The sequence below is a fragment of the Thamnophis sirtalis genome, unplaced genomic scaffold (assembly GCF_051295495.1).
Source record: "Thamnophis sirtalis isolate CommonGarterSnake01/CBP01778 unplaced genomic scaffold, rThaSir2_p1.2 scaffold_13, whole genome shotgun sequence".
In the NCBI taxonomy this organism is placed as follows: domain Eukaryota; kingdom Metazoa; phylum Chordata; class Lepidosauria; order Squamata; family Natricidae; genus Thamnophis; species Thamnophis sirtalis.
In genome coordinates, this window is record NW_028261393.1 from 10,757,432 (window position 1) to 10,862,835 (window position 105,404).

Here is a 105,404-nt window from a genome sequence, read left to right on the forward strand (position 1 = left end):
TGTCTCTACTGTTCCGATACATATCTCTAAAATAATCTCCCAGTATGTTCTCACTTTAGTTTGTTCTCAAAATGTTTAATCACTTTTAATTTATTCACTCTGCTGGATATCCTTTGTTTAGCTTTCTTTGTCTATTTCCAGAACACATTGCTTAAGTCCATCAAAATCACCTTTCATTTTCTCCATCCCTTATCTGGCCCTTGTTCTCCTTGACTCCATTCCTGGCTTCTAAGAGACACAAATGGATATGTTCCCTAAATTAGGCAGCAACCAGTTCCAACCTATGTAATCTTGTTCTCTCTCATCCTCCCCTCTCCTCTAGCACAAAAGACCAAGTCACTGTTTCAGTTTCAGTTTCACTTTATTTTTATGCCGCCCTTTTCCCTGGGGGGACTCAGGGTGGCTCACAGTTCAAAAGGGGGGGGGGAAGGACAAACAATTTACAACATAAAAGCACTACATCATTTAAGAACTCAACAGTCATACAATTCGAGTAGGGGTTAGAGTCTTTAACCCCAGGCCAGCCGGGATAGCCAGATTTTAAGTGCAGCGCGGAAGGTCTGGAGGGTGGTGAGGGTCCGGATCTCCACGGGGAGTTCGTTCCAGAGGGTCAGAGCAGCCACCAAGAAGGCTCTCCTCCGAGTAGTTGCCAGTCTACACTGGCTGGCTGATGGAATTCGGAGGAGGCCTAATCTATGCGATCTTATCGGTCTAGTGGAGGTGATTGGCAGTAGGCAGTCTCTCAAGTACCCAGATCCAATACCATGAAGGGCTTTGTAGGTGACAAGTAGCACCTTGAAGCGCACCCGGAGATCAACAAGCAGCCAGTGCAGCTCGCGGAGGATAGGTGTTACGTGGGTGAATCGAGGTGCACCCATGATCGCTCGCGCGGCTGCATTCTGGACCAGCTGAAGTCGCCGAATACTCTTCAAGGGCAGCCCCATGTAGAGCACATTGCAGCACTCCAGCCTAGAGGTCACAAGGGCACGAGTGACTGTTGTGAGGGCCCCCCAGTTCAGGTAGGGACGCAACTGGTGCACCAGGCGAACCTGGGCAAATGCCCCCCTGGTTACAGCTGACAAATGGTGTTTAAAAGTCAGCTGAGAGTCCAGAAGGACTCCCAAGTTGCGAACCCTATCTGAGGGGCCTTCCTTCTTTTCTTCCTTCCAACATTCAATTATGAGAGGACTGAAATCTATACGGTGATTTAATAAAAGACAGGTAGAGTGGAGAACAGAATAGAGATATTATATAAGGCTCCTTGCCAAGCAAGCGAGTAAATCCACTGATTAAAGGCATATGGCTGCAGCCTGGTTTAAGAGGAAGCCCTGAGCCATGATTCCTCATTGAAATCAACTGTGCAATTTCTGGATCATGTGTGAGGTTGTGTTTATTCTACTTGTAAAAGTTTGACCTCTGGACCAGCTGAGAAAGCTGACCTGGGTCTTGGAACTCTGGCCTGATTTTTGATTATTCTTCTGTGTACTCTTATTAAAAACAAAACCCTTCTTTTGTGGATTCTGTTTTGATTGGCATTCCTTGTCTGCTGTTACCGTCTAGACCTTGAATAAATTGCTAATTGCCATAGCAACTCTCCATATGAATGTATAACTCTAATGAAACGTTATAACTATAAGTCCGCTTTGTTGATGAACTTAGGCATGGTGTCATGAAAGGTTTAACGTAAATTAGGAGGATGCCCCAATGCATCAGAGAAGAAAATGGACACCCTCCAGATATTTTGGATTATAACTCCCATAATAGAGAAGCTGTAGGATTATGTAAACTGTAGTCTAAACCTGCAAACTCTATCTTATCCATATCTATCTTTATTCATGGCTTGTACCAGGTGGCTTGTACCAAGTTGAGGGAACTATCAGATACAAAATGGAAAATGGTATTTTTCTGTTTAAAGATGCCAAAATCATAGGCACAATTTATTAGGTGCTTTCACAATATCACAGCTTTGTCCCTAAGGGAGATTGCAAAGTTTGAGGAATTAGGCGTCAGTTACTTACTTTTTCAAATAAAAAAAACCACAAATATTTTCCTGTTCTTGGAACTCATTAATAAAATCTGCATGGGCAGCACTCCGAGGATTTCAAGTTTCCGTCCAAACAACTAGCAAATCCCAAAATTATTATCTTTCCTTTGAGAGTTTAGAAATATCCACAATGACCTTTGCTTTATTTGGAATCAATCATAATCAAATATTCAATTTAAAAAAACTCAGGCTGCAGCAGAAAAACATAGATTTAGCTTTGGAAAAATGTGCTCAGGATTTCTTATTGGTTGATTTGAAAAAGTATAGATGAAAAATTAGCACCTTATAATTGGCAGCTACTAAATACCGTTAATTGACTTACAACCAAAATATATTATTGTATAATATAAAGTTCAATCTTGAGCTGTTTACTTAGTATTATGGTCCCCATTGTATTGTTACTTAAGATTTTGTTTACATGTTAATAAAAGGGAAATGTAGATAACTAAAGCAAAGCAAATTAAATACCTCCCCTCCAAAAAAAGAAAAGAAAAATGAAAAATACTGAGTGGGTTTCCAACTTCTCCATTTTTATACACCTGCTGATTTACAGTGTTTGCAGATATTTAAATGCCATGCTTTAATTAATTATATTTGCCATGCTGCATGATGTATTGTGTATACTGGAATTTTTCTTATTTAAACTTGATTAAACCTCTGTTGTGAATATATATTGTTAATTTTGCCATTGCTGCTTATTCTCCAATTTTAAGTCCCCATGTAGGATATTGTCAGAATTGCATCTTTCTTACATTATTAGGCACAATTTAAGTTTACCTTTCTTTATTCTGTTGTGAATATATACTGTTAATTTTGCCATTGCTGCTTATTCTCCAACTGTAAGTTCTCAATCTGATATTGTCAGAATTGCATCTTTCCCCCAGTGTTGGTTAAATTTTAAGTTTCCCCTTTCTTTAAAGACAGAAGCAAAAGCCACTGCTGCACATATTAGACCAAAGGTTAGTAGTTCACCCAAATTCTCAAAAATAGAAATGCTGTTGGCCCAAAGATGAACTGTTAGACTCATCAAACATATCTGTTTCATTCCCCTTTCCTTGTTAACTGTGAAAAACAATCAGCCTAGAGAGAGTTTATTCTTGGGAAATAGTAGCTGTTTCTAATACGTATTCAATCACAAAACTAGGCCAACCTTAACTTTTTTTTTTTAAAGGGATACGGTTAAGACCCTTCTCACAACTGTCTACAAATACATAGAACTGCGAAGCCAGCTTTAGAATATTTAGAATATGGAAGATGGGGCCTCTCCAAAATGGACATTGATTGGCATCCCAGAATTTGTCCCATCTCATTCTGTATTCTTATTCTCAAACTCCAGACGTTGGAGAGAGATAGGTGAGTTTAAATGAACACAGTGATGTTCAAAAGACACACAACACATGTGCAGGATGCTTCATGTGCAAAAACAGTTGGAAGCACGATGTAGCTTTAATAGCAATAGTAATAGAATTTAGAATTATATAGCAATAGCACTCAGACTTATATACCACTTCACAGTGCTTTACAGCCCCCTGTAAGCGGTTTACAGAATATTGCTCCCAACAATCTGGGTCCTCATTTTACCCACCTCAGAAAGATGGAAGGCTGAGTCGGTGAGAATCAAACTGCTGGCAGTGAGAAGAATTAGCCTGCAATATTGCATTTTAACTTCTGGGCCAACAGGACTTCTTTAAGGACACAAAATCGTGGCAACCAACAGAGTAGCAACTGAAAGACAAAATTTCCAATTAAATAAAAATTGTGCAGATCTGAGTTAGGCCACAGCTGTGTATAGGATGAAGCCTTATAGTGTTTCAATGCCTTTCTTCAGACATCACTACAAGCAGGATTGAAGGTGAACGTAAGGTCAGCAATGGCAGGAAAATGCAATGGAAATATTTTAAAAATGTTGTAGTTCAATGATCACATAGTTGGGAAAGAAAGTGCTAAGTGGGTTAATTCAAATTTGTAATTGGATTGCCAAACAAATCAGGCATGTTTCATGGTTAGGGCTTCCCCTTTATTTTTCCAAGTAATAACCACAGTCTTCTTGGTATGACTGATAATTCCACAGAAATTCATTGTCTTTATCTCTGAATCTATAAAAAGGAGAAGGAACACTGATAAAAATAGAAGGAGAAGAATTTTCCCTTCTCTTCTTTCTCTGTCAGACCAAGGCTGATTTCTTGGGTTGAAGGTAAGCAAGATTTTTTTACATTGAGCATTAAGTGACTTCTAAACTGCTCCAGCAAACTAAACAAGAAATAATACTTGAGTTTTCTCAATTAAGCTTCAGGTTTTTCCCCTTATCATCTTGCAGTTTTAAACAGTTCCTCTTTGAATCTAGAATTTTAGAAAAAAATATTGGCAATGAAGAACAGCAGAACTCTTCACCTTATCAAATGAGGTTCTGCTCCAAGTTTTTCATCTATGCGTCTATTAAAGTATCTATATAGGAAAGGATGGAGCACTGAATCTGATCAGTTCAGGTTTTAGAAAATGGAAAATTCTATTCCAAAGGATTTGAAGACAAGTTGATGACATAAGTAAACTTTGTCGAAGCATAAAGAAGAACTTATTTCTTTCCACTTTTAACAATGCTGTCAGTCTAAGAAATATAGACTAGTCTAGAGTCATATTTTGAATTTTAAAGTTGTGGGATGGTAGGAATCCTAAAAATGAAGAAGGGTATATGGTAGGTATTTTTCCTGTAGTATATAAACTTCTACATCTGCTTCTTTGAACTGCTTCCATTAGCACGAATGTGTCATTCAACAGATTTGTTTGCTTTGTAATGCACTGTTTTTTTTTTCTAGGTTTTTAAAATTTTTGTGGGTGTGTGCTTGCATGGGTTCTTGGGCAACTATTGGGGGTTGAGTTCAGTGTGTGTTTTTCTCTTAACATGTGTGATTTTCTTTCATGAAATCAATCAATATTACAGCTATGTGAAGCTTCTGTTTGAAGGTTATGCAACCAAATTGGCCCTTTGATTTAAATAGATGAACCAAATTGCTGGATCAATTCAATGCTTCAGATCAAATCAAATGCACTCAACTGAGTTCAAAAATTTCATGGACTTTTGTGCATGCCTGACGTACATATTGAATTGATTTATCTCTTGAAACCGAAGCACAAATTTGAATTAGATACTAGCTGTTTTATAACCCCAGAATGAATAGTGGATCTGAAAATTCAATACTGTATGCAGTTTGGGAATTACTTTCCAACTTTGCTATTTATGCTATTTAAGCTGATTTGTTTTTATTTTTAAAAAAGCATTTTGAGCCCAATAACATCCATGTATAAGCATCCATGAGGGCTATGATGTCATAACATATTTTGACCAAAACTCCAATTGCCAAGGATGCCCATGCACTCATCAAGACAGCTATTTTTTGAGAGCACCTGCTACATTTTCTTACATATCAAATATACCCCTGGGTTTTACTTATTTGGCCTTAAAGCCCAGTCCTACACATATTTGCTCATAGATTAAAGGGGGCATTTTGTCAGCTTAATGCAGGCAGGAGTAGAGTCTAGAGAGCAATTTTTCCTTACTTCATCCAGCCTTACTCAGATTCAGATTCTCTCAAAAGCCTCATGAGGACTAGTTCCTTAACTAAAGCTGCAACACTGAGGCATTTGCATATATTTATTGGCTCTGACCAAAGTTGGGTCATGCATTTCATCTAGTGTTAGTTATACCAAATAATCATACAAAGATGGGCGGGAACATTAAAAAAAAAACATTTCTGCTCAGAACTAATGCCTTAAAACAAGTGCACCAAATCTCCTCACAACAGGCATTGTATGCAGTTCATATATTACATCGGCATTTCTGATTGGCTGGTTAAATTTACCTCACCAGCTACCTTATCTTTTGGCGGGCTTTTTAATCCCTGGATTGATTTGCCTAACACCCTCAAGGGGGCCCCTAATGTTACTATATGTAACCCTTTTCCCTTCTAGAAACTTCTAGCATCCCTTGTGTTGCCCTCCTATTGATACCAGTGTCATCATATTGAACCAAATATTCAAAAAAGCATATTTTTGGGGTTCCTTTAAATATCACTGACTGATTATTGATCTGCTATCAAATTTGTGCCATTTCTTAATGACCACTTTGATTTTCTCTGGACTTTCACGGGTGTCCCATCGTCAGTATAACTGAGGTTATGCACTTTGCTGCTGGTCATCCTTTTCCCTTCCATCTTCCCCAGCAACACAGGCTCCTCCAGAGAGGTGGATCATTGCATAATGTGCCCCCAACCATCATCATTAATAATAGTTATACTTGGGAGCGATATCTTCAATTTACCCGTGACTCCTGATGAGTGGATTGTCACCAACTGCTTCAGGACTATTATAGAGTTATAACTCCCAGCCAGGGCCACCGAGGGGATTATGAAGGGCTAGAAAAAGACTAAGAGCCCCCCCCCACCTCCTACACATGGGCACAAAAATCAGTAATGTCATAATTGTACGTTTATTCAAACATACTTGCAAATATATTAAAAAGAGGAACAGGCACTTCTGTAAAAGATAATAAAAACAATAAATGCACATTAGTCTATAAACAATAATGAAACAAAATACATAAGCAATGCATTCAATAAAAGTTATTTCAAACAAGGCTGCAAGGCGGTTTTGCTATGCAAACAGAGTATAGAGTATGAAGTATCTATCCAACAGTTTTTCTTTTTAAAAATTTGGCTTTGTAAAAATTTAAAAACAAATTTCCCTTCATGGATCCCCTTTGAGCTCCATGGGCCCCGGAACAATGTACTGGTTGCACTCCCGTCTCCTCAGGCCTTTTCCCCACCTCCTGTTTCCTGGCCTTTTACTGCTACATCAAACTGGCTGTCAATCATGGTTTGACAAACTAATTATCATCATTTCTCCTTTTAGTTTCATGCCAGTTATGATGATGTCTGCATGGTGATAGCTGGGCTTTGTTTCCCCAGTGGATCTGGGGGTGCAGGATGTATCGGTGCAGGGAGAAAAAAAATCCTTAATCTCTTCTCCTTTTGTAGGTATGGCACTGAGAAGACTTCTCCTCCTTTTGGCAGGTTTGGCCCAAATCTGTGGTGAGTAATCTGGACTGTTTGATGTATATTTCTGTTGTTTCAAATGCATGGAAGTAATTTTGGGGTGTCTCTGTATTTGCCCACACATGGAGGGAATGCTGAGCTTGGAACTATTTCTCCTCAAGATCGTTTTAAAGTAAGGTGACCAGATTTTCAGATTGGTAAAGAGGGACACCTTTGACCGGGGGGGGGGGGGGGGGGCTTGATTAAAATTTTTATACGGAGCAACAAAAATTTTCATACAATGAAAAAATAGTATTGTAATATTTTTTTATTTCAACATAACTACAATTTACAAATATAAATTGTAACTGTTGCCAAACATCAAAATTTTGATCATGTGACTATGAGGATGCTGCAACAGTAGATAAGTGTGAAAATGGTCACTAAGTGTGAAAAATGGTCATCAGTCACTTTTTTCAATGCCATTGTAACTTTGGTCACTATACCACCTTTCTTGCCACAGTTCTTAAGTGAATAACTGCAGCTGATAAGTTAGTAACATAAGTGAATCTGGTTTCCCCATTTGACTTTGTCAAAAGGTGATTATATGACCCCAGAACACTGAAACCATCATAAATACGAATCTGTTGCCAAAAATCAAAATTTTGATCACGTGACCATGAGGATGCTGCAACGGTCGCTAAGTGTGAAAATGGTCGCTAAGTGTGAAAAATGGTCAGTCACTTTTTTCAATGCCATTGTAACTTTAGTCACTATACCACCTTTCTTGCCACAGTTCTTAAGTGAATAACTGCAGCTGGTATTTTGTATTTTGGATAGAATCTTTTTTTAAATAGTCTAAGACAATTTAAAAAAAGAATCCACACAGAATAAAACTATTTTAAAAAATCCTATGCACAATAAATAAAATATTATTTTAAAATACATTAAAAAAAAATAAAAGAAAAAAACCCAGCTCACTTACCAGCAGGCAAGCACATATAATGTTCAGACTGTAAAACTCCTAGGAATATTTTTTTAAACCTGAAATATTGCTTCACACACACCTACCAGAATTATCTAATTACCTAATTCTGGCAGGTTGACCAAAAGATCTTATCTATAATCAGTAGATTAGAATTAATGATAATAATTACAATAAGGATATAGTAAGCATCAGAAAAAAATGCTTTGGATCATGTGAAATGATAAATATAGCACCATCCGCAACTTTTTAAAGCAGATGCTTTCTAATTTTAAGGAAAAACATTTTTAGGGCAACAAAGATGTTATACAATAGAACCTCTGGTCACGAACGCTTCTGACCAAAATATTCACATCCCCCCCCCAGTTGATTTCCCCTTCTGCACCATTTTTTTTTGTAAGCACCAAATTTCCAAAATTAGGTTTAATTCATGACCAAATAAGTTTGCGACCAAAGTTATGGAATGAATTATTGTTATGACCAGAGGTTCTACTGTATTCATGCCTTTACATACTCTATACCACCTCAAAATGTTGCACAGCCTTCATAAGTTTCTAATACAGGTAAAATTAAATACAACATCAAAACCATAAAAAAGTAAAATTAACCTGGCTGGAAAATCCAATGCTTGTCTTGCTATTATTACTGACACACTTGCTGCAGTATTTGATGGCTAAAAGAAAAAAAAAATTGTTAAAGTGTGTATTATGTTCACTCCCATGTCTTGTCTGCTGCGTTGATTTTGAATTCATTAAAAGAGCTTATTTTACATCAAATCCCTCTCATATTATTCTCCTATGTTCAATAAACCCTAAGAGACAGCATACTATACATGAAATTCCTGTAACTGTATATTTAGTAAATTGTGGAGCTGAGTTTATCCAATTAACTCAGTTTTTGGACTTGAGTAACCACATACAATAAAGGAAATAAAACTATTTAGAATGAAATGTAGTTGGCTATTTGTGATTAAGGGTGTCGTGCAGAAACAATTATAGTTTTGATCAGGAAAATACCCTAATAAAACCCTTTTGTTCTTTCAGGGTTTTTTTTTAACCTTGCTTTGGGAACAAAAACCATTCTTGCTACTACAGCCTCAATTTAGTCCTGCATTCTGTCTCCAATAGCTACTAGGCAAATAGTCCAGGATATCTCATCATGTTGGCAAAATTAGGTGATAGTCATCTCTTTGTTGTTTGTTGCTAACATCTGGTAACCAGAAGTATACAATTGCTCCACAGGAAGGCTTCATATTTGCTTTCCTGGTAAATATCAATTCAATGATTTTTCCATGGCACATCATAGTGTTACACATATTGTTTTGAATAAAAAAACAGCAACTGCACATTTTTAAAAACCTACATTATTTTAAAATACATTAAAAAATAAAAGAAAAAAACCCAGCTCACTTACCAGTAGGCAGGAACTCCAAGTCAATCCAGAATGATATAGATGTTAATACAAAGAACTGAGCAAATTAAAATGGTGAAATAGTCCCAGGGAAATATTTTTCAAAGAAAAATGAGGAGCCACCATTTTTTCCCACACGAGCCGACCTCCAACCTCCGTGCCCCTCCCATCCGGGAAATTCAGGAAGGAACAGTTGCTACTACTCTACCGAGACAGGAAGACCATTTAATTCATAATTTAGGATGATGATGATGATGATGATGATGATGATGATTATTATTATTATTATTATACAATTGTATCACAGCGGCCAGTTGTTTCGCCGGATTTGGCATTGGTTACTAGTCGGGCCCCACCCAGGGGCCTAGGACGTCGTAACATATTTTCGTAATATGCGTGCAGATCCAAGCAGTGCGGCTTTTTGCATTTGACTGATGGTGATTTTGTCAATTTTTAACTGTTTTAAATGTAATTCCAGTGCTTTTGGAATAGCACCCAGTGTGCCAATTACCACTGGAATTACCACTGCTGGTTTGTGCCATAGTCGTTGAATTTCGATTTTTAAGTCCTGGTATCTTGCGATTTTTTCATGTTCCTTCTCGGCGACCCTGCTATCACCTGGTATTGCGATGTCTATGATTGTGACCTTATTTTTCTCAACCAGTGTGATGTCTGGTGTATTATGCGCCAGTATTTTGTCGGTTTGTATACGGAAATCCCACAAGATCTTGACCATCTGATTTTCGGTGACTTTTTCAGGCTGATGTTCCCACCAGTTTGTTGCTGTTTTAATATTATAATTTTTGCACAAATTCCAATGGATCATTTGTGCTACTGAATTGTGCCGCAATTTATAATCAGTCTGTGCGATTTTTTTTACAGCAGCTGAGTATGTGATCAACAGTTTCATCAGCTTCTTTGCAAAGTCTGCATTTGGCATCATCAGAGGATTTTTCGATTTTGGCCTTAATGGCATTTGTGCGGATAGCTTGTTCTTGCGCAGCCAGGATTAGTGACTCTGTTTCTTTCTTTAATGTACCTGTTTTTAACCATAACCAAGTTTGTTCACTGTCCACTTTATCTTTTATTTTTTCCAGAAATTGACCATGCAGTGCTTTGTTCTGCCAACTCTCCATTCTTGATTTTATCACATCTTTTCTGTATTCTTGTTTTGTCTGTTGGGCCTTCAGTAGATTTTTGTTCTTTACTTCGATTAATAGATGTTCTTGAGTGTCTTTTAAATAATCAGCCAGTGCATGTTTTTCTTCTTCAACTGTTTGCTTAACTTGTAATAATCCTCTGCCACCTGATTTTCGGGGCAGATATAGTCTATCAGTATCACCACGTGGATGTAAACTGTAGTGCATTGTCATTAGTTTCCTGGTTTTTCGGTCCAAAAGGTCCAAATCAGCTTGTGTCCAGTTAACTATGCCAGCTGTGTATCTTATAACTGGTATTGCCCAGGTATTTATGGCCTTGATTGTATTTCCACCATTCAATTTAGATTTCAAAATTTTCCTAACTCTGTTGGTGTACTCTCGCCTGACAATAGTTTTTACTTCTCCATGCTTGATGTTATCCAACTGCAGAATGCCTAAGTATTTGTAGGCTTCATTTTCTTTGCATTTAATTAGTTGGCCATTGGGCATTTCAATTCCCTCAGATGCAGTGATTTTGCCCCTTTTTATGGATACAGTGGCACATTTTTCCATGCCAAACTGCATTGAAATATCGGTGCTGAATACTCGGACTGTATTTGTCAATGATTGGATTTCTATTTCTGACTTTCCATAGAGTTTCAAATCATCCATATATAGTAAATGCGAAATTTTTTCAGCTTTTTTGGCTGTTTGGTAGCCTAATTTCATTTTTTTTTAAGATTACTGATAGTGGGATCATTGCGATGATGAAGAGAAGAGGTGAAAGTGAATCACCCTGGAAAATTCCTCGCTTGATATTAACCATTCCGTAGCTCTCATTCCCTTCTGCCAACTCAGTTCTCCATTGTTTCATTGCCTTTTCAGTAAAGGATGTAATATTTTTGCTAATGCCAGTTGTTTCTAAGCATTTTATGATCCAACTATGTGGCAGTGAGTCAAATGCCTTTTTGTAATCAATCCAGACCATATTCAAGTTCGTTTTTCTGTTCTTACAATTTTCTAATATCATTTTATCAATTAGAAGCTGATCTTTTGTGCCCCTGCTCCTTCTTTTGTTGCCTTTTTGCTCTACTGGCAAGATGTTGTTTGTTTCCAAATAATCCATCATGTTATCTGCAATAATGCCTGTGAGTAATTTGAAGGTTGTTGGCAAGCATGTTATTGGTCTATAGTTTTCAGGTGTTGTTCCTTTAGTTGGATCTTTCTGAATCAAGTATGTTTTTCCAGTTGTCAACCATTCATCAATTTGGCCCTTTTGTAAAATTTCATTCAGTTGCCTGGCCAATATTGCATGTAAACTGGTCAGATATTTGAGCCAGAAACCATGTAATTGGTCCTTTCCAGGTGATGTCCAATTCTTTACCTTTTTAATTCGATTTTTGACCATCTCAGTTGTTATTTCTAATACTTGCATTTGTTTGTTGCCAATGCTTTTCTCAAAGTCATGTATCCACTTTGCTTCCTTGTTGTAGTCCTTTGCATTTTCCCACAATTCTTTCCAGAATTCAACTGTGGCCTGTTTTTCTGGTTTTTCACTTTTGGTGTCACCATTCACATTATTATTATTATTATTATTATTATTATTATTATTATTATTATTGTTGTTGTTGTTGTTGTTGTAGTTGTTGTTGTTGTTGTTGTACAATTGTATCACAGCGGCCAGTTGTTTCGCCGGATTTGGCATTGGTTACTAGTCGGGCCCCACCCAGGGGCCTAGGACGTCGTAATGTATTTTCGTAATATGCGTGCAGATCCAAGCAGTGCGGCTTTTTGCATTTGACTGATGGTGATTTTGTCAATATTTAACTGTTTTAAATGTAATTCCAGTGCTTTTGGAATAGCACCCAGTATGCCAATTACCACTGGAATTACCACTGCTGGTTTGTGCCATAGTCGTTGAATTTCGATTTTTAAGTCCTGGTATCTTGCGATTTTTTCATGTTCCTTCTCGGCGACCCTGCTATCACCTGGTATTGCGATGTCTATGATTGTGACCTTATTTTTCTCAACCAGTGTGATGTCTGGTGTATTATGCGCCAGTATTTTGTCGGTTTGTATACGGAAATCCCACAAGATCTTGACCATCTGATTTTCTGTGACTTTTTCAGGCTGATGTTCCCACCAGTTTGTTGCTGTTTTAATATTATAATTTTTGCACAAATTCAATGGATCATTTGTGCTATTGAATTGTGCCGCAATTTATAATCAGTCTGCGTGATTTTTTTACAGCAGCTGAGTATGTGATCAACAGTTTCATCAGCTTCTTTGCAAAATAATAATAATAATAATAATAATAATAATAATAATAATAATAATAATAATAATAACACTCAAGAACATCTATTAATCGAAGTAAAGAACAAAAATCTACTGAAGGCCCAACAGACAAAACAAGAATACAGAAAAGATGTGATAAAATCAAGAATGGAGAGTTGGCAGAACAAAGCACTGCATGGTCAATTTCTGGAAAAAATAAAAGATAAAGTGGACAGTGAACAAACTTGGTTATGGTTAAAAACAGGTACATTAAAGAAAGAAACAGAGTCACTAATCCTGGCTGCGCAAGAACAAGCTATCCGCACAAATGCTATTAAGGCCAAAATCGAAAAATCCTCTGATGATGCCAAATGCAGACTTTGCAAAGAAGCTGATGAAACTGTTGATCACATACTCAGCTGCTGTAAAAAAATCGCGCAGACTGATTATAAATTGCGGCACAATTCAGTAGCACAAATGATCCATTGGAATTTGTGCAAAAATTATAATATCAAAACAGCAAAAAACTGGTGGGAACATCAGGCTGAAAAAGTCACCGAAAATCAGATGGTCAAGATCTTGTGGGATTTCCGTATACAAACCGACAAAATACTGGCGCATAATACACCAGGCATCACACTGGTTGAGAAAAATAAGGTCACAATCATAGACATCGCAATACCAGGTGATAGCAGGGTCGCCGAGAAGGAACATGAAAAAATCGCAAGATACCAGGACTTAAAAATCGAAATTCAACGACTATGGCACAAACCAGCAGTGGTAATTCCAGTGGTAATTGGCACACTGGGTGCTATTCCAAAAGCACTGGAATTACATTTAAAACAGTTAAAAATTGACAAAATCACCATCAGTCAAATGCAAAAAGCCGCACTGCTTGGATCTGCACGCATATTACGAAAATACGTTACGACGTCCTAGGCCCCTGGGTGGGGCCCGACTAGTAACCAATGCCAAATCCGGCGAAACAACTGGCCCTTGTGATACAATTGTGTAATAACAATAATAATAATAATAACAACAACAATAATAATAAAAGAGAGAACCTGGAACATAGATTTACATTTCTTTTTATGGTTTGCACAAGAAAGATACTTCAAAGTAAAAGTTGATTGAATTATGAAAAGTCGTCTGTCCAGTTACATCATGAAAAATTAGACATCCAGTAACATGTAAACATAAGGATTTTTAAAAAGAATTATATTCTGAATAAAAGTAAAAAAAACATTTGCAAGGACAAATGTCAGAATAGGTATATTAGGTAAATATACATTTCAGAGCTTTTCCAAGTTTCAGCAGCTTACTTTTTAGTTGAAGTTTGGGAATAGCAAAAAAACAAAAGTACTTTTTTTACAATGTAGCAAATAATTTGGACAGTCCTAGTTTCCTAAATAAAATGCTTTTAGTTAAGGCTTTTAATTACATACATACATACATACATACATACATACATACATACATACATACATACAGGAAAAGGACATATGTTCGAGTTGTTCCTGACTCTAGGGGGCGGTGCTCATCTCTGTTTCAAAGCACTGTCAAAAGATGTCTCCGTGGTCATGTGGCCTGCATGACTAAATGCTGTAGGTGCACAGAACTCTGTTATCTTCCCCTCAAGGTGGTTCCTATTTTTCTACTTCCATTTTTATGTGCTTTCAAACTGCTAGGTTGCAGAAGCTGGGACAAGTAATGGGAGCTCACTCTGTTATGCGGCACTAGAGATTCAAACTGCCAAACTGTCAACCGTTCTGATCGACAAGCTCAGCGTATTAGCCACAACCACTGCATCCCATGCATGCATGCATACATACATACATACATACATACACACACACACGCACACACACAAAATGGATTACAAATTTTATATCGAGTGGCCCTCATTTTCTATCCAGAATTTCATTTAAAAATAATAATAATCCAGGTTTAAATTTGTTGATCCATTTAGAAAGCACAGCATTGTGAAGAGGGATCTGAAGTTTACTTCTTCCTTGTGAGAACTCAGAAAAACTGCTGTCCAACTATGCAGTCCATTCAGACCAAAAATGTATTTTTTTTAAAATAATACTTGCTCCTTTAAAGAACCACCAGGATGCTTTAGAGCAGTGGATGGGAGGAAGACTTGATAAATTGTTTCTACAAAAGCAAACTGTTTTTATTATACCAGTTTCCCAAAATAGGCTATGCTCATGTGGTAATTATGATTAAACTTTACTTAAGCCGAATCTTTATGATCAATCTTTATCTATCATCCTCAAGTTGTTAGGATCAGTCGGTCATCTGAGGTGGGCACATAGAAATGGTAAGTTTAACAGAGCCAAATCCAAAGAGGAAAGTATCCTAATTTAATACAAAAGTAGATCTATCCACTCCTACAAGACCTTCTTTTTTTCTTTTTCAGGAACTTGTCATTTAAGTTCCCGGGGGAAGAGTTTTGTTACCGCCTTCATGCAAAATTACAATCCTGGACAAGCTACTCAAAAGCTTGAGCTGTACATCTCTGGATATAATTTTGTGACAAATATTACAGTGTCAACAAGCAATACAATACTACACAAAACCATCAATGAAGGAGAAGTCATTTCCATTCAATTACCACAGTCCTTAGCAATGGTGGGAAGTGACAAATTTAATAAGACGGTGCTAATCGAAGCTGACCAAGACATTTCTGTCATCTCCTACAATTACTTGCCTTTTACAAGTGAGGGAACAATCACCTATCCCATCCACCAGCTGGGACAGTTATATTATGTGGTCACCCCCACAGGAAATGGCATAAAAGAATTCGCTATCATAGCCCATGAAGTTCTCACAAAAGTGACAATCCACCTGAAAGGCACTGTGACATACAAAAGTAAGGTTTATGGTCCTGGGTCCATCTTGATGACTGACCTCAAGGCCTTTGAAGCAATTCAGCTGCAAAGCACAGAAGATTTATCAGGCACCAGGATTGAATCGACCAAACCTGTGGCTGTCTTGAGTGGACATAAGTGTGTTTCCAAGTTCACAGCCTGTGATCATGTTGTTGAGCAGCTCCTGCCAGTTCAGAGCTGGGGAACCACCTTCATTGTCCCTCCTGCTCCTTTCCAGACACAATATGATATTGCGTATATTGTTTCTGCAGAGAACACTTTACTCAAATATCAATCCAGCTCCAAGAAGGAATCTCGTACTCTGGTGGCTGGAGAAGTGGTTCAACTTGAAATCCCGGCCTCTCAACCACTTTTTATCTCTGCTGATGCTAGAATCCAAGTCTTGTTTTTTTTCACTGGTGCTAAAAGAGGAGACGATTCCTATGACCCTTTCTTCATGAACATCCCTGCCATAACATGCTATTGCAATTCATACCGCATTTATGGAATGAAAAACTTCACACATTATGCCATGATTATAGCCAAATCCTCAGAATCTGGTAGGATCACAATGGAAGGCAGGACGGTAAGTTGGACACAGATCCCAGGTACCAAATATTCATGGGCTGAAGAAGATGTGGAGATAACAGATCGTGCCCTGTCAGTGGAACACGAGAACTCTCCATTTGGACTTTTCGTCTTTGGAGTTCGTAAATCTGATGGCTACGGTACTGCTGCTCTTTGTTCTTCAGGTAAGTATCCTCATAAATTGATGAAGCTGTTTACGTTGTTATTAGATTTGAATAGAAACACAGGTGGTTCATCTTTCTCAGGGATCACTTTGGGGTCTATAATTCCGCCTGCAAGTTTTTCTTCTCAAAGATCCCTCTCACCCATTCCACCCATTCCCTCTGGCTATTGTGAGAATGCAGGGACCATTGCTTCACATGAATACTCTGATCCCATTCCCCCCAGATCCTGAAGTAATGAAAATTCTTTAACTTTCAGTCTACTAAAAAAGTGCATGAGATAAATCACTAAAGACTCTCCTCTTGCCATTCATATGAAGTACATTACACTATGTGGGGTTTCTTGCTGAGAACTGGAATGACTGATTGGAAAGTGTGAGGGTGTTTCCAACCATAAATCAACTCAGCTTTCAAAGCCAGCTCAGCTCATAGGTCCAGAGCTGCTCCTAAGCCGGGACAAAGCTCATGTCTGCTGACATTGAAAACTGATATTGAAATCTCAGTGTAAAAAAACCCTTCGTAATAAAAATATAAAATGTGTCTCAGATCCTTAAAGGGAATCCTATGGAGCATCTGAGCAGTACATTCAATGGGTAGCTACGTCCACTTCATTCCATTTTCCTCTGCCTTGAGTAACACCCAAGAAATGTCAACTAATATGAACCGTATCAATATTTATTTTTTCCAATGTAGTTCCAAGCTGCCCAGTCAATAGCCACTACAGAGTCTGTGCCAACCTGTGCCCCACTAGTTGTGCCAAAATCAATAACCCTGATCCATGCCCGGACACCTGTGCAAAAGGATGCCAGTGCGATGCCGGCTTCTTCTTTGATGGCCTTTCCTGTGTTTCTGTGGAAACCTGTGGCTGTTCCCAAGATGGACACGACTATGAGGTTAGCAAATATATAGATAGTCTTCACCTTACAAACACAATTTCTGCTGCTCAGTGATGACAGTTGTTAGGGGACTTGTGCCTATTTTGCAACCTCTTTGGCCACATTGGATAAGTGAAGCATGGCATCACTAGGAAAATCTGGCTTCCCCCATTGACTTTGCTTGTCAGCTTCCAGCTGGGAAGGTTACAAATGATAATCAAGGGAGAATGCTTCTTTTATACCAGTTGCTAAGGGCTCAAATTTTGATAATGTGACCATGGGGATGCCGCAATTATGAATATGCTGCAACAGTCATAAGTTTGAAAACAGTTCAGGAGTCCCTTTTTTCTAATGCTATGGTATATTTGAATAATCACTAAGCAAATAGTTTTAAGTCGAGGACTACATGCAGGCTACCTTCATCCAGTACCAGAGATATATGTGCATGTATATGGAAACATATGATTTTTCATGATCATTATTTAAAAAAATCTTACTGGTGAACTTCCTTTCAGTATTATGTTACACAGTTGAGGTTTTAAATTGTACAGGCTGACTTAAAACCACAAATTTTTCCATCAAACACTGAATAAGTATCTAAAGCATTCTTTTTCTTGCTATACCACTGGTGATTATTTCCATGGATATTCCTTCTAAATTGACAATGTCTAAATGAATCTATTGGGAAATATGAAAATCTGACTAACATTCTATTGCGGATCTTTGCAAAGAGGTCACCTTTTTAGAATCTAAGGTCATAAATGAACTCAAAGAAAATAATAATACGAAAATAAGAGAGGAATATCTTCTGCTACCTAGAATTGAACTCAGAGCCTCCTGACTGTGAGGCAAGAACTCCACCTCTAGGCCACCATGGCATTCCATAAATTCAAATAAATAATATAATTAAATAAAATTTACATCCCAAAGTCAATATATGTCTATATTGTAATTCTGAAAATCTCTGTTTCTTCCTACCAGCCCCATGAGACAGTTCTGCTGAATACCTGCCAGGAAAAATGTACTTGTGTCCCCGGTAAAGGGCTCCTATGTGAGGCTCATTCTTGTGCTGCTGATGAAACCTGCCGCCTTCAAGAAGAAGTCCTGACCTGTGTTAAGGGTAAATATTCATTCCTTTATGTTCACTGGCTAAGTATCCTTGGCAAAAGATAATTGTAGCTTGAGAACTATAGCCCAAGACAGTGTGGACTTCAACTCCCAGAGTTCCTCAGTCAGCTGTTTTAGAACGGTGGCTGAAATGGGTTCTTAATGGTTCAGAGTTATCTCAAAATACGATTCTCGGGATATTTATCCACAGGGAAGACAATCCAAACAAAGGGGAAAAGGTGAAATGTGCATATTGTCTTAAACCAATGATACCAATCAGTAAAAGATGCTCATGGGCCATAGTGTGACATTTTGTCCTGTCTGAAGGTCACATGGGCATAGAGGGAGGTATTGCACTGTCACTATAGTAGATGTGATTGATCTATATATATAGAAGGGGGAGAAGCGGGTGATGGTGTGATAAAAGGGTAAAATTGTTACCTGAGTTAGATATCTGAAGTTGCCAATGGCTCTTATGTACCTGCTGTCATTCTTGACTTTTTGACAACCATAAACAAGAATAAAGATGGGGAAGTATCCTAATTTAATGTATAATGAGATCTATCCTCTCCTAAGAGTCCTTCTTTGTTTCAGAAACTTGTCATTTAAGTTCCCGGGGGAAGCATTTTGTTACTGCCTTCATGCAAAATTACAATCCTGGACAAGCTACTCAAAAGCTTGAGCTTTACATCTCTGGATATAATTTTGTGACAAATATTACAGTGTCAACAAGCAATACAATACTGCACAAAACCATCAATGAAGGAGAAGTCATTTCCATTCAATTACCACAGTCCTTAACAATGGTGGGAAGTGACAAATTTAATAAGGCGGTGCTGATCGAAGCTGACCAAGACATTTCTGTCATCTCCTACAATTACTTGCCTTTTTCAAGTGAGGGAACAATCACCTATCCCATCCACCAGCTGGGACATTTATATTATGTGGTCACCCCCACAGGAAGTGGCACAAAGGAATTTGCTATCATAGCCCATGAGGTTCTCACAAAAGTGACCATCCACCTGAAAGGCACTGTGACATACAAAAGTAAGGTTTATGGTCCTGGGTCCATCTTGATGACTGACCTCAAGGCCTTTGAAGCAATTCAGCTGCAAAGCACAGAAGATTTATCAGGCACCAGGATTGAATCGACTAAACCTGTGGCTGTCTTGAGTGGACATACCTGTGTTTCCAAGTTCACAACCTGTGATCATGTTGTTGAGCAGCTCCTGCCAGTTCAGAGCTGGGGAACCACCTTCATCGTCCCTCCTCTTTCTTTCCAGACAAAATTTGATATTGCGTATATTTTTTCTGCAGAGAACACTTTACTCAAATATCAATCCAGCTCCAGGAAAGAATCTCTTCCTCTGGTGGCTGGAGAAGTCGTTCAAATTGAGATCCCGGCCTCTCAACCACTTTTTATCTCTGCTGATGCTAGAATCCAAGTCTTGTTTTTTTTTACTGGTGCTAAAAGAGGAGATGATTCCTATGACCCTTTCCTCATGAACATCCCTGCCATAACATGCTATTGCAAATCATACCGCATTTATGGAATGAAGAACTTCACAAATCATGCCATGATTATAGCCAAATCCTCAGAATCGGGTAGGATCACAATGGAAGGCAGGACGATCCAGTGGACACAGATCCCAGAAACAAAATATTCATGGGCTGAAGAAGACATGGAGATAACAGATCGTGCCCTGTCAGTGGAACACGAGAACACTCCATTTGGACTTTTTGTCTTTGGAGGTGGAAAATCTGATGGCTACGGCACTGCTGCTCTTTGTTCTTCAGGTAAGTATCCTCATAAATTGACAGTGATGGTAGTGGTGATGATGATGATGATTTCTGTCTTTTAAAGCTGGTTCTTATTAGAATATACGTTTAAATGTTTAAAGCTTTATTGGATACTCAGATTGCTCATATGGAACTGGGGCCACTTTCAATCCATTATATTTTCCACTGACTTCTCTATTCGGAAATCAAGCCGAGTTGATCTAGATTCTATTTGCAGCTAACCAGGAGGAGAATGCAAAGACAATAAGCATGGTGACTACAATCACTTCACATCCTTACATATTAAAATCTCCTTAATTTTCACTCTATGGAAAAAAGGAACAAAAGAATTACCCACAGCAGTAAACACTCTCTCTCACTCTCTCTCTTTCACTTTCTCCCCCTCCCTCCATCTCCTTTATCCGTTCATCTTTGTATTGCCATTTGCTGAGAAACTTGGCATGACAGATTACAAGATGTAAAGTGTATCCATTAAATATAACATGCAGTGTGTACTTTGAAAATAGCAGGATTGCATTCTTTGTCATCCAGGGCATGTTTTGGTGTGGGTAACCTTGGCTAAGGGAGCCAGTGGAAATTTCGTCTGAGCAAAAGCACTGAGATGCAAGTAAGTGAAGCTCAGAGGGGGGAGAGGAAAGAGTGATGCAAATCTGAGATCCAGAAGGGGAGATGATGCAGCACGAAATATAAAGCAAGCGAGATCCTTGTAAAACAGCAGAGCCCAAAACCAAACAGCATCAACATCGATGCAGATTGCAGATAATATGGTCATCCCATTTTGCTTACAAATGCATTCATTGTGGGCAAGATTTCTTTGGCCTGTGTGGTATGGATCCTCTTTCCATGATTAAATCTCATGAAATGTCCATGGGAGTAGATTTTGACTTGCTTGGACTGCAAGTCCGGATATTTCACTGAAAAATAAACTGACAATAAATCAAATGTTTATAAGCAAGATTAAATGTGAAATTGATTTGCATTTCTCTTGTATTTGAATATTTGTTTATTTTGACTTAAATGCTGCTCTAATCACTGAGTTGCTTCCAAAACAGAAATAAAATAAAAAACTAAATTCTTGAATATAACAGAATCTAATGGTAGAAACAAAGTCGTAAGCCAAAGTCCAAATGATCCATGGTTTCATTATTTCCCTACCAACCCACCCAACCTTAAAGTGTGAAGTAATACGTCTAAAACTTTAGGAATAGAAAAAAGAAATATTACAGGATAGGCTTGTTTTTTTCTTCCATGGTTCCCTGTACTCTGTAAATAATGTTTTGTTAACTGGCAAATAAGAGATGGGGGAGTAAATGGAAAGTACTAACTTTTTCTCCTCTTGCTATGTGGGTAAGACAATGTTTCTCAACTTTGGCGGTTTGAAGATGTGTGGACTTGGCTTGCTGGTGGATTCTGGGAGTTGAAGTCCACACATCTTCAAACTGCCAAGGTTAAGAAACACTAAGTGTAAAAGTATTTTTCTTCCTTCCACCCATTCCTGTATTACTTTTCCACTGCTTATTCATCATTTTTCAGTAATTAAGCCGAACAAGTGCAGTCCAGTAGCATCTTATCCAACCAACCAATTTTATTACAAGGTGTTGGCTTTTGTGGCTCTTTGCATCTGATGAAGGGTGTGCAGCTCACAAAGGCTTCTGCCTTTTAATAAAATAGGTTCCGTCTGATTTTTTTCCCTCTCATAAACTAACACAACTCTCCTCCCACAATGCAGAGTTTCCTGCATAAAGATGCTTTCCTCTCTTCCCAAAGCTTTAAAAGGACTTTCTTTTGCCTTCTCTTTCAAAATCCCACAAGGAAAGCCTGCTACTCCTTTGATTATCCAGAACCAATGTGAATCTTTTTCTTCTTTTGCATTAGACACACAGGGTGTAGTCCCAATATCCTGCCCTGAGAACAGCCACTATGAAACCTGTGGAAATGCCTGTCCAGCCACCTGCTCTGACCGTTCTGCTCCCAGCACCTGTAACAACACCTGTGCGCAAATCTGCCAGTGTGACGAAGGCTTTGTCCGCAGCGGTGAGAAGTGCGTTCCGGTAGACACCTGCAATTGCATTTACCAAGGCGTGACCTATAAGGCAGGGGAAGAGTTCTGGGGAGATGAAGACTGCCAGAGTCATTGCAAGTGTGATGCCAAATTAGGCAAGGCTATATGCCAAAAGTCTTCTTGCAAGGGCAAGAGAAAATGCAGCGTGGTCAATGGTGTCCGGGGATGCCATGCTGTCAGTTACAAGACCTGCATAGGAACCGGAGACCCTCACTATACAACCTTTGATGGGAAGAAATACGATTTCATGGGAACCTGCATTTACCAAATGGCTGGGCTCTGCTCCCAGGATCCTTCTCTGACCCCATTTTTGGTCACCGTGGAGAATAACCACCGAGGCAACAAGGCAGTGTCCTACACCAAAGTGGTGACCCTGGAAATCTACAACTTTACCATCAGTATGAGCCAAGAGTTTCCCGAAAAGATCCAGGTATGTAAACTAATCCAAGGGGGTGTTCAAATGTCCTATTAATAAACAAAAAAAGAGTCATTGCAAGTTTCAGGTTCTCAGGCATAAGAGCTTCATAGGTGTTAAGTTCTCAATGTTTCTTAGTTGTTGTATGGAGGTTTAGCTATGATTCAAACCAGGATGGGATTATAGTTGCAGATTTAAGGGGTCAAATATATGGGACTTGCACAGGCCAAAATGTTATCATGCTTAATTTAATGCCCCAATATAAATGTTGAAATAGCAAAATAATCTTCTGCAAGGTGGAATCCCACGAAATCCTTTTCAAGACTTATTAGTCTCACACAAGAATTTTCATGAGAAAGGCAAAATTGCATATAATTTTTACAACTTATTTTATTTGTTATATTGTTTCATCTTCTAGGGCCAAATTTAAATTACATCTTTTCCATTTGTTTTTTTCCTATGTCTAAATTTATTGTTATTAAATAGTGATAGAATTCTTACTTTGCTTATTTGTCAAACAGCCCATGGAGTGGAATAGGGGAGATGATGAGTCTGAAATCTAATAAGACCAAATCTACTCTTTAATTTGAAATAATTATTAGTGGCTTGACTATTTTTTTTTCTATATTTTAATTCAGGTCAATGGCATCTTTGTGGAACTGCCCTTCTCCTATGAAAATAAACTGAGCATCTACCAGAGTGGAGTTCACGGCTTCATCAAGACAGACTTTGATCTGCGTGTCAGCTTTGACTGGTACAGCTATGCCAGGGTCATCGTTCCCGACTCTTACGCCAATGCACTCTGTGGCCTATGTGGTAATGCCAATGAAGATCAAAATGATGACTTTCTCATGAAAGATGGAACCCAAGCAGAGGATGAAATTCAATTTGCAAACAGCTGGAAGGTGGAAGATATTCCTGGCTGCTCTTCTGGATGCACCAAAAATTGCCCAGTGTGCAGTGACGCTGATAAACAAACCTACCAAGGTCCATCCTACTGTGGGATTCTTACAAGAAAGAGTGGGCCTTTCAGGCAATGCCATGATGCCATTGATCCTCAGTCTTATCTTGATGATTGTGTCTATGATACCTGCACATATCAAGGTCACCATGAGGCCCTCTGTATTGCCATCAGCTCCTATGTGACAGCATGTCAAGCTCAAGGCATCCAAGTTGAGGAGTGGAGATCACCATCCTTCTGCAGTAAGTCTTCCCTCCTGCATTCAAAGTTTACCGTGTTTTCTCCAAAATAAGACAGGGTCTTGTTTTCTTTTGAACCCCCCCCCCCCGAAATAAGCACTTGGCCTTATTTTTGGGGAGGTCTTATTATTTTTGAGGTGCAGGAGGCAGTGAGTATGGTCACCTCATGACTGCTGCTGTTTTACAATATTTTCGGGGATGTCTTATTTTCGGGGAAACAAAATAGCTGGCATAAGAGATGAAAGAGAGCCTAAATCCAGTAATAGAAATGGGAGAGTCATTTGATGAAGAGCCCCATTTATATCACAGTAGCCTTTCTCAACTTGGTGCCCCCCAGATGTGTTTGAAGCACAACACGTCTGAAATAGTGGCAAGTTCAGCAAGGTAATGTTCCAATGATCTGCGGATCTACGATCTGTGATAAACTGAAATCACCAGCCTGAATTAGAAATAGGAAAGAAATATTAAAATAAGAGCAATCCTTCCCCCAAATATATTAAGCATCAGAGTGGTTGTGAATTAACAATGCAACCTGTATGCAATTTTACAGAACAGAAAACATTTATATTTAACAGAGTTTAAACCCAATATTAATCCTCCCACCCCATTTTTTTCTGTAATTATTGTAATAATAATTCTATAATATATTTTGAACTCTGACCCATTGTTCATTGATATATTGTTTCAGTTCAATGCCTTAAGGATTTTTTTTTAAGATGGATGCAAGTATAGTTACTGTGGTTGTAATAAATATTGATTTCCTATAGCAAATTAATGGGACATAGGTGGAACAAGTTTAATTTAGATTCAACCCTTATACAGAAGTATTAAATGGCTAGTATCAGAACCACTCTATCAACATAAAATACCTTGTCTTGTCCAATAAAAGTTTCTCTTTCCCTTTGACTCTACCCTTTCAATGAATTCATTCCGAGGAATACGTTTGCTTTAATATTCACAGACATTTTCCTGCATAATCCTCTCCATAGGTACTCCCTTTTGGCTGACTTTTCCTAGCGTGCACATTTTCTGAATAAAATATTTCATAGGAAGAGGTCACACTGCCTCAGTGTTGTAAAAGCTGGAATTTCAAGCCAGCATCACCAATGGATGTGTAGTTTAACCACATTTGAGAATGCAAGGATGAAGAATAAGAGTGTTGGGAGGGACATTGGATTCTTCTAGTCCAACCCTTTGCACAAACACAACACCCTATAATATTCTAGACAAGTGGCTGTCTAGTCTCTTCTTAAAAACCTCCAGTGATGGAGCATCTACAACTTCTGAAGGCAGGCCGTTCCACTGATTAATTGTTCTCACTGTTAGAAAATTTCTCCTTAGTTCTACATTGATTCTCTCCTTGAATAGTTTCAATTAATTGTTTGCTATCTTGCCTTCTAGTGCTTTGGAAAACAGGTTAACCCCTCTTCTTTGTGATAATTTGATAAGAAATATTCTCTTTATTCTGTTCTTCAGGTATGTCTTGCCCACCTAACACCCACTATGAGCTCTGTGGCAGTGGTTGTCCAGCCACATGCAAGAGCCTCATCTCACCGCAGAAGTGTGATGTTCCATGCCTGGAAGGATGTTTTTGTGACTCTGGATATATCCGCAGTGGGGATCAGTGTGTTTCAAATGCAAACTGTGGCTGTTTTGACCAAGGCCGATACTACAAACTGGGAGAAGAGTTTTATCCCACCACTTCCTGTGAGAAAAAGTGCATCTGCAAGGATAACGCAACCATAGAATGTCAAAAGTTCTCTTGTGGAGAATATGAGGTTTGCAAGATTGTAAAAGGCGTTCAAGGCTGCCACCCCATAGGCTATGGAAAGGCCATTGTATTAGGGGAACCTCATTTCATTTCCTTTGATGGAAGGCATTTTGAACTCTACGGCTCCTGTACTTACACCTTAGCTCAAGTCTGCCAGCACAATCCTCAGCTCCAGAACTTCACTGTGTGGGTAGAGAATGAGAAGCTTGGTGATGGTCCTTTAATTCTAATCCGGAATCTGAAGGTCTTCATTCATGGTTCCACAATCACCCTTCAGAGGGGACTAAAGTGGCAGGCCACGGTAGGTGAAAGAGCTTATCACTAGGAAGTTTATTTTATGGGTTTTTATTATCATATTTGGGGAAAAGGCTTTGAATCCTAGAGCCAGCAAACTGTTTGGAGAATAGGGGCTACACCCCCACACAGACATTTTATTTGGTCTTTGTATAACTGCAGAGAACATGGAAATATTGCAGGGATGGCTCCCAAATGACTGGAAACAGAAATCTCTGTCTTTTTCTTTTAATAAAACAGGTGCATTAAATTTATTAGGGGTTTAATGCAGCACAATCAAGCAGAAAAACTCAGTTTTACATTCAGCAGTGACGTTGCTTCTTAATCTCAGAAGACTCAGGATTTCAAAAAAAGGGGGGAGGGAGATTTGGGAGGTAATGCATGCTTTGTATTTCTGATGATTTTCCTAATGCAAAAGCAATGTGAAATGAGCATTAAATTCTATGCATGTAAAACCAGAAATATCCTCAATTTCATTCTTTGTTGGTACAGGTGGATGGACAGTTGTATACCCTGCCAATGAATGCAGCTGATGGGAAATTCTGGATCACCCAAGAAGGGAACAACATCATTATCTCTACAACCTTTGGCCTCACAGTCCTATATGATACTTCTTCATATATTCAGGTTTCTGTGCCCAGTACTTACATGGGTCATATGTGTGGCCTAGCTGGCAACTTCAATGGGGATCCAAAGGATGACTTCATGCTACCTAATGGAAAACTCACTGAAAATGTGGAAGAATTTGTGGCTTCTTGGAAGGTCCCAGTGAATGGTGTAATTTGTTCTGATGGCTGTGGGGACAGATGTCCCGTCTGCAACAAAGCCCAGAAAACAAAATATGAAGCCGAGAATTTCTGTGGAATGATCCCCTCCAAGACAGGTCCATTCATAGGCTGCCATTCACTGGTGGACCCTGCAGAATATTTTGAGCACTGTTTGAATGAGGCCTGCACAACCAATGAGGCTCAAGAGTCCCTTTGTCGAAGTCTTCAAGCCTATGTAGCTGCTTGCCAGGCATCTGGTGCCAACATTAGAGCCTGGAGAAGCTCTTCCTTCTGCCGTAAGTTTGTAGGAAGTTACTTTCCATAAATAGCCAACTCTCTGCCTCAAATGTCTTCGTCTATCTTCCTGTGCCTTGCCTTACTATTCTTATTCATGGCTGAGTCTATCCAGTTCACAACCATTTAAATCCTAACATCCTCTAGTGCTTAACCAACCATGGATGCATCCTGATTGAAAGAGATTCCAGAGCTGTTTCAGCAATTACTCTGTTTCCCCAAAATAACACCTATCCCAAAAATAAGCCCTACCATGGTTTTTGCTACTGTGCACAATATAAGCCCTATCCCCAAAACAAGGCCTTCTTAAGCATCTGCACAACTGCCCAGCTGCCCATTCCATCTGGTTGTTTGTGGTGTCCTGGCCGCAAGACCTCCTGCCCTGCCACAATGAAGCAGAAGAAGTGGGCCTCCCATGTCCTCTTCAAGTACATGGACAAAGAAAGAAGTAATTTCCCTCAAAGTGAGACCTAGTTCTTATTTTGAAGCCCAAAAGAAATTAAGAGTGGGTCTTATTTTTGAAAAAACATGGGCCTCGCATGTACTCTTCAAGTCATTCCCCCAAAATAAGACCTATTTTAGATTCAGGTTTAGGTTTATTGACATTTGTATGCTGCCCACTCCCTAGGGACTCTGGGCGGCTTACAGACAAGACAAAGGGACATATATAAAAATAAAAATACAATTTTTAAAATTACACATCATGCATACTGCTTAGAGTGGGGCTGGATACTAATCATCAGCCCCAGACCTGCCTTGGTTCTTATTTTGGAGCCCAAAAGAAATTAAGACTGGGTCTTATTTTTGAAAAAACATGGGTACTTGTTCCAAGAATCCTTAACTTTATTGCTTACTTGCTTATAATCTCTCAATATTTTACTCAGGTTCTTTGTTATGTCATTCGTCCCAAAGTGAAGGAGGATGGAAGAGGAATAATTTGTGGGCCTAATTGTTTTGGTTAGGTTCTTAGGCTCCAGGGAGACAAGATGCCTCTCTAGATTGTACTCTTCTCCCCTGGAAGATGTGATTGTTAGTCCTTAGCACTTTCTTAGTGCAGTATTTCTCAACTTGGGCAATTTTAGGAGATGTGGACTTCACTTCCGGGAATTCCCTAGCCATTTTAATCTATTTGCTTCTTCTGCTTTCCACAGCTCTCACCTGTCCAGCCCACAGCCACTATGAGCCATGTACCAGAACTTGTGATTCCACCTGTGCCGCCTTGTCTAGTCCAAGTCAGTGTTCAGAGAACTGCTTTGAAGGCTGTCAGTGTGATGAGGACTATGTCTTTGATGGATCTCAGTGTGTAACCATGAAGCAATGTGGCTGCACATATCGCGGAGCCTACCTCAAGGTAATTTCTCTCTCCCTTGATGTGGCTGAGAGCAGAAAGGGGCTATTTCTCATGGGATGGAGACTAGGAGTGATTCCTGACAGACTACAGACTTACAACAGTTCATTTAGTGACCATTCAAAGTTACAACGACACTGAAAAAAGTGACTTTATGACTATCTGTCAAAGTTATGACCTTTGCATCATCCCCATGGTTGTGTGATCAAGACTCAGATGTTTGGCAACTGGTTCATATTTATGACGGTTGCAGTGTCCTGAGGTCACACAATCACTTTTTGCAACTTTTTGACAAGTCTAGTCAATGGACAAGCCAAATTCACTTAACAACCGGATTACTAACTTAACAACTTCAGTGATTCACTTAACAACTGTGACAAAATATGTCATAAAATGGGGCAAAACTCAAAAATTGGAAGAACGGAGGGAGGGAGGGAATGCTTTCCTTATTGTAACTGACTCTGGGACTTTGCTCAACAGATTGGCGAGCACATTTACTCGAAAGGCTGCACAAAAAAATGCACCTGCCAGTCAGCAGGCCACCTCCAGTGCAACGAAAGCAGCTGCCAGCTTGGAGAGACCTGTGCCCTTCGGAAAGGCGTGCGTGGCTGCGTGACACTGGAAACTCAATGCCAACTCACTGCCCAAGCGCGGTTCACTTCTTTCGATGGTGCCACGGGGAGATATTCCTGCAGTGGAGTCTACGAAATAGCTTCTCTTTGTGACCAGAACTCTGCCTCCTGGTTCAGGCTGTTAGTGAGCGTTGGAAAAGTATATACGAAGGAGATGGTGGTTGGAAAATCTGTCTTCTTTTACTTTCGAGGTGGCTTCATTCAGATAATAAACCGAGAAAGGTTTTGGGTAAGTGAAAATCAAGAGCAAATCAAGAAGTTATGGAAGACTTAGTAGCCTTCAACATACATTCTTCAAAGTCTCTCTACCCCCCACCCCCCCATCTCCACCCCACCCCTAGAAGAATCCTTCATAAATTCTGGCTGGAGAATGCAAATGGGACAATTCATACTCTACCCTTAATCAGCTTTACATATTTAAACAATAATGTTGCCTTTTAAATTTGGTAGTAGTAACTGAATAAAAGATTAAAGGGGCAGTTGAAACATTTTATTATAGAATAAAATACAAAGACACAAAACAAATAGTAGGACTGTGGGGAGGAGAAGGAGAAAGAAAAATGAGGAGGGTAGAGATAAAAAAATATTGACTTCCGACTCCCTCTATTGCAGTAGAATAAGGCATTAAACCTCAACTTTTTATGTTTCCATAATATTAGAAACTAGCCATTTCTATAACGATAAATCAATCTAATCAGTAAAACCCTAAATCAAAGTTTCATGTTTTTCCAACTCAAGGAAACCCCTTTCAATTACTAACCAAGTTTCCATTGCTTGCCTTCCAAATCTAGACTATAATAGTCAGGAACAGGTATAAACGAATGAGTTGACACCTGATGAAAAAAGTATGCAGATGTTTTTGCAAAAAATGGGGTGATACCTAATATCTTCTTTTCTTTCTAATCAGCTGTTGTCTGCAAAACATCTGATCTCTTGCAAAAGATTTTGAAATGAAGCTGAGGACTATTTGAGTAGATTCAAAGGAAGAAAACAAACATTTAAAAATGGATGCGGGGATGTTTTCAGGTTGCTAACTGTTTTCCTACCTCAATCATGTTTTCCAGGTAAACGGTCAGAATATAAAGCTGCCATATGAGAACAGCCCTGTGTCCATGAGGAAAATTCAAGATAAAATTGTTATTGACCATGATTCTGAAGTGCAAGTTTATCTCCATCCTGATGGGATGGTGACAATGGCAGCCAAGGAGAGCCTCAGAGGGAAGCTGTGTGCCGCCTGTGGAAACTTCAACAAGGACCATTTGGATGACTTGAAGCTGGCCAGTGGAGAGAGAACAAATAATTTCGATGAAGTACTCAAGTCCTGGGAGGCGGAAGATTTTCTTGAAAATTGCTTCTAGATTGTTCCATCTGTGCTTGCGATCTGATGTAACTAGACTACAGCAAAGCACAAGGAAAGCCCAACATTTTGTGTAGGATATGGTCAAATACTTTTTTAGGAGAAACAGCATTCTTGATATCCCAGAGTTTCAGCTTCTCTTTGAAGGACATCCCAGAAACATCCCTCAAAAGTGACATTTCAGAATCTCTAAACCCACAAATAATGGAACAGACAACTTTGATTAATTTCTGCATTTGGGAGGAATTATTGTTAGCCTCACTAGGTAGATCAGACCAGAAAATCACAAGAAATCTGAAACCACTATTATTGAGACTGGCTGTAGTAGTAGAATCTTGCAAATCTGACTCTGTTCTACAGCCTCCTTATACTCCAGGGAATTAGAGAGATGTCTGCCTGAGATACTTTAAAATGTAATCTTCCTGCTAAGGACTTCATCTCCTTTTGCCTAGGTTAACAATTCCTGCATATCTCTGTCAAGATTATGACCTGTCAAGATGTTAAAGAAGAGATGGATAAAAGCCTTCTAATAGCATGGGAGGGAAATTTTGGCTATGAGATTGAAATGGGCAAATGGTGGGATCTATGAAGTAAGACTATTAAACTTACAATATCTACAGTGTTTAAAGAAAACATATACAAGATGGTTTATAGGTGGCACTTCCCCCCAATGAGGTTAGCCAAAATGTTTCCTGGGTTATCTCCACTGTGTTGGAAATGTGGAAGAAAGGATGGCACATTGTACCATATTTGGTGGTCCTGTACTGAGGCCACGAAATACTGGAGAATGATTCAAAACTGGCTAAAAGAGGTTACCGGGGCAAGCATGGAATGGAAACCCGAGACTTTTTTACTAAGCATAAAACCAGAAAACATGAGTAAATCTATATGGCACAGTGGTTAAATGCAGCACTGCAGGCTACTGCTAGATCAGCAGTTCAGTGGTTCAAATCTCACCGGCTCAGGGTTGACTCAGCCTTCCATCCTTCCGAGGTGGGTAAAATGAGGACCTAGATTGTTGGGGGCAATATGCTGACTCTCTGTAAACCGCTTAGAGAGGGCTAAAAGCCCTATGAAGCGGTATATAAGTCTACTGCTATTGCTATATGGCATTTGAGCCTACATATAATTGTGGCCGCAAGAATAACCTATGCGCAATTTTGGAAATCTACTACCATACCATCGGAAGATGCCAAAATTAAAAAGATTTATGAATGTGCAGAAATGGACAGAATGACAGGTTGGCTGAGGGACAAGGAGAAACGGAACATTATCTTAGCTGGAACCTATGGTACATAGGTTTACATGTTAATAAAAGGGAAATGTAGATAACTAAAGCAAAGCAAATTAAATACCTCCCCTCCAAAGAAAGAAAAGAAAAATGAAAAACACTGAGTGGGTTTCCAACTTCTCCATTTTTATACACCTGCTGATTTACAGTGTTTGCAGATATTTAAATGCCATGCTTTAATTAATTATATTTGCCATGCTGCATGATGTATTGTGTATACTGGAATTTTTCTTATTTAAACTTGATTAAACCTCTGTTGTCAATATATATTGTTAATTTTGCCGTTGCTGCTTATTCTCCAATTTTAAGTTTGCATATAGGATATTGTCAGAATTGCATCTTTCTTACATTGTTGGGCACAATTTAAGTTTACCTTTCTTTATTCTGTTGTGAATATATACTGTTAATTTTGCCATTGCTGCTTATTCTCCAAGTGTAAGTTCTCAATCTGATATTGTCAGGATTTCATCTTTCCCCCAGTGTTGGTCAAATTTTAAGTTTCCCCTTTCTTTAAAGACAGAAGCAAAAGCCACTGCTGCACATATTAAACCAAAGGTTAGTAGTTCACCCAAATTCTCAAAAATAGAAATGCTATTGGCCCAAAGATGAACTGTTAGACTCATCAAACATAGCTGTTTCATTTCCCTTTCCTTGTTAACTGTGAAAAACAACCAACCTAGAGAGAGTTTATTCTTGGGAAATAGTAGCTGGGGTGGGTGGGTTGTATGTTTAAAGTTGTATTTGTATTTGTATGTCTTATTTTAAAAAAAATGTATAACCAATAAAGATTATTGATTATTTGAAAAAAAAAGATTATCTTTCTTGCTCTCTATATCACAAGCCTTAGCTGCAAGAATGCATTTGTTTATGGTTGAATATATTGTGCAAATACAGAAAATGAAATAATCCAGTAAAGAAGTTAAATGTTTTATGCGAACTCCATAATCATTATGGCTTGAATGTCCCGGAGAACAAACTACCCAACTGCATTTTTAAGCTTAGACTACAGACATAGTGAAGTCGAACCAAGTTATACTCAATTCTACATCCAGCAAAGATTGGTGGGGAAACATTACTCACCACACTAGATAATCATAAAGTAGTTTAGGCAATTGCAGAGCTGCCTGCAAATTGCTCATAAGCTTTGTCCTCTCCTATGTTCCTCCCACTCAAAGTTTCGACCTAAAATGGCAACTTTCCTTTTGTTTAATATTTAAAACCGCTTGCTTGTGCAGCACACATTACTCACGAAATATTACAATAACACTGTGCACTAATTCATTCAGAGATTTAACTGAGGCAAATGTGAAGGAGAAACAACTAAGATATTGTTTACATTTCAAAATGTCATAAAGTTGGATTAGATAAATCGATGCTGCTTTCCACTATTTTTTAAAGCAATAAATATTGCTCATACACAGGGAAATGCTTCGATATTTGGTCGCTCACGCTGACCACAAAATGAGTACATTAAAGTCCTATCTCATTGCAAATCAGTTGAGCTGGAGATCATTCATAATGTTTATACTAGTAAAACTCTCTAAAGGTTTGTTTGTGACCTTTAAGTGGGTGAAATGGTGCATCATAGGGCAGCCAACCTTTTTTGGCTCGCGTGCTATAAGTGGGGGGAGTGAAGTGGGGTAGTGCGGGGGCGTGCCACACCCATAATGCAATGTGTGACCCCCCCCCCCGTGTGCATGCACGCATGACAGAAAATCCCCCCATTATTTGCATGTTTTTTTTCACCCTCCCCAGGCTCCAGAGGATTTATAGGAGACTGGGGAGGGCAAAAGCAGCCTCCCCCGCCCACCCGGAGGCCCTCCGGAGGCTTCAGGAGCTTCCCTGAAGCCTCCAGAGAGCAAAAAACCAGCCCTACCGGCAAACTGGAAGTTCGGGAACGGACTTCCGATTTGCTCATAGGGCCAGTTTAAGCCCTCCGTAGCATTCAGGGTCTTCTGGAGGCTTCCCTGAAGGTTCCAGAGGATGAAAAATGACCCTACGAACAAACCAGTAATCCATTCCCAAACTTTCGGTTTGCCAATAGGGCCGTTTTTTTGTGCTCCGGAGGCTTCAGGGAAGCTCTGAAGCCTCCGGAGAGCCTCTGGGGGGAGGCTGTTTTCGCCCTCCCCAGGCTCCTATAAAGCCTCTGGATCCTGTGAAGGGTGAAAAATGGCCTCAAAAAAAAGGCTCAAGTCAGCTGACAGGTCAACGCCTTGTGTGCTTTGATAAATGGCTCCATGTGCCACCTGTGGCACGTGTGCCATAGATTTGCCATCCCGGTCATAGGGCAACAATTTTTAAACCACAATACCTCAAAAAGGCTAATCTACAGAATATGTTAATTCTGGAGCCAGAAGTAGAAGTTTTTCAAAGTTCTCATTGTTGACGTTACTGAGGAATCTGATAAGGAAATGTCTCTGAAAATATGATCCAACAGGTTGTGAGTGGTCTGCTATTTCTTATACTTTAACTAAAGTCACACTGTGTGAGTTAATTCATCAGGACAATAATTCTCCGCCACACTTAATTGGAGTATATAATAATACTCCATTTTTCAACAATAAATTCTATGACCCTAAGAATGGTCAACATTTTTAATAAAAGAACTGAAAAATTCAATATAAAAATTATCACAGAAAGACCTATAGGTGGAATAAGGCACTGCTAGGATTCTTAATTTGAAGTAAGAGATATTGAGCAGTTTTATGTGCTGGTATCTGTGTTTGTTTTACCTCCCAAATACCAGTTCAATCGCACAGACTTGGCCTTCTCTGGGTTCCATCTGCCGGCCAATGCCAGCTGGCGACCCCCCCCCCCCCGGGGAGAGCCTTCTCTGTTGCTGCTCTGGCCCTCTGGAACGAGCCCCCCGTGGAGATCCAGACCCTTACTACCCTCCCGGCCTTCCATAAAGCTACTCAATCCTGGCTGTTCCGGCAGGCTGGGGGCTGTTAAAGCACCCAGCCCCGTCTTAATTGTGACTGTTGTGGATTTTAAAATTGTTTGCATCGTCTTATTTATTCCCTCCCCTGTTTATTGTGAGCCGCCCGGAGTCCTTCGGGAGTGGGCGGCATACAAAACCAATAAACCTAAACCAAACCTTGTGTGCATACCAGTGGTGGGTTTCAAAAAGTTTTGGAATCTCTTCTGTAGGTATGGCCTGCTTTCCAGGTCCACTGGTGGAACCTCTTCTAATCGGTTCGGTAGATTTGACAAACTGGTTCTACCAAACAGGTGTGAACCGGTAGGAACCCACCTCTGGTGCATACATATACACTGTATAATTATTGATTGATCAATTGATACAGACAGAGTTTGTACAATATGGGTTACCATAGTACCGTTTACCAAAGCTACCTAGCCATTCTGAATTTTAATCACATCTATATTTTAACATGTCTGCAGTTATATCATCTACACCAGTGGTGGATTCAAATAATTTGAAAAACTCAGTGGTCATGTGACTGGGTGGGCGTGGCCAACTCAATGTCAATCAGGGCACTTTGCCTTAGTTGTTACAATGTAATAAGGGTTAACCGAGAGGCAGTTTCTGTAAGCAGGGCAATCAAGATTAGGCTAGAAACAACACCAGAATTTTTCCTTCCTGCCTTCCTTACAGGATTAGCCCTGTAAGGTGGGAAAAAACAAAAGGAGATTTCTTCCAACAACCGGTTCTCTGAACTGCTTAGAAAGTTAACAACCGGTTCTCCCGAATTGGTGCGAACTGGCTGAATCCCACCAATGTTCTACACCTGCAGCTTTATCAGTGTTCCACATAGCATTTATGATTTGTCTATTTTGTTTTTTTTAACTAACATGGCATTTAAGTCTATTTTGAGGACTGTCTCTACTGTTCTGATACATATCTCTAAAATAATCTCCCAGTATGTTCTCACTTTAGTTTGTTCTCAAAATGTTTAATCACTTTTAATTTATTCACTCTGCTGGATATCCTTTGTTTAGCTTTCTTTGTCTATTTCCAGAACACATTGCTTAAGTCCATCAAAATCACCTTTCATTTTCTCCATCCCTTATCTGGCCCTTGTTCTCCTTGACTCCATTCCTGGCTTCTAAGAGACACAAATGGATATGTTACCTAAATTAGGCAGCAACCAGTTCCAACCTATGTAATCTCGTTCTCTCTCATCCTCCCCTCTCCTCTAGCACAAAAGACCAAGTCAATGTCCTTCTTTTCTTCCTTCCAATATTCAATTATGAGAGGACTGAAATCTATAGGGTGATTTAATAAAAGACAAGTAGAGTGGACAACAGAGATATTCTATAAGGCTCCTTGCCAAGCAAAGGAGTAAATCCACTGATTAAAGGCATATGGCTGCAGCCTGGTTTAAGCGGAAGCCCTGAGCCATGATTCCTCATTATGTAATTTCTGGATCATGTGTGAGCTTGTGTGATTTCTACTTGTAAAAGTTTGACCTCTGGATCAGCTGAGAACCCTGATCTGGGTCTTGGAACTCTGACCTCAATTTTGATTATTCTTTGGCATACTCTGGTTAAAAGCACAACCTTTCTTTTGGGGATTTTGTTTTGATTGGCATTCCTTGTCTGCTGTTACCTTCTTGACCTTGAATAAATTGCTAATTTCCATAGCAACTCTGCATATGAATTTATACCTGAAATGAAGGTTCAGAATCACTTGGTTGAGATGGACAGCTATGTAAATTAAATAAATAATATATAAAAGGAGGACACATGATTTATATCCTTAACACAGATAACAGAGAATGGTATATACATTGTAGAGCTATAATTCCGCTTTGTTGATGAATTTAGCCATGGTATCAGGAAATGTTTAATTTAAATTAGGACGATGCCCCAATTCATCAGAGGGAAAAATAGACACCCTCCAGATATTTTGGACTATGACTCCCCTAATAGACGAGCTGAAAGATTATGTGAGCTGTAATCTAAACCATCTGGAAAGTGCTAGATTAAAGTCATGAAAACAACAGGCCACAAGCCTCCAACCTCTATCTTATGCAGGGTTACCTTTACCTTTATAGCTTCTACCAAGTGATCTTTGAGGGAACTATCAGATACAGAATGGAAAACTGGTATTTTTCTGTTTAAAGATGCTAAAATCATAGGCACAGTATTGTGTGCTTTCACAATATCACAGCTGTTATCCCTAAGGGAGATTGAAAAGTTTGAGGAACTAGGCATCAGTTTTACTTTCTTTTTCAAATGAAAAAGCCCCAAGGATTTTCCTGTTCTTGGAACTCATTAATACATCTGTCTGGGCAGCACCCCAAGGATTTTAAGTTTCCATCCAAACAACTAGCAATCCCCAAAATTATTTTCTTTTCTTTGACAGTTTAGAAATATCTACAATGACCATTGCTATCTTTATGTGGAATCAATCGGAATCAAATATTCAATTTTAATAAAATCTCAGGCTGCAGCAGAAAAACATAGATTGAGCTATGTATTGGAAAAATGTGCCCAGGATTTCTTATTGGTAGATGATTTGAAAAAGTATAGATAAAAATTAGCACCTTATAGTTGGCAGCTATTAAATACAGTTAGTCCTTGACTTACAATCACAATTGAGGCCAAATTTCAGTTGCTAAGTGAGACAGATGAAAATGAGTTTGGTCCCATTTTACGACATTTCTTGCCAGAGTTGCTAGGGGAATCTCTGTGGTTGTTAACTTAGCAACACGGTTATAAAGTGAAACTGGCTTCCCTATCAGCTTTGCTTATCAGAAGGTTGCAAAAGGTGATCACATGACCCCAGGACAGTGCAAATGGGATAAATATGAGCCAGTTGCCAAGCATCTGAATTTAGATCATGTGACCATGTGAATATTACAACACTTGTGTAAAAATTGTCACAAGTCAGTTTTTCAATGCCATTGTAAATTTGATCATTTACTAAATGAAAGTTTGTAAATCGAAGACTACCTGTATGTTAATTTCATAGAAATAAACTTTTTATTTTGGCAAAGTATTTTTATTATGCTTTTATACATCTTAATACAATGCAGTGATGTTTAATTGAAGCTTATTCATACTCTGTTATTTAGTTAACTTAGACCATTGGAAATAGAGAAATAAAAATTATTTTATAAATATCAATTATGATCTAGGATGTCACTATTACAAGCATAAAATAATTCCCTTTTTTTAAATCCACAACCGAATATATAAAAGAAAAATACACTGTAGATTACATCAAAATATTAATTGTATAGTCAAAAGTTCAATCTTGAGCTGTTTAATTATTATCGTGGTCCCCATTGTATTGTTACTTAAGATTTCATTTACATGTTAAGAAAGGGAAAAGGTAGATAAGCAATTTAAATAAAGAAAAGCAAAAAGAAAATAAATGATTAGATTTCAAACTTCCAGCTTTTTATACACCTGCTGATTTATAGTGTAGCAGATATTTAAATGCCATTCTTTAATCAATTATATTTGCCATGCTGCATCATGTACTGTGTGAACTGGATTTTTTCTTATTTAAATTTGATTCAACTTCTATTCTGAATATATTCTGTTAATTTTGCCATTGCTGCTTATTCTCCAAGTTTAAATTCACAATCAGATATTGTCAGAATTGTATCTTTCACCCAATGTTGGGAAAATTGGAAGTTTTCCCTTTCTTTGGAGGCAAAAGTCATTGCTGCACATACAGTTAGTAGTACACCTTAATTCTCAAAAATCAAAACGGTCAGAATTACCTGTTTATTTTATATATTATGCTGTTGCCCCAAAGATGAACTGTTAGACTCATCAAATATTTTGGCAGATCATAGCTGTTTCATTTTCTTTTCTATGTTAACTATAAAAAAAGTGCGCCTAGAGACAGCTTATTCCTGGGAAATAGCAACTGTTTCTAATACGTATTCAATTACAAAGCAAGGCCAACTTTAACTTTTTTTAAAAAAAGTTATGGCCCTTCTCACAATTGCTTACAGATACATGGAATTGTGAAGCCAGCTGATTTAGAATATGGAAGATGGGGCCTCTCCAAAATGGACATTGAATAGACAATTTGTCCCATCTCATTCTGTCCCATCCTTATTCTCAAACTCCAGACGTTGGAGAGAGATAGGTGACTTTAAATGAATGAAGTGATGTTCAAAGGATACACAGCACATATATAGAATGTGTCTTGTGCAAAAACAGCACAATGTACTGCAGCTTTAATAGCAATAGAATTTAAAATTATATAGCAATAGGACATAGACTTATACACCACTTCACAGTGCTTTACAGCCCCCTCTAAGTGGTCTACAGAGTCAATCTGTAAACCCAACAATCTGGGTCCTCATTGGAAGGCTGAGTCAACTTTGAGCTGGTAAGAATCGAACTGTTGGCGGTGAGAAGAATTAGCCTGCAATACTATATTCTAACTACTACACCAGCAGGACTACTTTAAGGACACAAAATGGTGGCAAGCAACAGAGTAGCAATTGAAAGAAAGAATTTCCAATTAAATAAAAATTGTGCAGAGCTGAATTTAGGTCATAGCTATGTACAGGACAACGCCTTACAGTGTTTCAATGCTTTTCTTCAGACATCACTACAAACAGGATTCAAGGTCAGGGATGGGATTCTACTGGTTGGGACCGGTTCAGGAGAACCGGTAGCTCTGATGATCAGCTGTGTCCTCCCGCTAGCGTCTGCTCTATACTGTCCTTTATTTCCTGCTTTCTAGCTCATCTCAATTGCGCAGCACAGCTGATTCCCCCCCAGCTGTTTTACTTACCATTGTTGACTTGGATAGTAAGCAGCTGAGCTTCTAAATCCTCCATTTTCAGGGCTGTGCACACACGCACAGCATGCATGTGCGCAAAGGACATGCTCACCGAACAGGTTGTTAAATGGGCAGCATCCCACCACTGTTTAAGGAGAATGTGAGGGCAGCAACTGGAGGAAAACATAATGGAAATACTTTACAAATGTAGTCAGCTAATGTTGTTTTTATCTAGAAATGAAGCACAAAGCAATAGGGAAGGCCCCAAATCTGATTTGCCCATGTCCTCTTCTTGTTATAACACAAGGCTGGACAATTCTGGAGGACCAGTAGCGGAAATTTTGAAGTAATTCGGAGAACTGGCAAATACCACCTCTGGATGGCCCCAGAGTGAGATGGGAATGGAGATTTTGCAGTATCCTTCCCCTGCCACGCCTACCAAGCCATACCCACAGAACCTGTAGTAAAAAAAATTGAATTTCACCACTGCATTAAGCCCCAGTGCAATCATACAGATAGTCTTTGACTTAGGACCACAATTGGGACCAGATATATATACTGGCGGCAACAGAAACAAGAGAGGCAGGACAGGACTCATCAATAGGATGTCAAAGATCATGGTGCAATTTGTGGTTATCTCATGCACGAGTGGGTAACAAAAAATCAGTAGCCAGCAACTCTCAGTTAGAATTCTCCAATGGAGGTAGGCTAATTTCTGCTTGATTTCATTCCTCACATCTCCGTGATTGGAGGCACTTCAGCCCTTATGGCTTCTCCTCACTGTTATAGCTCTACCATCCGATTATTACAACCTTCTACTGATTATCTGTTTTCTGCAAGGCTGCTGTTGATTCCAAGAGAGATTCACCAGGTATGGATGAGTCAAACAATAATTGATGTCATTTTTATTTGCCTCCCTTCTAAATCAGATTCATTGAACTGCAAACTACTACGTGTTTCCCTCCAATTTAATATTGATTTGAGATGTCAGATGCCATCATTAAGCAATTCTGTGGACCAATTGTACATTGGGTAATATATAAATCTCATTAGCTTATGGTTATCTATCATGGGTCATTTTTATTTCTGATCACATATTTGGGGGAAAAATTGCTAAGTGATTTCATTCAAATTCATGATTTCATTGCCAAAACAAAATCAGCCAAACTATCATGGCCAAGCCTTCCCTTTCATTTTTAAAAGTAATAACCCCAGTCCTTGGGGTATGACTGATAATTCCACAGAAATTCGTTGGAAAATTTTTTTTGATCTCTGCATCTATAAAAAGGAGAAGGACCACTGATTAAAAATAGAGGGAGAATAATTCTCCCTTCTCTTCTTTCTCTGTCAGACCAAGGCTGATTTCCTGGGCTGAAGGTAAGCAAGACTTCTTCACATTGAGCCTTAGGTGACTTCCAGAAACTAAACAAGATATGATACTTGAGATATCTCAATTTAGCTTCAGGTTTTTCCCCTTATCATCTTGCAGTTCTGAACAGTTTCTCTTTGAATTTAGAATTTATGGGGGGCAAATATTGGCAGTGAAGAACAGGAGAACACTCTACCTTACCAAATGAGGTTCTGCTCCAAGTTTCTCACCTATGTGTCTATTAAAGTATCTATACAGGGAAGGATGGAGCACTGGCTCTGATCAGTTCAGGTTTTAGAAAATTGAAAATTCTATTCCAAAGGATTTGATGACCTAAGTAAACTTTGCTGCCTGATTTTCTTTACTTCACAATTTAGAGAAATCAGAATCCAGTGGTACCTGTGTACTCAACTGCTTTAAAGATCATCAAATTTGGTAACACATTTTAACCTGAACATTTTGTCCTGGCACTCAACATTTGTTTGTTTGGTATTCAATGCACACGCTAGAAATTGTTGGTGTGGGCAGCTTTGTGACTCATTGCATTATTCCTTATGGGAAAAACTTGTTTGGTACTCATCATTTTTGGTAATTGTTGCACCTCCCAGAACCAATTAATGATGAACACCAATGTGCCACTGTAGATCTTTCCTGGTTCCCTTTGTCTGATTTTATTTATGTCACCATTTTTTCTCCAAAAAGCAGAAAGCAGAACTCATTTCCTTCCACTTTTAACAATGGTGTCACTCTAAGAAATATAGACTAGTCTAGTCTAAATATAGACTCGTCTTGAAATTTAAAGCTGTGGGCTGGTGGGAATCCTAACAATGAAGAAGGGTATATGGTAGGTATTTTTCCTGCAGTATGTAAACTTCTACCTGTGCTTCTTTGTACTGCTTCCCTTAGCATCAATGTGTGTCATTCAATTGATTTGTTTGCTTAATAGCGTGCTGGGTTTTTCTAGATTTTTTTTAAACAAATGTGAGTGCGTGCTTGCATTTTGCATGGGTTCTTGTGCAACTCTTGGGGGTTGAGTCTAGTGTGGGTTTTTCTCTGAACACATCTGATTTTCTTTCATGAAATCAATCAATATTACAGGTATGGCAATCTTCAGTTGGAAGGTAATGCAACCAAATTGGCCCTTTGATTTAAATACATGAACCAAATTGCTGGATCAATTTATTGCTTCAGATCAGATCAAATGCACTCAAATGAGTTCAAAAATTTCATGGACTTTTGTGCATGCCTGACGTACATATTGAATTGATTTATCAACTGAAACTGAAGCACAAATTTGAAGTAGAGACTAGCTGTTTTATAACCCCACAATGAATACTTTGTGAATCTGAAAATTCAATACTGTATGCAGTTTGGGGATTACTTTCCAACTTTGCTGTTTATTTAAGCTATTTAAGCTTCTAACAGTTCACTTATTTGTTTTGATTTAAAAAAAAGCATTTTGGGCCCAATAACACCCACCTATAAGCATCCATGAGGGCTATGATGCCATAACACATTTTGACCAAAACTCCAATTGCCAAGGATGCCCATGCACTCATCAGGGCAGCCATTTTGTGAGAGCACCTGCTACATTTTCCTACATATGACTTATTTGGCCTTAAAGCCCAGTCCTACACATATCTGCTCATAGATTAAAGGGGGCATTTTGTCAGCTTAATGCAGGCAGGTGTAAAGCCTAGACAGTAACTTTCCTTACTTCACCCAGACCTATTCAGATTCAGATTCTCTCAAAAGCCTCACGAGGACTAGTCCCTTAACTATAGGCTGCAACAGTAAGGCATTTTCATATATTAATTGGCTTTGACCAAAGTTGAGTCATTTATTTCATCTAGTGTGAATTACACCAAATAATCACACAAAGATGGACAGGAACATTTCAAAAAAAATATTTCTGCTCAGAACTAATGCCTTAAAGCAAGCGCACCAAATCTCCTCACAACAGGTATTGTATGCAATTCATATATTACATCGGCATTTCTGATTGGCTGCTTAAATTTACCTCACCAGCTACCTTAACTTTTGGCGGGCTTTTTAATCTCTGGATTGATTTGGCTAACACCCTCAAGGGGGCACCTAATAACACACTATATGTAACCCTTTTCCCTTCTAGAAACTTCTAGCATCCCTTGTGTTGCCCTCCCATTGATACCAGAGTCATCATATTGAACCAAATATTCAAAAAAGAATATTTTTGGGGTGCCTTTAAATATCACTGACTGATTATTGATCTGCCATCAAATTGGTGCCATTTCTTAATGACCATTTTGATTTTCTCTGGTCTTTCACGGGTGTCCCATCGTCAGTATAACTGAGCTTATGCACTTTTCTGCTGGTCATCCTTTTCCCTTCCATCTTCCCCAGCAACACAGGCTCCTCCAGAGAGGTGGATCATTGCATAATGTGCCCCCAACCATCATCATTAATAATAGTTATACTTGGGAGCGATATCTTCAATTTACCCGTGACTCCTGATGAGTGGATTGTCACCACCTGCTTCAGGACTATTATAGAGTTATAACTCCCAGCCAGGGCCACCGAGGGGATTATGAAGGGCTAGAAAAAGAATAATTGCCCCCCCCCCACCTCCTACACATGGGCACAAAAATCAGTAATGTCATAATTGTACGTTTATTCAAACATACTTGCAAATATATTAAAAAGAGGAACAGGCACTTCTGTAAAAGATAATAAAAACAATAATACACATTAGTCTATAAACAATAATGAAACAAAATACATAAGCAATGCATTCAATAAAGGTTATGTCAAACAAGGCTGCAAGGCGGTTTTGCTATGCACACAGAATATAGAGTATGAAGTATCTATCCAACATTGTTTTTCTTTTTAAAAATTTGGCTTTGTAAAAATTTAAAAACAAATTTCCCTTCATGGACCCCCTTTGAGCTCCATGGGCCCCGGAACAATGTACTGGTTGCACTCCCGTCTCCTCAGGGCTTTTCCCCACCTCCTGTTTCCTGGCCTGGTGCCTTTTACTGCTACACCAAACTGGCTATCAATCATGGTTTGACAAACTAATTATTATCGTTTCTCCTTTTAATTTCATGCCAGTTACAATGATGTCTGCATGGTGACGGCTGGGCTTTGTTTCCCCAGTGGATCTGGGGGTGCAGGATGTGTCGGTGCAGGGAGAAAAAAAATCCTTAATCTCTTCTCCTTTTGTAGGTATGGCACTGAGAAGACTTCTGCTCCTTTTGGCAGGTTTGGCCCAAATCTGTGGTGAGTAAACTGGACTGTTTGATGTATATTTCTGTTGTTGCAAATGCATGGAAGGAATTTTGGGGTGTCTCTGAATTTGCCCACCCATGGAGGGAATGCTGAGCTTGGAACTATTTCTCCTCAAGATCGTTTTAAAGTTACTTTCCCTCTAGCACAGTGATGGTGAACATCTGATGGGGGAAGCCCCCCTCTTAGAAGAATGAAATATTTTGGGAAGTATTAAAAAAGGCAGAATATTATACTTCCCTAAATGAGAAATAGAGAAACATCCTCTTAAAATCCAGAAAGGAGACTCAGTCTTCCCACCCACCTCCCGGAAACTGAGGAGGCCACCTTTTTAAAAATGCAGGTTTGGTAATCCATTCAAGACAGGACTAAAACCCCAAGGAAGGCAGGATCTACGATTAATTGTGTTTGTTAAACAAGATGGGGAAAAAACCAAGGAAGCCAGCACTTTTAAGTGCATGTTTCTCTATTTTTCATTTAGGGAAATGAAATATTCTGCCTTTTTTTAATACTTCCCAAAATATTTCATTCTTCTAGGAGGGGGGCTTCCCACACGTGTCAAAAATGACATGTCGTGACATTTTGGGTAACACGCAGTTCACCAACATCCAACATCTCTTTTCCAAAGCGTGCCCCTTTGTCGCAGGGGTTTTAGAAGCTGTGGAAGTGAGAATGGAGGGTGAATGGAGAGTCTCTGAACGGGGTGTGCTTTTGCGTGGTTTTGAAGGCTGCAGAGCCTTCACCAAAGCCACTTCGAGAATGAAGGCCTGGTGAGTCCTGGAGCAGGTTCTGTTAGGCCGCAGAGGCCTCTCCAAAGAGAGAAAACACCACCTAAAGGTAAACAATGTGCTCACCTTTCCCCTCAGGTAAGCTCCTGGGGAGCTCTGAGCTGGGGGGGGGAATTGCACTGCTCTAAGGCAGCCTTTTTTGAGGGGTACTAGAGCCAAAGGTGCTTTTAAAAAGCCAACTGGACTTTCTTGGGTTTTTTTTTTCTCCTTGAAAATGTAACATTCAGATAACTACAAACACCATAAATCTTTCTATTCCGCCACATTCAGAAGAACGGAAGAAGCTTCTTGGATGAGAAGTGAAATGTTTTCAAGGAAAAAAATTAAATCCAGTTGCCTTTGGAACACACATTTGGGACAACCATGACCTGGATAATTGAGAATCTCCATAGACACTAGAATTGAAATTGAGGCCCAGATCTCTACTTCAGGCCCAGCCTTGGCCCTGCCTCCCAGTAGGATAGCCTAGATGGGGGTCGGGGTGGGGTAGAAAATTGTCTCTGTTGTTTGAGGGAGGCATTTTGACTCTGCAGTGTCAAGTTCGACATTTTTCAATTTTTTGACAGGTTTGCCATAAGTCCTCAAGCATTTAAATGCACTTGATCAGGAAAAATTACAACCCCTTCTTATCTATTGGGAAAATATTTTCTGTGGTTCTTTTTGATGGCTCAATGTTGGCTCTGGGTTCCTTCCTGGATGTTATGGACCTCAATTAAATACCGAGACAGGAAGACCATTTAATTCATAATTTTGGACTATTATTATTATACAATTGTATCACAGCAGCCAGTTGTTTCGCCGGATTTGGCATTGGTTACTAGTCGGGCTCCACCCAGGGGCCTAGGACGTCGTAACGTATTTTTTTCTTAATATGCGTGCAGATCCAAGCAGTGCGGCTTTTTGCATTTGACTAATGGTGATTTTGTCAATTTTTAACTGTTTTAAATGTAATTCCAGTGCTTTTGGAATAGCACCCAGTGGGCCAATTACCACTGGAATTACCACTGCTGGTTTGTGCCATAATCGTTGAATTTCTATTTTTAAGTCCTGGTATTTCGTGATTTTTTCACGAATGCGGCCGCGCGAGTGATTGTGGGCGCACCACGGTTCGCCCACATAACACCGATCCTCCGTGAGCTGCACTGGCTACCTGTCGATCTCCGGATGCACTTCAAGGTCCTACTCACCACCTATAAAGCGCTCCATGGCAGTGGATCTGGCTATTTGAGAGACCGCCTTCTGCCAATTACCTCCCTGCGTCCCATCAGATCGCATAGAGTTGGCCTCCTCCGTATTCCATCCGCCAGTCAGTGCCGACTGGCGACTACTCGGAGGAGAGCCTTCTCTGTTGCGGCTCCGACACTATGGAACAATCTCCCCGTGGAGATTCGTACCCTCACCACCGTCCAGGCCTTCCGCACAGCCCTCAAGAACTGGCTAGCCCGTCAGGCCTGGGGATAAGTCTACTTTCGCCCCTCCCGAATGCCGAGTGAATGTTGAGTTTTACTGTTTAATTTACTTTTGTTCACATCTCTTTTTGTATTGTCCTACACTCCCTTTCCCCTTTGATTGTAAGCCGCCCTGAGTCCCCTCAGGGAAAAGGACAGCCTATAAATGTGCAATAAATACCAAAAAAATAATAATATTCCTTCTTGTCAACCCTGCTATTACCTGGTATTGCGATGTCTATGATTGTAACCTTATTTTTCTCAACCAGTGTGATGTCTGGTGTATTATGCCCCAATATTTTGTCTGTTTGTATGCGAAAATCCCACAAGATCTTGACCAACTGATTTTCATTGACTTTTTCAGGCTTATGTTCCCACCAGTTTGTTGCTGTTTTATTATTATAATTTTTGTACAAATTCCAATGGATCATTTGTGCTACTGAGTTGTGCTGCAATTTATAATCAGTCTGGGCAATTTTTTTACAGCAGCTGAGTATGTGATCAACAGTTTCATCAGCTTCTTTGTAAAGTCTGCATTTGGCATCATCAGAGGATTTTTCGATTTTGGTCTTAATGGCATTTGTGTGGCTAGCTTGTTCATGCACAGCCAGGATTAGTGACTCTATTTCTTTCTTTAATGTACCTGCTGTTAACCATAACCAAGTTTTTTCACTGTCCACTTTATCTTTTATTTTTTCCAAAAATTGGCCATGCAATGCTTTGTTCTGCCAACTCTCCATTCTTGATTTTATCACATCTTTTCTGTATTCTTGTTTTGTCTGTTGGACCTTCAATAGATTTTTGTTCTTTACTTCGATTAATAAATGTTCTTGACTTTCTTTTAAATAATCAGTCAGTGCATGTTTTTCTTCTTCAACTGTTTGCTTCACTTGTAATAATCCTCTGCCACCTGATTTTCGGGGCAGGTACAGTCTATCAGTATCACCACGTGGATGTAAACTGTAGTGCATTGTCATTAGTTTCCTGGTTTTTCGGTCCAAAATGTCCAAATCAGCTTGTGTCCAGTTAACTATACCAGCTGTGTATCTTATAACTGGTATTGCCCAGGTATTTATGGCCTTGATTGTATTTCCACCATTCAATTTAGATTTCAAAATTTTCCTAACTCTGTTGGTGTACTCTCGCCTGACAATAGTTTTTACTTCTCCATGCTTGATTTTATCCAACTGCAGAATGCCTAAGTATTTGTAGGCTTCACTTTCTTTGCATTTAATTAGTTGGCCATTGGACATTTCAATTCCCTCACATGTAGTGATTTTGCCCCTTTTTATGGATACAGTGGCACATTTTTCCATGCCAAACTGCATTGAAATATCGGTGCTGAATACTCGGACTGTGTTTGTCAGGGTTTGGATTTCTATTTCTGACTTTCCATAGAGTTTCAAATTATCCGTATATAATAAATGAGAACTTTTTTCAGCTTCTTTGGCTGTTTGGTAGCCTAATTTCATTTTTTTTAAGATTACTGATAGTGGGATCATCGCAATGATGAAGAATAGAGGTGAAAGTGAATCACCCTGGAAAATTCCTCGCTTGATATTAACCATTCCGTAGTTCTCATTCCCTACTGCCAACTCAGTTCTCCACTGTTTCATCGCCTTTTCAGTAAAGGATGTAATATTTTTGCTAATGCCAGTTGTTTCTAAGCATTTTATGATCCAACTATGTGGCAGTGAGTCAAATGCCTTTTTGTAATCAATCCAGACCATATTCAAGTTCGTTTTTCTGTTCTTACAATTTTCTAATATCATTTTATCAATTAGAAGCTGATCTTTTGTGCCCCTGCTCCTTCTTTTGTTGCCTTTTTGCTCTACTGGCAAGATGTTGTTTGTTTCCAAATAATCCATCATGTTATCTGCAATAATGCCCGCGAGTAATTTGAAGGTTGTTGGCAAGCATGTTATTGGTCTGTAGTTTTCAGGTGTTGTTCCTTTAGTTGCATCTTTCTGAATCAAGTATGTTTTTCCAGTTGTCAACCATTCATTAATTTGGCCCTTTTGTAAAATTTCATTCAACTAATGCCTAGTTCATTAGTGACTATTACAGCTGCGCTGTACATTAACTGGTTCGCTTCCAAGATGGATCCCGATTCAATTGTTGAAAACACTGTGTTAACCATTTTCATGATAGGGGCCAAAATTTTCTTAGGCACAGTTTTTAGCGATGGTAAACGTTGCCTTTCCTCATTAAGCAGAAAATGCTCCATGATCTTATCCTTCAATTCTTTTTGTTTTTGAGTTAGTTCATCAGTTGGTTCAGTGATAACTGGTTCTAGTGGTGGTGATGTTATTTCCTCTTGAGAGCTTCTTCTGGGAGTTCTACTATAATGTCTTTAGTTGTGTCTTGAATATCAGTTATTTCCGCTTGTGATATTGTTTTTTTGGTTTTGCAATTTGCCTGAATTTCCTGAAGTTCAACTTCACTAAACACCTTATTCCGTATAATAAATCGCCTTTGATCTGCTAGTCGTTGTTCACTAACATCTGAATCTGGATATTGTTGTTTCCATAATTCATACATTTGCTTTCAATAACCTCTTTTTTCTGGCTCTGTGTTGTAGTAACAGGTCACGGTTTTCATCTGCACTATATTTTTGTAGTTTTGTTGGCTGGTCCACTTGTAGCCCACTTGTTGACGGATGTCCAGGGACCCCAACATCCGCCGCGGCCCTTGTTAATCCGCGCGATGACCGATGTGGTATAAATTTTTTATTTGTTTCTTTCACCATATTGTATGGGTTGGCGGGGTTTTTTTAGGGGCCAGGTTGCCAACCTGACCCCAACCCTCCTCCTTTCTCATCCGGGCTTGGGACCGGCAACAGCGGAGTTGTTGTTGTTGTTGTTGTTGTTGTTGTTGTTGTTGTTATTATTATTATTATTATTATTATTATTATTATTATTATTAAAGAGAGAACCTGAAACATAGATTTACATTTGTTTTTATGGTTTGCACAAGAAAGATACTTCAAAGTAAAAGTTGATTGAATTATGAAAAGTCGTCTGTCCAGTTACATCATGAAAAATTAGACATCCAACAACATGTAAACATAAGGATTTTTAAAAAAGCATTATATTCTGAATAAAAGTTTAAAAAAACATTTGCAATGAAAAATGTCAGAATGGGTATTGGTAAATATATATTTCAAAGCTTTTTCAAGTTTCAACAACTTACTTTTTAATTGAAGTTTGGGAATAGTAAAAAAACAAAAGTAATTTTTTTACAATGTAGCAAATAATTTGGACAGTTCTAATTCCCTAAATAAAATGCTTTTAGTTAAGGCTTTTAATTACATACATACATACATACATACATACATACATACATACATACATACATACATACATACATACATACAGGAAAAGGACATATGTTCTAGTTGTTCCTGACTCTAGGGGGCGGTGCTCATCTCTGTTTCAAACCACTGTCAAAAGATGTCTCCGAGGTCATGTGGCCTGCATGACTGAAGGTGCACAGAACTCTGTTATCTTCCCCTCAAGGTGGTTCCTATTTTTCTACTTCCATTTTTATGTGCTTTCGAACTGCTAGGTTGCAGAAGCTGGGACAAGTAATGGGAGCTCAATAAAACTCCTTTCCAACCATGCAGTCCATTCAGACCAAAAATGTATTTTTTTAAAATAATACTTGCTCCTTTAAAGAACCACCAGGATGCTTTAGAGCAGTGGATGAGAAAAAGGCTTGATCAATTGTCCCGCAAAAGCAAACCATTTTTATTATACTAGTTTCCCAAAATAGGCTATGCTCATGTGGTAATTATGATTAAGCTTTACTTCAGCTGAATCTTTATGATCAGTCTTTATCTATCATGCTCAAGTTGTTAGGATCAGTCGGTCATCTGAGGTGGCCACATAGAAATGGTAAGTTTAACAGAGCCAAATCCAAACAGGAAAGTATCCTAATTTCATACAAAAGTAGATCTATCTACTCCTAAGAGTTCTTTTTTTTTCAGGAACTTGTCATTTAAGTTCCCGGGGAAAGAGTTTTGTTACTGCCTTCATGCAAAATAACAAGTATGGAGAACCTACTCAAAAGCTTGAGCTGTACATCTCTGGATATAATTTTGTGACAAATATTAAGGTGTCAACAAGCAATACAATACTGCACAAAACCATCAATGAAGGAGAAGTCATTTCCATTCAATTACCACAGTCCTTAGAAATGGAGGGGAGTGACAAATTTAATAAGGTGGTGCTGATCGAAGCTGACCAAGACATTTCTGTCATCTCCTACAACTACTTGCCTTTGTCAAGTGAGGGAACAATCACCTATCCCATCCACCAACTGGGACAGTTATATTATGTGGTCACCCCCACAGGAAATGGCATAAAAGAATTCGCTATCATAGCCCATGAGGTTCTCACAACAGTGACCATCCACCTGAAAGGCACTGTGACATACAAAAGCAAGGTTTATGGTCCTGGGTCCATCTTGATGACTGACCTCAAGGCCTTTGAAGCAATTCAACTGCAAAGCACAGAAGATTTATCAGGCACCAGGATTGAATCTACCAAACCTGTGGCTGTCTTGAGTGGACATACCTGTGTTGCCAAGTTCACATACTGTGATCATGTTGTTGAGCAGCTCCTTCCAGTTCAGAGCTGGGGAACCACCTTCATTGTCCCTCCTCTTTCTTTCCAGACAAAATTTGATATTGCGTATATTGTTTCTGCAGAGAACACTTTACTCAAATATCAATCCAGCTCCAAGAAAGAATCTCGTACTCTGGTGGCTGGAGAAGTGGTTCAACTTGAGATTCCAGCCTCTCAACCACTTTTTATCTCTGCTGATGCTAGAATCCAAGTCGTGTTTTTTTTCACTGGTGCCAAAAGAGGAGACGATTCCTATGACCCTTTCCTCATGAACATCCCTGCCATAACATGCTATTGCAATTCGTACCACATTTATGGAATGAAGAACTTCACAAATCATGCCATGATTACAGCCAAATCCTCAGAATCTGGTAGGATCACAATGGAAGGCAGGACGATCCGGTGGACACAGATCCCAGGCACCAAATATTCATGGGCTGAAGAAGATGTGGCGATAACAGATCGTGCCCTGTCAGTGGAACACGAGAACACTCCATTTGGACTTTTCATTTTTGGAGTTCGTAAAGATGATGGCTACGGTACTGCTGCTCTTTGTTCTTCAGGTAAGTATCCTCATAAATTGATGAAGCTATTTACGTTGTTATTAGATTTGAATGGAAACACAGGTGGTTCATCTTTATCAGGGATCATTTTGGGGTCTATAATTCCACCTGCAAGTTTCTCTTCTCAAAGATCCCTCTCACCCATTCCACCCCTTCCCTCTGGCTATTGTGAGAATGCAGGGACCATTGCTACACCTGAATACTCTGATCCCATTCCCCCCAGATCCTGAAGTAATGAAAATTCTTTAACTTTCAGTCTACTAAAAAACTGTATTAGATAAATCACTAAAGGCTCTCCTGTTGCCATTCATGTGAAGTGCATTACACTATGTGGGGTTTCTTGCTGAGAAATAGAATGACTGATTGGAAAGTGTGGAAGGTGTTTCCAACCAAAAATCAAATCAGTTTTCAAAGCCAGCTCAGCTCATAGGTCCAGAGCTGCTTCTAAGGTGGGACAAAGCTCATGTCTGCATTGAAAACGGATATTGAAATCTCAGTGCAAAAAACCCCTTCGTAATAAAAATATAAAATGTGTCTCAGATCCCTAAAGGGAATCCTATGGAGCATCCGAGCAGTACAATCAATGGGAAGCTATGTCCACTTCATTCCATTTTCCTCTGCCTTGAGTAACACCCAAGAAATGTTAACTAATATGTACCGTATCAATATTTACTTTTTCCAATGTAGTTCCAAGCTGCCCAGTCAATAGCCACTACAGGGTCTGTGCCAACCTGTGCCCCACTAGTTGTGCCAAGATCAATAACCCTGATTCATGCCCAGACACCTGTGCAAAAGGATGCCAGTGTGATGCCGGCTTCTTCTTTGATGGTCTTTCCTGTGTTTCTGTGGAAACTTGTGGCTGTTCCCAAGATGGACACGACTATGAGGTTAGCAAATATATAGATAGTCTTCACCTTACAAACACAATTTCTGCTGCTAAGTGATGGCAGTTGTTATGGGACTTGTGCCTATTTTGCAACCTGTTTGGCCACATTGGATAAGTGAAGCATGGCATCACTAGGAAAATTTGGCTTCCCCCATTGACTTTCTTTGTCAGATACCAGCTGGGAAGGTTACAAATGATAATCAAGGGAGAATGCTTTTTTATACCAGTTGCTAAGGGCACAAATTTTGATCATGTGACCATGGGGATGCTGCAATTATGAATATGCTGCAACAGTCATAAGTTTGAAAACAGGTCAGGAGGCCCTTTTTTTCTAATGCTGTTGTATGTTTGAATAATCACTAAGCAAATGGTTTTAAGTCGAGGACTACATGCAGGCTACATTCATCTAGCAGAAGAGATATATGTGCATGTATGTGTAAACCTATGGTTTTTCATGATCATTATTTTAAAAAGTTCTTACTGGTGAACTTCCTTTCAGTTTATTCTTTCAGTATTGTGTTATACTGTTGAGGTTTTAAATTGTGCAAAATGGCTTCAAACCACAAATATTTCCATCAAACACTGAATAAGTATCTAAAGCATTCTTTTTCCTGCTATACTACTGGTGATTATTTCCATGGATATTCCTTCTAAATTGACAATGTCTAAATGAATCTATTGGGAAATATAAAAATCGAACAGACATTCTATTGGGGATCTTTGCAAAGAGGTCACCTTTTTAGAATCTAAATCTTTAGAATCTTTAGAATCTTCTTTGAGTTCATAAATGAACTCAAAGAAAATAATAATAAGAAAATAAGAGAGGAATATCGGCTGCCACCTAGAATTGAACTCAGAGCCTCCTGACTGTGAGGCAAGAACTCCACCTCTAGGCCACCATGCCATTCAATAAATTCAAATAAATAATATAATTAAATAAAATTTATATCCCAAAGTCTATATATGTCTATATTGTAATTCAGAAAATCTCTGTTTCTTCCTACCAGCCCCATGAGACTGTTCTGCTGAATACCTGCCAGGAAAAATGTACTTGTGTCCCTGGTAAAGGGCTCCTATGTGAGGCCCACTCTTGTGCCGCTGATGAAACCTGCCGCCTTCAAGAAGGAGTCCTGACCTGTGTTAAGGGTAAGTATTCATTCCTTTATGTTCACTGGCTAAGTATCCTTGGGGAAAGATAATTGTAGCTTGAGGACTATAGCCCAAGACAGTGTGGACTTCAACTCCCAGAATTCCTCAGTCAGCTATTTCAGAACGGTGGCTGAAAGGGGTTCTTAATGGTTCAGAGTTATCTCAAAATACGATTCTCGGGATATTTATCCACAGGGAAGACAATCCAAACAAATGGGAAAAGGTGAAATGTGCATATTGGCTTAAAAAAATGATAGCAATCAGTAAAAAATATTCAGGGTCAAACTGACATTTTCCCTTTCTGAAGGCCACATGGGCATGGAGTGAAGTGTTGCACTGTCACCAAAGTAGATGTGATTGATATATTTTTTAAAATATAGAAGGGGGAGATGCATGTGATGGTTAAAGTGACCAGATTTTAAAATTGGTAAAGCGAGACATCTTCGAAAGGGGGGGGGAGCAGGCCTTTTTCCATTTCAAGGCGCTGCCCCTTCTTCCACCGCCTCCTTCTCGCCCCCACCTCTTGGAAGGCTTCGGGCGGCTCCTGGGCAGCGGGTGTCCTGGAGGGAAGAGCCGGGTCGATCGGGTTGATCGGGATTTTTTTTTTTAAAAAATCCACTAGATTCCTTAAATGCGTGTGCGCACCGCCGCAGGCCTTTTTCTATTTCCAGCGCTGCCGCTTCTTCCATGGCCTCCTTCTCCCCCCCACCTCTTGCTGCCCGCCAAGCTCTCCGCGGAGACTCACCCAGAGTTTTCACCATGATCTGCCTGGTGAGGGGAGGCGGCAGGTTGATGCAGACCAAATCCACATCCTGATGCAGCAGGACCTCGTCTATCCAGCTGGTGTAGAAGGGGACGCTCATCTCCTTGTCCAGTTCTTCTGCCTCTTCCTGAGTGGGGCCCCAGAGTGCCTTGACAGCGAAGCCCTCATCCTTTAGAAGTGGGATGATGACCCAGGCGGTCAGTCTGGTGCCGAACACACCCACCCCGGGCAGCATGGTTGTTGCTGCTGCTGCTGCTGCTGCTGCCGCTGCAGGGAGCCAGTGGCACCTGATCCCTGCATCAGTGGCTGGCTCTGCTCCTGGCCGCGGGCCCCTGCTGCATCCAGAGCATCTTCATCAGCAAGTGGGTTGCCCGCCTGGCTCACTGCCGCTGCCTCTCCATGGCCGGGTCATCCCAAGCATGCATGACCCGGAGGTCCCCGCGCCTAGCTGCATTGCACACACACATGGGCATTTAAAAAAAAATCCCGATCAACCCAATCACTCGTTTTTTTAAAGGTTCCAGATCCTCTGCAAATGCCTGCATCCCGCCCGTCTCCAATGCAAGGGCAGCGAAGGGCAGCCAACAAGTGGCGCGGGAGCTAGAAGCAGCTGAAGCCCTAGCAGCTGCCCCACTTTTAATCTCCATTTGCCCGATGGAGGTGCCCGGCTGCTAGCACTGCTGCACCTCTGCTCCGCCGCCGAAAATGCCACCGCAACCCCCTCGCCAGCTCTTCCCGCCCGAACATCCACCACCCAGGAGCTGCCCAAAGCCTTCCTCCCCACCACCAGCTGCACTGCCGCCGATTCGCCCTGGGAAGGCTTCGGGTGGCTCCTGGGCGGCAGGTGTCCAGGCGGGAAGAGACGGAGCGATCGGGTTGATCGGGATTTTTTTTTAAATGCCCATGTGTGTGTGCAATGCAGCTAGGCGCGGGGACCTCCGGGTCATGCATGCTTGGGATGACCCGGCCATGGAGAGGCAGCGGCAGTGAGCCAGGCGGGCAACCCACTTGCTGATGAAGATGCTCTGGATGCAGCAGGGGCCCGCGGCCAGGAGCAGAGCCAGCCACTGATGCAGGGATCGGGTGCCACTGGCTCCCTGCAGCGGCAGCAGCAGCAGCAGCAGCAGCAGCAGTTCCCAGTTGGGACCGGGCGCCCTTAGCGTAGCAACCCCGCATTGCTCATAATCTTGAGGCTCTGCACAAAAGGGCCGAATGCGGAGGAAAGGAAGGCACGTCGGGCATCCAGATCGCAGCGAGGAGGAAGGGGAGGAAAAAAGTGAGGGTGGAGGAAAAGCAGCCAGGCAGCCTCCATCGGGCGGCGAGGCGAGCTGCGTGAGAGGCTACTCTGCCAGCCTGCCCCATGACTCTTGCTAGTGTTCGGCAGTGCGCAGCCACCACGCAGCCCCCAGTCCCACAGGCTGCCCTCCCGGCGCACAGCCACTAGTCTATAGACAAAGATAGACCTGGAAAAATGAGTGAAAATATTTGCAAGACGAAGCCACGTGGTGGAGCCAAAAAAGGGGAGGGGCACCCTTTCTACAAAAATCGGGACTTTTTAAAAACGCTGCGGGACGCAGGATAAATATTAAATATCGTGACTGTCCCGCCAAAAGCGGGACATCTGGTCACCTTAGTGATAGTGTGATGAAAGGGTAAAATTGTTACCTGGGTTTAGATATCTGAAGTTGCCAATGGCTCTTATTTCCTGACTTTATTCTTGACTTTCTCACAACCAGAAACAAGAATACGGATGGGGAAATATCCTAATTTAATGTATGACGAGATCTATCCTCTCCTAAGAGTCCTTCTTTCTTTTCAGGAACATGTCATTTAAGTTCCCGGGGGAAGAGTTTTGTTACTGCCTTCATGCAAAATCAAAATAATAAGCAAGCTACTCAAAAGCTTGAGCTGTACATCTCTGGATATAATTTTGTGACAAATATTACAGTTTCAACAAGCAATACAATACTGCACAAAACCATCAATGAAGGAGAAGTCATTTCCATTCCATTACCACAGTCCTTAGCAATGGCGGGGAGTGAAAAATTTAATAAGGCGGTGCTGATCGAAGCTGACCAAGACATTTCTGTCATCTCCTACAATTACTTGCCTTTTACAAGTGAGGGAACAATCACATATCCCACCCACCAGCTGGGACAGTTATATTATGTGGTCACCCCCATAAGAAATGGCACAAAAGAATTCGCTATCATAGCCCATGAGGTTCTCACAAAATTGACCATCCACCTGAAAGGCACTGTGACATACAAAAGCAAGGTTTATGGTCCTGGGTCCATCTTGATGACTGACCTCGAGGCCTTTGAAGCAATTCAGTTGCAAAGCACAGAAGATTTATCAGGCACCAGGATTGAATCGACCAAACCTGTGGCTGTCTTGAGTGGACATACCTGTGTTTCCAAGTTCACAGCCTGTGATCATGTTGTTGAGCAGCTCCTGCCTGTTCAGAGCTGGGGAACCACCTTCATCGTCCCTCCTCTTTCTTTCCAGACAAAATTTGATATTGCGTATATTGTTTCTGCAGAGAACACTTTACTCAAATATCAATCCAGCTCCAAGAAAGAATCTCGTACTCTGGTGGCTGGAGAAGTGGTTCAACTTGAAATCCCGGCCTCTCAACCACTTTTTATCTCTGCTGATGCTAGAATCCAAGTCGTGTTTTTTTTCACTGGTGCCAAAAGAGGAGACGATTCCTATGACCCTTTCCTCATGAACATCCCTGCCATAACATGCTATTGCAATTCGTACCACATTTATGGAATGAAGAACTTCACAAATCATGCCATGATTACAGCCAAATCCTCAGAATCTGGTAGGATCACAATGGAAGGCAGGACGATCCGGTGGACACAGATCCCAGGCACCAAATATTCATGGGCTGAAGAAGATGTGGAGGTAACAGATCGTGCCCTGTCAGTGGAACACGAGAACACTCCATTTGGACTTTTTCTCTTTGGAGGTGGTAAATATGATGGCTACGGCACTGCTGCTCTTTGTTCTTCAGGTAAGTATCCTCATAAATTGATGAAGCTATTTACGTTGTTATTAGATTTGAATGGAAACACAGGTGATTCATCTTTATCAGGGATCACTTTGGGGTCTATAATTCCGCCTGCAAGTTTCTCTTCTCAAAGATCTCTCTCACCCATTCCACCCCTTCCCTCTGGCTGTTGTGAGAATTCAGGGACCATTGCTTCACCTGAATACTCTGATCCCATTTCCCCCAGATCCTGAAGTAATGAAAATTCTTTAACTTTCAGTCTACTAAAAAACTGTATGAGATAAATCACTAAAGGCTCTCCTGTTGCCATTCATATGAGGTACATTACACTATGTGTGGTTTCTTGTTGAGAACTGGAATGACTGATTGGAAAGTGTGGAAGGTGTTTCCATCCAAAAATCAAATCAGCTTTCAAAGCCAGCTCCGTTCATAGGTCCAGAGCTGCTTCTAAGGCGGGACAAAGCTCATGTCTGCATTGAAAAGGGATATTGAAATTTCAGTGTAAAAAAACTCTTTGTAATAAAACTATAAAATGTGTCCCAGATCCTTAAAGGGAATCCTATGGAGCATCTGAGCAGTACAATCAATGGGTAGCTACGTCCACTTCATTCCATTTTCCTCTGCCTTGAGTAACACCCAAGAAATGTCAACTAATATGTACCGTATCAATATATTTTATTTCCAATGTAGTTCCAAGCTGCCCAGTCAATAGCCACTACCGGGTCTGTGCCAACCTGTGCCCCACTAGTTGTGCCAAGATCAATAACCCTGATCCATGCCCGGACACCTGTGCAAAAGGATGCCAGTGCGATGCCGGCTTCTTCTTTGATGGCCTTTCCTGTGTTTCTGTGGAAACCTGTGGCTGTTCCCAAGATGGACACGACTATGAGGTTAGAAAATATATAGATAGTCTTCACCTTATAAACACATTTTCTGCTGCTAAGTGAGGACGGTTGTTATGGGACTTGTGCCTATTTTGCAACCTGTTTGGCCACATTGGATAAGTGAAGCATGGCATCATTAAGAAAATCTGGCTTCCCCCATTGACTTTGCTTGTCAGCTGCCAGCTGGGAAGGTTACAAATGATAATCAAGGGAGAATTCTTCTTTTATACCATTTACTAAGTGCACAAATTTTGATCATGTGACCATGGGGAGGCCACAATTATGAATATGCTGCAACAGTCATAAGTTTGAAAACAGGTTAGGAGTTCCTTTTTTCTAATGCTGTTGTATATTTGAATAATCACTAAGCAAATGGTTTTAAGTCGAGGACTACATGCAGGCTACCTTCATCCAGTACCAGAGATATATGTGCATTTATATGGAAACATATGATTTTTCTTGATCATTTTTTTTAAAAATTCTTACTGGTGAACTTCTTTTCAGTTTATTCTTTCAGTATTATGTTATACAGTTGAGGTTTTAAATTGTGCAGTATGACTTAAAACCACAAATATTTCCATCAAACACTGAATAAATATCTAAAACATTCTTTTTCCTGCTATACTACTGGTGATTATTTCCATGGATATTCCTTCTAAATTGACAATGTCTAAATGAATCTATTGGGAAATATGAAAATCCAATATCCATTCTATTGGGGATTTTTGCGAAGAGGTCACCTTTTTAGAATCTAAGGTCATAAATGAACTCAAAGAAAATAATAATAAGGAAATAAGAGAGGAATATCTTCTGCTACCTAGAATTGAATTCACAAGTTCAGTTTCTTCTTTCAGAAAAATAAGTATTTTCAGTATTATGTTATGTGGCTGATGTTTTAAATGATTCAGAGTAGCTTATAACCAGAAATGGTTATGTCAAATTCTGAAGAAGTGTCTAAAGTATTATTTTCTTCATATACGTACCTACTGGTGATTATTCCCCTGAATATTTCTTCTAAATTGACAGCATCTAAAGGAATTTATAGGGAAATTAGAAATTCAGACACATTTTTTTCTCTTATGACATTTTGCAAAAATGTCCCCTTTTTAAAAGCTAAAAGAACTCAAAGAAAATAATAAGAAAATAAGAGAGGAATATCTGCTGCTACCTAGAATTGAACTCAGAGCCTCATGACTGTGAGGCAAGAACTCTACCTCTAGGCTCCCATGCCATTCAATAAATTCAAATAAATAATATAATTAAATATAGTTTCTCTCCCAAAGTCAATATATGTCTATATTGTAATTCTGAAAATCTCTGTTTCTTCCTACCAGCCCCATGAGACTGTTCTGCTGAATACCTGCCAGGAAAAATGTACTTGTGTCCCTGGTAAAGGGCTCCTATGTGAGGCCCACTCTTGTGCCGCTGATGAAACCTGCCGCCTTCAAGAAGGAGTCCTGACCTGTGTTAAGGGTAAGTATTCATTCCTTTATGTTCACTGGCTAAGTATCCTTGGGGAAAGATAATTGTAGCTTGAGGACTATAGCCCAAGACAGGGTAGACTTCAACTCCCAGAATTCCTCAGTCAGCTATTTCAGAACGGTGGCTGAAAGGGGTTCTTAATGGTTCAGAGTTATCTCAAAATACGATTGTCAGGATATTTATCCACAGGGAAGACAATCCCAACCAAGGGGAAAAGGTGAAATGTGGATATTGGCTTAAACCAATGATACCAATCAGTAAAAGATGGTCAGGGGCCATAGTGTGGCATTTTGTCCTTTCTGAAGGTGACATGGGCATAGAGGAAGGTGTTGCACTGTCACCAAAGTCGATGTGATTGATATATTTCTTTAAATATAGAAGGGGGAGAAGCGGGTGATGGTGTGATAAAACGGTAACATTTTCACCTAGGGGTTAGATATCTGAAGTTGCCGATGGTTCTTATGTACCTGGCTTTATTCTTGACTTTCTGACAACCAGAAACAAGAATAAAGTTGGGAAGTATCCTAATTTAATACAAAAGTAGATCTATCCTCTCCTAAGAGTCCTTCTTTGTTTCAGGAAGTTGTCATTTAGGTTGCAGAAGCTGGGACAAGTAATGGGAGCTCACTATTTTACGCGGCACTCGGGATTCAAACTGCCAAACTGTCAACCGTTCTGATTGACAAGCTCAGCGTATTAACCACTGAACCACTGCATCCCATACATACATACATACATACATTCATACATACATACATTCATACATACATACATTCATACATAAATACATATGCATGCACGCGTGCGGACAGACGCACACAAACAGTATGGATTACAAATTTTATATCGAGTGGCCCTCATTTTCGATCCAGAATTTCACTTAAAAAACTAATAATCCAGGTTTAAATTTGTTGATCCATTTAGAAAGCACAGCATTGTGAAGAGCGATCTGAAGTTTACTTCTTCCTTGTGAGAACTCAGAAAAACTGCTGTCCAACTATGCAGTCCATTCAGACCAAAAATGTATTTTTTAAAAATAATACTTGCTCCTTTAAAGAACCACCAGGATGCTTTAGAGCAGTGGATGGGAGGAAGACTTGATCAATTGTCCCGCAAAAGCAAACCCTTTTTATTATACCAGTTTCCCAAAATAGGCTATGCTCATGTGGTAATTATGATTAAGCTTTACTTCAGCCGAATCTTTATGATCAGTCTTTATCTATCATCCTCAAGTTGTTAGGATCAGTCGGTCATCTGAGGTGGCCACATAGAAATGGTAAGTTTAACAGAGCCAAATCCAACGAGGAAAGTATCCTAATTTAATACAAAAGTAGATCTATCCACTCCTACAAGACCTTCTTTTTTTTTTTTTTTTCAGGAACTTGTCATTTAAGTTCCCGGGGGAAGAGTTTTGTTACTGCCTTCATGCAAAATCATGATCCTGGACAAGCTACTCAAAAGCTTGAGCTGTACATCTCTGGTTATAATTTTGTGACAAATATTAAGGTGTCAACAAGCAATACAACACTGCACAAAACCATCAATGAAGGAGAAGTCATTTCCATTCCATTACCACAGTCCTTAGCGATGGTGGGGAGTGACAAATTTAATAAGGCGGTGCTGATCGAAGCTGACCAAGACATTTCTGTCATCTCCTACAACTACTTGCCTAAAACAAGTGAGGGAACAATCACCTATCCCATCCAGCAGCTGGGACAGTTATATTATGTGGTCACCCCCACAGGAAGTGGCATAAAAGAATTTGCTATCATAGCCCATGATGTTCTCACAACAGTGACCATCCACCTGAAAGGCACTGTGACATACAAAAGCAAGGTTTATGGCCCTGGGTCCATCTTGATGACTGACCTCGAGGCTTTTGAAGCAATTCAGCTACAAAGCAAAGAAGATTTATCAGGCACCAGGATTGAATCGACCAAACCTGTGGCTGTCTTGAGTGGACATACCTGTGTTTCCAAGTTCACAGCCTGTGATCATGTTGTTGAGCAGCTCCTGCCTGTTCAGAGCTGGGGAACCACCTTCATCGTCCCTCCTCTTTCTTTCCAGACAAAATTTGATATTGCGTATATTGTTTCTGCAGAGAACACTTTACTCAAATATCAATCCAGCTCCAGGAAAGAATCTCGTACTCTGGTGGCTGGAGAAGTGGTTCAACTTGAGATCCCGGCCTCTCAACCACTTTTTATCTCTGCTGATGCTAGAATCCAAGTTGTGTTTTTTTTCACTGGTGCCAAAAGAGGAGACAATTACTATAACTCTTTCCTCATGAACATCCCTGCCATAACATGCTATTGCAATTCATACCGCATTTATGGAATGAAAAACTTTACTAATCATGCCATGATTATAGCCAAATCCTCAGAATCTGGTAGGATCACAATGGAAGGCAGGACGATCCGGTGGACACAGATCCCAGACTCCAAATATTCATGGGCTGAAGAAGATGTGGAGGTAACAGATCATGCCCTGTCAGTGGAACACGAGAACTCTCCATTTGGACTTTTTCTCTTTGGAGGTGGTAAATCTGATGGCTACGGCACTGCTGCTCTTTGTTCTTCAGGTAAGTATCCTCATAAATTGATGAAGCTATTTACGTTGTTATTAGATTTGAATGGAAACACAGGTGGTTCATCTTTATAAGGGATCACTTTGGGGTCTATAATTCCGCCTGCAAGTTTCTCTTCTCAAAGATCCCTCTCACCCATTCCACCCCTTCCCTCTGGCTGTTGTGAGAATGCAGGGACCATTGCTTCACATGAATATTCTGATCCCATTCCCCCCAGATCCTGAAGTAATGAAAATTCTTTAACTTTCAGTCTACTAAAAAAGTGCATGAGATAAATCACTAAAGGCTCTCCTGTTGCCATTCATATGAAGTGCATTATACTATGTGTGGTTTCTTGTTGAGAACTGGAATGACTGATTGGAAAATGTGAGGGTGTTTCCAACCATAAATCAACTCAGCTTTCAAAGCCAGCTCAGCTCATAGGTCCAGAGGTGCTTCTAAGGTAGGACAAAGCTCATGTCTGCTGACATTGAAAACTGATATTGAAATCTCAGTGCAAAAAAACCCTTCGTAATGAAAATATAAAATGTGTCTCAGATCCCTAAAGGGAATCCTATGGAGCATCCGAGCAGTACAATCAATGGGTAGCTATGTCCACTTCATTCCATTTTCCTCTGCCTTGAGTAACACCCAAGAAATGTCAACTAATATGTACCGTATCAATATTTATTTTTTCCAATGTAGTTCCAAGCTGCCCAGTCAATAGCCACCACAGGGTCTGTGCCAACCTGTGCCCCACTAGTTGTGCCAAGATCAATAACCCTGATCCATGCCCGGACACCTGTGCAAAAGGATGCCAGTGCGATGCCGGCTTCTTCTTTGATGGCCTTTCCTGTGTTTCTGTGGAAACCTGTGGCTGTTCCCAAGATGGACACGACTATGAGGTTAGAAAATATATAGATAGTCTTCACCTTATAAACACATTTTCTGCTGCTAAGTGAGGACGGTTGTTATGGGACTTGTGCCTATTTTGCAACCTGTTTGGCCACATTGGATAAGTGAAGCATGGCATCATTAAGAAAATCTGGCTTCCCCCATTGACTTTGCTTGTCAGCTGCCAGCTGGGAAGGTTACAAATGATAATCAAGGGAGAATGCTTCTTTTATACCAGTTGCTAAGGGCTCAAATTTTGATCATGTGACCATGGGGAGGCCACAATTATGAATATGCTGCAACAGTCATAAGTTTGAAAACAGGTCAGGAGGCCCTTTTTTTCTAATGCTGTTGTATATTTGAATAATCACTAAAGAAATGGTTTTAAGTCGAGGACTACATGCAGGCTACCTTCATCCAGTACCAGAGATATATGTGCATGTATGTGGAAACATATGGTTTTTCTTGATCATTTTTTAAAAAATTCTTACTGGTGAACTTCCTTTCAGTTTATTCTTTCAGTATTGTGTTATACAGTTGAGGTTTTAAATTGTGCAGTATGACTTAAAACCACAAATATTTCCATCAAACACTGAATAAGTATCTAAAACATTCTTTTTCCTGCTATACTACTGGTGATTATTTCCATGGATATTCCTTCTAAATTGACAATGTCTAAATGAATCTATTGGGAAATATGAAAATCCGATATCCATTCTATTGGGGATTTTTGCGAAGAGGTCACCTTTTTAGAATCTAAGGTCATAAATGAACTCAAAGAAAATAATAATAAGGAAATAAGAGAGGAATATCTTCTGCTACCTAGAATTGAATTCACAAGTTCAGTTTCTTCTTTCAGAAAAAGAAGTATTTTCAGTATTATGTTATATGGCTGATGTTTTAAATGATTCAGAGTAGCTTAAAACCAGAAATGGTTATGTCAAATTCTGAAGAAGTGTCTAAAGTATTATTTTCTTCATATACGTACCTACTGGTGATTATTCCCCTGAATATTTCTTCTAAATTGACAGCACCTAAAGGAATTTATTGGGAAATTAGAAATTCAGACACATTTTTTTCTCTTATGACATTTTGCAAAAATGTCCCCTTTTTAAAAGCTAAAAGAACTCATAGAAAATAATAATAAGAAAATAAGAGAGGAATATCTGCTGCCACCTAGAATTGAACTCAGAGCCTCATGACTGTGAGGCAAGAACTCTACCTCTAGGCCCCCATGCCATTCAATAAATTCAAATAAATAATATAATTAAATAAAATTTATATCCCAAAGTCAATATATGTCTATATTGTAATTCAGAAAATCTCTGTTTCTTCCTACCAGCCCCATGAGACTGTTCTGCAGAATACCTGCCAGGAAAAATGTACTTGTGTCCCCGGTAAAGGGCTCCTATGTGAGGCCCACTCTTGTGCCGCTGATGAAACCTGCCGCCTTCAAGAAGGAGTGCTGACCTGTGTTAAGGGTAAGTATTCATTCCTTTATGTTCACTGGCTAAGTATCCTTGGGGAAAGATAATTGTAGCTTGAGGACTATAGCCCAAGACAGGGTGGACTTCAACTCCCAGAATTCCTCAGTCAGCTATTTCAGAACGGTGGCTGAAAGTGGTTCTTAATGGTTCAGAGTTATCTCAAAATACGATTGTCAGGATATTTATCCACAGGGAAGACAATCCCAAGCAAGGGGAAAAGGTGAAATGTGCATATTGGCTTAAACCTATGATACCAATTAGTAAAAGATGCTCAGGGGCCATAGTGTGGCATTTTGTCCTGTCTGAAGGTCACATGGGCATAGAGGGAGGTGTTGCACTGTCACCAAAGTCGATGTGATTGATATATTTCTTTAAATATAGAAGGGGGAGAAGCGGGTGATGGTGTGATAAAACGGTAACATTTTCACCTAGGGGTTAGATATCTGAAGTTGCCGATGGTTCTTATGTACCTGGCTTTATTCTTGACTTTCTGACAACCAGAAACAAGAATAAAGTTGGGAAGTATCCTAATTTAATAGAAAAGTAGATCTATCCTCTCGTAAGTGTCCTTCTTTGTTTCAGGAAGTTGTCATTTAGGTTGCAGAAGCTGGGACAAGTAATGGGAGCTCACTCTTTTACGCGGCACTCGGGATTCAAACTGCCAAACTGTCAACCGTTCTGATTGACAAGCTCAGCATATTAGCCACTGAACCACTGCATCCCATACATACATACATACATACATTCATACATAAATACATATGCCTGCACGCGTGCGCACAGACGCACACAAAGAGTATGGATTACAAATTTTATATCGAGTGGCCCTCATTTTCGATCCAGAATTTCACTTAAAAAACTAATAATCCAGGTTTAAATTTGTTGATCCATTTAGAAAGCACAGCATTGTGAAGAGCGATCTGAAGTTTACTTCTTCCTTGTGCGAACTCAAAAAAACTGCTGTCCAACCATGCAGTCCATTCAGACCAAAAATGTATTTTTTTAAAATTATACTTGCTCCTTTAAAGAACCACCAGGATGCTTTAGAGCAGTGGATGGGAGGAAGACTTGATCAATTGTCCCGCAAAAGCAAACCGTTTTTATTATACCAGTTTCCCAAAATAGGCTATGCTCATGTGGGAATTATGATTAAGCTTTACTTCAGCCGAATCTTTATGATCAGTCTTTATCTATCATCCTCAAGTTGTTAGGATCAGTCGGTCATCTGAGGTGGCCACATAGAAATGGTAAGTTTAACAGACCCAAATCGAAAGAGGAAAGTAACCTAATTTAATACAAAAGTAGATCTATCCACTCCTATAAGACCTTCTTTTTTCTTTTTTTTCAGGAACTTGTCATTTAAGTTCCCGGGGGAAGAGTTTTGTTACTGCCTTCATGCAAAATCTCAATCCTGGACAAGCTACTCAAAAGCTTGAGCTGTACATCTCTGGATATAATTTTGTGACAAATATTACAGTGTCAACAAGCACTACAATTCTGCACAAAACCATCAACGAAGGAGGAGTCATTTCCATTCAATTACCACAGTCCTTAGCAATGGTGGGGAGTGACAAATTTAATAAGATGGTGCTGATTGAAGCTGACCAAGACATTTCTGTCATCTCCTACAATTACTTGCCTTTTACAAGTGAGGGAACAATTACCTATCCCATCCAGCAGCTGGGACAGTTATATTATGTGGTCACCCCCACAGGAAGTGGCACAAAAGAATTCGCTATCATAGCCCATGAGGTTCTCACAAAAGTGACCATCCACCTGAAAGGCACTGTGACATACAAAAGCAAGGTTTATGGTCCTGGGTCCATCTTGATGACTGACCTCGAGGCCTTTGAAGCAATTCAGCTGCAAAGCACAGAAGATTTATCAGGCACCAGGATTGAATCGACCAAACCTGTGGCTGTCTTGAGTGGAAATACCTGTGTTTCCAAGTTCACAGCCTGTGATCATGTTGTTGAGCAGCTCCTGCCAGTTCAGAGCTGGGGAACCACATTCATCGTCCCTCCTGTTCCTTTCCAGACAAAATTTGATATTGCGTATATTGTTTCTGCAGAGAACACTTTACTCAAATATCAATCCAGCTCCAGGAAAGAATCTCGTACTCTGGTGGCTGGAGAAGTCGTTCAACTTGAGATCCCGGCCTCTCAACCACTTTTTATCTCTGCTGATGCTAGAATCCAAGTCTTGTTTTTTTTCACTGGTGCTAAAAGAGGAGACGATTCCTATGACCCTTTCCTCATGAACATCCCTGCCATAACATGTTATTGCAATTCATACCGCATTTATGGAATGAAGGACTTTACTAATCATGCCATGATTCTAGGCAAATCCTCAGAATCTGGTAGGATCACAATGGAAGGCAGGACGATCTGGTGGACACAGATCCCAGGCACCAAATATTCATGGGCTGAAGAAGATGTGGAGATAACAGATCGTGCCCTGTCAGTGGAACACGAGAACTCTCCATTTGGACTTTTCGTCTTCGGAGGTGGTAAAGCTGATGGCTACGGCACTGCTGCTCTTTGTTCTTCAGGTAAGTATCCTCATAAATTGATGAAGCTATTTACGTTGTTATTAGATTTGAATGGAAACACAGGTGGTTCATCTTTATCAGGGATCACTTTGGGGTTTATAATTCCACCTGCAAGTTTCTCTTCTCAAAAATCCCTCTCACCCATTCCACCCCTTCCCTCTGGCTATTGTGAGAATGCAGGGACAATTGCTTCACATGAATACTCTGATCTCATTCCCCCCAGATCCTGAAGTAATGAAAATTCTTTAACTTTCAGTCTACTAAAAAAGTGCATGAGATAAATCACTAAAGGCTCTCCTGTTGCCATTCATATGAGGTACATTACACTATGTGGGGTTTCTTGCTGAGAAATGGAATGACTGATTGGAAAGTGTGAGGGTGTTTCCAACCAAAAATCAAATCAGCTTTCAAAGCCAGCTCAGCTCATAGGTCCAGAGCTGCTTCTAAGGCGGGACAAAGCTCATGTCTGCTGACATTGAAAACTGATATTGAAATCTCAGTGTAAAAAAACCCTTCGTAATAAAAATATAAAGTGTGTCTCAGATCCTTAAAGGGAATCCTATGGCGCATCTGAGCAGTACATTCAATGGGTATCTATGTCCACTTCATTCCATTTTCCTCTGCCTTGAGTAACACCCACGAAATGTCAACTAATATGTACCGTATCAATATTTACTTTTTCCAATGTAGTTCCAAGCTGCCCAGTCAATAGCCACTACCGGGTCTGTGCCAACCTGTGCCCCACTAGTTGTGCCAAGATCAATAACCCTGATCCATGCCCGGACACCTGTGTAAAAGGATGCCAGTGCGATGCCGGCTTCTTCTTTGATGGCCTTTCCTGTGTTTCTGTGGAAACCTGTGGCTGTTCCCAAGATGGACACGACTATGAGGTTAGCAAATATATAGATAGTCTTCACCTTACAAAGACAATTTCTGCTGCTAAGTGATGGCAGTTGTTATGGGACTTGTGCCTATTTTGCAACCTGTTTGGCCACATTGGTTAAGTGAAGCATGGCATCACTAGGAAAATTTGGCTTCCCCCATTGACTTTCTTTGCCAGATGCCAGCTGGGAAGGTTACAAATGATAATCAAGGGAGAATGCTTCTTTTATACCATTTAATAAGTGCACAAATTTTGATCATGTGACCATGGGGAGGCCACAATTATGAATATGCTGCAACAGTCATAAGTTTGAAAACAGGTCAGGAGGCCCTTTTTTTCTAATGCTGTTGTATATTTGAATAATCACTAAAGAAATGGTTTTAAGTCGAGGACTACATGCAGGCTACCTTCATCCAGTACCAGAGATATATGTGCATGTATATGGAAACATATGGTTTTTCTTGATCATTTTTTAAAAAAATTCTTACTGGTGAACTTCCTTTCAGTTTATTCTTTCAGTATTATGTTATACAGTTGAGGTTTTAAATTGTGCAGTATGACTTAAAACCACAAATATTTCCATCAAACACTGAATAAGTATCTAAAACATTCTTTTTCCTGCTATACTACTGGTGATTATTTCCATGGATATTCCTTCTAAATTGACAATGTCTAAATGAATCTATTGGGAAATATGAAAATCCGATATCCATTCTATTGGGGATTTTTGCGAAGAGGTCACCTTTTTAGAATCTAAGGTCATAAATGAACTCAAAGAAAATAATAATAAGGAAATAAGAGAGGAATATCTTCTGCTACCTAGAATTGAATTCACAAGTTCAGTTTCTTCTTTCAGAAAAAGAAGTATTTTCAGTATTATGTTATATGGCTGATGTTTTAAATGATTCAGAGTAGCTTAAAACCAGAAATGGTTATGTCAAATTCTGAAGAAGTGTCTAAAGTATTATTTTCTTCATATACGTACCTACTGGTGATTATTCCCCTGAATATTTCTTCTAAATTGACAATGTCTAAATGAATCTATTGGGAAATATGAAAATCCGATATCCATTCTATTGGGGATTTTTGCGAAGAGGTCACCTTTTTAGAATCTAAGGTCATAAATGAACTCAAAGAAAATAATAATAAGGAAATAAGAGAGGAATATCTTCTGCTACCTAGAATTGAATTCACAAGTTCAGTTTCTTCTTTCAGAAAAAGAAGTATTTTCAGTATTATGTTATATGGCTGATGTTTTAAATGATTCAGAGTAGCTTAAAACCAGAAATGGTTATGTCAAATTCTGAAGAAGTGTCTAAAGTATTATTTTCTTCATATACGTACCTACTGGTGATTATTCCCCTGAATATTTCTTCTAAATTGACAGCATCTAAAGGAATTTATAGGGAAATTAGAAATTCAGACACATTTTTTTCTCTTATGACATTTTGCAAAAATGTCCCCTTTTTAAAAGCTAAAAGAACTCATAGAAAATAATAATAAGAAAATAAGAGAGGAATATCTGCTGCCACCTAGAATTGAACTCAGAGCCTCATGACTGTGAGGCAAGAACTCTACCTCTAGGCCCCCATGCCATTCAATAAATTCAAATAAATAATATAATTAAATAAAATTTATATCCCAAAGTCAATATATGTCTATATTGTAATTCAGAAAATCTCTGTTTCTTCCTACCAGCCCCATGAGACTGTTCTGCAGAATACCTGCCAGGAAAAATGTACTTGTGTCCCCGGTAAAGGGCTCCTATGTGAGGCCCACTCTTGTGCTGCTGATGAAACCTGCCGCCTTCAAGAAGGAGTGCTGACCTGTGTTAAGGGTAAGTATTCATTCCTTTATGTTCACTGGCTAAGTATCCTTGGGGAAAGATAATTGTAGCTTGAGGACTATAGCCCAAGACAGGGTGGACTTCAACTCCCAGAATTCCTCAGTCAGCTATTTCAGAACGGTGGCTGAAAGTGGTTCTTAATGGTTCAGAGTTATCTCAAAATACGATTGTCAGGATATTTATCCACAGGGAAGACAATCCCAAGCAAGGGGAAAAGGTGAAATGTGCATATTGGCTTAAACCTATGATACCAATTAGTAAAAGATGCTCAGGGGCCATAGTGTGGCATTTTGTCCTGTCTGAAGGTCACATGGGCATAGAGGGAGGTGTTGCACTGTCACCAAAGTCGATGTGATTGATATATTTCTTTAAATATAGAAGGGGGAGAAGCGGGTGATGGTGTGATAAAACGGTAACATTTTCACCTAGGGGTTAGATATCTGAAGTTGCCGATGGTTCTTATGTACCTGGCTTTATTCTTGACTTTCTGACAACCAGAAACAAGAATAAAGTTGGGAAGTATCCTAATTTAATACAAAAGTAGATCTATCCTCTCCTAAGAGTCCTTCTTTGTTTCAGGAAGTTGTCATTTAGGTTGCAGAAGCTGGGACAAGTAATGGGAGCTCACTCTTTTACGCGGCACTCGGGATTCAAACTGCCAAACTGTCAACCGTTCTGATTGACAAGCTCAGCGTATTAGCCACTGAACCACTGCATCCCATACATACATACATACATACATACATACATTCATACATAAATACATATGCATGCACGCGTGCGCACAGACGCACACAAACAGTATGGATTACAAATTTTATATCGAGTGGCCCTCATTTTCGATCCAGAATTTCACTTAAAAAACTAATAATCCAGGTTTAAATTTGTTGATCCATTTAGAAAGCACAGCATTGTGAAGAGCGATCTGAAGTTTACTTCTTCCTTGTGAGAACTCAGAAAAACTGCTGTCCAACTATGCAGTCCATTCAGACCAAAAATGTATTTTTTAAAAATAATACTTGCTCCTTTAAAGAACCACCAGGATGCTTTAGAGCAGTGGATGAGAAAAAGGCTTGATCAATTGTCCCGCAAAAGCAAACCGTTTTTATTATACCAGTTTCCCAAAATAGGCTATGCTCATGTGGTAATTATGATTAAGCTTTACTTCAGCCGAATCTTTATGATCAGTCTTTATCTATCATCCTCAAGTTGTTAATATCAGTCGGTCATCTGAGGTGGCCACATAGAAATGGTAAGTTTAACAGAGTCAAATCCAAAGAGGAAAGTAACCTAATTTCATACAAAAGTAGATCTATCCACTCCTACAAGACCTTTTTTTTTTTTTCAGGAACTTGTCATTTAAGTTCCCGGGGAAAGAGTTTTGTTACTGCCTTCATGCAAAATCTCGAGTATGGAGAACCTACTCAAAAGCTTGAGCTGTACATCTCTGGATATAATTTTGTAACAAATATTAAGGTGTCAACAAGCACTACAATTCTGCACAAAACCATCAACGAAGGAGGAGTCATTTCCATTCAATTACCACAGTCCTTAGAAATGGAGGGGAGTGACAAATTTAATAAGGCGGTGCTGATCGAAGCTGACCAAGACATTTCTGTCATCTCCTACAACTACTTGCCTTTGTCAAGTGAGGGAACAATCACCTATCCCATCCACCAGCTGGGACAGTTATATTATGTGGTCACCCCTCCAGGAAGTGGCACAAAAGAATTTGCTATCATAGCCCATGAGGTTTTCACAAAAGTGACCATCCACCTGAAAGGCACTGTGACATACAAAAGCAAGGTTTATGGTCCTGGGTCCATCTTGATGACTGACCTCGAGGCCTTTGGAGCAATTCAGCTGCAAAGCACAGAAGATTTATCAGGCACCAGGATTGAATCGACCAAACCTGTGGCTGTCTTGAGTGGACATACCTGTGTTTCCAAGTTCACAGCCTGTGATCATGTTGTTGAGCAGCTCCTGCCTGTTCAGAGCTGGGGAACCACCTTCATCGTCCCTCCTCTTTCTTTCCAGACAAAGTTTGATATTGCATATATTGTTTCTGCAGAGAACACTTTATTCAAATATCAATCCAGCTCCAGGAACGAATCTCATACTCTGGTGGCTGGAGAAGTGGTTCAACTTGAGATCCCGGCCTCTCAACCACTTTTTATCTCTGCTGATGCTAGAATCCAAGTCGTGTTTTTTTTCACTGGTGCTAAAAGAGGAGTCAATTACTATGACCCATTCCTCATGAACATCCCTGCCATAACATGCTATTGCAATTCATACCGCATTTATGGAATGAAAAACTTCATAAATCATGCCATGATTATAGCCAAATCCTCAGAATCTGATAGGATCACAATGGAAGGCAGGACGATCCGGTGGACACAGATCCCAGGCACCAAATATTCATGGGCTGAAGAAGATGTGGAGATAACAGATCGTGCCCTATCAGTGGAACACGAGAACTCTCCATTTGGACTTTTTCTCTTTGGAGGTGGAAAATCTGATGGCTACGGCACTGCTGCTCTTTGTTCTTCAGGTAAGTATCCTCATATATTGATGGTGGTGGCGGCGATGATGATGATGATGATGATGATAATAATATCTGTCTTTTAAAGCTGGTTCTTATTAGAATTTATGTATTTATTTATTTATTTATTTATTTAGTTATTTATTTATTTATTTATTTATTTATTAGACTTATATACCGCTTCATAGGGCTTTCAGCCCTCTCTAAGCGGTTTACAAATTTTTTTAGCAAATTGAGTCAGCAACTTGCCTCCACAGTCCGGGTCCTCATTTCACCCACCTCAGAAGGATGGAAGGCTGAGTCGACCGTGAGCCGGTGAGATTTGAACCGCTGAACTGCAGATCACAGTCAGCTAAAGTGGCCTGCAATACTGCACCCTAACCACTGTGCCACCTCGGCTTCATATACGTTTAAATGTTTAAAGCTTTATTGGATACTCAGATTGCTCTTATGTAACTGGGGCCACATTCAATCCATTATATCTTCCACTGACTTCTCTATTCGGAAATCAAGCCAAGTTGATCTAGATTCTATTTGCAGCTAACCAGGAGGAGAATGCAGAGACAATAAGCATGGTGACTACAATCACTTCACATCCTTACATATTAAAAAGAACTCCTTAATTTTAACTCTATGGAAAAAAGGAACAAAGATTTACACACAGTAATACACACTCTCTCTCGCTATCTCTCTTTCACTTTCTCCCCCTCCCTCCATCTCCTTTATCCGTTCATCTTAGTATTGCCATTTGCTGAGAAACTTGGCATGACAGATTACAAGATGTAAAGGTGTATCCATTAAATATAACATGCAGTGTGTACTTTGAAAATAGCAGGATTGTATTCTTTGTCATCCAGGGCATGTTTTGGTGTGGGTAACCTTGGCTAAGGGAGCCAGTGGAAATTTCGTCTGAGCAAAAGCACTGAGATGCAAGTAAGTGAAGCTCAGAGGGGGGAGACAAAAGAGTGATGTAAATCTGAGATCCAGAAGGGAAGATGATGCAGCACAAAATATAAAGCAAACGAGATCCATGTTAAGCAGCAGAGCCCAAAACCAAACAGCATCAACATCGATGGAGATTGCAGATAATATGGTCATCCCATTTTGCTTACAAATCCATTCATTGTGGGCAAGATTTCTTTGGCCTGTATGGTATGGATCCTCTTTCCATGATTAAATCTCATGAAATGTACATGGGAGTAAATTTTGACTTGCTCGGACTGCAAGTCCGGATATTTCATTGAAAAATAAACTGATAATAAATCAAATGTTTTTAAGCAAGATTAAATGTGAAATTGATTTGCATTTCTCTTGCATTTGAATCTTTGTTTATTTTGACTTAAATGCTGCTCTAATCACTGAGTTACTTCCAAAACAGAAATAAAATAAAAAACCAAATCCTTGAATATAACAGAATCTAACAGTAGAAACAAAGTCATAAGCCAAAGTCCAAATGATCCATGGTTTCATTATTTCCCTACCAACCGACCCAACCTTAAAGTGTGAAGTAATACGTCTAAAACTTTAGGAATAGAAAAAAGAAATATTACAGGATAGGCTTGTTTTTTTCTTCCATGGTTCCCTGTACTCTGTAAATAATGTTTTATTAACTGGCAAATAAGAGATAGGGGAGTAAATGGAAAGTACTAACTTTTTCTCCTCTTGCTATGTGGGTAAGACAATGTTTCTCAACTTTGGCGGTTTGAATATGTGTGGACTTCAACTCCGAGAAATTGCTGGGGAATTCTGGGAGTTGAAGTCCACACATCTTCAAACTGCCAAGGTTAAGAAACATTGAGTGTAAAAGTATTTTTCTTCCTTCCTCCCATTCCTGTATTACTTTTCCACAGCTTATTCATCATTTTTCAGTAATTAAGCTGAACAAGTGCAGTCATGTAGCATCTTATCCAACCAACCAATTTTATTACAAGGTGTTGGCTTTTGTGGCTCTTTGCATCTGATGAAGGGTGTGCAGCTCACAAAGGCTTCTGCCTTTTAATAAAATAGGTTCCTTCTGATTTTTTTTCCTCTCATAAACTAACACAACTCTACTCCCACAATGCAGAGTTTCCTGCATAAAGATGCTTTCCTCTCTTCCCAAAGCTTTAAAAGGACTTTCTTTTGCCTTCTCTTTCAAAATCCCACAAGGAAAGCCTGCTACTCCTTTGATTATCCAGAACCAATGTGAATCTTTTTCTTCTTTTGCATTAGACACGCAGGGTGTTTTTTGCATTTACCAAGGCGTGACCTATAAGGCAGGGGAAGAGTTCTGGGGAGATGAAGACTGCCAGAGTCATTGCAAGTGTGATGCCAAATTAGGCAAGGCTGTATGCCAAAAGTCTTCTTGCAAGGGCAAGACAAAATGCAGCGTGGTCAATGGTGTCCAGGGATGCCATGCTGTCAGTTACAAGACCTGCATAGGAACCGGAGACCCTCACTATACAACCTTTGATGGGAAGAAATACGATTTCATGGGAACCTGCATTTACCAAATGGCCGGGCTCTGCTCCCAGGATCCTTCTCTGACTCCGTTTTTGGTCACCGTGGAGAATAACCACCGAGGCAACAAGGCAGTGTCCTACACCAAAGTGGTGACCCTGGAAATCTACAACTTTACCATCAGTATGAGCCAAGAGTTTCCCGAAAAGATCCAGGTATGTAAACTAATCCAAGGGGGTATTCAAATGTCCTATTAATAAACAAAAAAAGGGTCATTGCAAGTTTCAGGTTCTCAGGCATAAGAGCTTCATGGGTGTTAAGTTCTCAATGTTTCTTAGTTCTTGTATGGAGGTTTAGCTACGATTAGCTATGATCTATAGTATTTAGAAATGTATACAGAATTTGTTCTTTGGCTCAGAGAATTTCAGGAGAACTAGAAATTATTTTAGTTATCAAGCTAGTGTTTTAATTGTTTTGTGTAATTTTTACAACTTATTTCATTTGTTATATTGTTTCATCTTCTAGGGGCAAATTTAAATTACATCTTTTCCATTTGGTTTTTTTTTTCTCTGTCTAAATTTATTGTTATTATATAGCAATAGATTTCTTACTTTGCTTATTTGTCAAACAGCCCATGGAGTGGAATAGGGGAGATGATGAGTCTGAAATCTAATAAGACCAAATCTACTCTTTAGTTTAAAATAATTGTTAATGCCTTGACTATTTTTTTTCCTATATTTTAATTCAGGTCAATGGGATCTTTGTGGAACTGCCCTTCTCCTATGAAAATAAACTGAGCATCTACCAGAGTGGCGTTCATGGCTTCATCAAGACAGACTTTGATCTGCGTGTCAGCTTTGACTGGTACAGCTATGCCAGGGTCATCGTTCCTGACTCTTATGCCAATGCACTCTGTGGCCTTTGTGGTAATGCCAATGAAGATCAAAATGATGACTTTCTCATGAAAGATGGAACCCAAGCAGAGGATGAAATTCAACTTGCAAACAGCTGGAAGGTGAAAGATATTCCTGGCTGCTCTTCTGGATGCACCCAAAATTGCCCAGTGTGCAGTGATGCTGATAAACAAGCCTACCAAGGTCCATCCTACTGTGGGATTCTTACAAGAAAGAGTGGGCCTTTCAGGCAATGCCATGATGCCATTGATCCTCAGTCTTATCTTGATGATTGTGTCTATGATACCTGCGCATATCATGGTAACCATGAGGCCCTCTGTATTGCCATCAGCTCCTACGTGACAGCATGTCAAGCTCAAGGCATCCAAGTTGAGGAGTGGAGATCACCATCCTTCTGCAGTAAGTCTTCTCTCCTGCATTCAAAGTTTACCGTGTTTTCTCCAAAATAAGACAGGGTCTTGTTTTCTTTTGACCCCCCCCCCCGAAATAAGCACTTGGCCTTATTTTTGGGGAGGTCTTATTATTTTTGAGGTGCAGGAGGCAGTGAGTATGGTCAACTCATGACTGTTGCTGTTTTGCAATATTTTGGGGGATGTCTTATTTTCGGGGAAACAAAATAGCTGGCATAAGAGATGAAAGAGAGCCTAAATCCAGTAATAGAAATGGGAGAGTCATTTGATGAAGAGCCCCATTTTTATCACAGTATCCTTCCTCAACTTGGTGCCCCCTAGATGTGTTGAAGTAGTTTCCATCCATTTTATCTTATCTTGCCTTCTGCTTTAACCCCCTCTTCTTTGTGATAATTTGATAAGCAACATTCTCTTTATTCTGTTCTTCAGGTATGTCTTGCCCACCTAACACCCACTATGAGCTCTGTGGTAGTGGTTGTCCAGCCACATGCAAGAGCCTCATCTCACCGCAGAAGTGTGATGTTCCATGCCTGGAAGGATGTTTTTGTGACTCTGGATCTATCCGCAGTGGGGATCAGTGTGTTTCAAACGCAAACTGTGGATGTTTTGACCAAGGCCGATACTACAAACTGGGAGAAGAGTTTTATCCCACCACGTCCTGCCAGAAAAAGTGCATCTGCAAGGATAACACAACCATAGAATGTCAAAAGTTCTCTTGTGGAGAAAATGAGGAATGCAAGATTGTAAAAGGCGTTCAAGGTTGCCACCCCATAGGCTATGGAAAGGCCATTGCAGTGGGTGACCCTCATTTAATTTCCTTTGATGGAAGACATTTTGAACTCTACGGCTCCTGTACTTACACCTTAGCTCAAGTCTGCCAGCACAATCCTCAGCTCCAGAACTTCACTGTGTGGGTAGAGAATGAGAAGCTTGGTGATGGTCCTTTAATTCTAATCCGGAATCTGAAGGTCTTCATTCATGGTTCCACAATCACCCTTCAGAGGGGACGAAAGTGGCAGGCCATGGTAGGTGAAAGAGCTTATCACTAGGAAGTTTATTTTTTGGGTTTTCGTTATCAAACTTGGGGAAAAGGCTTTGAATCCTAGAGCTAGCAAACTGTTTGGAGAATAGGGGCTACAACCCCCTCCCCCCACACACATTTTATTTGGTCTTTGTATAACTTCAGAGAACATGGAAATATTGCAGGGATGGCTCCCAAATGACTGGAAGCAGAAATCTCTGTCTTTTTCTTTTAATAAAACAGGTGCATTAAATTTATTAGGGGTTTAATGCAGCACAATCAAGCAGAAAAACTAAGTTTCACATTCAGTAGTGACATTTTGGTCTTAATCTCAGAAGATTTTTAAAAATGAGGGTGGGGTTGGGAGTTAAATGCATGCTTTCTACCTTTGATGATTTGCTAATGCAGACTGCAAGATCGTAATTGAATCTAATTTTTATTCTTTTCCCAGAGTTGTGAAGAGGAAAACAAACAATATTAATTACTGCTATGAAGCAATGTGAAACATGCATTAAATTCTATGCATGTAAAACCAGAACTTATCCCAAATTTTTATTCTTTCTTGGTACAGGTGGATGGACAGTTGTATACCCTGCCAATGAATGCAGCTGATGGGAAATTCTGGATCACCCAAGAAGGGAACAACATCATTATCTATACAACCTTTGGCCTCACAGTCCTCTATGATACTTCTTCATATATTCAGGTTTCTGTGCCCAGTACTTACATGGGTCATATGTGTGGCCTAGCTGGCAACTTCAATGGAGATCCGAAGGATGACTTCATGCTACCTAATGGAAAACTCACTGAAAATGTGGAAGAATTTGTGGCTTCTTGGAAGGTCCCAGTGAATGGTGTAATTTGTTCTGATGGCTGTGGGGACAGGTGTCCCATCTGCAACAAAACCCAGAAAACAAAATATGAAGCTGAGAACTTCTGTGGAATGATCCCATCCAAGACAGGTCCATTCACAGGCTGCCATTCACTGGTGGACCCTGCAGAATATTTTGAACACTGTTTGAATGAGGCCTGCACAACCAATGAGGTTCAAGAGTCCCTTTGTCGAAGTCTTCAAGCCTACGTAGCTGCTTGCCAGGCAACTGGTGCCAACATTAGAGCCTGGAGAAGCTCTTCCTTCTGCCGTAAGTTTGTAGAAAGTTACTTTCCATAAATAGCCAACTCTCTGCCTCAAATGTCTTCGTCTATCTTCCTGTGCCTTGCCTTACTATTCTTATTCATGGCTGAGTCTATCCAGTTCACAACCATTTAAATCCTAACATCCTCTAGTGCTTAACCAACCATGGATGCATCCTGATTGAAAGAGATTCCAGAGTTGTTTCGGCAATTACTGTGTTTCCCCAAAAATAACACCTATCCCAAAAATAAGCCCTACCATGGTTTTTGCTACTGTGCACAATATAAGCCCTATCCCCAAAACAAGGCCTTCTTAAGCATCTGCACAACTGCCCAGCTGCCCATTCCATCTGGTTGCTTGTGGTGTCATGGCCGCAAGACCTCCTGCCCTGCCACGACGAAGCAGAAGAAGTGGGCCTCCCATGTACTCTTCAAGTACATGGACAAAGAAACAAGCCATTTCCCCAAAATGAGACCTAGTTCTTATTTTGGAGCCCAAAAGAAATTAAGACTGGGTCTTATTTTTGAAAAAACATGGGTACTTGTTCCAAGAATCCTTAACTTTATTGCTTACTTGCTTATAATCTCTCAATATTTTACTCAGGTTCTTTGTTATGTCATTCGTCCCCAAGTGAAGGAGGAAGGAAGATTAGTAGTTTGTGGGCCTAATTGTTTTGGTTAGGTTCTCAGCCACATTTTGATTTTTGGCTCCAGAGAGACAAGATGCCTCTCTAGATTGTACTCTTCTCCCCTGGAAGATGTGATTGCTAGTCCTTAGCACTTCCTTAGTGCAGTGTTTCTCAACTTGGGCAATTTTAGGAGATGTGGACTTCACTTCCGGGAATTCCCTAGCCATTTTAATCTATTTGCTTCTTCTGCTTTCCACAGCTCTTACCTGTCCGTCCCACAGCCACTATGAGCCATGTACCAGAACTTGTGATTCCACCTGTGCTGCCTTATCTAGTCCAAGTCAGTGTTCAGAGAACTGCTTTGAAGGCTGTCAGTGTGATGAGGACTATGTCTTTGATGGATCTCAGTGTGTAACCATGAAGCAATGTGGCTGCACATATCGCGGAGCCTACCTCAAGGTAATTTCTCTCTCCCTTGACGTGGCTGAGAGCAGAAAGGGGCTATTTCTCATGGGATGGAGACTAGGAGTGATTCCTGACAGACTACAGACTTACAACAGTTCATTTAGTGACCATTCCCCTTGGTCATGTGATCAAGACTCAGATGTTTGACAACTGGTTCATATTTATGACGGTTACAGTGTCCTGAGGTCACACAATCACTTTTTGCAACATTTTGACAAGTCAAGTCAATGGGCAAGCCAGATTCACTTAACAACCGGGTTACTAACTTAACAACTACAGTGATTCACTTAACAACTGTGAAAAAATATGTCATAAAATGGGGCAAAACTCAAAAATTGGAAGAATGGAGGGAGGGAGGGAATGCTTTTCTTATTGTAACTGACTCTGGGACTTTGCTCAACAGATTGGCGAGCACATTTACTCGAAAGCCTGCACAAAAAAATGCACCTGCCAGTCAGCAGGCCACCTCCAGTGCAAAGAAAGCAGCTGCCAGCTTGGAGAGACCTGTGCCCTTCGGGTAGGCGTGCGTGGCTGCGTGACGCTGGAAACTCAATGCCAACTCACTGCCCAAGCGCGGTTCACTTCTTTCGATGGTGCCAGAGGGAGATATTCCTGGAGTGGAGTCTACGAAATAGCTTCTCTTTGTGACCAGAACTCTGCCTCATGGTTCAGGCTGTTAGTGAGCGTTGGAAAAGTGTATACGAAGGAGATGGTGGTTGGAAAATCTGTCTTCTTTTACTTTCGAGGTGGCTTCATTCAGATAATAAACCGAGAAAGGTTTTGGGTAAGTGAAAATCAAGAGCGAATCAAGAAGTTATGGAACACTTAGTAGCCTTCAACATAAATTCTTCAAAGTCTCTCTCTCACTCCCCACATCTCCACCCCACCCCTTGAAGAATCCTTCATAAATTCTGGATAGAGAATTCAAATGGGACAATTCATACTCTACCCTTAATCAGCTTTACATATTTAAACAATAATATTCCCTTTTAAATTTGGTAGTAGTAACTGAATAAAAGAAATTTTTTGCCACTGCCATGTTCAGGAACGCTCTTTGATATTTCAGCAAAGGGGCAGTTGTAAGATTCTCTGGGAAACCCTTTTCAATTATTTTAAAAAACATTTTGCTATAGAATAAAATACAAAGAAACAAAACAAGTAGTAGGACTGTGGGGAGGAGAAGGTGAAAGAAAAATGAGGAGGGTAGAGAGAAAAAAATATTGACTTCCGACTCCCTCTGTTGCAGTAGAATAAGGCATTAAACCTCAACTTTTTATCTTTCCATAATATTAGAAACTAGCCATTTCTATAACGATAAATCATCCTAATCAGCAAAACCCCAAATAAAAGTTTCATGTTTTTCCAACTCAAGGAAACCCCTTTCAATTGCTAACCAAGTTTCCATTGCTTACCTTCCAAATCTAGACAATAATAGTCAGGAGCAGGTATAAACGAATGAGTTGACACCTGATGAAAAAAGTATGCAGATGTTTTTGCAAAAAATGGGGTGATACCTAATATCTTCTTTTCTTTCTAATCAGCTATTGTCTGCAAGACATCTGATCTCTTGCAAAAGATTTTGAAATTAAGCTGAGGACTATTTGAGTAGATTCAAAGGAAGAAAACAAACATTTAAAAATGGATGCGGGGATGTTTTCAGGTTGCTAACTGTTTTCCTATCTCAATCATGTTTTCCAGGTAAACGGTCAGAATATAAAGCTGCCATATGAGAACAGCCCTGTGTCCATGAGGAAAATTCAAGATAAAATTGTTATTGACCATGATTCTGAAGTGCAAGTTTATCTCCATCCTGATGGGATGGTGACAATGGCAGCCAAGGAGAGCCTCAGAGGGAAGCTGTGTGCCGCCTGTGGAAACTTCAACAAGGACCATTTAGATGACTTGAAGCTGGCCAGTGGAGAGAGAACAAATAATTTTGATGAAGTACTCAAGTCCTGGGAGGCGGAAGATTTTCTTGAAAATTGCTTCTAGATTGCTCCATCTGTGCTTGCGATCTGATGTAACAAACTACAGCAAAGCACAAGGGAAGCCCAACATTTTGTCTAGCATATGGTCAAATACTTTTTTAGGAAAAATCACATTCTTGATATTGCAGAGTTTCATCTTCTCTGATCTAGGTATATCAGACCAGGAAATCACAAGAAAGCTGAAACCACTATTATTGAGAATGGCTATAGTAGTAGAATCTTGCAAATCTGACTCTGTTCTACATCCTCCTTATACTCCAGGGAATTAGAGAGATGTCTGCCTGAGATACTTTAGAATATAATCTTCCTGCTCAGGACTTCATCTCCTTTTGCGTATGTTAACAATTCCATATATCTCTGTCAAGATTATCTTCCTTGCTCTCCACATCATGCGCCTTAGCTACAAGAATGTATTTGTTTATGGTTAAATATATTGTGCAAATACAGAAAATGAAATAATCCAGTAAAGAAGTTAAATGTTTTATGCAAACTCCATTATCATTATGGCTTGAATGTGCTGGAGAACAAACTACCCAACTGCATTTTTAAGCTTAGCCTACGGACATAGTGAAGTCGAACCAAGTTATACTCAATTCTACATCCAGCAAAGATTGGTGGGGAAACATTACTCACCACACTAGATAATCATAAAGTAGTTTAGGCAATTGCAGGGCTGACTGCAAATTGCTCATAAGCTTTGTCCTCTCCTATGTTCCTCGCACTCAAAGTTTCGAGCTAAAATGGCAACTTTCCTTTTGTTTAATATTTAAAACCGCTTGCTTGTGCAGCACACAACACTCACGAAATATTACAATAACACTGGGCACTAATTCATTCAGAGATTTAACTGATGCAAATGTGAAGGAGAAACAACTAAGATATTGTTTACATTTCAAAATGTCATAAAGTTGGTGTCAGCATTCCAAGTATCATGTAGAATTAAATCAGAGACCAAGGCAAAACTATCCTTAAAATTCCAGTTTAATAAAGCAGACATCTTAGGCACATCTGTGTTAATCCCAATACTGGAAATGACATCAGAATTCCACCCAATTAAAAGTTCACGATCTTGTCCCCACACCCACAATCCATCACATGGTCCAATCTTCTTCTTCCACGCTTCTAGTAAAGAATGAATAACAATATATTCCACAATCTCACTCCTGTCTACTCCCCCCTCCCATCAACTATACTAAAGAAACAGCATAATGAAATAAGAGAAAGTGTGGCAGGCCAAAATTCAATCATCCCTGGCTAGCGCTTTTCTTCCACTGGTGGTAGCAGCTTAACCACCATCATCAATTTCCTACCACCGTCTTTCCACTTTATCGTAGGCTTCCACTTGTCAAGCCATGCAAGCCCCAAGATTATTTTCTCCAGCATCGCTGGCGCCACAATGAATCTGAGAAGCTCGCAGTGGCGGCCCACTTGTAACTTCACCAGTTCAGTTACTAGTGTGGGTTGGGCCCCTCCAATTAGCATTCCATCTACCTGCTCAACCCAAATAGGACAGGCTAGAGTTCTTGTGCTTATGCCTAGTTGCTTGACAATCAACGTGCTGATTAAGCATTGAGCGCAACTGGTGCTCACAACTGCTTCAACTTCCCCCTCCAACCCCGTCTTAGGCACTTGGAGGTTGAATTGGAGGAAGAAGGGGCGGATGGGTGCATTCACCATTGGGTCATCTTCAGCATTTTCCTCCTCCGAGGCCTCCCCCTTGGTAGGGCTCTTCATCAACTTAAGTTGGAGATCCTCTTCTAGAGGTTGTTTGCCCAGATGACTCTTTTGTGGTGGCATCTGGGGCCTTCTCTTTTCCACCGTGATGGTTGGTCTGCACGTTTGTGGCAATGTGGCTGGAGCCAGGCACTCTGACGCTTTGTGGCCAAGTTGACAGCAAAGGTGGCATTTTATTGTCCCCCACGAGGAAAGGGACCTAGTTACATCTCTAAACTTAGGAACCGCCTCATCACATTTTTCCACCATCCATTCTGTAGCTTGCCCCTTGGTAATCCCTTCTTCCATTGTTGAGAACCTTTCTCTGTAGGAAGGTTGGGTAAGAACCTTTTGGGGCATTGCAGGGGAGACTGGAACCGGTGGGGAGGTCAATCCCTCAGTTGTCCACTGCCCAGTTGTTTGCCATGGTGCCATCTGCTGAGGAAGGGCAGGTACCAATTGGAATCCCTTCCATCCATGACCTGGGATTAAGACCCATCCCGAGGGTGCCTGATTCACAGGTTGCAGTTCACCCAATGATGGCTGGTTAGGGGGGTTTATGCTCCAAGGGCCCCTTCTGCTGCCTTGGGGGACTTTTCCATGTTGATGTTCCAGGAGGTGCCCACTGGAATCTTAACCATTCATACTCTGGGAAGAAAGCTCAATTTAGTGGTGCTTCATCCACTATCTGCAGCCCAATTTCTGGTGCCTGGCAAATGAAGGATGCTGGCCAAATCTCTTCTTGCTGGTGGGTTGAAAATCCCATCTTGCTAGGGATTCTGTCTTCAACTCAGTTGCAGGGCATTGGCTCATTTCAATTACCCCCGTTTGGAAGGAGTCAAAATCTCTACTCCAGGGTTTTTTCCAAGCCTTGGCTGGGGGGAAGGAGGGCTAGTATGCACTCACGTATAGTTGCCCGGAATGGTCCAGGATCTCCATCGGAGCTGACTGCATGAGGGTGGCTTGGACCTCCATTTGTCAGATCTTCATGCCATCCTTTCTCCGCATTGAGAATAAGCTCCTTCATTCCAATTCTCTCCATCCCCCACAGGCTGGGCTTCTTGCCAGTGGCAATAAATTTTAAAAGCGAAACTCTTCACCTTTGAAGATATTTAGAGAAACATCTCATATCAGCTTCTTATCTCAAAAGGCTATTCCTAATTGTTCGCTGATATTTTACGCTGACCAGGTGGCTCAGCAGTGAGGGAGGGGTGCTGGTGATTTATTTTGAAGAGAGTATTGGGATAATGTCAGCGTTCCAAGTATCATGTAGAATTAAATCAGAGACCAAGTCAAAACTATCCTTAAAGTTCCAATTTAATAAAGGAGACATTTTAGGCACATCTGTGTTAATCCCAATACTGGAAATGACATCAGAATTCCACCCAGTTAAAAGTTCACGATTTTGTCCCCACACCCACAATCCATCACATGGTCCAATCTTCTTCATCCACGCTGACATCCACACCCAGTTTCTTCTGGTCAGGTGTACTGGTGCATAGACAAAAGATGACCTTGGCTTCTAGTAAAGAATGAAAAACAATACATTCTACAGTCTCACTCCTGTCTATTCCCCCCTCCCATCAATTATACTAAAGAAACAGCATAATGAAATAAGAGAAAGTGTGGCAGGCCAAAATTCTAAAAGGAATATAATTGCGGGCCTGACAGTTGGATTAGATAAATCAATGCTGCTTTCCACTTTTTAAAAAAACAATAAATATTGGTCATAAACAGGGAAATCGATATTTGGTTGCTCACACTGACCACAAAATGATTACATTAAACTCCTATCTCATTGCAAATCAGTTGAGCTGGAGATCATTCATAATGTTTATACTAGTAAAACTCTCTAAAGGTTTGTTTGTAACCTTTAAGTGAGTGAAATGGTGCATCATAGGGCAGCCAACCTTTTCTGGCTCGCGTGCCATAAGTGGGGAGAGTGAAGTGGGGTCATGCGTGGGCATGCCGCACCATAATGCAATGCTCGACACACACACACCCAGCTTGCATGCGTGCATGAGAGGCAGTCCCCCCATTTTTTGCATGTTTTTTTCACCCTCCCCAGGCTCCAGAGGCTTTATAGGAGACTGGAGAGGGCAAAAACAGCCTCCCCCGCCCACCCAGAGGCCTTCTGGAGGCTTCAGGAGCTTCCATGAAGCCTCCAGAGCGCAAAAAAACTAGCCATACCGGCAAACTGGAAGTTCGGGAACGGACTTTCGGTTTGCTTGTAGGGCCGGTTTAAGCCCTCCATAGCATTCAGGGTCTTCTGGAGGCTTCCCTGAAGGTTCCGGAGGATGAAAAATGACCCTACGAACAAACCAGTAGTCTATTCCCGAACTTTCAGTTTGCTGGTAGGGCTGTTTTTTTGCACTCCGGAGCTTCAGGGAAGCTCCGAAGCCTTCGGAGAGCCTCTGGGGGGAGGCTGTTTTCGCCCTCCCCAGGCTCCTATAAAGCCTCTGGATCCTGTGAAGGGTGAAAAATGGCCTCAAAAAAAAAAAAGCTCAAGTCAGCTGACAGGTCAACGCCTTGCGTGCTCTGACAAATGGCTCCACGTGCTACCTGTGGCATGTGTGCCATAGGTTCGCCATCCCGGTCATAGGGCAACAATTTTTAAACCAAAATACCTCAAAAAGGCTAATCTACAGCATATCTTAATTCTGGAGCCATAAATAGAAGTTTTTCAAAGTTCTGTCATTGTTGAAGTTACTGAAGAATCTGATAAGGAAATATCTCTGAAAATATGACCCAACAGCTGTTTCTTATACTTTGACTGAAGTCACACTGTGTGAGTTAATTCACCAGGACAATAATTCTCCGCCACACTTAACAGGAGTATATAATAATACTCCATTTTTCAACAATAAATTCTATGACCCTAAAAATGATCAACATTTTTAATAAAAGAACTGAAAAATTCAATATAATTGAATTGAATTAAGACCTATAGGTGGAATAAGGACCTATAGGTGGAAAGACCTATAGGTGGAATAAGGCTCTGCTAGGAATCTTAATTTGAAGTAAGAGATATTGAGCAGTTTTATGGCCTGGTATCTGTGTTTGTGTGCACACATATACACTGTATAATTATTGATTGATCAATTGATACAGACAAAGTTCGTACAATATGGGTTACTATAGTACCGTTTACCAAAGCTACCTAGCCATTCTGAAGTTTAACCACATCTATATTTTAACATGTCTGCAGTTATATCATCTACACAAGTGGGGGGGATTCAAATAATTTAAAAATTGGTTCTCTGCCCTAACGACCAGCTGGGTAGGAGTGATTCAGTGGTCATGTGACTGGGTGGGCGTGGCCAACTCAATGTCAATCAAGTCACTGGACACTTTGCCTTAGTTGTTACAATGTAATAAGGGTTAACCGAGAGGCAGTTTCTGTAAGCAGGGCAATAAAGATTAGGCTAGAAACAACACCAGAATGTTTCCTTCCTGCCTTCCTTACAGGATTAGCCCTGTAAGGTGGAAAAAAAACAAAAGGAGATTTCTTCCAACAACCGGTTCTCCAAACTGCTTAGAAAGTTAACAACCGGTTCTCCTGAATTGGTGTGAACAAGCATTTATGATTTGTCTATTTTGTTTTTTTTTACTAACATGGCACCTAAGTCTATTTTGAGGAATGCCACTACTGTTCTGATACATATCTTTAAAATACTCTCCCAGTATGTTCTCACTTTAGTTTGTTCTCAAAATGTTTAATCACTTTTAATTTATTCACTCTGCTGGATATCCCTTGTTTAGCTTTCTTTGTCTATTTCCAGAACACATTGCTTAATTCCATCAAAATCACCTTTCATTTTCTCCATCCCTTATCTGGCCCTTGTTCTCCTTGACTCCATTCCTGGCTTCTAAGAGACACAAATGGATATGTTCCCTAAATTAGGCAGCAACCAGTTCCAACCTATGTAATCTCGTTTTCTCTCATCCTCCACTCTCCTCTAGCACAAAAGACCAAGTCAATGTCCTTCTTTTCTTCCTTCCAACATTCAATTATGAGAGGACTGAAATCTATACGGTGATTTAATAAAAGACAAGTAGAGTGGAGAACAGAACAGAGATATTCTATAAGGCTCCTTGCCAAGCAAGGAAGTAAATCCACTGATTAAAGGCATATGGCTGCAGCCTGGTTTAAGAGGAAGCCCTGAGCCATGATTCCTCATATGGAATCAACTGTGCAATTTCTGGATCATGTGTGAGGTTGTGTTTATTCTACTTGTAAAAGTTTGACCTCTGGACCAGCTGATAACCCTGACCTGGGTCTTGGAACTCTGGCCTGATTTTTCATTATTCTTCTGTGTACCCTTATTAAAAGCAAAACCCTTCTTTTGTGGATTCTGTTTTGATTGGCATTCCTTGTCTGCTGTTACCGTCTAGACCTTGAATAAATTGCTAATTGCCATAGCAACTCTCCATATGAATGTATAACTGTAATGAAACGTCAGAGTCACTTGGTTGAGATGAACTGCTGTAGAAATTAAATAAATAATAAAGGAGGACACATGGTTTATATCCTTAACACAGATAACAGAGAATAGAATTAAATTGTAGCTATGTCCGCTTTGTTGATGAATTTAGGTATGGTGTCATGAGAGGTTTAACGTAAATTAGGAGGATGCCCCAATGCATCAGAGAAGAAAACGGACACCCTCCAGATATTTTGGATTATAACTCCCATAATAGAGAAGCTGTAGGATTATGTAAACTGTAGTCTAAGCCTGCAAACTCTATCTTATCCAGGGTTACCTTTATTCATAGCTTGTACCAGGTGGCTTGTACCAAGTTGAGGGAACTATCAGATACAAAATGGAAAATTGTACTTTTCCTGTTCAAAGATGCACAATCATAGGCACAAGTTATTGGGTACTTTCACAATATCACAGCTTTGTCCCTAAGGGAGATCGCAAAGTTTGAGGAATTAGGCGTCAGTTACTTGCTTTTTCAAATGAAAAAGTGACAAATATTTTTCTGTTCTTGGAACGCATTAATAAAATCTGCATGGGCAGCACTCCAAGGATTTCAAGTTTCCATCCAAACAAACTAGCTAACCCCAAAATTATTATCTTTCCTTTGAGAGTTTAGAAATATCCACAATGACCTTTGCTTTATTTGGAATCAATCATAATCAAATTTTCAATTAAAAAACCCCCCAGTCTGCAGCAGAAAAACATAGATTTAGCTAAATATTGGAAAAATGTGCTCAGGATTTCTTATTGGTTGATGATTTGAAAAAGTATAGATTAAAAATTAGCACCTTATAATTGGCAGCTACTAAATACCATTAATTGACTTACAACCAAAATTGAGCCCAAAATTTCTGTTGCTATGTGAGGCAGTTATTAAGTGAGTTTTGCCCTACTTTATAACCAGAATTGTTAAGTGAATTGCTGCAGTTGTTAACTTAGTAACATGGTTATAAAGTGAAACTGGCTTCCCTATCGACTTTGCTTATCAGAAAGCTGCAAAAGATGATCACATGAGCCTAGGACACTGCAAGTGTCATAAATATGAGCCAAGACTGAATTTTGACCATGGGACCATTTACAGTAGATGTGTAAAAAATGGTCACAAGTCAGTTTTTCAGTGCTACTGAAGCCCTGAGCCATGATTCCTCATTGTGTAATTTCTGGATCATGTGTGAGGTTTGTGTGAATTCTACTTGTAAAAGTTTGACCTCTGGATCAGCTAAGAACCCTGACCTGGGTCTTGGAACTCTGACCTCAATTTTGATTATTCTTCGGCATACTCTGGTTAAAAGCACAACCTTTCTTTTGGGGATTTTGTTTTGATTGGCATTCCTTGTCTGCTGTTACCTTCTCGACCTTGAATAAATTGCTAATTTCCATAGCAACTCTGCATATGAATTTATACCTGAAATGAAGGTTCAGAATCACTTGGTTGAGATGGACAGCTATGTAAATTAAAAGAATAATATATAAAAGAAGGATACATGGTTTATATCAGTGGTGGGATTTATTTATTTATTTATTTATTTATGACTTATATACCGCTTCATAGGGCTTTCCGCCCTCTCTAAGCGGTTTACAGATTTTTTAGCAAATTGAGTCAGCAACTTTCCCCCACAGTCTGGGTCCTCATTTCACCCACCTCGGAAGGATGAAAGGCTGAGTCGACCTTGAGCCGGTGAGATTTGAACCGCTGAACTGCAGATCACAGTCAGCTGAAGTGGCCTGCAGTACTGCACCCTAACCACTGCACCACCTCGGCTCTTAAATAAATTCAAATAATTCTAATAATTTAACAACTGGTTCTCTGTCCTAATGACCAGGTGGTAGGCAGGGCTTAGTTAGTCCTTCACTTACAACCACAATTGAGGCCAAATTTCAGTTGCTAAGTGAGACAGATGAAAATGAGTTTGGTCCCATTTTACGATATTTCTTGTCACTGCTGCACATACAGTTAGTAGTACATCTTAATTCTCAAAAATCAAAACAGTCAGGATTACCTGTTTATTTTATCTATTATGCTGTTGCCCCAAAGATGAACTGTTAGACTCATCACATATTCTGGTCGACCATAGCTGTTTTGTTTTGTTTTCTATGTTAACTATAAAAAAAAAAATGTGCGCCTAGAGACAATTTATTCCTGGGAATTAGCAGCTATTTTTAATACATATTCAATTACAAAGCAAGGCCAACTTTAACTTTAAAAAAAAACTTTCTAATACGGTTATGGCCCTTATCACAATTACTTACAGATACATGAAACTGTAAAGCCAGCTGATTCAGAATATGGATGATGGGGCCTCTCCAAAATGGGCATTGATTGGCATCCCAGAATTTGTCCCATCTCATTCTGTCCCATCTTTATTCTCAAACTCCAGACATTGGAGAGAGATAGGTGACTTTAAATGAATGAAGTGATGTTCAAAAGACACACAACACACGTACAGAATGCATCATGTGCAAAAACAGCATTAATAGCAATAGAATTTAAAATTATATAGCAATAGCACATAGACTTATATACTGCTTCACAGTGCTTTACAGCCCCCTCTAAGTGGTTTACAGAGTCAATCTATTTCCCCCAACAATCTGGGTCCTCATTGGAAGGCTGAGTCAACTTTGAGCTGGTGAGAATCGAACTGTTGGCAGTGAGAAAAATTAGCCTGCAATACTGTATTCTAACATCTGCACCAATAGGACTACTTTAAGGACACAAAATGGTGGCAAGCAACAGAGTAGCAATTGAAAGAAAGAATTTCCAATTAAATAAAAATTGTGCAGAGCTGAATTTAGGTCATAGCTATGTACAGGACAAAGCCTTACAGTGTTTCAATGCTTTTCTTCAGACATCACTACAAACAGGATTCAAGGTCAGGGATGGGATTCTACTGGTTGGGACCGGTTCAGGAGAACCGGTAGCTCTGATGATCAGCTGTGTCCTCCTGCCAGCGCCTGCTCTATCCTGTCCTTTATTTCCTGCTTTCTAGCTCATCTCAATTGCGCAGCACAGCTGATTTCCCCCCCCCCCCAGCTGTTTTACTTACCATTGTTGACTTGGATGGTAAGCAGCTGAGCTTCTAAATCCTCCATTTTCAGGGCTGTGCACACATACACAAAGCACCCATGTGAGCAAAGGACACACTCACCGAACCGGTTGTTAAATGGGCAGCATCCCACCACTGTTTAAGGCGAACGTGAGGGCAGCAACTGGAGGAAAACATAATGGAAACACTTTAAAAATGTAGTAAGCTAATGTTTTTTTATCTAGAAATGAAGCACAAAGCAATAGGGAAGGCCCCAAATCTCATTTGCCCATGTCCTCTTCTTGCTATAACACAAGGCTGGACAATCCCTAACCTGAAGCTACCATTCATGTAGTTCTGGAATATATTTGAGAACCAGCTGCTGAAACTTTGGTGTGACCATTTTTTTACATTTTGAAGCCAAATAAAAGTGAAAATAGATGCATTAAGCTAGGGGTGAAACTCAGCAGGTTCTGACAGGTTCTGGAGGACCAGTAGTGGAAATTTTGAAGTAGTTCAGAGAACTGGCAAATACCATCTCTGGCTGGCCCCAGAGTGAGATGGGAATGGAGATTTTGCAGTATCCTTCCCCTGCCACGCCTACCAAGCCATACCCACAGAACCTGTAGTAAAAAAAAATGAATTTCACCACTGCATTAAGCCCCAATGCAATCATACAAATAGTCCTTGACTTAAGACCACAATTGGGATCAGATTTTCCATTAGTAAGTAAGGTAGTTGTTAAGTGAGTTTTGTCTATAAACTCTTACCAGAGGAGCAAACAGTCGTGAGCCATAGCAATATATGATACTAGAGCAGTCTTTCCCTTGGCAGCTGGAAAATGTGTGTTCTTCAACTCCCAGAATTCCCCAACTAGCATGTGGGGATTCTGAGAAATGGTGAGAAACACTGTATGTATGTATGTATGTATGTATGTATGTATGTATGTATGTATGTATGTATGCATGCATGCATGCATGCATGTATGTATGTATATATGTGTGTTTGTGTGTGTGTATGTATATATATGTATGTATGTATATATGTGTGTTTGTGTGTGTATGTATATACATGTATGTATGTATATATGTGTGTTTGTGTGTGCATGTGTATGTATGTATGTATGCATGTATGTATGTATATATGTGTGTTTGTGTGTGTATGTATATATATGTATGTATGTATGTATATATGTGTGTTTGTGTGTGTATGTATATATATGTATGTATGTATATATGTGTGTTTGTGTGTGTATGTGTATGTATGTATGTATGCATGCATGTATGTATATATGTGTGTTTGTGTGTGTGTATGTATATGTATGTATGTATGTATATATGTGTGTTTGTGTGTGTATGTATATATATATATATGTATGTATGTATATATGTGTGTTTGTGTGTGTATGTATATATATGTATGTATGTATGTATATATGTGTGTTTGTGTGTGTATGTATATATATGTATGTATGTATGTATATATGTGTGTTTGTGTGTGTATGTGTATGTATGTATGTATGTATGTATGTATGTATGTATGTATGTATGTATGTATGTATGTATGTATGTAAAGCACAGTCCTACAAATATCTGCTCATAGATTAAAGGGGGCATTTTGTCAGCTTAATGCAGGCAGGTGTAAAGCCTAGAGAGTAACTTTTCCTTACTTCACCCAGATCTATTCAGATTCAGATTCTCTCAAAAGCCACACGAGGACTAGTCCCTTAACTATAGGCTGCAACACTGAGGCATTTTCATATATTAATTGGCTTTGACCAAAGTTGAGTCATTTATTTCATCTAGTGTGAGTTATACCAAATAATCATACAAAGATGAATGGGAACATTTCAAAAAATTTTATTGAACTAATGCCTTAAAACAAGCGCACCAAATCTCCTCACAACAGGCATTGTATGCAGTTCATATATTACATCGGCATTTCTGATTGGCTGGTTAAATTTACCTCAGCAGCTACCTTATCTTTTTGCGGGCTTTTTAATCCCTGGATTGATTTGTCTAACACCCTCAAGGGGGCCCCTAATAACACACTATATGTAACCCTTTTCTCTTCTAGAAACTTCTAGCATCCCTTGTGTTGCCCTCCTATTGATACCAGTGTCATCATATTGAACCAAATATTCAACCAATAAAGAATATTTTTGGGGTGCCTTTAAATATCACTGTCTGATTATTGATCTGCTATCAAATTTGTGCCATTTCTTAATGACCACTTTGATTTCCTCTGGACTTTCACGGGTGTCCCATCATCAGCATAACTGAGCTTATGCACTTTGCTGCTGGTCATCCTTTTCCCTTCCATCTTCCCCAGCAACACAGGCTCCTCCAGAGAGGTGGATCATTGCATAATGTGCCCCCAACCATCATCATTAATAATAGTTATACTTGGGAGCGATATCTTCAATTTACCCGTGACTCCTGATGAGTGGATTGTCACCAACTGCTTCAGGACTAATATAGAGTTATAACTCCCAGCCAGGGCCACCGAGGGGATTATGAAGGGCTGGAAAAAGACTAATTGCCCCCCCCCACCTCCAACTTCATACACATGGACACAAAAATCAGTAATGTCATAATTGTACGTTTATTCAAACATACTTGCAAATATATTAAAAAGAGGAACAGGCACTTCTGTAAAAGGTAATAAAAACAATAAATGCACATTAGTCTATAAACAATAATGAAACAAAATACATAAGCAATGCATTCAATAAAGGTTATTTCAAACAAGGCTGCAAGGCGGTTTTGCTGAGCACACAGAGTATAGAGTATGAAGTATCTATCCAACATTGTTTTTCTTTTAAAAAATTTGGCTTTGTAAAAATTTAAAAATAAATTTCCCTTCATGGACCCTCTTTGAGCTCCATGGGCCCCGGAACAATGTACTGGTTGCACTCCCCTCTCCTCAGGCCTTTTCCCAGCCTCCTGTTTCCTGGCCTGGTGCCTTTTACTGCTACATCAAACTGGCTGTCAATCATGGTTTGACAAACTCATTATCATCGTTTCACCTTTAAAATTTCATGCCAGTTACATTAATGATGTCTGCATGGTGACAGCTGGGCTTTGTTTCCCCAGTGGTTCTGGGGGTGCAGGATGTGTCGGTGCAGGGAGAAAAAAAATCCTTAATCTCTTCTCCTTTTGTAGGTATGGCACTGAGAAGACTTCTGCTCCTTTTGGCAGGTTTGGCCCAAATCTATGGTGAGTAAACTGGACTGTTTGATCGGTAAAGTAAAGGACCGGCTGCATATTAAAAAGCACCTTCATGCGCAATTCTCCGCGTCTTGCTATCTTTTTTTTTCAGGCGGTGACCATTTCTGCAAGCTATTTCCCACCCACCCCCACCCCTTACACCTACTGCAGTTTTCTCTATGGGAGTTTCATCATTAGGGGCGCTTCTCCATTAACAGTACAGCAGCAGGGCAGAAATTCAAAACGAGCGAAAATTCACGGTGCACATAAATTTCCAATAGGCCTTTTGGTTTAAGAGGAAGGAGTGGAGAAATTGCAAATGGCATTTTCTTCTTTTAATAAGGACGGCCAGACTGAATCTATAAATAAAATACAGTAGAATGCAGAACTTGGAGGCGAGATGGAAAACACCAGATGCATCGCCATGGCTGAGAGCAAAGCAGGTGGGTTTGTTCCACAACCCGGAGAAGCCAATAGAGCAGCAAAGGCGAACCTATGATATGCATGTCAAAGGTGTCACACCACAATGTGGGTTTTTTTTTGGAGGGGGAACACACTAGATGCATCAACACTAGATGACAGCTTTTCTTGAAAGCATCCCCCCCCCACCTTTCTCGCACAATTTTCAGAGGCCGCATGGGAATGAGGTGATTATAATTCCTGGATTATATTGATTGTTTCCTGATTGCTTATTTGTACCCTATAACTATCATTAAGTGTTGTACCTTATGATTTGTGATGAATGGATCTTGTCTTTTTATGTACACTGAGAGCATAAGCACCAGAGACAAATTCCTTGTGTGTTCAATCACATTTGGCTAATAAAGAATTCTATTCTATTCAATTCAATTCAATTCAATTCAATTCTGTTCTATTGTTCTTGATGAATGTATTTTATTCTCCTTATGTCCACTGAGAGCTTATGCACCAGAGACAAATTCCTTATGTGTTCAATCACACTTGGCTAATAAAGAATTCAATTCAATTCAATTCAATTCCATTCCATTCTATTCTATTCTGTTCTATTGTTCTTGATGAATGTATTTTATTCTCCTTATGTCCACTGAGAGCATAAGCACCAGAGACAAATTCCTTGTGTGTCTAATCACACTTGGCTAATAAAGAATTCAATTCTATTCTATTCTATTCTATTCTATTCTATTCTATTCTGTTCTGTTCTGTTCTGTTCTGTTCTATTGTTCGTGATGAATGCATTTTATTTTCCTTATGTCCACTGAGAGCATAAGCACCAGAGACAAATTCCTTGTGTGTCCAATCACACTTGGCTAATAAAGAATCCTATCCTATCCTATCCTATCCTATCCTATCCTATCCTATCCTATCCTATCCTATCCTATCCTATCCTACCCTATTCTATGTTTTGGTGGTTTTGAGTCAGTCTTGACTCCTGATGACAGCATGGATAGCCTAGAATTTTCTGGGCCAGGATTTTCAGATGTGGCTTGCAATTGCCTTCTCCTTGGGGCTCAGAGAGAATGACTGGCCCGAGGTCATCCAGCTGGATTTGTGCCTAAAATGGGATTAGAATTCATGCCTTCCAGGTTTCTAGCCCGATGTCTTAACTGCTAGACCAAATGGACTGTTTTTGATTTTACAGCCCCTTTGTCTAAGTCAGTGGAACTGACTTAGTTTTGAATGAGGTGGTGAAGTTAAAGGAACAGAACAGAACAGAATACGAGTTTAATGCAGTGTAATAATCTCTCACCTTGGAAGAGGATTTTGCTTAGTGTGCCCTCTAGTGGTCAAGGGGAGCTTCACAGAAGCCTGGCTAAGGCATTTGAACAGGTGTTTCGCTTGGAGCTCATTGGGTATTAGAGACAGAAACGACTGGAGGATTGTTTGCACCCACAACTTTGTCTGTAGTTGCAATGTCACATCTCCTTTGACGTCAATGGCATCCTTGGTACACTCTAAACTTGACCGTCTGCTTGCAGTCATTTCATTACCAGATTCGGTAACGTCTTCAGGGCTGGAAGGAAGCGGGATTTTCTTTGCTTACTTTAAATGCTTGTTTGGCCAAAGAGCCATTAAAAAGACATCTGAAATCACTTTCAAATAACAGTAGCCAGTTTAAAAAAAAAGTTTACATCAGGAACATGAATGTTTAAAAAACTGCCTTAGGGAAATTCATACAAAGTGATGCTGGAAAAATATGTGTAAAGCAACAGGCCCCCCTAGTCATTTACACAAATAGTTATGAACATGGAGAAGATTGCAGAAAACCTCCATAGGTAGGATGCAGGCATAAGGGGCATGGTTATAATCCCCCCCGCCTCTCCCATCCTAGGGATTTGTTTCAGAACAGATTATGGATACTGCCTCATTGCGTAAACAAGAAATGGACCAGAATTTTTACCCATCTGCAATTATTAGTCTCCATGCAAGTTGCCTATCCTAATCACCACACTGTAAAAAAAAGATGTTGAGACACTAGAAAAAGTGCAGAGAAGAGCAAACAGGATGATTAGGGGACTGGAGGCTAAAATATACAATGGACGGTTGTAGGAACTGGGCGTGGAGAGAAGGACCAGGGGAGACATGATAGCAGTCTTCCAATATTTGAGGGGCTGCCATAGAGAGAAGGAAGGGGCCAAGCTATTTTCCAAAGCACCTGAAGGCCAGACTAGGAATAATGGATGGAAACTGATCAAGGAGAGATTCAACTTAGAGGTAAGGACAGTAATGGTATTCCATCTTTATTATTGGTTCGGTAGTGTGAGCACACGCAGACATGCTTTGATGATGCTTTGGTGGGTGGGTGGAGCCACGCGCTGTCGCCACTACTGGTACGCCCGAACCAGTGCGAACTGGCAGCATGTCACCTCTGGAACTTTCTGACAGTGAGAACAATCAACCCATGGAACAGAAGTTGCCTTCAGAAGTTGTGGGAGCTTTATCCCTTGAGACTTTCAAGAAGAGATTGGACAGAAATGGTATAGGGTTTCCTGCTTGAGCAGAGGATTGGACTAGATGACCTACAAGATCCCTTCCAACTCTATTCATTTAATCTAAAAAACCCAGCTCTAGCACTGATGATGTTACCTAGTTCGGGCCATGAAACGCCTGCGAGGAAACAACGAAGCGGAGAGGGCACCAAGGACCCCTCATTTCAACCGCGAGCTATAAATATTCTCCTCCATTGGACCCCCGGTTCAGTTTCAGGCTCAGGCATACAGATCTGCTTGCGTGTTCCACTTGCAGACCCAACATTTGGAAAACAATCCGTGCCAGAATTCATGTAAAAGCAAGATGGGTTTGATGACAAGGCAGCCTTAATGCGGATGGATGGGTTGGGGAGGTGGAGGCTACAATAATCTTTTCCAGGTGACTAGATTTCCCATGTTTCTGTGTCCAGAGGAGTTGCCTTCTGGATCAGCCGTTTTGCTGCACCCGTTGAGACTGATCCTATCCGAAAGCTATGTCTTTCCCAGAAATTAAAACTACCTCTCCATTTAGAGGGAAATTCTGAATGACTAGTTAAATCAGCTTTGATTGTGCTAAGTCTCCAGATAATATAGGTCAATGGATGCTCCGGGATGCCTGGCCCCATCAAATCAAAACACCTAGATTTTAGTTGGTTGCTGTGAAGATTCCTCGGGACCTCAGGCTGATCAAAATAGCACTGTGCCTTGTACTGTATGCCTGCTCGAACCGTGTTGATGGTACTTTCTGTCCCATTAATTTTGGATAATAGGACATCAGGATTCCGTTGTGGGAAAGCCTAAGAAACGACTTGTGCATCTGTAGAATGCAAGAGGCGCACAAATGAATTGCACACAATCTAGCTGGGTGTTGATTAAAAAAAAAAAGACAGGACTTTTTTGGGGGAATCTCATGTATTAAAATAATTTTAATTGAACTCTAAAGACCGGTGGACTTGAATGTGGTTCATGACATGGCAGGCAACATTCCACCCCAACTCCACCAGGGACACATGAACTTGACCTTTAGTGGACGACTGACGTGAGCATTTTTAAAATAAAGATAGGGTAGCAGGTTGAACCTGCTGCTTCCTCCAAGCAGAGGGGAATGCAAACAATTCCAGATGGAGGAATTGAAGCTGAGCTTCACTACTCAAACTATATAAATGGGTGACATGAACACAGCAGTGGGATCCACAGAACTTGTCTGCAGGTGAGAGGACAGACGAGTGAAGGTACAGTGGAAGAGGGCTCATTCTTGTTCCGTTGGGTGGGCTTGCTGTGTTTCTAGATGGGTGGAGTAATGCTACTATTCTGGCAACAAGCTGGGAAGTCATGTTTGACTCTAATGGAGTAGACCAAGAGCAAACGACAACAAGCTTGAAACGAGCCTAGGGTTCCTTTTGTCTCAAATTGTGTAGTTTGAAGAAGGAGTTTGTACGTTCCTAGCTTTACTTAGCTTAGTTCTGTCGTGTTATCTGGCTAGCTACGTCCAATGCTAAATTCGATTTCTTGGCATTTCCAATGAAACAGGTTACTTTGAGTGCACCAGAGGTGGTATTCAGCCGGTTCGGACTGGTTCAGGCAAACCGGTAGCGGAAATTTTGAGTAGGTTGGAGAACCGGTAAATATCACCTCTAGCTGCCCCTGTCATTCCGTCCCCATCATTCCCTGTCCTGTATTCCCTTGGGTTTTTCAGCTCAGCTGATTCATGCGGTTGAGTAGATTGCTCCTCCTTAGCTGAGCTATAAAAAAAACAGCTCCGCTCACCAGCGCTGACACCGAGGGCGGTCTTTGAGTGCTGTGCACACGTGTGAAGTGGAACCGGAAGTAGAACCGGAAAGGAAAAGATTTGGAATCCCACCACTGGAATGCACCACTGCCGGCTCGAACCAAATCAAGAATGCTTATGAAATGCTGAAGAGTTACTAATGGTGCTAATGTAAACTAGAGCAAAATTGTTAAGGCTTCTCTAAGGTCGCAGGTGGGAAGAGGAGAAGAGAGAGGGGCACTAGAGCTCCAAGCTAGCTGTGACTCCTGCTCCTCTGGCTAACCCAAAGTGTACAACTTCCATTCGTTCATAAGAAGCATAATGCTTTGCAATGTCAGGCTAAAGGTTGCATTGCTGTATTAAATTGTGTGTGGCCAGGATTCAAGATTGGCCCAGTTATGGGCCAGAGATGGATGCCTGAAGCCTCTGTAAAGACTCAAACACCTATTTGGTCTCTTTGGCATCCTATGAAAAGGACTGCTGAAAGATGCCAAAGAGGTCCTTGTGGTATATGAACTTTGCTGCTCTGCTCAAACTATGGTTTGGCACGACATCTTAATGCGCCTATTAGTCTGATTTGCAATACGAAGCCAGAGTGTAACGAATGTGTAAATGGAGGTGAAGATTCAAATCCTTCTTCCCTTTGCAAGTTGCTTACTTAAGGGCTGTATTCTTACAAGGCATGGAAAATAAATACAGCTTCTTCTATTCTCTCAATATGCTGTGTACATAACATAAGATCCAGAGGCGGGTTGCTACTGGTTCGTACCAGTTCGGGTGAAACGGTAGTGAAAATTAGGACTGGGTCCGTGAACCTATATGGATGGCAGGCTGGCCACACCCTGGTCGCTGCTGCTGTTGCCAGCTTGTTTTTTACTAATCTTTTCATGTTCTGCGCATGCACAGAACAATTCGCAGTCAACTGTGCATGCGGGAAGCGAACCAGCAGCAATGCCGGCAACAACCCACCCCGGTAAGATCTTCCGCTTAAGGTAAAGGTATCCTTTCCAGGCCTAGTTTAAAAGTAAAGAGCCGCATAAATAAAACAGTCTTCTGATTTCTCTCTCCTGTTATGGCGAGGACTATGGCATTCCTTCTTAACTGATCGTTATTTCAAAATGCGTATGTTTGTGCATGCATAAAATATAGAAATCTGTTCCTTTTTTTTTATTACACGTGCCTTCTTCTTTCCCATAAGTTTGTTTTAGAGCCATTGTGATCATCTAGTTAATTTTTAAGGAGTCACAGGATTTCTTTTGTTTCCCTGCGATGATACCAGTAGATTCTTCTAAACTTAAGTTCTCAGGAACGCTTTGGAAAATAGCAACAATGGAACCGTGATGGAGACTCCTATCTGCTTGAAGCTTCTTGCCGTTTCAGGTAGTATTTGTGCGTTTTATGTTTGTCATTCGATAAGAAATTATGCCAGCCTGCCTGCAGGTCATGGCCTTCTAAGATCAGAATTCTTTTATTCTTTAACTCAATCCAATCCTTCATCATTGTCATTGTTACTGCAGTTGCGTATATAGGCTCCCTGTGTGCTTCCATACATCGCTGCGAAGATCTGCTGACTCTGCCTGCCTGCTGGTAAGTGAGCCGGGTTTTTTTCTTTTATTTTTTTTAAATGTATTTTAAAATGATATTTTATTTATTGTGCATATGATTTTTTAAAATAGTGTTATTCTGTGTTGATTCTTTTTTTAAAAAATTGTCTTAGACTATTTAAAAAAAGATTCTATCCAAAATAAATTGAAACAAGCCATTTTTAAAAATCCTATGCACAATACTTTGAAATGGACTCAGGAGTCATGGTTGACACTGAGTGAATTTGCATTTTTAATAATCAGGAAGATACAATGGCATTGAAAAAAGTGACTAATGACCATTTTTCACACTTGGCGACCATCAGAAATACGAATCTCTTGCCAAACATCAACATTTTATGTGTGAAATATAATTTAACAAATTCTTGTGAAAAATTTCATGACCTTTTAAACAACGACAGCAATCTACTAAAAAAAAAATCACTCGTGAGAAATATGCCAAAGAGTAAAATTATACTGTACATAATTTTTTGTCAATATATTTAATAAATATAAATGTAAATAAACGTATTATATTTGTAAATTATAGTTATGTTGAAATAAAAAAAAATTAAACTATTTTTTTTACTATTTTTGCATTGTATGAAAATTTTTGTTGCTCCGTATAAAATTTTTAATCAAGCTCCGCCCCCCCCCTCCCCGGTCAAAGGTGTCCCTCTTTACCAAGCTGAAAATCTGGTCACCTTATCTTAAACCCCAACCTTGGCAACTTTAAGATACTTGGACTTCAACTCCCAGAATTCCCCAGGCAGCATGGAAAGGGTTTTGGCTTGTTGAAAAATGTGCCTGATCTGGGAGGGTGGAGATGTATAATTCCAAGTGCCATGGGAAGCTTGACATATGTGTATAGGCAGGCAACCTTCTTATTTGCCTAACACTTTCTGCTAACAAAGGATACATTTCTGTTTTAATCTAATCCAAACAGTGTAAATTTCCCAGTAATGGTTTAGGCAGGTGGCCAAAGTGCAAAAGAATGGAAACCAAGACTCTTAATTATAAATAAGCTGCTCAATCACAGTGAAAATATTGACCTTTTGGGACTGGCTTCTTCATTGTTCTATATTCATTTGAGTACATGAAATATATTTTCATCAGGCAGGGCGGAGAGCCTAATCAGTAAATACCCCTTTCGCTGAATAACATGGGGCAACTCTTACACAACTGTGCATTCTCCTTGGGCTCTAATAGCTGGAAGGAAAAATCACTCCAGAGTAGACCTTTTCTATATAGTCCAGGAAAAGTGCAATTTTGGAATATTTCAGGAACACAAGTCAGATGAGCTTATTGACTCATTTTCTTGTTGCTGAACTTGAAAAGAGTAAGTGAACAGGTAGGAAGAAAAAAAGGGTGCAAAATTGTGATTCTGATCCAATGTTCCTTCCAATCAACCCTAGTGCAAAGCATAGCCGTTGACTTGGAAGTCAAGTTGTCAACTCGCAAAGCATCCCTGGCTTGCTCTTGAGTGCCATAGGCAAGGGAGATGGGGAACTCACAATGCAGCACAGCAGCCACAAACAGAAGCACATTCCACACAGATCTTTTTCAAGGCTGTCTCCCAGGTTACCCGCAGCAGCCGAAGTTCTCAGAAACGCTTTGGAAAATAGCAACAATGGAACCGTGATGGAGACTCCTATCTGCTTGAAGCTTCTTGCCGTTTCAGGTATCGCATCTAAGAAACGTTGATCTGAAGACTTTCTCTTTCTTCTTTTTCAGCAGCTATGGAGAGGATCAAAGGGATCCTCCTCTGCTTTGGGCTCTGCAGCTCATTCTTCTGGGGTGAGTAAGACCAAAGTTTTTAAAAATACTGTATTTTTCTGATTATAAGACGCACCCGACTATAAGACACGCCCAAATTTAGAAGAGGAAAACAATCCCCCCCAAAAGGTTTTTGGCTTCTGCACGCTGCATTTTCAGCCCTTTTGGAGGGGGGGATTTTTTGGCCCTTTTCCAGCCTTTTTTCTATCCATTTTCAAGGCTTTTTTGGACCGTTTTTGAGGGCTGTTTCCAAGGCTTTTTTCAGCCTGTTTTTGAGGCCTTTTTGGCCCATTTTTGAGACTATTTTCAGGCTGGTTTTTTTTTTTTTTTAAAGGAGCCAAAGAAAACCTCAAAAATGGGCCAAAAAAGGCCTGAAAGAGGCCAAAAATAAAAGCCCCCAAAATGGGGCAAACAGAGCCCAAAAATGGCCAACGGGTGAGCAGGGCTTTGGCAATATTCAGTATATAAGATGCACAGATATTTTCGGCCCTTTTGGGGGACAAAAAGGTGCATCTTATAGTCTGAAAAATACAGTATCTTTGTTTTAAAGAAACTGTTTCTTGCTCCCTCTATTGAAACACTTCTGAACTGTCCTCATTGAGAAATAGATTACCACCACCATCACAATTAAATATGACCTTGATTTGTCTCTTTGCTAAAGGCAAAGAAAACAGATCCAGCAAAAGAACTGGCAATTCTGCAGAGAAAGAGGCCCAAAGTGGTTCCTGAGCAATGAAGGTGAGACCTTAAACCCCAACCTTGGCAACTTTAAGATACTTGGACTTCAACTCCCAGAATCCCCCAGGCAGCATGGGAATTAATGGAAAAGGTTTTGGCTTGTTGAAAAATGTGCCTGATCTGGGAGGGTGGAGATGTATAATTCCAAGTGCCATGGGAAGCTTGACATATGTGTATAGGCAGGCAACCTTCTTATTTGCCTAACACTTTCTGCTAACAAAGGATACATTTCTGTTTTAATCTAATCCAAACAGTGTAAATTTCCCAGTAATGGTTTAGGCAGGTGGCCAAAGTGCAAAAGAATGGAAACCAAGACTCTTAATTATAAATAAGCTGCTCAATCACAGTGAAAATATTGACCTTTTGGGACTGGCTTCTTCATTGTTCTATATTCATTTGAGTACATGAAATATATTTTCATCAGGCAGGGCGGAGAGCCTAATCAGTAAATACCCCTTTCGCTGAATAACATGGGGCAACTCTTACACAACTGTGCATTCTCCTTGGGCTCTAATAGCTGGAAGGAAAAATCACTCCAGAGTAGACCTTTTCTATATAGTCCAGGAAAAGTGCAATTTTGGAATATTTCAGGAACACAAGTCAGATGAGCTTATTGACTCATTTTCTTGTTGCTGAACTTGAAAAGAGTAAGTGAACAGGTAGGAAGAAAAAAAGGGTGCAAAATTGTGATTCTGATCCAATGTTCCTTCCAATCAACCCTAGTGCAAAGCATAGCCGTTGACTTGGAAGTCAAGTTGTCAACTCGCAAAGCATCCCTGGCTTGCTCTTGAGTGCCATAGGCAAGGGAGATGGGGAACTCACAATGCAGCACAGCAGCCACAAACAGAAGCACATTCCACACAGATCTTTTTCAAGGCTGTCTCCCAGGTTACCCGCAGCAGCCGAAGTTCTCAGAAACGCTTTGGAAAATAGCAACAATGGAACCGTGATGGAGACTCCTATCTACTTGAAGCTTCTTGCCATTTCAGGTATCGCATCTAAGAAACGTTGATCTGAAGGCTTTCTCTTTCTTCTTTTTCAGCAGCTATGGGGAGGATCAAAGGGATCCTCCTCTGCTTTGGGCTCTGCAGCTCATTCTTCTGGGGTGAGTAAGACCAAAGTTTTAAAAAATACTGTATTTTTCTGATTATAAGACGCACCCGACTATAAGACACGCCCAAATTTAGAAGAGGAAAACAATCCCCCCCAAAAGGTTTTTGGCTTCTGCACGCTGCATTTTCAGCCCTTTTGGTGGTGGGGGGGGGATTTTTTGGCCCTTTTCCAGCCTTTTTTCTATCCATTTTCAAGGCTTTTTTGGACCGTTTTTGAGGGCTGTTTCCAAGGCTTTTTTCAGCCTGTTTTTGAGGCCTTTTTGGCCCATTTTTGAGACTATTTTCAGGCTGGTTTTTTTTTTAAAAAAAAAGGAGCCAAAGAAAACCTCAAAAATGGGCCAAAAAAGGCCTGAAAGAGGCCAAAAAAAAGCCCCCAAAATGGGGCAAGCAGAGCCCAAAAATGGCCAACGGGTGAGCGGGGCTTTGGCAATATTCAGTGTATAAGATGCACAGATATTTTCACCCCTTTTGGGAGACAAAAAGGTGCATCTTATAGTCTGAAAAATACAGTATCTTTGTTTTAAAGAAACTGTTTCTTGCTCCCTCTATTGAAACACTTTTGAACTGTCCTCATTGAGAAATAGATTACCACCACCATCACAATTAAATATGACCTTGATTTGTCTCTTTGCTAAAGGCAAAGAAAACAGATCCAGCAAAAGAACTGGCAATTCTGCAGAGAAAGAGGCCCAAAGTGGTTTCTGAGCAATGAAGGTGAGACCTTAAACCCCAACCTTGGCAACTTTAAGATACTTGGACTTCAACTCCCAGAATCCCCCAGGCAGCATGGGAATTAATGGAAAAGGTTTTGGCTTGTTGAAAAATGTGCCTGATCTGGGAGGGTGGAGATGTATAATTCCAAGTGCCATGGGAAGCTTGACATATGTGTATAAGCAGGCAACCTTCTTATTTGCCTAACACTTTCTGCTAACAAAGGATACATTTCTGTTTTAATCTAATCCAAACAGTGTAAATTTCCCAGTAATGGTTTAGGCAGGTGGCCAAAGTGCAAAAGAATGGAAACCAAGACTCTTAATTATAAATAAGCTGCTCAATCACAGTGAAAATATTGACCTTTTGGGACTGGCTTCTTCATTGTTCTATATTCATTTGAGTACATGAAATATATTTTCATCAGGCAGGGCGGAGAGCCTAATCAGTAAATACCCCTTTCACTGAATAACATGGGGCAACTCTTACACAACTGTGCATTCTCCTTGGGCTCTAATAGCTGGAAGGAAAAATCACTCCAGGGTAGACCTTTTCTATATAGTCCAGGAAAAGTGCAATTTTGGAATATTTCAGGAACACAAGTCAGATGAGCTTATTGCCTCATTTTCTTGTTGCTGCACTTGAAAAGAGTAAGTGAACAGGTAGGAAGAAAAAAAAAGGTGCAAAATTGTGATTCTGATCCAATGTTCCTTCCAATCAACCCTAGTGCAAAGCATAGCCGTTGACTTGGAAGTCAAGTTGTCAACTCGCAAAGCATCCCTGGCTTGCTCGTGAGTGCCATAGGCAAGGGAGATGGGGAAATCACAATGCAGCACAGCAGCCACAAACAGAAGCACATTCCACACAGATCTTTTTCAAGGCTGTCTCCCAGGTTA

The 105,404-nt window shown here is 40.1% G+C and overlaps 3 protein-coding genes across 3 annotated transcripts; all 3 read left to right on the forward strand.

Annotated features, from left to right (window-relative positions):
* The first annotated feature begins 7,076 nt into the window (after window positions 1-7,076).
* LOC148043048 (IgGFc-binding protein-like) lies at window positions 7,077-32,403 on the forward strand. The gene is made up of 11 exons (XM_087728015.1): window positions 7,077-7,128; window positions 15,305-16,507; window positions 17,198-17,397; window positions 18,361-18,499; window positions 22,177-22,778; window positions 23,402-23,966; window positions 25,440-26,035; window positions 26,521-27,091; window positions 28,241-28,440; window positions 28,918-29,298; window positions 30,134-32,403. Exons 1-11 carry the CDS (start codon window positions 7,077-7,079, stop codon window positions 30,425-30,427), a joined length of 4,803 nt encoding a protein of 1,600 aa, XP_087584141.1. The 3' UTR covers window positions 30,428-32,403.
* LOC148043049 (IgGFc-binding protein-like) lies at window positions 18,819-20,348 on the forward strand. Its single transcript, XM_087727915.1, has 2 exons — window positions 18,819-18,834; window positions 19,081-20,348. Exons 1-2 carry the CDS (start codon window positions 18,819-18,821, stop codon window positions 20,346-20,348), a joined length of 1,284 nt encoding a protein of 427 aa, XP_087584041.1.
* Window positions 32,404-40,772: 8,369 nt separating the features above from the next.
* On the forward strand, window positions 40,773-81,930 carry LOC148043050 (uncharacterized). Its single transcript, XM_087728016.1, has 22 exons — window positions 40,773-40,811; window positions 44,008-44,061; window positions 50,292-51,494; window positions 52,182-52,381; window positions 53,388-53,526; window positions 56,112-57,314; window positions 58,002-58,201; window positions 59,530-59,668; window positions 61,056-62,258; window positions 62,949-63,148; window positions 64,480-64,618; window positions 65,973-67,175; window positions 67,866-68,065; window positions 69,757-69,895; window positions 71,253-72,455; window positions 74,658-75,100; window positions 75,634-76,198; window positions 76,639-77,234; window positions 77,802-78,372; window positions 79,253-79,452; window positions 79,862-80,242; window positions 81,157-81,930. Exons 2-22 carry the CDS (start codon window positions 44,010-44,012, stop codon window positions 81,448-81,450), a joined length of 10,473 nt encoding a protein of 3,490 aa, XP_087584142.1. The 5' UTR covers window positions 40,773-40,811; window positions 44,008-44,009; the 3' UTR covers window positions 81,451-81,930.
* The last annotated feature ends 23,474 nt before the right edge of the window (window positions 81,931-105,404 follow it).

What these genes read in the sequence shown, in the direction of transcription:
- LOC148043048 (XM_087728015.1), top strand. Translation starts at nt 7,077, where the DNA reads ATGGCACTGAGAAGACTTCTCCTCCTTTTGGCAGGTTTGGCCCAAATC. An exon ending in AGGTTTGGCCCAAATCTGTG is followed by an intron (nt 7,129 to 15,304) that starts GTGAGTAATCTG and finishes TTTCTTTTTCAG; the next exon opens with GAACTTGTCATTTAAGTTCC. An exon ending in TGCTGCTCTTTGTTCTTCAG is followed by an intron (nt 16,508 to 17,197) that starts GTAAGTATCCTC and finishes TTTCCAATGTAG; the next exon opens with TTCCAAGCTGCCCAGTCAAT.
- LOC148043050 (XM_087728016.1), top strand. Translation starts at nt 44,010, where the DNA reads ATGGCACTGAGAAGACTTCTGCTCCTTTTGGCAGGTTTGGCCCAAATC. An exon ending in AGGTTTGGCCCAAATCTGTG is followed by an intron (nt 44,062 to 50,291) that starts GTGAGTAAACTG and finishes TTTTTTTTTCAG; the next exon opens with GAACTTGTCATTTAAGTTCC. An exon ending in TGCTGCTCTTTGTTCTTCAG is followed by an intron (nt 72,456 to 74,657) that starts GTAAGTATCCTC and finishes CTTTTGCATTAG; the next exon opens with ACACGCAGGGTGTTTTTTGC.